The 144,179-nt window shown below is 43.1% G+C and overlaps 4 protein-coding genes across 5 annotated transcripts in view; 2 read left to right on the forward strand and 2 right to left on the reverse strand.

The window, feature by feature from the left end:
* The first annotated feature begins 7,557 nt into the window (after nucleotides 1-7,557).
* On the forward strand, nucleotides 7,558-22,828 carry LOC121580681 (60 kDa SS-A/Ro ribonucleoprotein). Its single transcript, XM_041895666.1, has 9 exons — nucleotides 7,558-7,646; nucleotides 8,934-9,525; nucleotides 9,795-10,015; nucleotides 12,649-12,795; nucleotides 12,897-13,034; nucleotides 16,341-16,457; nucleotides 16,784-16,900; nucleotides 17,198-17,344; nucleotides 22,337-22,828. The coding sequence occupies exons 2-9, from the start codon at nucleotides 8,952-8,954 to the stop codon at nucleotides 22,490-22,492; spliced, it is 1,617 nt and encodes a 538-aa protein (XP_041751600.1). The 5' UTR covers nucleotides 7,558-7,646; nucleotides 8,934-8,951; the 3' UTR covers nucleotides 22,493-22,828.
* A 2,652-nt stretch (nucleotides 22,829-25,480) lies between these two features.
* LOC121580682 (parafibromin) lies at nucleotides 25,481-79,581 on the forward strand. Of its 2 annotated transcripts, XM_041895667.2 has the most exons (17): nucleotides 25,481-25,639; nucleotides 26,599-26,704; nucleotides 26,900-26,969; nucleotides 27,087-27,149; nucleotides 27,442-27,494; nucleotides 27,704-27,792; nucleotides 30,910-31,123; nucleotides 32,500-32,598; nucleotides 33,124-33,202; nucleotides 33,732-33,796; nucleotides 61,526-61,583; nucleotides 71,316-71,351; nucleotides 71,448-71,535; nucleotides 73,942-74,103; nucleotides 76,041-76,141; nucleotides 78,017-78,158; nucleotides 78,512-79,581. In XM_041895667.2, exons 1-17 carry the CDS (start codon nucleotides 25,509-25,511, stop codon nucleotides 78,546-78,548), a joined length of 1,593 nt encoding a protein of 530 aa, XP_041751601.1. In that variant the 5' UTR covers nucleotides 25,481-25,508; the 3' UTR covers nucleotides 78,549-79,581. The 2 variants fall into 2 exon arrangements, with proteins under 2 accessions (XP_041751601.1, XP_045080596.1); XM_045224661.1 differs by lacking the exon at nucleotides 78,512-79,581 and having other exon boundaries at nucleotides 76,041-76,204; nucleotides 78,017-78,103.
* On the reverse strand, nucleotides 42,384-45,904 carry LOC121580683 (beta-1,3-galactosyltransferase 2). The gene is made up of 2 exons (XM_041895668.2): nucleotides 45,148-45,904; nucleotides 42,384-43,892 (listed from the first exon to the last, which is right to left on the reverse strand). The coding sequence occupies exon 2, from the start codon at nucleotides 43,632-43,634 to the stop codon at nucleotides 42,525-42,527; it is 1,110 nt and encodes a 369-aa protein (XP_041751602.1). The 5' UTR covers nucleotides 43,635-43,892; nucleotides 45,148-45,904; the 3' UTR covers nucleotides 42,384-42,524.
* A 37,941-nt stretch (nucleotides 79,582-117,522) lies between the features above and the next one.
* The window catches only part of LOC121580685 (potassium channel subfamily T member 2-like), a 48,131-nt gene continuing 21,474 nt past the window's right edge, over nucleotides 117,523-144,179 (reverse strand). The window contains exons 14-29 of the mRNA XM_045224662.1: nucleotides 142,855-142,963; nucleotides 140,232-140,340; nucleotides 136,353-136,502; nucleotides 135,583-135,785; nucleotides 135,107-135,311; nucleotides 133,341-133,446; nucleotides 132,900-133,072; nucleotides 131,589-131,660; nucleotides 131,036-131,170; nucleotides 125,468-125,579; nucleotides 123,785-123,886; nucleotides 122,550-122,633; nucleotides 122,110-122,241; nucleotides 121,180-121,492; nucleotides 120,574-120,664; nucleotides 117,523-118,192 (exon numbers count right to left, since the gene is read on the reverse strand). Of these exons, the coding sequence (XP_045080597.1) occupies nucleotides 118,078-118,192; nucleotides 120,574-120,664; nucleotides 121,180-121,492; nucleotides 122,110-122,241; nucleotides 122,550-122,633; nucleotides 123,785-123,886; nucleotides 125,468-125,579; nucleotides 131,036-131,170; nucleotides 131,589-131,660; nucleotides 132,900-133,072; nucleotides 133,341-133,446; nucleotides 135,107-135,311; nucleotides 135,583-135,785; nucleotides 136,353-136,502; nucleotides 140,232-140,340; nucleotides 142,855-142,963 (2,211 nt within the window). The 3' untranslated portion in view covers nucleotides 117,523-118,077. The remainder of the gene's footprint in view (nucleotides 118,193-120,573; nucleotides 120,665-121,179; nucleotides 121,493-122,109; nucleotides 122,242-122,549; nucleotides 122,634-123,784; nucleotides 123,887-125,467; nucleotides 125,580-131,035; nucleotides 131,171-131,588; nucleotides 131,661-132,899; nucleotides 133,073-133,340; nucleotides 133,447-135,106; nucleotides 135,312-135,582; nucleotides 135,786-136,352; nucleotides 136,503-140,231; nucleotides 140,341-142,854; nucleotides 142,964-144,179) is intronic.

The raw sequence follows: 144,179 nt of genomic DNA on the forward strand, positions 1-144,179 counted from the left end.
TGTGATGTGCTTTGCCATAAAAAAAAAAAAATTATATTTTGGACCTACATTATACTCACTAGATACATTACATTATCCCACCGGAACATTGACACACACACGCACGCACACACGCACACATGCACACACACACACACACACAAAGTGTGACATCATCAATGTGGTCCTCTGTAGCTCAGCTGATAGAGCACGGCGCTTGTAACGCCAAGGTAGTGGGTTCGATCCCCGGGACCACCCATACACAAAAATGTATGCACGCATGACTGTAAGTCGCTTTGAATAAAAGTGTCTGCTAAATGGCATATTATTTATTATTATCAAATAGAATTTAACCCATTCCCCTCCCAACCGATCCTCTCATAATCAGAGCCTAAATGGTCATCATATTGTCAGAGTAGTCATTACAGCATCAATTCATTTTAATTGCACACATTCTCAATCAAGAAGCAGGTAAGAATCTGATCACTGTGCTAAAAGATGATATAACCACTACCTGAGCACGCCTTGCTCTTCAGTCAGTCAGAAGAGGTCACAGCTATTACAGTTTTTTACAATCACTTTGGCACTAATTTCAGAACCTTGACGTCATTTTTCAAAACTCTAGACACAAAACTCAAAACGGTCATCACTTGTAACACAGGCTGTCCAATGTTCAAAACATTGCATTGTGCATTCATATCTTTAAAGAAATCTTGCACTTGCACAATCATTGGTTCAAAAAACAAATTTATTGTGAAATACCAATGAAACGTTAATTTAGATCACCCACACACAAGCAACCGATAGTTTCACTGTGTCATTGTTCGTACGATCATTAAATATTGTAGTACAAAACAGGTGATACATATTTCATTATGGTACTACATGTAAATACATCCCTGTAAAAGTACTGCAGTAGTAGAGAGAATACTACAGACACAGTGGAATCATTGAACAAAATCTGAAATATATTGATGAAAAACAATACAGTACTGTAAAACATCAAATGCAGTGTTCCTCAACTTGCTTGCTTGTACTGTAAAAAGCAAAACATAGGAGTGATTACTGTACTTGTACATTTTCATCAACTCTGTCTTGTGGTTTTGGCCACAGGTTCTCATCTACATCACAATGGATGTTTTCATTAGCCAAAAATCTTGGAAAAAACCTTTGGCCATGGCGAAACCAGGCCTGACACTGGTCTGCCGTGATGTCATTGCATGCGTCATCCATGGCCTGGAGAAGAGTGACTTGTTCATGAGGGCGCCTATCATAAACCTTCCATCTCCATGTGGAGAAAAATTCCTCAATCGGGTTAAGGAAAGGAGAGTATGGGGGTAAATACAGGGTGGTAAATTGTGCATGGGCCTGAAACCATGCTTGCACCATATGAGCATGGTGGAACCTGACATTATCCCACACAATGACATGGGTCACGCCATCAGCTCTACAGGCCTGATCGAGCTAATCAAGGAAGGTTACAAGGGGACCATAGAAACGGTGTCTGATAAAGAATGATGATGAAATATTACATCCATAGATAATGTAGTCTTATTGGTTCATGCTCCACGCTAATTGGTGACAATGATATATAGCCTCCCTACTGTTATTTTATTTTACTTCTGCTCTTTTTTTTCTCAACACTTTTTTGTTGTTGTTTTATTTTATAAAAAAAATAAATGCACTGTTGGTTAAGGGCTGTAAGTAAGCATTTCACTGTAATGTCTGCACCTGTTGTATTCGGCGCATGTGGCCAATAAAATTTGATTTGATTTGATTTGATTTGAATCTCGTTACTTTGAAGCTTTCATGATCTAAACATGGAATATTGTTTGTCTGTTTCCATACAACTATGCATTAAGAGCAATGCAAAAGTTACTTATCATTTTGAGCAGTTGTATCAATTGATAGTTGGATAATTGTAATGAAATGAATAGACACTCATCTGAAATGTAATGTGTGAATTGCCTTTTGAAATAGTAGTACTTTGATGTTAAGTTGTGTCATATTGAACAGGTGACTTTTGTTAAATGAACAAATGATCTTAGTTTTATGTGTATTGTATCCAAGCAATTGAAAAAAGTGTTAGAGTTTTGAAAAATGTGCATTTTGATCATTGGTTGTGAGTTTTGTGTCTAGAGTTTTGAAAAATGACGTCAAGGTTCTGAAATTAGTGCCAAAGTGATTGTAAAAAACTGTATGTATGATAAGCAATACAAGACAGAGGCTATGTGCCTGAGGATGGTGTTGCGGTTAAGGCAGCCGTCTTCGGCACATACTGTATATGATTCCTTTGCCAGCCTGGGGTCGAATCTTGGCCCCTCCGGTCCTAAAATGGTCTTCTCTGTGTGTCCTCTTCCTGTTTCTGTCTTTAAAACAACACACTATGTAAGAAGAGAGTAAAATCCACTCTCCTTTAAAAAAAATCAAGACATACAATTGATAAGAATAAACCTGATGCAGGTTGAAGGTAACAATGTGTTATTAAGGTAATCAGTTTGCCATCCATTTTACATTGGTTGGCTTTTGCTTCGTTTTAAACCACTACAGTGTCCATATTTTAGCCAACAGTGTCCTCTGGTGGTATGAGAAATTGACCCATAAGAGTCTAAATCCTGTCTAAGAGGGGGGAGGGGGATTCTACTAAGCTATATGGAATTGTTTTAAGGTCATACCAAGGATAATTTTTCTATTTGATTTTGAATTTGTTTTTGAATTTTAAGACCCCTTGAAGTATTTAAAAAATATACAAACCAATTATTTGATGAAAAAGTATTTTTGGCCTTACTGCTATTAGCCCATACAAAGATTCACTACATGGAACAACAGATAGTCCCCAAAAAATAAATAAAAAGGAAGTTTGTCCTATAGGAAGTGTTTGTCCTATAGGAAGTGTTTGTCCTATAGGAAGTGTTTGTCCTATATCTGATATATATAAAATTAAGGCACCTCTCTGATTCAGGGGTTGGGTTAAATGTGGAAGACACATTTCAGTTGAATGCATTCAGTTGTACAACTGACTAGGTATCCCTTTCTTTTCCCTTTCCATTATAAGAAAGATCAGGAAACTTGTTATTTTTTGCGAAACATGTATTTAACCCCTTATGTTTTTACACTAAACAGTCTAAACCCTGTCTAACAGGGGGTGGGGGTGGTGGGGGGTTCTACTTAACCAGTTTATAATAGCAATAAGGCACCAAAGGGGTTTGTGGTATATGGCCAATATACCACGGCTAAGGGCTATGTCCAGGCACTCCACGATTTGTCGTGCATAAGAACAGCCCTTAGCCGAGGTACAGTGGCTTGCGAAAGTATTCACCCCCCTTGGTATTTTTCCTATTTTGTTGCCTTAGAACCTGGACCTAAAATTGATTTTTGGGGGGTTTGTATCATTTGATTTACACAACATGCCTACCACTTTGAAGATGGAAAATATTTTTTGAGGTGAAACAAGTAAAGTAAAAAAACAGAAAACTTGAGCGTGCATAACTATTCAACCCCCAAAGGCAATACTTTGTAGAGCCACCTTTTGCAGCAATTACAGCTGCAAGTCTCTTGGGGTATGTCTCTATAAGCTTGGCACATCTAGCCACTGGGATTTTTGCCCATTCTTGAAGGCAAAACTGCTCCAGCTCCTTCAAGTTGGATGGGTTCCGCTGGTGTACAGCAATCTTTGAGTCATACCACGGATTCTCAATTGGATTGAGGTCTGGGCTTTGACTAGGCCATTCCAAGACATATAAATGTTTCCCCTTAAACCACTCAAGTGTTGCTTTAGCAGTATGCTTAGGGTTATTTTCCTGCTGGAAGGTGAACCTCCGTCCCAGTCTCAAATCTCTGGAAGACTGAAACAGGTTTCCCTCAAGAATTTCCCTGTATTTAGCGCCATCCATCATTCCTTCAATTCTGACCAGTTTCCCAGTCCCTGCCAATGAAAAACATCCCCACAGCATGATGCTGCCACCACCATGCTTCACTGTGGGGATGGTGTTCTCAGGGTGATGAGAGGTGTTGGGTTTGCGCCAGCCATAGCGTTTTCCTTGATGGCCAAAAAGCGCAATTTTAGTCTCATCTGACCAGAGTACCTTCTTCCATATGTTTGGGGAGTCTCCCACCACTAAACGTGTTTGCTTATTTTGTTCTTAAAGCAATGGCTTTTTTCTGGCCACTCTTCCGTAAAGCCCAGCTCTGTGGAGTGTACGGCTTAAAGTGGTCCTATGGACAGATACTCCAATCTCCGCTGTGGAGCTTTGCAGCTCCTTCGGGGTTATCTTTGGTCTCTTTGTTGCCTCCGATTAATGCCCTCCTTGCCTGGTCCGTGAGTTTTGGTGGGCGTCCCTCTTTTGGCAGGTTTGTTGTGGTGCCATATTCTTTCCATTTTTTAATAATGGATTTAATGGTGCTCTGTGGGATGTTCAAAGTTTTGGATATTTTTTTATAACCCAACCCTGATCTGTACTTCTCCACAACTTTGTCCCTGACCTGTTTGGAGAGCTCCTTGGTCTTCATGGTGCCGCTTGCATGGTGGTGCCCCTTGCTTAGTGGTGTTGCAGACTCTGGGGCCTTTCAGAACAGGTGTATATATACTGAGATCATGTGACAGATCATATGACACTTAGATTGCACACACAGGTGGACTTTATTTAACTAATTACATGACTTCTGAAGGTAATTGGTTGCACCAGATCTTATTTAGGGGCTTCATAGCAAAGGGGGTGAATACATATGCACGCACCACATTTCTGTTATTTATTTTTTTGAATTTTCTGAAACAATTTTGACTATTTTATGTATGTCCATTAGATGAAATCCAAATAAAAATCCATTTAAATTACAGGTTGTGATGAAACAAAATAGGAAAAACGCAAAGGGTGATGAATGCTTTTGCAAGGCACTGTATATTGGCCATATACCACACCCCCTCGTGCCTTGTTGCTATTATAAACTGGTTACCAACGTAAATAAAGCAGCAAAAATACATGTTTTGTCATACCTGTGGTATACTGTCTGATATACCTCGGCTGTCAGCCAATTAGCATTCAGTTTATAATAAGCTATATGGAATTGTTTTAAGAAGGTCATTCCAAGGATCCTTTTGCTATTTGATTTTCAATTTTAAGACCCTTTGAAGTATCAAATTAATATGTTTAAAAAAACGTTGATGTAAAAAGAAATTGGGCCTTACTGCTATTAGCACACACAAATGCATTGAAAAACAAATTCACTATATGGAACAACAGATAGTTCCTCCCAAAAAATCTAAAGGAAATGTGTTCTGAAGTGTCAATCCTATATCTGAGAGATATAAGAAAGATCAGGAAACATATATATATATATATTTATTACATGCATTTAAACCCTTATCTTTGGCACTAAACAGTCTCCAGATATCGTACTTCCATTCATTTTTTTCAACTGGGACCTTCAGACGAGTCTTGTGAGGCATGTGGGCATCCTAGAGCAAAACAACCGACATGTACGTGTTCGTGATTTTTTTTTTTCTAAAAGAGTGTACTGGCTATTTTCCACCCCAGGTTATTTGAGACAGGTAAAGTTCTCTCTACATTCCAATATGGATTTAATTTACAGTGTAACGCATTGGGGCCAATGGAATGGGCAGAGGAAAAGTCCGGCAGCACTCTAATCTAGACAAATGCCTAGCATAGGTATGCCTGCCTGTTAGCACTTCATCTAATGACGAAACCATATTTCCATTGTGTCTTTGTTAATCACCTGTTGCTATTGGTACTTGGGTCAAAAGCACAATGAGCACAAGAGCACCCTGACGTCAGACCCTCCTAGTTAACATTCCAAACCTTAATTCCCCTCCCCTTTTTATCCAAGACCTTACTGGACTAGTGTGCGGACTAAAATATCAAATCACATTTATATGCTTTTGGGCCACATATTTGGAGATAGGCCGTCAACATTACAGTCTAAAATGGCGGCTGTCCAAGGTGCTGATATGCGTCTCACTGTTCAAATGTCAACATAAAGCTCCCCATGACCTAGCTTTTTGTCCAAACTCATCGGTTTTGTATTCTAGGGACTCTGGTGAGTAGACTGGCATCGGCACCTAGAATAGTTTTTTCACTATAAGCCAATAGGTAGAAAGCACTGCTGGGTATGTACACCTCATGGCCCTATGAAATGACACCATATATATATATTCTACAGACCCTACTGAATACTCCCTTCCCCACTTTTACATCGGCACAAATAATATTTTTTTCTCTATAAGCCAATATGTATTTCATGTAGGCCTACAGTGATTTGCATTGTGGCCTATGGAATGGGTGTAGTAAAAGGCCAGCAACACGCTGTGGAGATTATTCAGTGCCCCATGAAATGACACCATATGTAGATTCTACAGACCCCTACTGAGTACTCTCAACCCAACTTTTACATCGGCACAAACAACATTTTTTTCTCTATAAGCCAATATTGTCAACATACAAGTCTGAACATTAGATTTTTCAATAGTGGTCTTAAAATAATGTTTTTAATGTTGTTTATTTTCTCATAAATTCAGTCTTGCATTTGCTTATGAGCACAATAAAATCGTCATTGATTAAAATGTAGTATCTTTTGAATAAGTTATCCACTTTGCAATGCCTTGAAAAGCAGCCTTTTATTTTGAAGGTTTCAACATTACCATAGGAGCGTCACGTCATCGATAGTGACGCTAGCAGAATAGTAGTCCGATGACTAGCCAAGACTAAATATTATTCTGCCAGCAGCACAAACAATGACGTCCTTTGTATGGTAATGACGGAACCTTTCAAAACATTGCAATGTGGATAACTAATTCAAATGAAATGGACATTTAATCAATGGGCACTTTTATTATACCAACAACAAAATGCAATAAGTAATTTATGAAAACAAAAATAATATGGTGGTCCTCTGTAGCTCAGCTGGTAGAGCACGGCGCTTGTAACGCCAAGGTAGTGGGTTCGATTCCCGGGACCACCCATACACTAAAAAAAAAAAAATGTATGCACGCATGACTGTAAGTCGCTTTGGATAAAAGCGTCTGCTAAATGGCATATTATTATTATTATTATTATTATATGGTTTTAAAAACGTTTTTTTAAGACCAATAATGAAAAAATACAATGTTGACACTGGTATATTGAGAATATTGGGCTGTAGAGATAACTTTTCTACCGGTCTCAGCTAAATATAGTTCGTTTCTCTTTAAGCCAATATGTAATTCATATGCAGTGTATTGCATTGCAGCGAATGGAGTGTGTGGAGTAAGGAGTCATCAGTACTCTATATTCAACCAGTTGCTCAGCACGAGACCCATTTAAGTTTTTCTCTATTGAGTAATTCTAATAACATATATTTGTATTTTATTAAAAGTGTTTATTTAAATATAAGTCATATTATCAATGTATTGCAATGCTGTGAAAAACAATTGTACTGCACTAGAGTGATTATTATTATTATTTTTCGATATTCCCAAACTTTGGCATGTGTTTTCAGAGGGACTCTTATTTATAAAAAAATGAAAAGAAAAGGAAGTATCCGCGATCTTGCTGTCATGACATCCTGATGCTAGGATAACGGTAATAGTAAACAGTCTGTAGGATTCACCCAGTGACGCCCATACGACCTGAAAATCAACTATTAGCTACGATATTAACTACTCACAAATTGTGGTAAGTGAAATAATTAACCGATGTGATGTTCTTGTCTTCAAAATAGAAACCGGATAATTATAAATGTGTCCGTATTGCTAGGCCAGATAGTATTGCAAACAGTGGCTAACTACAGTAGCTAGCTATCATCGCAGCCACATCACTAGCTCTGGTCAAGGTTGTTACGTGCGGTTTGATCTTTCTCTTTTCCCCGATTTTGTTTAGTGACTGGCTTCAATTTACTTTCATTAATCACCAAAGTAACTAGCTATGTTACTGGAGTGCTGACACAGTCGTTTCCCCGAAATACTGGTCAACGTTATTGAGCACTTTGTTTTCCTCCTGACCAATGCGCCAGACTGTCTCTGGTCCATACGGTCATTGGTCCACGGGCATGCTCGTAGTGGAGCATGTGTCTATTAAGACACCGGGGAGCCGCAACTAAATATGGCTCGGAAAACGTACCTCAATCCAGGGATGAGAAATCCATTGTACTCCGAATTGTCCAGTTATCACAACTGTTAAACCGAGAAGATTGAACGACTGCGGCAGTTTACTTGAACTTGTCGGTTTAACAATTGCGATAATGGGACAATTTGGAGTACAACTAATTTCTCATTCCTGGATTGAGGTACGTTTTCCGAGCCATATCTTGCGCCGGGTCTGCAGTGACTTAATATACACCGGAAAGCGTGTCGGATCTGCTGGCTAGCATCTGGACCAGCGCTACAACATCACTAGCTAAACTAGCCAGAACTGCTCTGACTGAGACTCGAGTTGGTCGGCAGTGATTCTATGTTTTTTTGTAATGATCCTTCAAATCTTTCTCATGCCTAGTTCCATGGATGCTTGTAGTTATCTATTAGGAATGTGGCCAGCCAGCTAGTTTGTGTGATAATTATTAGTTGGCTAGCTACAGTAACTGACTAGCTAGCTAACGTGTTAGCCAACTTGCTAGCCAACACTAGCTGACATAACACAATTAAGCAGCTGCTGTGAATAGCATGTGGTTGTTGTCTAGCTAGCTACCTGATAACTGTGAAACTAGCTACTCATTAAGGAGGCTATTTTCTATGTTAGCCTGCGGAATGAATGTTATTAGCTAGCTAGCCATACAAGGTCTACACTGTAAGCTAGCTAATAGGCTTTTGTTGTAACAAAAAACAATGGCGTGCATAATTAGAACCATAACAACCAAGACAGTTGTCTTTCTTGTTTGCTGAACACCCTAGCTACCAGTGCAATTGTCCTTTAAAAAAAAGTATGTTACTTTAAGCTGAAACATCTGTCTCTGCATCCATCTGACAGTTTAGGGGAGCTATCACAATGGAGCCATCGGGACAGGGTGCCAACGACCATGCCCAAAACTCAGTTGGCGTCGGTGAGCACCCATGGGAGGTAACAGACATGACCAGGCTCCGCCGCTTCCTCTGTTACGGCTCGGAAATGGCCATCTATGACACCAAGGAGCACCGGCTGGGCATGGAGAGTGCCCTGGCTCTGCTCTCTCTGCTCCAGGAGGGCAGGGGCTGCGAGGTGGTGGAGGAGGTCAAGAGGCTGGCTCAGGAGGGCAGGCCAGTCAGGGCCAACCCTTCCCTGTTCGCCCTGGCAGTGTGCTCCCAGCACTCGGACCTGAAGACCAGACAGGGGGCGTTCCGAGCTCTGAGTGACGTGTGCCGGGTGCCCGAGCACCTCTTCACCTTCATCCAGTACAAGAAGGAGGCGAAGGAGGGGATGCGATGCGGGATATGGGGACGGGCCCTGAGGAAAGCTGTGTCAGATTGGTACAATAAACAGGACGCCATGGGCCTGGCTCTGGCGGTGACCAAGTATAAAACGAGAGGGGGCTGGTCGCATCAGGATCTGCTCAGACTCTCCCACGCCAAGCCTGCTAACGAAGGTGAGCTGCAAGAGATTTACAATGGACACACTCTCAAATACTATTATGAATATACATAAGTAAATGGTGCAAGATTTAAACTACGGATAATGTTTTTTGTGTTGCTGAAAAAAGGAATAGAATGGTTATCCTCATGGATGAAATCCGTAATAAAATAGTATCTCAGTAAAGACTTTAAAGTAACAAGTGATTGGTGGTATCAGGAAACATGGTTTAATTCTTTTTTGGGGGGTCTAATTTATGCTCTGACAACTCTGCTGTGCTTGCAGCGATCACGTTGATCAGTAAATACATTACAAAAGGATGGAAGGAGGTCCAGGTGGCATACACCGACAAGGAGAACTCGGAGGAGGAGGTCAAAGTCCTCTCGTACCTGGAAGCGGTTGAGAGGGTCAAACACAGTGCTGACGAGATGGAGGTCAGCCATCTAATAGAGGAGCATAAGCTGGAGCGGGAACAACTGCTGACAGACCACCTGAAGTCCAAAGCGGTGAGCAGTGTGCACCAACCCACTTATATTTTTAACCAACTCTTAAAGGTGTACTTCTCTCCAAAATTAAAGTTGTTCAGATTTATCAGATGTTGAGATGTCCTCGTCACTGCTAGCTTTAAAAAAAAAAAAGAGTGTAGTCCCACTCTTCACGTTTTGGTTTATTAACCAGGATAGAGAGGAAAGATAGAGGAGAGAGTGCTGAAATAGCAGTGTGCCGGATTCAAATCCATTGTGCAGCGGTATACAGTGCCTTCGTAAAGTATTCAGACCCCTTGACTTTTTCCACATTTTGTTAGGTTACAGCAAAAAAATAACAAATCCACATCAATCTACACACAATACCCCATAATGACAAAGCAAAAACTGGTTTTTAGACATTTTTGCTAAATTATTAAAAATGAGAAGCTGAAATATCACATTTACATAAGTATTGAGACCCTTTACTCAGTACTTTGTTGAAGCACCTTTGGCAGCTATTACAGCCTCGAGTCTTATTGGGTATGACGCTACAAGCTTGGCACACCTGTATTTGGGGAGTTCCTCCCATTCTTCTCTGCAGATCCTCTCAAGCTCTGTTAGGTTGGATGGGGAGCGTTGCTGCACAGCTATTATCACGTCTCTCCAGAGATGTTCGATCGGGTTCAAGTCCAGGCTCTGGCTGGGCCACTCAAGGACATTCAGAGACTTGTCCCGAAGCCACTCCTCTGTTGTCTTGGCTGTGTGCTTAGGGTCGTTGTGCTGTTGGAAGGTGAACCTTCGCCCCAGTCTGAGGTCCTGAGCGCTCTGGAGTAGGTTTTCATCAAGGATCTTTCTGTACTTTGCTCCGTTCATCTTTGCCTCGATCCTGACTAGTCTCCCAGTCCCTGCCGCTAAAAAATATCCCCACAGCAGGATGCTGCCACCTCCATGCTTCACCGTAGGGATGGTGCCAAATTTCCTCCAGACGTGACTCTTGGCATTCTGGCCAAAGAGTTCAATCTTGGTTTCATCAGACCAGAGAATCTTGTTTCTCATGGTCTGAGAGTCTTTAGGTGCCTTTTGGCAAAGTCCAAGCAGGCTGTCACGTGCCTTTTACTAAGGAGTGGCTTCCGCCTGGGCACTCTACCATAAAGGCCTGATTGGTGGAGTGCTGCAGATATGGTTGTCCTTCTGGAAGGTTCTTCCATCTCCACAGAGGAACTCTATAGAGCTCTGTCAGAGTGACCATTGGGTTCTTGGTCACCTCTCTGACCAAGGTCCTTTTCCCCTGATTGCTCAATTTGGCCGGGCGGCCAGCACTAGGAAGAATCTTGGTGGTTCAAAACTTCTTCCATTTAAGAATAATGGAGGGAACTGTGTTCTTGGGGACCTTCAATGATGCAGAAATGTTTTGGTACCCTTTCCCAGATCTGTGCCTCGACACAATCCTGTCTCAGAGCTCCACGGACAAATCCTTCGACTGTGGGACCTTTATATAGACAGGTGTGTTCCTTTCCAAATCATGTCCAATCAATTGAATTTATCACAGGTGGACTCCAATGACGTTGTAGAAATATCTCAAGGATGATCGATGGAAACAGGATGCACCTGAGCTCAATTTCGAGTCGCATAGCAAATGGTCTGAATAGTTATGTAAATACGGTTTTTCTGTTTTTAATACATTTGCACAAAATTCTAAAAACGTGTTTTCGCTTTGTCATTATGTGGTATTGTGTGTAGATTGCTGAGGATTTTTATTTATTGAATCAATTTTAGAGTAAGGCTGTGACGTAATAATGTGGAAAAAGTCAAGGGGTCTGAATACTTTCCGAAGGCACTGAATGTGGGCTGGCAGTTTTTTTGTTGTTGCTCCAGCTATATGGCTCAATGCCAGATGAATGGGAAACATAAGCACCATATAATTTAATCTTTGTGGAACTATAATTTTTTCATACAGTACCAGTCAAAAGTTTGGACACCTACTCATTCCAGGGTTTTTCTTTATTTTGACTATTTCCTGCATTGTAGAATAATAGTGAAGACATCAACACTATGAAATAACACATATGGAATCATGTAGTAACCAAAAAAGTGTTAAACAAATCAAAATATATTTGAGATTCTTCAAAGTAGCCACCCTTTGCCTTGATGACAGCATTGCACACTCTTGGCATTCTCTCAACCAGCTTCATGAGGTAGTCACCTGGAATGCATTTCAATGAACAGGTGTGCCCTGTTAAAAGTTAATTTGTGGAATTTCTTTCCTTCTTAATGTGTTTGAGCCAATCAGCTGCGTTGTGACAAGCTAGGGGTGGTATACAGAAGATGGCCCTATTTGGTAAAAGACCAAGTCCATATTATGGCAAGAACAGCTCAAATAAGCAAAGAGAAACGACAGTCCATCATTACTTTAAGACATGAAGGTCAGTCAATCCGGAAAATGTCAAGAACTTTGAAAGTTTCTTCAAGTACAGTCGCAAAAACCATCAAGCGTTATGATGAAACTGGCTCTCATGAGGACCGCCACAGGAATGGAAGACCCAGAGTTACCTCTGCTGCAGAGGATAAATTCATTAGAGTTACCAGCCTCAGATTGCAGCCCAAATAAATGCTTCACAGAGTTCAAGTTTTTTGGTCATGTCTGATTGTATGATGCCTTTTCTCCACTGCAGGTATGGAAAGCATTGTTAAAGGAGATGCCCATGGCGTCAATGCTAAGAGCCCTGGGTAAGATGACAGCAGACCAATTCCTGGAACCAGGATGCTCAGACGTGGCAGCGGTGTGCGAGAGGATCCAGAGTGAGGCGGCTTTAAAGATGGTGAGGCGTACCTACCTGCTGCCTCTCACCTTCTGCCAACTGGGGTTCATTCACATACTGCTTTCCCAGGGATATATCTAACTGTGTTATTGTTGTTGTAGGCAAAACTCCACCCCTTCAGCGTCCTGATGGCCTCGGAAAACTACAAAAGGGGCCAAGGCAACCGGGGGAAAGTGAAATGGGAACCAGACGGTGACATCATCAAAGCACTGGACTCTGCTTTCTACAAATGTTTCACAGTAAGTCGAGTGTTGCATATACTGATAATCACAGATAGGGCTGTGGCGGTCATGAAATGTTGTCAGCCGGTAATTGTCAAGCCATTGTTTTTTTAAATAATGTTTATTTTTAATTTTTTTAGTTGATTTTTCGATATAAAAAAAAAAAAAAAAAAATTCGGGGGGAATGGATCAGCTTAATATTGCAGATAGATTGTATCTTCATCACTTCCAATCCCCCATGTATTTTTTTTTTTTTTTTTTTTTAAATATATATATACTCCCCTTTATTACTTTTCAACCCCACCATCCTTTCCCAACTTGGAGTAAATTAGTGAACAACAATGCCCAGGCCTCTACTTCCGGTCTATACTTACTATCTATACCTTATGGACAGAGTTAATTTTACAATAATTCTATTATATATATATATATATTTATTTATTCTTTGCTCCTGAACTTCTTCTACTCTCAACCTCTCCGATCATTTTCATGATGTCCATCCGGTTTGCTTCTATATGCCATATATTCATCATGCCTTAAGGGGCCAGTGGCCGTTGTGCCCTTGGGCTGAATATAATAATAATTCCGTTCTCCCGGCTGTGTGCTCCAAAGCACGCATCCGGGAGAAGGGCATTCAGAAAGTATTCAGACCCCTTGACCTTTTCCACATTTTGTTACGTTACAGCCTTATTCAAAAATGTATTAAATACTTTTTTTTCGCTCATCAATCTACACACAATACCCCATAATGACAAAGAGAAAACAGATTTTTAGAAATTGTAGCAAATTTATAAAAAAACAGAAATACCTTATTTACATAAGTATTCAGACCCTTTGCTATGAGACTTGAAATTGAGCTCAGGTGCGTCATGTTTCCATTGATCATCCTTGAGCTGTTTCTACAACTTGATTAGAGTCCCCCTGTGGTAAATTCAATTGATTGGACATGATTTGGAACGGCACGCACCTGTCTATATAAGGTGCCACAGTTGACAGTGCACGTCAGAGCAAAAACCAAGCCATGAGGTCGAAGGAATTGTCCGTAGAGCTCAGATACAGGATTTTGATCCCCAAGAACACAGTGCCCTCCATCATTCTTAAATGGAAGAAGTTTGGAACCACCAAGGCTCTTCCAAGAGCTGGCCACCTGGCCAAACTGAGAAATCGGGGGAGAAGGACCTTGGTCAGGGAGGTGACCAAGAACCCGATGGTCACTCTGACAGAGCTCCAGAGTTCCTCTGTGGAGATGGGAGAACCTTCCAGAAGGACAACCATCTCTGCAGCACTCCACCAATCAGGCATTTATGGTAGAGTGGCCAGTCGGACGCCACTCCTCAGTAAAAGGCACATGACAGCCCGCTTGGAGTTTGCCAAAAGGCACCTAAAGGATTCTCAGACCATGAGAAACAAGATTCTCTGGTCTGATGAAACCAAGATTGAACTCTTTGGCCTGAATGCCAAGCGTCACGTCTGGAGGAAACCTGGCACCATCTTTACGGTGAAGCATGGTGGTGGCAGCATCATGCTGTGGGGATGTTTTTCAGCGGCAGTGACTGGAAAACTAGTCTGGATCGAGGGTAAGATGAACGGAGCAAAGTACAGAGAGATCCTTGATGAAAACCTGCTCCAGAGCACTCAGGACCTCAGACTGGGGCGAAGGTTCACCTTCCAACAGAACAAGGACCCTAAGCACACAGCCAAGACAACACAGGAGTGGTTTCGGGATAAGTCTCTGAATGTCCTTGAGTGGCCCAGCCAGAGCCTGGACTTGAACCCGATCAAACATCTCTGGAGGGTCCTGAAAATAGCTATGCAGCGACGCTCCCCATCCAACCTGACAGAGCTTGAGAGGATCTGCAGAGAAGAATGGGAGAAACTCCCCAAATACAGGTGTGCCAAGCTTGTAGCGTCATACCCAAGTAACCTTGAGGCTGTAATCGCTGCCAAAGGTGCTTCAACAAAGTACTGAGTAAATGGTCTGAATACTTATGTAAATGTGATATTTCAGTTTTTTATTTTTAATACATTTGCAAAAATGTCAAAAAACCTGTTTTTGCTTTGTCATTATGGGGTATTGTGTGTAGATTGATGAGGGGAAAAAACAATTTAATCAATGTTAGAATAAGGATGTAAATTGACAATGTGGAAAAGGTCAAGGGGTCTGAATACTTTCCGAATTCACTATATGTGTGAAATTAGTTTTGATTTAGAATGGACCGTTATCATGCACCTGTCTCGGAACAGGGGCAGGGGAAAATAATGTCATCTATGTACTTAAATAGTGAACGGTGGACACTTTTCCTGTGGTTCTTTTTCATGCCAGCCAGGTAGGCTATACTCCTGTTGTTAATCGAAGCAATGTGTTTAATATTAGGAAAGTTGAGAAATAAATATAGTAGGTCTAGCCTATAGAAAGCTGTTGGGATCCTCCTCTTTTTAATAGAGGCCATCAAAACTCTGTTTTCTCACGCAATTGCATAGCCTATTTTCAATCACATTTGCATTGATGTCAGAGTGACTAGAGGGACAATAGTGTGCTGAGTACCAGGCAGTTAGCAAGTTTGGTAACCTACTAATGACCATCAGCAGCACCAGAGCTTGGAGTAGCCTAGACTAAATGGTCACGTTGAATTTGACCGCCGGTGTGGCGGTAAAATGGTCACCGTAACAGCCCTACTCACAGAGCATGCATCCCACTCTTCTGAGTAGTTTTCACAAATGCGAAACGTTATTTGTCCCCCGCGATGAAATGGATACGTTTGTCGCATGCGACATCTGACAGCACTGGCCCAATCTTTCCGAAACTTGGGTGAATGATGCGTCTTGCCATAGAGATCCGGCATTTACATTTACATTTTAGTCATTTAGCAGACGCTCTTATCCAGAGCGACTTACAGGAGCAATTCGGGTTAAGTGCCTTGCTTAAGGGCACATCGACAGATTTTTCACCTAGTCGGCTCGGGGATTAGAACCAGCGACCTTTCGGTTACTGGCACAACGCTCTTACCCACTAAGCTACCTGCCGCCCCAACTACAAAATTTACAACTTGACTGGCCCAAGGCGGGAGCTACAGTAATGAACGGGGATGCATCATTCTTGGGGGACGACATGTTTACTGTTGCCTTGTTTTTTTTACATGACATTTTAGTCATTTAGCAGATGCTCTTATCCAGAGAGACTTACAGAAGCAATTAAGTGCCTTGCTCAAGGGCAAATTGACAGATTGTTCACCTCGCCGGCTCTGGATTCGAGCCAGCAACCTTTTGGTAACTGGCCCAGCACTCTTAACCGCTAGGCTACCTCACTTGTGTTCCTTTCCTCAGAACGTGGAGCCGGCGGGGAAGCGCTTTGTGGTGGCGGTGGACGTCAGCACATCTCTGAGCAGTATTGTTAAGGGGACCTCCGTCAGCACAGCTGTAGCGGCTGCAGCCATGGCCATGGTAAGTCAGCACCACTACCTTGCACTCAACACCACTATGAGCTCATAAACAAGGCTAAATGACTAGTCTAGTTGTTGCAGCTGTGTTTCTAAGCAGTGTCTCTAACAGTTGGAAGAAGGTATAGTCAAGGAAAGGGTCTGTTGACACATTCCATGGATTCCTGCCACATTCTTCCCCACATGCCCCCATCTCAAAAGGGCACAGGCATTTCATGCATGCTCTGTAATGAGAACTTGTCATTAAAACAATTAAATAATGATAATTCCTGGCATCTTAGAGGGACTATTTCAGCATTGTGTTCTAAGTTGGTTGTATCTATGTTACAGGTTTTTGCGCGGACGGAGGCAGAGACGCAGGTTCTGGCCTACTCTGAAGGAGCTATAGTTCCTTGCACCATCACTGAAGGCATGTCTCTTCGACAAGTAGCAACCGAGCTGGTCAAGGTATGGACACAAGCAGTGTCTCACTGCAAACTATGCACCTCTGAATGACAAACTTTTAACTGAAAGCTTGCTTGCAAAAAATGAAATGATCTCTTGCCAAAATCATTAGTCACATTGATGTCTGACTAAAAGTTAACTGAAAGGTAATAAGAAAAGCTAATTTCCGTTTGAATACTTTTTGCTACGCTGGGCCCTACTGAACATGATCAATTTCTCTGATAAAACATGAGGTTGTGAAATTGATTTGACTGTGTGTCGTGGTCATAGCTGACCCCTGTGTCAACCACCTGTTCACAGATCCCCAGTGGCTATACAGACTGTGCTCTCCCCATCCTGTGGGCCTCGGGGAAGGGGATCACCGTGGACATGTTCATCATATTCACCAACAGCGCCTGCTGGCACGGCGAGGCCAACCCAGCGGAGTGTCTGAGGATGTACCGACAGGTAAGAGACTGTTCTGTGGCGTACCACTCTCCTTCCCCTCTTAACTCTTATTTTTTGGTTGCACAGATACCATATAATGATGTAATAATGAGGCTGTGTATGTCATTACATGGAACTACAACACTGTAGTGGCATACAAGTGGCAATAATGGCATGACACATCCGCAAATATTGTAAGCTCTGATCATTCTTTAATCATGTCAAATTTAAAATGTATTGGTCGGGTAAAATATTGTACAGATGTTATCGCAGGTGCAGCGAAATGCTTATGTTTCTAGCTCAGTGCAGTAATACCTAGCAATATAAACAATGCACACAAATCCCAAAAATACACGTTTGAGTTGGGCGGTATCCACATTTTTCATACCGTCATACCGTTTCTGTACCATACTGGGGTATACGGTATTACCGAATGTCCACACAAGGAGCGGTATTTCCCAACCTTTTTTTTTTTATGCACAAAACTATTTAGGCAACAGGGCTTTTGATCCAGGAGGGGATTGAATGTCTCTGCTGTAACCAAGAAGCTTGATCTTGACATCTAGCCACTTAGCTAGCAAGTTAGCAAACCAAATGCATAGCTGGAGCCCTGAGCTGGATATAATTTGACACATCTGAGATTTCTTAAAGTTATATTTAACTTATAGTTAGTTACATTATAAGCAGTAGCGTATTATGGTATTGAAAATAATACCGTCAGTATTGCTAAATACCCCAGTATAAACGGTATATTGCACAAGCCTAGTCAGAGTCCGGAATATAAATATATACAGCGCATTCTGAAAGTATTCAGATCCCTAGACTTTTTCCACATTTTGTTACGTTACAGCCTTATTCTAAAATGTATTAAATAGTTTTTTTTCCCTCATCAATCTACACACAATACCCCATAATGACAAAGCAAAAACAGGTTTTCAGACCTTTTTGAAAATGTATTAAAAATAAAAAACGTATATCACATTTACATAAGTATTCAGACCCTTTACTCAGTACTTTGTTGAAGCACCTTTGGCAGCGATTACAGCCTCTTGTCTTCTTGGGTATGACGCTACAAGCTTGGCACACCTATATTTGGGGAGTTTCTCCCATTCTTCTCTGCAGATCCTCTCAAGCTCTGTCAGGTTGGATGGGGAGCGTCGCTGCACAACTATTTTCAGGTCTCTCCAGAGATGTTCGATCGGATTCAAGTCCGTCTCTGGCTGGGCCACTCAAGGACATTCAGAGACTTGTCCCGAAGCAACTCCTGCGTTGTCTTGGCAGTGTGCTTAGGGTCGTTGTCCTGTTGGAAGGTGAACCTTCACCCCAGTCTGAGGTCCTGAGCGCTCTGGAGCAGGTTTTCATCAAGGAGCTCTCTGTACTTTGCTCTATTCATCTTTCCCTCGATCCTGACTAGTCTGCCTGCCGCTGAAAAACATCCCCACAGCATGATGCTGCCACCTCCATGCTTCACCGTAGGGATGGTGCCAGGTTTCCTCCAGACGTGACGCTTGGCATTCAGGCCAAAGAGTTTAATCTTGTTTCTCATGGTCTGAGAATCCTTTAGGTGCCTTTTGGCAAACTCCAAGCGGGCTGTCATGTACCTTTTACTGAGGAGTGGCTTCCATCTGGCCACAAATGCCTGATTGGTGGAGTGCTGCAGAGATGGTTGTCCTTCTAGAAGGTTCTCCCATCTCCAAAGAGGAACTCTGGAGCTCTGTCAGAGTGACCATCGGGTTCTTGGTCTCCTACCTGACCAAGGCCCTTCTCCCCCGATTGCTCAGTTTGGCCGGGCGGCCAGCTCTAGGAAAAGTCTAGATGGTTCCAAACTTCTTCCATTTAAGAATGATGGAGGCCAGTGTGTTCTTGGGGACCTTCAATGCTGCAGAAATGTTTTGGTACCCTTCCCTAGATCTGTGCCTCGACATATTTCTGTCTCGGAGCTCTACGGACAATTCCTTTGACCTCATGGTTTGGTTTTTGCTCTGACATGCGATGTCAACTGTGGGACCTTATATAGACAGGTGTGTGCCTTTGCAAATCATGTCCAATCAATTGAATTTACCACAGGTGGACTCCAATCAAGTTGAAGAAACATCTCAAGGATGATCAATGGAAACAGGATGCACCTGAACTCAATTTTGAGTCTCATATCAAAGGGTCTGAATACTTACGTCAACAAGGTATTTCTGTATTTTATTTTTAATACATTTGCAAAAACCTGTTTTCGCTCTGTCGTTATGGGGTACCGTGTGTAGATTGATGAGGAAAAAAATAAATGCAATACATTTTAGAATAAGGCTGTCACGTAACAAAATGTGGAAAAAGTGAAGGGGTCTGAATACTTTCCGAATGCACTGTATATACACCACCAGTCAAAAGTTTGGACTCACCTACTCATTTATAGGGTTCTTCTTTATTATTGTTTACGTTGTAGAATAATAGTGAAGACATCAAAACTATGAACTAACACATATGGAATCATGTAGTAACCAAAAAAGTGTTAAACAAATCAAAATATATTTTATTTTTGAGATTCTTCAAATAGCCACCCTTTGCCTTGATGACAGCTTTGCACACTCTTGGCATTCTCTCAACCAGCTTCATGAGGTAGTCACCTGGAATGCAATTCAATTAACTGGTGTGCCTTCTTAAAGGTTAATTTGTGGAATTTCTTTATTTGAGCCAATTAGTTGTGTTGTGACAAGGTAGGGGGGTATACAGAGGATAGCCCTATTTGGTAAAAGACCAAGTCTATATTATGGCAAGAACAGCTCAAATAAGCAAAGAGAAACAACAGTCCATCATTACTTTAAGACATGAAGGTCAGTCAATCCGGAAAATGTCAAGAACTTTGAAAGTTTCTTCAAGTACAGTCGCAAAAACCATCAAACGCTATGATGAAACTGTCTCTCATGAGGACCGCCACAGGAAAGGAAGACCCAGAGTTACCTCTGCTGCAGAGGATAAGTTAATTAGAGTTACCAGCCTCAGATATTGCAGCCAAAATAAATGCTTCACAGAGTTCAAGGAACAGACACATTCCAGGTGACTACCTCATGGATCTGGTTGAGAGAATGCAAATAGTGTGTAATGCTGTCAAGGCAAAGGGTGTCTACTCTGAAGAATCTAAAATATAATTTGTTTAACCGTTTTTTTTGTTTACTACATGATTCCATATGTGTTATTTCATAGGTTTGATGTCTTCACTATTATTCTGCAATGTAGAAAATAGTAAAAATAAAGAAAAACCCTTGAATGAGTAGGTGTGTCCAAACTTTCGACTGGTACTGTGTATACAGTGGGGAGAACAAGTATTTGATACACTGCCGATTTTGCAGGTTTTCCTACTTACAAAGCATGTAGAGGTCTGTAATTTTTATCATAGGTACACTTCAACTGTGAGAGACGGAATCTAAAACAAAAATCCAGAAAATCACATTGTATGATATTTAAGTAATTAATTTGCATTTTATTGCATGACATAAGTGTTTGATCACCTACAAACCAGTAAGAATTCCGGCTCTCACAGACCTGTTAGTTTTTCTTTAAGAAGCCCTCCTGTTCTCCACTCATTACCTGTATTAACTGCACCTGTTTGAACTCGTTACCTGTATAAAAGACACCTGTCCACACACTCAATCAAACAGACTCCAACCTCTCCACAATGGCCAAGACCAGAGAGCTGTGTAAGGACATCAGGGATAAAATTGTAGACCTGCACAAGGCTGGGATGGGCTACATGATAATAGGCAAGCAGCTTGGTGAGAAGGCAACAACTGTTGGCGCAATTATTAGAAAATGGAAGAAGTTCAAGATGACGGTCAATCACCCTCGGTCTGGGGCTCCATGCAAGATCTCACCTCGTGGGGCATCAATGATCATGAGGAAGTAGAGGGATCAGCCCAGAACTACACGGCAGGACCTGGGCAATGACCTGAAGAGAGCTGGGACCACAGTCTCAAAGAAAACCATTAGTAACACACTACGCCGTCATGGATTAAAATCCTGCAGCGCACGCAAGGTCCCCCTGCTCAAGACAGCGCATGTCCAGGCCCGTCTGAAGTTTGCCAATGACCATCTGGATGATCCAGAGGAGGAATGAGAGAAGGTCATGTGGTCTGATGAGACAAAAATATAGCTTTTTGGTCTAAACTCCACTCGCCGTGTTTGGAGGAAGAAGAAGGATGAGTACAACCCCAAGAACACCATCCCAACCATGAAGCATGGAGGTGGAAACATTATTCTTTGGGGATGCTTTTCTGCAAAGGGGACAGGACGACTGCACCGTATTGAGGGAAGGATGGATGGGGCCATATATTGCGAGATCTTGGCCAACAACCTCCTTCCCTCAGTAAGAGCATTGAAGATGGGTCGTGGCTGGGTCTTCCAGCATGACATTGACCTGAAACACACAGCCAGGGCAACTAAGGAATGGCTCCGTAAGAAGCATCTCAAGGTCCTGGAGTGGCCTAGCCAGTCTCCAGACCTAAACTCAATAGAAAATCTTTGGAGGGAGCTGAATGTCCGTACTTCCCAGCGACAGCCCCGAAACCTGAAGGATCTGGAGAAGGTATGTATGGAGGAGTGGGCCAAAATCCCTGCTGCAGTGTGTGCAAACCTGGTCAAGACCTACAGGAAACGTATGATCACTGTAATTGCAAACAAAGGTTTCTGTACCAAATATTAAGTTCTGCTTTTCTGATGTATCAAATACTTATGTCATGCAATAAAATGCAAATTAATTACTTAAAAATCATACAAATCAATTTTCTAGATTTTTGTTTTAGATTCCGTCTCTCACAGTTGAAGTGTACCTATGATACAAATTACAGACCACTACATGCTTTGTAAGTAGGAAAACCTGCAAAATCGGCAGTGTATCAAATACTTGTTCTCCCCACTGTATATAGATCTATAATGGTGTGAATAGAAGGTATCGACAGTATATGAATAGAAATGGTGTGTACAGCAACATTGTTATAAGTAAGTCTCGATTGTGTTTTGTTTTGCTAGAAATTGGGTATCTTCTCCAAACTTATGGTGTGTGGGTTGACCTCCAACGGCCTATCCATCGCTGACCCCGCCGAGGACAGGGGCATGCTGGACCTCTGCGGCTTTGACCTGGGAGCCATAGAGGTCATCCGTAACCTAGCCCTGGACCTGATCTGAGAACAGATTCTGGATAGCGCAAAGAAAAGACAAGGAGAAAGAAAAATATGGAGAGAATTGGTGGGATTACCTTGAAATGGATTTGGCTCGCAACTACGCAGAGAGCGGATATTCTTTTAGTTTTATTGATATTTACAATAACGGTTTCTTCAATTTATCATAAATATCATATCCTCAGAAAAATGATAACATCCCCTGTTATTGGTAATGGTGAGAGGTTAGCATGTCTTTGGGGTATGATCTTTATGTCTCCCTAACTTTCCCACTCATCATTATTCACGATTCATTCATGATTAGCCGTAATCATGGTAGCATTCACATTAATGTAGAAGTATTCAGAAACATATTCTATTCTTATTTACAATAAAAGTCACTCCGAAATGACACAATACATTATTTACCATTAATTTCTATTGGGAACAACATACATTTACATTTACATTTACATTTACATTATTTAGCAGACGCTCTTATCCAGAGCGACTTACAGGAGCAATTAGGGTTAAGTGCTCAAGGGCACATCGACAGATTTTTAACTTAGTAGGCTTGGGGATTAGAACCAGCAACCTTTCGGTTACTGGCACAACGCTCTTAACCACTAAGCTACCTGCCGCACATAATCAGAAACACAACCAAAACTAACTGCAAATGCATCCAACGAGTTTGTAGAGTCACAAGCTTGATGTAGTCATTGTGTGATAGGAATATGGGACCAAATACTAAACTTTTGACTACTTTAATACTCATATACGTGAATTTGTCCAAAATGCTGGAGTATAGAGCCAAATTCAAAGTTTTAGCTTCACTTTCCAAATAAATACGTAGGGGAGTTTTGGTTTATATAGGAGGGAATCCCTGTATAGATGTTATTGTATATCTACCAGTGGAGGAAGGCTCAGAATAATGGCTGGAACACCATTTGATACCGTTCCAATTTTTCCACTCCAGCCATTAGCACGAGCCTGTCCACCCCAATTAAGGTGCCACCAATCTCCTTTGATATGTTATAGCAAGTTTGATGTGAACATAAAGCCCTTTTTAACCTTTTGAAGTCTGTCAATTTTCATAATTTAGTAAATGCACTTATCCTGAGCAAATCGACAGATATTTCACCTAGTCGGTTCAAGGATTCGAACCAGTGACCTTTCGGTTATTGGCCTAATGCTCTTAACCGCTAGGGTACCTGCCTCCCTTTGTCCCTTTGTTGTATGTAACATTGTTATAAATAAAGATAAAACAGAGAGGACTCTGATGTGAAGTAGGGTCTGAGAAAGCAAATTAAAGTCAGTTATTATTTGAAGTTGTGTGAAAATACACAACTGAGCCTATCAGAAATTGGAATGACAGATCCCTTGGGCTATGTTTCTGTCTTCCTCAAATGGTCTGACCAACTTCTTTTGTTCGATTGCAATATATATATATTTTTCAAATATTAATGTGTTTAGAAATTCATGTGTTTCTGATGAGGTCAAACTCATGATGAGAGAGTGATCGTAGTCATTGTCACTGGCAGTTTATAGCAAGCCTGCAAAATGGGTTTATTCCCTGGTTCATGTTCATTAGGGCAGACATTCTAAAAGGTTTTAAAATCTTGTACAACGGAAAATGAAAATGGATTATTGGACAAGAGCAGGAAGTCCCTCCCTGTTTCAATCTGTTTTCGGTTTGGTTCTTAATGATCATGACCCTGGAATCTAGTGATTTATGCATTACCAATGGCTTTTTTACCATTGTTGTATCATGTTGTTGAAGGTCAAAACAAGGCCATTTAATAGTCTGAAGACTGAAGCTGCTAGTCGCACATTAAAAGTATTCCAGTGTAGGAGGTTTATGATAAACACTAATGTAAGAATGTCAGTTATACAAATACTAACTTACTAATGTTCCCATAGAAACTCACTAGCTACTTTTCCAATGTAATAGATTCCACTGAATGTATCTTTGTCATACTTGTGTAACCTTTTAGAGATTTAAAATGCAATGCTTTATAATTCTTCAAATATTGGATAATAAAATGGGATAATACTAAAATGCTTTACCTTTTAGCAGTCAATTCAATGGGAGAATGATGGCTGAAACTACAATAGCGTAAGTGGAAAGTATTAACTGCGGTTTATTGAATTGTTATTTTCTGTCTTCTGCCATTTCAGATCAACCCCTATTTAGACAAAACAAATTCAGACCATGTAACTGTGATTTCTAAAGATACCTTTTTACTTTAATATGTGTCGATTTCATCTTATGCAATATAAAGTCTGGCACAAAGTATGTCAGTCTGTTAAGGACCCACCAGTACCCTAATTGGTCCCAACCCCATGAGTTGAGATAGCAGCCCATCTTTGAGGACATCGGTGTGAAAGTAGTTAACAGAACATGCAACATTTGAAAATGCTCTGGACTAATAACTCATTCATTCTGAGGTAATAATACTTTGGAGCCAGTTGCAGTAGTAGAGAATACAGTGGGGCACATTGACAGGTGGAGATAGAATGGCCACAGTCCATATTGATGGAGAAAGTTGAATTGAATAAATGTTAAATGTAGGCCTTACTGTCGCATGACTAATACTCAATTTCACTTTCAACAGAAATGTGATTTCAGTTTGTTGCATTCCATTTACATTAGCCATAGTGTCAATGCAAACCTTAATAAAGTGTTTCATGTACATTTCTTTACCGGGTGTATTTACTTTACAAAATGTACCTTTTACAGAGAAGGCAAACAACTTGCTCTAAAATCTCTTCAGTAGAGTATCTCAAACTTTTTTTAGGCATAATGGCCATGAATGAACCATGAGAAACATTTATGCATTTATATATAGAGAACAGAGATTATAAATTAAATAAAAAGTTAAATGTAATGCAATTTGTGTTCAGAATAGACCTATCCATAGACACCGAACACAAATACAACTGGAAATTCGCATCAGGCATTCTGTGAGACCACATTGCACTCTGTTGATAGGTGACTGGGGGCCTTGCAATCAAGCTAGCTAGTTACATGAAGACAAGTGAAGATGGCGGACGTGTTGAGTGTTCTTCGCCAATACAATATCCAGAAAAAAGAAATCGTCGCCAAAGGAGACGAAGTTATCTTTGGAGAGTTCTCTTGGCCAAAAAATGTCAAGACTAATTATGTCATTTGGGGGTATGTTAATTTAGCTTAAACTGGTAAATTACTCGCTTCAACCGGCCTGTTGTAGCTAGGCTAGCTAGTAATAGCTAATTGCGAGTTAGCTACGGTAGCGAGATAACGTTGTTGTTGCCAAAACTTTTCTTGCCGTGTTTAAAAGGTGCTAGTTACTATTTTCACCGAAAGATAGCAAATGCAGTTATCGTTTATTGTTCTTTTGGGTTTTTAACTAGCACGCTAGTTAACTATCTAATTGCTTTGTGTAAATGCCACTACCAATGGCAACGTTGTCGCAAGCCAGCTGTCTTGCTTGCAAACCCGCGGTAGTTAAGTTACGGTATTGCAGCTAGCTATTACTGATTTACTGCACGTGACCATACCTGTCACCATGTTTGACATTTCTAGCTTGGCAGCTAGACATTTACCTTGATGTTCTGTGTCAGGCAGCTAGCCTGCTAACGTCAGCTAGCTAAGTAGTTCCTGGTTTTTGCAGAACCAGCAGTCGTTCAGGCCATATGAAATGAAATAGTTGGACAAACTCATCTTAACCCAACAAGTTGGACCAGTTGGAAGTGTCATGGAAAAGCTGTGACATAGTCGTCCTGGTCACTATTTCTGTGTAAGGTCATTAAGAAAATACAGGATTTTGACTATTTCTCTAAGCCTGCACTATTAATGCATGCATTGTGACTAAATTCCAGATTAGTTCCACAAGAGGGGACCTGGATTTCGCTGAAACAACTGTAGACAGTGGGCAAAACTACTGGTCAATGCTGACTAGGGTTGCAAAATTCGGATAACTAACTTTCCCAAAATTCCCTGGTTTTCCAGAAATCCTGGTCTGAGGATTCCGTATTTCATGTTGATTCTGGGAATCTTCTAACAAGGATTTCTGGAAAACCTAGGAATTTGGGGAAAGTTAATGGAATTTTGCAACCCTAAAGCTGAATGTAATTTTTATTTTCGATTTTCAGAACTGGGAAGGAGGGTCAGCCCAAGGAGTACTATACTCTGGACTCCATTTTGTTCCTGCTCAACAATGTGCATCTCCCTCATCCATCCTACGTGCGAAGGGCTGCAGTAAGTAAACTTAATGCCCTCACTACAAGCGAGAGTTGTATAGAGTTAATTAAATACTGTTGCCATGGATGTTCTGTCTTCGAACTCAGTGTTGCCAGTGGTCTATTGGTTGTCATTGCATGAGGCTTTGTAGTGACCTTTGTAAATTGTGTAATATTTCATTGTGATTTACATGGTTTTATGATCACCCCCTAGACAGAGAACATTCCGGTTGTCAGAAGACCTGATCGAAAGGGCTTACTGTCCTATCTCAATGGGGAAAGTTGTAAGTATAAATTGAAAACAAATAAAAATCAGATTTAACACAGTGAAATGAATGTGCATGTTAATTCCACTGAGATCATTGTACTAAAGCAATTTCCACTCTGATTTGTCTTCACAGCTACTTCGACAAGTATCGACAGAAGTGCCCCCATAGAGATTGGTTTGCAAAGGACAACGCAAGGTAGTTTTAGCATTTTGAATATGACAACTCTTCCATTGATTGGATGATTTAATCCATGCATATTAGAAAATATGTTCCCTTGAAACTGATATATCAACAGTCCATGCTTTAAGGCCTAATATGCTATTTTGTTCTCCATTGGCCTGTTGCACATGTGTAATCAGCTTGGTGAGACACTAAAATAGAGAAGTAAAAAGCAAGTCATTTTAGATATTGTGAAGATAAGAATTGAAAAGGTATTGCATCATTTTGCAGTTATTATATTATAATTATACCTTTATTGCATCCTCAGTCAAACGAGCAGCAGATGAGGTGTCATCTGAAGCCAAAAAACCAAGGATTGAGGTATGTAATATCTTTGACCTGCACCATTCGGATTCCTCAGCTCAATAATTATTTATAGAACAGACTCCTCATCTCAAAAGGAATCCTCTATAAAAATCCTGTTTCATCCTGAATTCATACATTTTGAGAAAATGATCCCTGCAGAGAAATTGAATACATGATGGTCTTTCATCAAACAGAGCATTTTACCACATTCTGTCGTTCTCTAGGATGAGGAACGAGTGCGACTGGACAAGGAGCGTCTGGCTGCTAGACTGGAAGGCCACAAAGAGGGCATAGTGCAAACTGACCAGATCAGGTATGAGGCGCCTACACCCTTCCATAATCCAGTCACCTTTATTTTGAAAAGGAGAGAGTTTTTTTTTTTTTACTGTTCAACAACATAGTGCAGCTGGCAGCATCAAGCTGAATTGCGAGTATAGGTTTGTTAAAAATACCAAAGCGCAATAAACCCAAAATATACATTACCAGTCAAAAGTTTGGACATACCTACTCATTCAAGGGTTTTTCTTTATTTGTACTATTTTCTACATTGTAGAATAATAGTGAAGACATCAAAACTATGGAATCATGTAGTAAACAAAAAAAGTGTTAAAAAAATACGAATATATTTTGGATTTTAGATTCTTCAAAGTAGCCACCCTTTGCCTTGATGACAGCTTTGCACACTCTTGGCATTCTCTCAACCAGCTTCATCTGGAATGCTTTTCCAACAGTCATGAAGGAGTTCACACATATGCTGAGCACTTGTTGGCTGCTTTTCCTTCACTCTTCGGTCCAACTCATCCCAAACCATCTCAATTGGGTGGAGGTCGGGGGATTGTGGAGGCCAGTCATCTGATGCAGCACTCCATCACTCTCCTTCTTGGTCAAATAGCCCTTACACAGCCTGGAGGTGTGTTGGGTCATTGTCCTGTTGAAAAACAAATGATAGTCCCACTAAGCCCAAACCAGATGGGATGGCATATCGCTGCAGAATGCTGTGGTAGCCATGCTGGTTAAGTGTGCCTTGAATTCTAAATAAATCACTGACAGTGGCACCAACAAAGCAACCCCACACCACCACCTCCATGCTTCACGGTGGGAACCACACATGCAGAGATCATCCGTTCATCTTCTCTGCGTCTCACAAAGACACGGCGGTTGGAACCAAGCATCTCAAATTTGGACTCATCAGACCAAAGGACAGATTTCCACCGGTCTAATGTCCATTGCTCGTGTTTCTTGGCCCAAGCAATTCTCTTCTTCTTATTGGTGGCCTTTGGTAGTGGTTTCTTTGCAGCAATTCGACCTCTGAACAGTTGATGTTGAGATGTGTCTGTTACTTGAACTCAGTGAAGCATTTATTTGGGCTGCAATCTGAGGTGCAGTTAACTCTAATTAACTTATCCTCTGCAGCAGAGAGAACTCTGGGTCTTCTTTTCCTGTGGCGATCCTCATGAGAGCTAGTTTCATCATAGCGCTTGATGGTTTTTGCGACTGCACTTGAAGAAACTTGACATTTTCTGGATTTACTGACTTTCATGTCTTAAAGTAATGATGGACTGTCGTTTCTCTTTGCTTATTTGAGCTGTTCTTGCCATAATATGGACTTGGTCTTTTACCAGATAGGGCTATCTTCTGTATACCACCCCTACCTTGTCACAACACAACTGATTGGCTCAAACGCATTAAGAAGGAAAGAAATTCCACAAATGTAACTTTTAACAAGGCACACCTGTTAATTGAAATGCATTCAAATCAAATTGTATTGGTCACATATACATGTTTAGCAGATGTTATTGCGGGTGTAGCGAAATGCTTGTGCTTCTAGCTCCAACAGTGCAGTAATATCTAACAATTTCACAACATATACCCAATACACACATCTAAATAAGGAATGAATTAAGACTATATACATATATGGATGAGCGATGTCCGAGCGGCATGGACTAAGATACAGTAGAATAGTATAGAGTACAGTATATACATATGAGATGAGTAATGCAAGATATGTAAACATTATTAACGTGGCTAGTGTTCCATTTCTTAAAGTGGCCAGTGATTTCAATAGGCAGCAGCAGCCTCTAATGTGCTAGTGATGGCTGTTTAATAGTCTGATGGCCTTGAGATTGAAAAACAGCTTCTGTCTCTCTGTCCCAGCTTTGATGCACCTGTACTGACCCTGCCTTCTGTATGATAGTGGGGTGAACAGGCAGTGGCTCGGGTGATTGTCCTTGATTATCTTTTTGGCCTTCCTGTGACATTGGGTGCTGTAGGTGTCCTGGAGGGTGGGTAGTTTGCCCCTGGTAATGCGTTGTGCAGACCGCACCACCCTCTGGAGAGCCTTGCGGTTGCGGGCGGCGCAGTTGCCGTACCAGGCGATGATACAGCCCGACAGGATGCTGTCAATTGTGCATCTGTAAAAGTTTTAGGTGCCAAGCCAAATTTCTTTAGCCTCCTAAGGTTGAAGTTGTTCTGTTGCACCTTCTTCACCACACTGTCTGTGTGGGTGGCCCATTTCAGTTTGTCAGTGATGTGTACGCCAAGGAACTTGAAGCTTTCCACCTCGGTCCCGTCGATGTGGATAGCAGGGTGCACCCTCTGTTGTTTCCTGAAGTCCATGATCATCTCCTTTGTTTAGGTGACTACCTCATGAAGCTGGTTGAGCGAATGCCAATAGTGTGCAAAGCTGTCATCAAGGCAAAGGGTGGCTAATTTGAAGAATCTCAAATAAAACATATTTTGATTTGTTTAACACTTTTTTGTTTACTACATGATTCCATATGTGTTATTTCATAGTTGTGATGTCTTCACTATTATTCTACAATGTAGAAAATAGTAAAAAATTAAGAAAAACCCTTGAATGAGTAGGTGTCCAAACTTGTGACTGGTAGTGTATGTCCTAATCAATGGATGAAAGTAACTAGTAATTTATAATCTGCTGTTGGCTTGAGGAGAGCTCTTATCACTGTCTAATGACCAGCGTTAGGATGGGTATGAAGGCACTGTTATTGAACGACCATAGTTACAAAAAGTGGGCAATTATCATGAAGCCATTCACCGTTGCTACACCGGTTTTAAGATGCTAAGGTATCCCAATGAGTGCAGGCAGACGTAAACACAAACCAGGAACCTTGCTTTATTCACTAAACACTGCACTATTTAAATGTTCTGCTCAATCAACCCCGAACATTCATTTCTACTCGAGGCAACTTAGCATTTTATTAGATGTTTTTTTATTAGATTTGTTTTCCTCTAAATGATGATCTCAGGGAGAGTTAGGATATGCTAAAAACACATTTCCAATTCACACACGTGTATAATACACACTTCTACATGTGAAATAGGACAAATATAAACACCCACCTAATTATTGTGTTCTATCAGTTTACCTGGTGAAATAAGGGTTAACAAAAATCATCTCTGACCCCAGGTCACTGTCCGAGGCCATGTCCGTGGAGAAGATCGCCGCCATCAAAGCCAAGATCATGGCCAAGAAGCGCTCCACCATCAAGACAGACCTGGATGAGGACATCACCCTGAAGCAGAGGAGCTTTGTTGATGCCGAGGTGGACGTGACCAGGGACATAGTCAGCAGGGAGCGGGTGTGGAGGACCAGGACCACCATCCTACAGAGCACTGGAAAGGTCAGAGGTCAATCCCTAGACTGGCTATGACGGGGGGGGCTTTAACTCCCTATGGTTGATTTCCGTGCCCCTGTTGATGCGTCTTAGTCAACCTCATCCGCCTAAGTTGCACTTCCGCATCTGCGGTGAAAGGTTACAGAGCTAGAGCAGTGTTTGTCAGACCATGAGACACCCTGAAAATAGGTATTTTCACAAAATCGTATGTAGCGTTCGAATGTTTTGGCCTACAAACTATTATGACCCCCTCTATGAGAGGCTCATGAACACGATGGTGTTCTCCGTTTTGCTCTATGACCTCCACAAGTGTCAGGAGACTCGTCTGAAGTTGGTACAACCGATCTGCCAACTTCTGTCTGTAGTTTCAGACCCGTTTGGGCTACACACTAATATGACCCCTCTGTGCAAAGGTGAGTGTCTCACAAACATGTACATGTTTTGCTCTAGGACACCCACAGGCCTCACAAGACTCGTCTGAAGGTCCCCCTGTACCAGTTGAAAAAATTTATGGAAGTATTTAAAGACTGTTTAATGGCAAAAATATGGGGTTAAATACATGTTTAAAAAAACAATTATAGTAGACACACTTCAGAACAAACTTCCTTTTGATATTTTTTGGGGGACTATCTGTTGTTCCATGTAGTTGAATCTGTTAGGCAATGTATTTGTATGGGCTAATAGCAGTAAGGCAAAAATACTTTTTCATCAAATCATTTTTTAATATATTTGTTTTATACTTCAAGGGGTCTTAAAATTCAAAATCAAATAGCTAAATTATCCTTGGTATGAACTTCTTAAAACAATTTCCATATAGCTTAGTAGAACCCCCCCGGCTTAGACTCTGATGGGTTAAGGTAATGAGATGGACATCTGGACATTATTAGGAGGAACCCGGCCACATGGGAAGAACACACGTATTCACTCCATGTAGACGTTACCTGTGGTTACCGACTCTAGGGTGGAGGCAATGGTCCATATCCATAGCTTATTTGTATTTATTATGGTTGCCAAGGCAGCAGCTACTCTTCCTGAGGTCCAGCAAAATTAAGGCAGTTATACATTTTAAAAACATTACAATACATTCATAACAGATGTCACAACGTATTAAGTGTGTGCCCTCAGGCCTCTACTCTACTACCACGTATCTATAACACAAAATCCATGTGTACGTGTGTGTATAGTGCAATGTTATCGTGATCAACAATCTTTGGCTCATCTGTTTTCACACTTCATTGTTCTTTAACGCCTGCAGGTGGCAGCATCACGTCAAGGGAAATGTATTGGTTTGGTAGGGTACATCTGCTGTTCTCTTATTAAACAGAACAGTAGATGTCTCACCTACCTTTTACACTGTGCTGATAAATCTTTTGCTCTTGCAGAACTTCTCCAAAAACATCTTTGCCATCCTGCAATCGGTGAAGGCCAGGGAGGAGGGACGGGCCCCTGAGCAGAGACCAGCACAGAACACCACTCAGGTGGTAAGGAACAGCCCATGTTTGATTTTGGATGCACACTGATGGGGATGTACCATCATAGTTTGATTTTGGATGCACACTGATGGGGATGTACCATCATAGTTTGGTTTTGGATGCACACTGATGTGGATGTACCATCATAGTTTGATTTTGGATGCACACTGATGGGGATGTACCATCATAGTTTGATTTTGGATACACACTTTTGCATCCTAGGAATCCAGCCATGTGATAAATGTTTGCCATTGTGATGTAAAAATGCGTAATTGAGAATGACATCCTTAACCAGTAAAGGCTCTTGCTGACGAATTCCATAAAATCAATGAATACCTCCCTGTTCTAATTTCTCAAAGAAATGGAGCTTGCAATTAACTTGGAGCTTCTCCAGAAAAAGGTCAATGAGTATTTAACCCTTGGAAGCATGGTTGAGTGTATTATTACCACTGAACTTTCCAATATTATAGTCTCTGTGGATCATTAATTGGAAATGACCTGTGTTTTAAGTGTAACCTCTTGTCTCCCCTCAAGGATCCATCCATAAGGAACAAACAGCCTGTCCCAGCTGCCTATAACCGATACGATCAGGAGAGATTCAAAGGAAAAGAGGGTGAGTGGTGGAGCTGGGACGATAAAATTATCACTTGTAGAGAAATGTGAAGTTTGAAATCAAATAAGTTTGCTACTATGGGTGATTGTTAGTGGGACAATTGATGGCTACAATCATAAAACAAGCAGTAGTTTAAAGAAAACTACTGCACATGAATGTTATAAACTTGTCGTTCTATTTATTGTTATTGCATCAATGCAGGCCATTTATCACAATATGGATTTCTGTCCAGCTTCCCAGTGTGCTTTATGGGTATTGTGTGTAGATTGATGAGGAATTTTTATTTATTTAATAAATTTTAGAACAAGGCTGTAACGTAACAAAATGTGGTTAAAGTCAAGGGGCACTGTATGTTCATAGACGGTGCTCATAGATGGTGCTTTACTTTGTAAAGTAAATATATATATTGTAGCGTGTTATCCATTTCATTTCCTTACACAGTAATGAACAAATGAAGATGCCAATCATTTTTTTACCATTTTAATATAAAAAGTAAGATGCATTACTGATTGACTAATTGTGTCCTTAGAAACGGAGGGTTTCAAGATTGACACCATGGGAACATACCACGGCATGACCCTGAAGTCTGTGACGGTAAGACCATCCTTTCGTCTTCTGCTACCCTAGTCCGCTTATAGTTTAACATACAGTACCAGTCAAAAGTTTGGACACCTACTCATTCAAGGGTTTTTCTTTATTTTTACTATTTTATACATTGTAGAATAATAGTGAAGACATCAAAACTATGAAATAACACATATGGAATCATGTAGTAACCAAAAAAGTGTTAAACAAATCAAAATATTTGTTATATTTGAGATTCTTCAAATAGCCACCCTTTGCCTTGATGACAGCTTTGGACACTCTTGGCATTCTCTCAACCAGCTTCACCTGGAATGCTTTTCCAACAGTCTTGAAGGAGTTCCCATATATGCTGAGCACTTGTTGGCTGCTTTTCCTTCACTCTGCGGTCCGACTCAACCCAATTGAGTTAGTTTGGGATAAGGTCGGGGGATTATGGAGGCCAGGTCATCTGATGCAGCACTCCATCACTCTCCTTCTTGGTAAAATAGCCCTTACACATCCTGGAGGTGTGTTGGGTCATTGCCCTGTTGAAAAACAAATGATAGTCCCACTAAGCCCAAACCAGATGAGATGGTGTATCGCTGAAGAATGCTGTGGTAGCCATGCTGGTTAAGTGTGCCTTGAATTCTAAGTAAATCACAGACAGTGTCACCAGCAAAGCACCCCCACACCATAACACCTCCTCCTCCATGCTTTACGATGGGAAATACGCATGTGGAGATCATCCGTTCACCCACACCGCTTCTCACAAAGACACGGCGGTTGTAACCAAAATATCTCCAATTTGGACTCCATACCAAAGGACACATTTCTAATGTCCATTGCTCGTGTTTCTTGGCCCAAGCAAGTCTCTTCTTATTATTGGTGTCCTTTAATAGTGGTTTCTTTACAGCAATTTGACCTTGAAGGCCTGATTCACGCAGTCTCCGCTGAACAGTTGATGTTGAGATGTCTGTTACTTGAACTCTGTGAAGCATTTATTTGGGCTGCAATTTCTGAGGCTGGTAACTCTAATGAACTTATCCTCTGCAGCAGAGGTAACTCTGGGTCTTCCATTCCTGTGGCGGTCCTCATGAGAGCCAGTTTCATCATAGCGCTTGATGGTTTTTTGTGACTGCACTTGAAGAAACTTTAACAGTTCTTGACATTTTCCGTATTGACTGACCTTCATGTCTTAAAGTAAGTTTCTCTTTGCTTATTTGAGCTGTACTTGCCATAATGTGGGCTATCCTCTGTATACCCCCCTACCTTGTCACAACACAACTAATTGGCTCAAATGCATTAAGAAGGAAAGAAATTCCACAAATTAACCTTTAAGAAGGCACACCTGTTAATTGAAATGCATTCCAGGTGACTACCTCATGAAGCTGGTTGAGATAATGCCAAGAGTGTGCAAAGCTGTCATTGTGGCTATTTGAAGAATCTCAAATATCAAATATATTTTGATTTTAACACTTGTTTTGGTTACTATATGATTCCATATGTGTTATTTCATAGTTTTTATGTCTTCACTATTATTCTACAATGTAAAAATAAAGAAAAATCCTTGAATGAGTAGGTGTCCAAACTTTTGACTGGTAGTATATATTCGGTATGTTTACTCCATGCAGGAATCAAACAACCCCAGCATTGCATGTACCATGCTATAAATGAGACATGGCGCTAGAACCACAATAAAGTGGAAGTAAACGGATATTAATAATATCTACTTTAAATGTTAACAAAATCTGTTTTAAATGATGACATACTGTGGAAAATAGCAGGTGCAAACACGCAAGTCCATTTCTTACTCATGTTGCACTGATTGGCTTCAGTGACTAGCCTATCACCCAAAGATTGAGGCATATTGTTGCTCTGTGCCCTGCCCAGCCCATTTGTTTAAAATGTTTTTTTTTAATTTAACCTTTATTTAACTAGGCAAGTCAGTTAAGAACTAATTCTTATTTACAATGACGGCCTACCCCGGCCAAACACGGACGACGCTTGGCCAATTGTGCGCCACGCTATGGGACTGCCAATCACGGGCCGGATTGTGATACCAGGGTCTGTAGTGACGCCTCTAGCACTGAGATGCAGTGCCTTAGACTGCTGCGCCACTCGGGAGTGTACTGTTGGCTCACTCCACCTCTGTGGTGGCAGGTCTTTGGGGCCTGTGATCTATGTACCCAGAGGCTGCCCATGAGATTGGGTTCCAGGTGCTGCTTGCAGGGAACCACAGAGGACAGGGGAACCACAGAGGACAGGGGAACCACAGAGGACAGGGGAACCACAGAGGACAGGGGAACATGTCACGGCTCAGTGACATCTCAACAAATGGGCAAACCTAGGTCAAGCAGCTTTGTCTTCCTCATCCACACACACAGTGCAGTGGTCTCATTTCAGTGTGTATCTACCAGCTTTATCATTCTGAAATTCTACCTAGCCGTTGCTGTGGTTTCAGTTAATCTCAAGGCTTCATTTTCATACATTTCACAGAACATTGCTTCTGAAGAAAGTTCATTCACAAAGCAGAATAGAATTACTCTGAATTGTGTGAAAATGGATGAAGGGTTATGCATAGGATAACTCACAATGTAGACATCTCCTTTCTGACTCATTTACTAGGCTGAACTATTTATTTTTAGTGCGTTTCATTCTATTACAACGTTGTGTTTTCAGCTATTTGTTACATAGCTACAACTACATTGTGTCTACCGTAACGTTAAACAGCTGTGTAACAACCGAACTGTAGCATGTAAGTGTTCTGTTTCTTCACTATGGTAACATGGCACGCTAGAAACACCTTTCGCAGATGTTGGCTACACCCTTGACGTGTCAAGGCACTTTCACACAAATGTTGGCTACACCCTTGAAGTGGCTTTGCACTTTTACCACAGTACTATCAACGACCCCGGGACCACCCATACACAAAAAAAAATGTATGCACGCATGACTGTAAGTCGCTTTGGATAAAAGCGTCTGCTAAATGGCATAATATTATTATTATAAGAACGATTCAATTTCCAGCCAGACGTACTCTCTCTCTGCATAGCTGATTGTCATTGATGGGGGTGGGGTGCCCTCAGGCTGAGCATTGTCCAAGGAGTTTTCATTATTTTTCTCTCTGCAATTGGCTGAAAAATGTATAACCTGATTTTAAATGACTGTTACCACTCTTGGTTTTTGGTGTACCACAAGGGTCTAAAATTTCATTTTTGGTCCACCAGCCACTGGCAGGTAGCCCCTACAAGCCAATCTGATGTTTTACCAGCCAACATTTCTTGGGCCATAATTACATACAAATAAAATAAAAAATACACATGACCATGCTTTGTAATGTTTCTAAAACAAAAAGCTGCCCCTTTAAGTGCAGGAGGTTACTGTGGTAATGGAGCCACTCAAATCCTGTGTGCATGAGATTTGGGATCTGAGCAACAGCTCTTTGCTCTCAGTTGAAGCAGCAGACTCAAACTAATGTTGAAAAACAACCAAGCTTGTGAACAAAACAATGTACAGTGGGGAGAACAAGTATTTAATACACTGCTGATTTTGCAGGTTTTCCTACTTACAAAGCATGTAGAGGTCTGTAATTTTCATCATAGGTACACTTCAACTGTGAGAGACGGAATCTAAAACAAAAATCCAGAAAATCACATTGTATGATTTTTAAGTAATTAATTTGCATTTTATTGCATGCCATAAGTATTTGATACATCAGAAAAGCAGAACTTAATATTTGGTACAGAAACCTTTGTTTGCAATTACAGAGATCATACGTTTCCTGTAGGTCTTGACCAGGTTTGCACACACTGCAGCAGGGATTTTGGCCCACTCCTCCATACAGACCTTCTCCAGATCCTTCAGGTTTCGGGGCTGTCGCTGGGCAATACGGACTTTCAGCTCCCTCCAAAGATGTTCTATTGAGTTCAGGTCTGGAGACTGGCTAGGCCATTCCAGGACCTTGAGATGCTTCTTACGGAGCCACTCCTTAGTTGCCCTGGCTGTGTGTTTCGGGTCGTTGTCATGCTGGAAGACCCAGCCACGACCCATCTTCAATGCTCTTACTGAGGGAAGGAGGTTGTTGGCCAAGATCTCGCGATACATGGCCCCATCCATCCTCCCCTCAATCCGTTGCAGTCGTCCTGTCCCCTTTGCAGAAAAGCATCCCCAAAGAACGATGTTTCCAGCTCCATGCTTCACGGTTGGGATGGTGTTCTTGGGGTTGTACTCATCCTTCTTCTTCCTCCAAACACGGCGAGTGGAGTTTAGACCAAAAAGCTCTATTTTTGTCTCATCAGACCACATGACCTTCTCCCATTCCTCCTCTGGTTCATCCAGATGGTCATTGGCAAACTTCAGACGGGCCTGGACATGCGCTGGCTTGAGCAGGGGGACCTTGCGTGCGCTGCAGGATTTTAATCCATGACGGCGTAGTGTGTTACTAATGGTTTTCTTTGAGACTGTGGTCCCAGCTCTCTTCAGGTCATTGACCAGGTGTAGTTCTGGGCTGATTCCTCACCTTCCTCATGATCATTGATGCCCCACGAGGTGAGATCTTGCATGGAGCCCCAGACCGAGGGTGATTGACCGTCATCTTGAACTTCTTCCATTTTCTAATAATTGAGCCAACAGTTGTTGCCTTCTCACCAAGCTGCTTGCCTATTGTCCTGTAGCCCATCCCAGCCTTGTGCTGGTCTACAATTTTATCCCTGATGTCCTTACATAGCTCTGGTCTTGGCCATTGTGGAGAGGTTGGAGTCTGTTTGAGTGTGTGGACAGGTGTCTTTTATACAGGTAACGAGTTCAAACAGGTGCAGTTAATACAGTTAATGAGTGGAGAACAGGAGGGCTTCTTAAAGAAAAACTAACAGGTCTGTGAGAGCCGGAATTCTTACTGGTTGGTAGGTGATCAAATACTTATGTCATGCAATAAAATGCAAATGAATTACTTAAATCATACAATGTGATTTTCTGGATTTTGGTTGAAGTGTACCTATGATAGAAATTACAGACCTCTACATGCTTTGTAAGTAGGAAAACCTGCAAAATTGGCAGTGTATCAAATACTTGTTCTCCCCACTGTAAATAGCCAAGAAACACGAGGACAAAGTCTCACTTTGTAGACTTTTGAGTAAATGCCTGTTCGCAGCTCATCCAAAAATTGATCTATCAGTACTTCACTCAGTGAGCTCAGCTCCCCTGCCAGTCAGTGTTGCTGCGTGAGGTGGGATATAAGATTAGTGTTTATTTGTGCAATTAGTAGCTATGAAACAAAACAGCAGAAGTACTTTGAAAACAAATACTGCAGCAGTTTTCTAACTCGTACATGTGCTTGTACTTGACTTTTGACAATTTTTATTCACAAATGTAATGCTTGCACTGTAGAGCCCTGTGGCTGGTGAAATAGACATTCTTACCCGCCAATACCTAAATCTACTCTCATTTGGCAGGTGTTAATTTATGCCCTGTCTACCACTCACATCTGTTTCCTCTTTCAACTAAATTCTCTGCTCTTGCAGATTTCCTGCCCTTCATTCTTCCTGCAGCTCAACTGCTACTTGTGAGATGATTCAATGTTCCTTTTGTTTTTTGATACTTCACACTTTTTATTGGCACTAGAAGTGGTTTTACCACTGTTTTGAGAATGCTCAGGTATGCCCAACAATCTTTTGGGGGGAATAATTGAAGTACCCTTGAAGGCTCTTTGAAACACAACATTTAAAAAAAAAAGAAGGAAATTATTTAAACCCAAGTTGAACAAAATGGATACCGGACAGTGACAGTCCACCAATACAGTCTAAGATGTATCAGTATCCACTATTCACATATTTATTTTTATTTTATTTTACCTTTACTTAACTAGGCAAGTCAGTTAAGAACAAATTCTTATTTACAATGACGGCCTACACTGGCCAAACCCGGACGACGCTGGGCCAATTGTGCGCCGCCCTATGGGACTCCCAATCACGGCCGGTTGTGATACAGCCTGGAATCGGGGTGGGCCCTTCACACAAACGCAGCTACAGCGCATATTTGACATGTAGTGACCATAATGGCGCCGGAGGGGATGGCTGCCGTTTTATGGACTCTTAACCAACTGTGCTATGTTGTGTGTTTTTTCGCATTGTTTGTAACTTATTTTGTATGTAATGTTGCTGCTACCCTCTCTTATGACCGAAAAGAGCTTCTGGACATCAGAACAGTGATTACTCACCTTGAACTGGACAAATAATTTGTATTTAAAGGGTCTGACGAGAGGGATATGCTCCAGACACCCGACAGGGCCCTCATCCCCGTCATTCGCAGTAGAAAGAAAAGGAGATATCGCGGAAAGAGATCGGGGTGCCTTGTAAGGAGCCGCCGACAAGTGGCTAATCTGCCTTTGCCATCGATACTATTGGCCAACTTACAATTGCTTGATAATAAAGTGGACGAACTACAAGCACGTATATCCTACCAACGGGACATTAAAAACGGTATTATCTTATGTTTCACCGAGTCGTGGCTGAACGAAGACATGAATAACATACAGCTGGCGGGTTATACACTGTATCAGCAGGATAGAACAGCAGCCTCTGGTAAGACAAGGGGTGGCGGTCTATGTATATTTGTAAACAGCTGGTGCACAATATCTAAGGAAGTCTCAAGGTTTTGCTTGCCTGAGGTAGAGTATCTCATGATAAGCTGTAGACCACACTATCTACCAAGAGAGTTTTCATCTATTCTTCGTAGCTGTCTATTTACCACCACAAACCAATGCTGGCACTAAGACCGCACTCAACTGTATACGGCCATAAGCAAACAGGAAAACGCTCATCCAGAGGTGACGCTCCTAGTGGCCGGGGACTTTAATGCAGGGAAACTTAAATCCGTTTTACCTCATTTCTACCAGCATGTTAAATGTGCAACCAGAGGGGAAAAAAACGCAAGACCACCTTTACTCCACACACAGAGACACGTACAAAGCTCTCCCTCGTCCTTGTGATCACGCTCTCCGTAGCCGATGTAAGACCTTTAAATAAGTCAACATTCACAAGGCCACAGGAACAGATGGATTACCAGGACGTGTACTCCGAGCATGCGCTGACCAACTGGCAAGTGTCTTCACTGACATTTTCAACCTCTCCCTGTCTGAGTCTGTAATACCAACATGTTTCAAGCAGACCACCATAGTCCCTGTGCCCAAGAACACTAAGGTAACCTGCTTAAATGACTACCGACCCGTAGCACTCACGCCTGTAGCCATGAAGTGCTTTGAAAGGCTGATCATGGCTCACATCAACACCATTATCCCAGAAACCCTAGACCCACTCCAATTTGCATAACGCCCCAACAGATCCACAGATTATGCAATCTCTATTGCGCTCCACACTGCCCTTTCACACCGCCCTTTCACACCTGGACAAAAGAAACACCTACTTGAGAATGCTATTCATTGACTACAGCTCAGCGTTCAACACCATAGTGCCCTCAAAGCTCATCACTAAGCTAAGGACCCTGGGACTAAACACCTCCCTCTGCAACTGTATCCTGGACTTCCTGACGGGCCACCCCCAGGTGGTAAGGGTAGGTAACAACACATCCGCCACGCTGATCCTCAACACGGGGGCCTCTCAGGGGTGCGTGCTCAGTCCCCTTCTATAATCCCTGTTCACTCATGACTGCATGGCCAGGCACGACTCCAACGCCATCATTAAGTTTGCCGATGACACAACAGTGGTAGGCCTGATCACCGACGATGCGACAGCCTATAGGGAGGAGGTCAGAGACCTGGCCATGTGGTGCCAGGAACACAACCTCTACCTCAACGTGATCAAGACAAAGATGATGATTGTGGACTACAGGAATAAGAAGAGGACCGGGCACGCCCCCATTCTCATTGACGTGGCTGTAGTGGAGCAGGTTGAGAGCTTCAAGTTCCTTGGTGTCCACATCACCAACAAACTATCATGGTCCAAGCACACCAAGACAGTCATGAAGAGGGCACAACAAAACCTATCCCCCCTAAGGAGACTGAAAATATTTGGCAATGGTCCTCAGATCCTCAAAAAGTTCTACAGCTGCACCATCGAGAGCATCCTGACTGGTTGCATCACTGCCTGGTATGGCAACTGCTCGGCCTCCGACCGCAAGGCACTACAGAGGGTAGTGCGTACAGCCCAATACATCACTGGGGCCAAGCTTCCTGCCATCCAGGACCTCTATACCTGGCGGTGTCAGAGGAAGGTCCTAGTCATAGACTGTTCTCTCTGCTACCGCACGGCAAGCAGTACCGGAGCGCCAAGTCTAGGTCCAAGATGCTTCTAAACAGCTTCTACCCCCAAGCCATAATACTCCTGAACATCTAATCAGATGGCTACCCAGACTATTTGCTTGTAAGGAAACATTTCACTGTAAGGTCTACACCTGTTGTATTTGGCACATTTGACACATTTTGATTTGATTTAGTTCTATATACTTTTGTGTGGCTTAAATTTGTGTGTAGTGTGTATAGCGTATAGCGGCCTTAATTCAGGTCTTCCTCTGTACACCGACGCATCCATTTCTACAATCAATTAATATATGTATAAAAAACAACTATAGTGGCAGTAAAAAAAAAAAAGACTGCCGTCAACCATTAGTTTGTCCAAAAACATGTGCTTTACTCGGTTACATCTTGCCAGTGACTCCTGCACAGGCCATGATCAAACATCACCCATGATCCTCTGTCACCAAATAGGCTGTACCCCTGAAGTCTCCTCTGGTGAAACCTGCCCATCTAGACTTTGGACGTGTTGATGCAGGCGTTGTGCTTGTTGCGCTGGAGGTGGTGCCAGTACTTGAGCAGTTCGTTGGGTTGAAATTGGTGGGAGGTGATAAGGTGGCTGTACCTGCAGCTGGAGTAGGACACCCGCCAGTGGTTGAACAGGAACTCATTGGGCGGTGGCGTGGGTTCGATCCGCAGCTTGGCCAGGCAGATGCCCACGTAGACGTCCTCCAGATGCAGCCTGCGAATGCCCAGAGAGGCCCTGTAGATCTTCTCCACCAGGTCCCCCGAGAACACGTAGCCAGTTCCTGAGCAGAAGGTGGGGTACCTCTCACTGGGATACAGCTCGGGGGACATGTACCACTTGCTTTCCTTGTTCCTGTTGGGCGTATAGCCCCTCATCAGGTAGCCTGTGAAGTAGTCCCGTTTGGGCTGAATTTCGGGCCGGAGCAGCTTGTGGACGAGATACTCGGTGTTGACAAACATGTCACTGTCTGTCTTCATGACGTAGTTGGCGCCCGGGCAGTGCGCGGCCACCCAGTGCATGCCCATCAGGGTTTTGATGGTCAGGTTGTTGTACGTGTCCATATAGTCCTGCTGGATGATGTCATGGTGCCTCCGGCTCTCTGCCTCCAGGCTGCTCTGCTGCAGGCGGCCCACCTCACCCTCCTTCACGCCCAGCAGGAAGAGCCGGACAAGGCCGGGGACCACACTCTCGTTTCCCCATGTTTGCCGGATGGCCTCCCTGGCCTCCACCTGCTGGGCCTCCGTGACTATCAGCAGTACCAGGAATGGCGCTGGGTCACCCTCCTGGCACTTGTTGGGCTCGTTGATGATGTAAGGGTAGGGTTCCGAGGTCAGCAGGCCCCCTAGCCCGACCTCTCCGCTCAAGCTAGCATTAGTCGCCCTCCATAGAATCTGTGAGGAGCTGTGATTCCCTTTGTCTTTGAAGTGTAGTCCTCCTCCCTCAGTGTAAGCCACTGGGTTCTCCCTCCGCCATGTTGAGCCCTTGAAGCCCAGCAGCCAGTCCTGATGGCTCAGGATGACCAGGACCCCCAGCAACGAGAGGAGAGACAGGAGCCTGGCGATGTGCGTGCAGCAGTGGCGCCGCCTCCACTGCATGGTGGCTGCGTGCACCACCTCACTTGGGCAGCGTTGACACTCGGTCAGGTACTTGTTGTGTGCGAACAAACCTTTATCGCCGATGACAGGGTGACGTGTCGTGGGTTCCTGAGGGAGCTACACCAGGGGTGGTGCATGCTGTATTTCCATTCAAGTCACTTTTGAATTGCTGGTCAGTTGTCAGACCTGCCTGTACGTTTCAACCAGCTTGATGCTCAGAGACGAAGTGCAGTCTTCAACAGAGGCTGATGTTTTTATCTAGGAGAAAAACAACAGTGATATTGTTAACACCCATGCTGAAACCAAACACTTGGTGTGGGGTGACTGAGGGATTGTATTGGTGTGACTCGACCATAACTCTACTACTATTAATCTACTAATGATGAATTAACTATGAGAAGTGTAATCAGCTCTTCAAAGCTTATGAGTCCTGTTTAGCATGTCATTTAGAGATTAGACTGGCTAATGAGTCTCCCTTGCTTTCTGAGAGAGCCGTTGGTAACTGTTATTTACACTATGTAAAACTGGCCGAGTGTCAAACGGGCTGGGTGCGACGCTAACAGTGTCTGGTCTTTGACAGAGTGGAGATCCATTCCAGCTGTTTTCCACCTCTGATGGGTTTGAATTGTGGATTGTATGAAACTCTACACTGTGACTGATTTTGTCACTTACTGACAAGTTTGCATAAAAAAAAAAAAATGTGCTGAAGAAAAGAGAAGTGGTGAGACGAGGCTTCGTGTGTCAGCTTGAGCAGATCTCTTGGCAGGTCAGTGGTGACTCCCTGTCAATGGACCAACACAGACTCATCCGTCAATTGAGCCAGACCAGGCAACGGCTGGGCTGTAAATAGACTATCCAGAACTATAGTACATTGTCTCTCGGTGTACAACAGAAGTGTTGATAAAGCTGCTTGAAAAAAGTTAGCAGTTGCTTGTTGCGTTCCGTTTTTTTTTTTATAGGTCAGCCTTAGCAGATCTCTAGTCAGGTCGGAGATGCCTAACGACATCAATGTAGGAACTCCTCCGTCAATTGAGCCAGACCAGTCAACGGCTATTTACTTAGAGTACACTGGAGGCATTGATAAAGCTGAAAAGTATTAGTTTGCTTGGAGATGAGGAGAACCGGTCTCACTTTGATACTGCTTGTCATACATACATTTAGGGTTATTTGCAGATTTCCTTGTGAAACAGCTCCTGTGTGTGATTTTAAGGTCAATACCTATAGGTGTGGACTAAATAGGGAGCTTCTCTGTCCATCTCTGACAACAACAAAGGGTTGTTTGTGAGTGCACAAGAGGCGCTGAAAAGCCCAATGTTAAGCCCTCATGGACACGTACTTAGGAACACAAAGAAACACTGACACTTACACAACCCAGTGTGTTCTAAACAAAAACAAGGCAGAAACTGTGTACTTAGCAGTTTTTACTACCACTACGCTGTTGAAGAGCGATGTGTGTGAGTATATGTCAGCTGTGTTGGAGCTGGAATTGAGCACGCCGGACCAAAAGACATACCTGTTCCCAGTGCAAGTCGTTTTCGGAGGAGGACTAAGGAATTGCTCTGCACATCTCTCAGGGTACAACAACCACCCTATGCCTCTGCCCAGTGCTGCCCCCAGATTGAATGGTTTAGCTATCTCTTCTCCCTGGCCACCACACACCTTGGCTCAGCTCTCATCACCGTCGCACGGTTACACTTTTCCCACTGTGTGGTTGGCCCAATCATGCAGCCACTGCTTCTATGGATCCCATCCTCAGGTTTGGATGCTGTCGTTCTTCCTCTGCTATGTTTTCTCAGTTCTTCCTCTTACTGTGAACACGCCCACATGCAGAACTGTCCCTCCCTTGGTTTTAGTTCAATATTACTCATTACGAAATTCCCATGAGCACACACTGCTTTTCGGTGTGTGTGTGTGTGTGTGTGTGTGTGTAGAGCACCAGCGCTGCAGTCTCATGTTCAGTGGTGGCTGTGTGCTGCTGCTGATAACTTGAGGCTAGCAGAGCCGTGGAGATGAGATCCAGCAGATCATCGGTACTGCTGCTGAGAGGGGCAAAGGCACTCCGCTCCAGTTGCTCCCTCACGACGTTGCTAGGCAGAGCGCAGGATGAATGAATACCTGCCTGTTCTTTCCTCTGTACGTCTCTGGTTCTCTCACTGCTCTTAGCCTCATCTTTTCTGCCCTCGTGTTTCCTCTTTCGCTCGCTATCTCTCTTTCTCACTCGCTCTCTCTGGTGGGGGGTACTGAGGGTTGTTTTCTCTGTACAGTCTGATAGACAGCTGCAGGCTTGGTGATAGTATGCTCCACGTCTCACACACCACCCGCGGCTCTAAAAGAGGAGGGCTCCTGAACTATTAATTCCCACACCTCCGACGGAGGACAAAAGGATTTCTCTGAGGGGAGGGCTACAGTGCTCCCCTCCCAAGGCATGTAGTCAGTCTCATAAGCTGATCTTCGCCAGAGCATTTGGAGGGACTCCAAACCTTAAGCTCAATGCCTTTTTTTCCCTTTACCGGAGTGGCAGTTGTAACTGTAGCATGTTCTCACTGGAGCACAACAAAATGCTATTTCACCCTGCCACCCTTGCTTTATCTCTCAATTCTCTCCCCTCAGGTTTTTGTGTGCGAGTGGGACGTGAGAAGCTTCTAGTGGGGTGGAATATGGAGGTGCCCATTGTGGTGTTTTGAGGCTAAAATGGCACCACACGCGCACACACCAAGAGGAGTCAGCTCAGACAGATCCAACTCAGAGAAGCCCAGCTCAGGAGCTCCATCAGCAGCAGATTTTAAATTAGAATGGAAAATGAATGTTTTTTGCAACAGATGTTAGTGTATCGCATCGATTCTTTACTCTATTCAAACCGAATTAAAACGTATCAGAGCCCATGTATCTAGATGTGTAATTGAATCGTCTTAAAAGGGAAATATGCACGTCCCTAATGAATATGTTAGAGACCACTCCCAGTTGGATGGGACTTGCCTTCCTCCTGCCAATATGTAGGGTTGGATCTTCATTCATCAGGCTGTAGGTAGTGCTGTGACGGTGTACCCATAGGAGCAAAGCAGGAAGTAAAAGCTGGAAGTTTACCCATCAATGTTTGCTGTTGATTAAACTCAACTGACATTATAAAAAAAATACATTCCATTGCATGAGCCACATCAGTTAACATCATTTGAATGAACATTCTATATTACCATGGAAATTATTGGATCACAATACCAGGCAGCCATTGCTTGGAGAAGTGGGTAGCTGCTGCCCGATATGGCAAAAGCAAAGGAGTGGGTGTCGAAAGCACTCTGCTATAGGTTAGACTATTACATTTACATTTTAGTCATTTAGCAGACGCTCTTATCCAGAGCGACTTACAGTTAGTGAGTGCATACATTATTTTTTTCATTTTTTTTTCATACTGGCCCCCCGTGGGAATCGAACCCACAACCCTGGTGTTGCAAACTCAGTTGCTGGACAGTAGTGCTTGTCCAGCGGGAGCGAAGGGCACCGTTTCCTGATGTTGTCTTTCATGCCCTCCCCATTGACTAGTAGAGCGTATATATCAAGGTGCCATCTAGATGGTTATCAATAGTAGTTATTTCTTGTGTAGGCTGCTATCCTACTTTTGTTGTTGTAATTATAGTTTTTATTGTTTCCTTTCACGATATAACAACAATGCAATTTAATTACATTTGGCATTAAACAGTGACAGACATGAATATACAGTGACAGACATGAATATACAGTGCATTCGGAAAGCACCCAGACCCCCACCACACCCCACCCTGCCACGCCACAACCCCACTCCAAAACGGACCAAATAAAAAACCTTCCTTATCAATCAACACACAACACCCCACAATGACAATTCGAAAACAGCTCCCCAAACCGGGCACCGCGTGCCAACCGACAAAAAAAAAATGATATACCTAATCCATTCTAACAAAACAAAAGACCCTACCCGTGTTCTATGCATGTCTGTAGTCTATCAGGCCATTACATATTGTTTTCTATGTCTGAGAGAGAATGGCCCCAGATGTCAGAAAAGTTATCGCGTTCACCATTCATTTTATAAATCAATCTTTTTCATATGAAGCTGTTTCTGCCAAGGCTATATACCATTCCTTATATGAGGGAGGATCCTTCTCCCTCCAGTGTCTCAATATGACTCTTTTGGCTGTGGTTAGAGCAACTTTTAGCCAGTTTTAACATGAGCTTCTCAGTCTTTCGATATCCTTTTGTTAAATTCAGTAATAGCAAAGCAGGATTTCCAAGTATTGTGGTACCCAGAATATCCCCAATCTTTTCCATTACCTTCTGCCAAAAGGTAAGCAAGCTTGGACAGTTACAGAACATCATGTCACCTGTACTTCTCCAGCATAGGTTAGATTCTATCAAACATATTCTGTTCAACCTCGGAAGAGTCCAATAAATCCTATTGAACACTTTTAAATTGAATCAGCTTGGACCGGGCATCTCTCATAGGGAGGAGCATCTGTTGTACTATTATATTCCATTCCTCCTCTCCAAATGTTACCTCCAAGTCTTTTTCCCATACAGCCTTTAGGCCTTACAAGTTCCATTAAATCCACCTAATAAGGTGGCATATATATATATATATAAACTCAGTAATAATTTTGTCTATGGATTTAAAAGTATAGACAGGTATGGATAGTGGTAACATGCTGATGATGTAATTCAGTGTAGGCGCTATGACCATCTTTATAACCTGTAACCTACGCCATAATCAGATTTGTAGCTTATCCCAGCTCTTAAACTGGAGTTTAATTTTGTTCAATAGTGGGTCAAGGTTTTCAGAAATCATGTTCTCTAGACCAGGATTTAAAGCGATCCCCAGGTACCTCAAGTTTTTAGGGACCCATTGAAACCTCCAGCTGAGGAAGTAATTTCTCAGACAATGTTTTGATAGGGGCATTACTTCAGTTTTGGTCAATTTTAATGTTGATGTGGTTGTTACTGACAAGGAGCACATGGCTGAGCTCTTTAATCACCACTTCATTAAGTCAGGATTCCTATTTGACTCAGCCATGCATCTTTGCCCGTCCAACATTTCCTCATCTCCCAGCCCTTCTAATGCAACTAGCCCCGCTGCTCCTCCCTCTCTTTTTCTCCCGCTACAAAGTTTCTCCCTGCTAGCGGTCACTGTGTCTGAGGTGCTAAAGGAGCTCCTTAAACTTGACCCCCAAAAAATATCTGGGTCAGATGGTTTAGCTCCTTTCTTCTTTAAGGTTGTAGCCCCTATCATCACCGAGCCTGTCTCTGACCTTTTTAACCTTTCTCTCCTCTCTGGGGAGGTTTCCATTGCTTGGAAGGCAGCCATGGTGCTTCCTTAATTTATAGGGGAGATCAAGCTATTTCTATTTTGCCCTGTTTATCAAAAGTGTTGGAAAAACTTATCAATAATCAACTGACTGGCTTTCTTGATGTCTATAGTATTCTCTCTGGTTTGCAATCTGGTTTCCGCTCAGGTTATGGATGTGTCACTGCAACCTTAAAGGTCCTAAATGATGTCACCATTGCCCTTAATTCTAAGCAATGTTGTGCTGCTATTTTTATTGACTTGGCCAAAGCTTTTGATACGGTACCATTCCATTCTTGTGGGCCGGCTAAGGAGTATTGGTGTCTCTGAGGGGTCTTTGGCCTGGTTTGCTAACTACCTCTCTCAAAGAGTGCAGTGTATAAAGTCAGAACATCTGCTGTCTCAGCCACTGCCTGTCACCAAGGGAGTACCCTAAGGCTCGATCCTAGGCCCCATGCTCTTCTCAATTTACATCAACAACATAGCTCAGGCAGTAGGAAGCTCTCTCATCCATTTTATATGCAGATGATGGTCTTATACTCAGCTGGCCCCTCCCCGGATTTTGTGTTAAACGCTCTACAACAAAGCTTTCTTAGTGTCCAACAAGCTTTGTCTGCCCTTAACCTTGTTCTGAACCCCTCCAAAACAAAGGTAATGTGGTTTGGTAAGAAGAATGTCCCTCTCCCCACCGGTGTGATTACTACCTCTGAGGGTTTAGAGCTTGAGGTAGTCACCACATACAAGTACTTGGGAGTATGGCTAGATGGTACCCTGTTCTTCTCTCAGCACATATCAAAGCTGCAGGCTAAGGTTAAATCTAGACTTGGTTTCCTCTATCGTAATCGCTCCTCTTTCACCCCAGCTGCCAAACTAACCCTGATTCAGATCACCATCCTACCCATGCTAGATTACGGAGAAGTAATTTATAGATCGGCAGGTAAGGGTGCTCTCGAGCGGCTAGATGTTCTTTACCATTCGGCCATCAGATTTGCCACCAATGCTCCTTATAGGACACATCACTGCACTCTATCATCCTCTGTAAACTGGTCATCTCTGTATACCTGTCGCAAGACCCACTGGTTGATGCTTATCTATAAAACCCTCTTAGGCCTCACTCCCCCCTATCTGAGATACCTACTGCAGCCCTCATCCTCCACATACAAATTTGTTCTTAACTCACTTGCCTAGTTAACTAAAGGTGAAAAAAAAAAAATATTATTGCCCGATATCTCTGAAAATGCATTTACTAGGTCCAGTAAAGGTGATATGGGGAGTTGGGGGTCTGACATTAATAGTAATATGTTGTCTGCATAATGCAGTAGTTTATTCTCCCTACCTCCCATAGTAACCCCTTTGATTGACTGATGCAGCCTAATGGCTTCGGCTAATGGTTCTAATGCTATAATACATAGGAGAGCTGAGAGAGAGTCACCTTGTCTCGTGCCTCGTCCTACTGAAAATGGAGATGATCGTAGTCCGTTAGTGACTATGGATTTGGGGTCGTTGTACATAAGTTGAAAATATTCTGAAAGCCCTGTCCAAATCCAAATGTATTTATTATATAATGCAGGTAGTCCTAGCCCACCCTATCAAAGGCTTTCTCTGCGTCTAGGGATAATCTGAAGTATCCAAATATTTTGCCTTCCAGATTACATGCAATAGGCGTCTAAGATAATCAGATGAAGTTCTGCCTTTTACAAATCCAACCTGGTCTGGATTTATGATTTTCTTAATGATATGATTCACCCTCATAGCCAGAAGTTTTGTAAACAATTTTCCATCACAATTTATCAAAGAAATTGGGCAGTAGCTCCCACACTCATAGAGGATCCTTTCCCTTTTTGAGGATTAGGGTGAATACTGCATCACTCATAGAAGATGGGAGCTCACCTGTGTCAATCAATGTATTAAATCTTTTCAATATTCAACATACCATCCTCTTATCACTCAAAGTAAGCATTAGATTTGAGCTTCTATCAAAAGGAGGTTCTATCAAATTACATTATTATAATAAATCATAATAAAGGTTATACTTCTATTAACTACATAATTATAATGAATCACAATAAAGCTCAAATCTACTATCAAAAGGTTCTAATCAACGGCATTGAGTATATAAAATACACACATACGCAAGGATCTGTAGATTCAGAGGTTAATAAATCTCAATGTTAACCATTGTTTCCATATCTCTTACCACAATCGGGTTGGGTTGACCTGATGTCCCTGGGACATCGACTTAGTCAAATATAAAACCCTGTTGTTGAACAATTCTGCTAAGACCTTCAAAAGGTTTGTGCTGGGTCATCAGCTCAGTGTTCCACATAATGGCAACAGGCTTAAGGGTTTAGATGACCTTACCCTCAAAACAACCTTCAATCATTACTCATCGTCCGTATCTACAGGGGGAAATGGGAGCTCATCCAGAGTTGGCGGCTTATTAGTTTCACCATCCTCTGGAGGAGCAGAAAACATGATAGCTGCTGAAATCTTACCAGCCAGAGAGGCACAGATCGCCTTACAGCATGTTAATAACAAAATTAAGCAAATTAAACAAAAAAAACACACACTGCATCCCATTGGGCAATTTCTGGTTTTGGGGAATTATTCTTAGCAACAGTGGCAATGTATTCGGCAAGATCAGTCACAATTAGAAGAGTGATCTGGGACAAAGTACAACATTCATCGCAAATGATTGCACAAGTGCCCCCTTGACCTGCCAAAAGATAGTCAAGAGCCAATTTACACAATTATTTTAGTATTGCCAATTTCCTCTGCGTCTCTAGAGATCTCTCTGAATTTGGTCATATTGACTTTCACAGGGAAGAGAGAGAACACGTTATAACAGTTTCATACCATCCTTGATAAGAATGAGATTGGGGCAAGGTTAGCCCAAGCTACAATCTAGTGGCTCTCCTCACATTTTAGTGGAATAGCTCGGTCTCTAGAAGCCTTGCCTTTCCAAATCATAATTATAACTATTGATAAATTATCCAACCCAAATTTAGAATGACAGTCCTTAGTGCTTCATGTTGGTTCTATCACTTTAATTTAAGACCCTCAACTTAACACAAACCGATACTGGCAGAATGTACATTTACATTGACATACAGTATATTCATCTTATGTTTATTTTCTCATCACTTGTGGTAATGACAGATTGGTGTCTCAATGCATTCTTAGCCGAAATGACCATACATTTCGCAGTGTGCAGACCTCAACAATCAACCTGATACCCCTGGGGACTGGTAATTCCCCCTTTGGACACATGACTCACATCGTGATTTATGCATCCAAAAAAACAACAGCACTGCCTGTGAAATCAAAATAACAAATACAATTTGAATAACAACCCTTGATGACTCCATCTTAACTTAATTGGATTCCATAAAGTAATGGGAAATAGACTAGAGACAGGTGTCCCTCATTCAGGGGCAGTGCTCTCTCTCTGTCCTTCTCGTGGTCCGAATCACACATGGGACTGTTGATTAATTATAAACTTCTTCTAATTATTAGTGTTTACATACAGTGAAGGGAAAAAGTATTTGATCCCCTGCTGATTTTGTACGTTTGCCCACTGACAAAGACATGATCAGTCTATAATTTTAATGGTAGGTTTATTTGAGCAGTGAGAGACAGAATAACAACAAAAAAATCCAGAAAAACGCATGTAAAATTTTTTATAAATTGATTTGCATTTTAATGAGGGAAATAAGTGTTTGACCCCTCTGCAAAACATTACTTAGTACTTGGTGGTAAACCCTTGTTGGCAATCACAGAGGTCAGATGTTTCTTGTAGTTGGCCATCAGGTTTGCACACATCTCAGGGATTTTGTTCCACTCCTCTTTACAGATCTTCTCCAAGTCATTAAGGTTTTGAGGCTGACGTTTGGCAACTCGAACCTTCAGCTCCATCCACAGATTTTCTATGGGATTAAGGTCTGGAGACTGGCTAGGCCACTCCAGGACCTTAATGTGCTTCTTCTTGAGCCACTCCTTTGTTGCCTTGGCCGTGTGTTTTGGGTCATTGTCATGCTGGAATACCCATCCACGACCCATTTTCAATGCCCTGGCTGAGGGAAGGAGGTTCTCACCCAAGATTTGACTGTACATGGCCCCGTCCATTGTCCCTTTTGATGCGGTGAAGTTGTCCTGTCCCCTTAGCAGAAAAACACCCCCAAAGCATAATGTTTCCACCTCCATGTTTGACGGTGGGGATGGTGTTCTTGGGGTCATAGGCAGCATCCCTCCTCCAAACACGGTGAGTTGAGTTGATGCCAAAGAGCTCGTTTTTGGTCTCATCTGACGACAACACTTTCACCCAGTTCTCCTCTGAATCATTCAGATGTTCATTGGAAAACTTCAGACGGGCCTGTATATGTGCTTTCTTGAGCAGGGGGACCTTGCGGGGCGCTGCAGGATTTCAGTCCTTCACGGCGTAGTGTGTTACCAATTGTTTTCTTGGTGACTATGGTCCCAGCTGCCTTGAGATCATTGACAAGATCCTCCCGTGTAGTTCTGGGATGATTCCTCACCCTTCTCATGATCATTGCAACTCCACGAGGTGATCTTGCATGGAGCCCCAGGCCGAGGGAGATTGACAGTTATTTTGTGTTTCTTCCATTTGCGAATAATCGCACCAACTGTTGTCACCTTCTCACCAAGCTGCTTGGCGATGGTCTTGTAGCCCATTCCAGCCTTGTGTAGGTCTACAATCTTGTCCCTGACATCCTTGGAGAGCTCTTTGGTCTTGGCCATGGTGGAGAGTTTGGAATCTGATTGATTGATTGCTTCTGTGGACAGGTGTCTTTTATACAGGTAACAAGCTGAGATTAGGAGCACTCCCTTTAAGATTGTGCTCCTAATCTCAGCTCGTTACCTGTATAAAAGACACCTGGGAGCCAGAAATCTTTCTGATTGAGAGGGGGTCAAATACTTATTTCCCTCATTAAAATGCAAATCAATTTATAACATTTCCGACATGCATTTTTCTGGATTTGTGTTGTTGTTATTCTGTCTCTCACTGTTCAAATAAACCTACCATAAAAATTATAGACTGATCATTTCTTTGTCAGTGGGCAAACGTACAAAATCAGCAGGGGATCAAATACTTTTTTCCCTTACTGTAGCCCATTTAAATCTCACCCAATGTCTCCAGTCTTTCTAGTGAGGGTGATCAGGCCTCACCAGGAAGTCAGAACAGAGGTCAGTCAGCCCTATTAAGTGAGTGTTTGTTTTCCTGTACCTCAGGCATTATTTAAAGATATTTCAAACATTTTGTGTATCAGGTTTGCATTGGGTTTTTCAGTACATTTCTTCTAATCAAGAGAATTGACATGTGTGCACCCAAAACTCTGACAATAGAAACTTCAGAAAATGTCATTTGTGTACAGTATCCTAAAACCAAAATAAAGACCCCACACAATAAATCAGAGTATTAACCACTAACAAATATTCATTAACAGGTGGGTTGTGTGTGGGTGCTGGCTTGTGTATGTAGGGAAAAAAACAAACAAAATGGCCAGGCCTTACTTTATTTGGGAGCTTCCTTAACAGCTGGATCCGGGTACCTTTAACTGCTCTCCCAAGGCACTTGCCTTAGGAAGCCTTTCAAAGGAGAGATACAGAATCATTGATAAACATGAAAAAAACACTTGGTAGCGGACATTCCATCAGTCGTATACAGAATTATACTTAAGACACATCGAATAGGCACCTTCTAAAGTAAACAATCCCAGAGCCCCTCTCTTGTAATCATTGTAAATTTGACCTGTTGTGTTGACATGGAATTCTGTACAAACTGTCCCTAATTTCCCCACTGTCTCGATTCCAGCCTGTTTGAGTTCAGTGTGTACTGCCGGCTATCTATTGTTTCACAGGAAGGTTATCTCTAGCCCAAACAACAGATGGCATAAACACGAGAGCAGTGGACCAGGCCTTTACAAGTGAGCGGCCTCTAATTTAACATCAATCCCTCATTACCCCATGTGCATCTTCAACGATTCTCTTGTCGTTACTTGCTATGCACAAAATGTATCTTCAACGGTTCTCTTGCCGCTACTTGCTATACATATAAATAACACCCCGTATTCGAAAATACCTTGTTATTTTGTAGTGGCTGCAGACCACGTCGACGTTTCTTATAAATGCCTAGAGACAGCTGTCAGCGGGGCTTTCCATGGTACCGTTACGCCCTCGCTCTAGTTCTCATAAAACTAGTGAATAGTCTTCCGTGGTCCTCTGTAGCTCAGCTGGTAGAGCATGGCGCTTGTAACGCCAAGTTAGTGGGTTCGATCCCCGGGACCACCCATACACAAAAAATAATAATGTATGCACCCATGACTGTAAGTCGCTTTGGATAAAAGCGGCTGCTAAATGGCATATTTTATTATTATTATTATTATTATTATTATTATTCTCTCTATAAGACAATGGGTACCTTTTTATGTGTTACTCGCCGTACTTTTATTTTGTATCATATTTTTTCTACAGATTCATTTAAATTAACTTACTGAAATCAGTTGCCGTCCCTCAATTGTTTGCGGTTGATGTGTCTCCTAGGAAGCTCACAGTAATGGTCTGTTCTGGGCGGGTCTCGTCGTCTTTTGGTCAGACGGGAATTTCCCTCACGCTTCATAAAATGCACCACCGGTTTTCTTCGCAGACCAACCACTGGAAAGCTCCGCAGGCAGACTCAATAATTCTGTTCGTTGATGCCAAATTGTTGTGGAAATTCTTACACAGGGACACTGTCTAAGTCAATCTTAAATGAATCATTGTTTGTCAGCACGCTGAAGAGGTTCCAACAAACTTAATGCACCATAGTAAACGTCTGTCAGAAGCTCTAACAGGGGAGTCCCGTTAGTTCTCTTATATGCTGCAGACAAGTCATATTTGCATGATTTAGCTTATTCATAATTAATTAATCATTGACGTTTGCTTCATTCATGTGACCAACCAATACTGGGTCATGCATGTGACAGACCAATACCTCACGAGGCTTCTTCTCTCTAAGCTGAGACCTTGAAACTGAGATATTCCTTTCTCTAAACAAGGTTCTGGGCGTACTGCCAAATTGCCGATATTGGTAGTGAGGATTCGTTCAATCAGTCACTTGCATGAACACAGTGTGTTTATAGAAAAGCACCAACATACAATGTTCAATCACATAAGGAATTCACAAAACACCTTGTCCTGTAAGATGCTCGTGTTCATTCGCAAACATTTACATGTTTCTCTTTCTTCACCTATTCCAACAGTCAGATCAATGGGTGCATGATCTGACATAGCTAACGTGCCCACACTGCAAGCACCCCCTTTATCTATGAGAGAGTGTGAGATCAGGAAGTAGTCGATGCGTGAATAAACAGTGTGCCTATTCGAAAATAATGTGTAATCACGAGCGGTTGGATTGGTCAATCTCCATATATCATAAAGACCAGCATCTTTACACAGTGTTGTAATTGCTGCTTGAGTTTTTTAGGTCCTGGTTAGACCAATTTTGGATTTATCTAAAAAAGCATCAGGGACCTGATTATAATCCCCCCTCCCCGCCCAATACCAGAGGAAAGTCACCGAAATCCAGTATTATTTTGTTAAGTTGAAGGAAGAAGTCTGGGTCCTCCTCATTCGGAGCATAAATATTTCCCAATATTATATTTTGTCCTGAAATCTTTACAAGTAAAATTTAAGATTCGTCCCTCTTTGTCCTTAAACTCTTTTTCTACTTGAACATGTATACTTTTGGAAAATAGAATAGAGACATCTTTTTTGGGGGTTGAATGTAAATTTAGCAGAAAAAGAAACGTCATCTCACTGTCAACTGCATTTATTTTCAGCAAACTTAATGTGTAAATATTTTGTATGAACATAAGATTCAACAACTGAGACATAAACTGAACAAGTTCTACAGACATGAGACTAACAGAAATGGGAAAATGTGTCCCTGAACAAAGGGGAGGGGTCAAAATAAAAAGTAACAGTCAGTATCTGGTGTGGCCACCAGCTATATTAAGTACTGCAGTGCATCTCCTCCTCATGGACTGCACCAGATTTGCCAGTTCTTGCTATGAGATGTTACCCCACTCTTCCACCAAGGCACCTGCAAGTTCCCGGACATTTCTGGGGGGAATGGCCCTAGCCCTCACCCTCCGATCCAACAGATCCCAGACGTGCTCAATGGGATTGAGATCCGGGCTCTTCGCTGGCCATGGCAGAACACTGACATTCCTGTCTTGCAGGAAATCACGCACAGAACGAGCAGTATGGCTGGTGGCATTGTCATGCTGGAGGGTCGTGTCAGGATGAGCCTGCAGGAAGGGTACCACATGAGGGAGGAAGATGTCTTCCCTGTAACGCACAGCGTTGAGATTGCCTGCAATGACAACAAGCTCAGTCCGATGATGCTGTGACACACAGCCCCAGACCATGACGGACCCTCCACCTCCAAATTGATCCCGCTCCAGAGTACAGGCCTCCGTGTAACGCTCATTCCTTCGACGATGAACGCGAATTCGACCATCACCCCTGGTGAGACAAAACCGTGACTCGTCAGTGAAGAGTACTTTTTGCCAGTCCTGTCTGGTCCAGCAACGGTGGGTTTGTGCCCATAGGCGACGTTGTCGGTGATGTCTGGTGAGGACCTGCCTTACAACAGTTCTACAAGCCCTCAGTCCAGCCCCTCTCAGCCTATTGCGGACAGTCTGAGCACTGATGGAGGGATTGTGCGTTCCTGGTGTAACTCGGGCAGTTGTTGTTGCCATCCTGTACCTGTCCCGCAGGTGTGATGTTCGGATGTACCGATCCTGTGCAGGTGTTGTTACACGTGGTCTGCCGCTGCGAGGAAGATCAGCTGTCCGTCCTGTCTCCTTGTAGCGCTGTCTTAGGCGTCTCACAGTACGGACATTGTAAATTATTGCCCTGGCCACATCTGCAGTCCTCATGCCTCCTTGCAGCATGCCTAAGGCACGTTCACGCAGATGAGCAGGAACCCTGGGCATCTTTCTTTTGGTGATTTTTCAGAGTCAGTAGAAAGGCCTCTAGTGTCCTAAGTTTTCATAACTGTGACCTTAATTGCCTACAGTCTGTAAGCTGTTAGTGTCTTAACGACCGTTCCACAGGTGCATGTTCATTAATTGTTTATGGTTCATTGAACAAGCATGGGAAACTGTGTTTAAACCCTTTACAATGAAGATCTGTGAAGTAATTTGGATTTTTACGAATTATCTTTGAAAGACAGGGTCCTGAAAAAGGGTTTTATTATTTATTATGGTAAGCACTGCCCACCCATCTGTCTCCCACCATAGGAACATCCTTTCCAGCAAGTGGGTCTCTTGGAGCATAATCACGTCTGAGATAATTCAATACCTTTCGTCTTTTTACATTTACATTTTAGTCATTTAGCAGACGCTCTTATCCAGAGCGACTTACAGGAGCAATTAGGGTTAAGTGCCTTGCTCAAGGGCACATTTACGTCATTTAGCAGACGCTCTTATCCAGAGCGACTCACCAATTGGTGCGTTCACCCTATAGCCAGTGGGATAACCACTTTACAATTTTGGGGGGGGGTAGAAGGATTACTTTATCCTATCCCAGGTATTCCTTAAAGAGGTGGGGTTTCAAATGCCTCCGGAAGGTGGTGAGTGACTCCGCTGTCCTGGCGTCGTGAGGGAGCTTGTTCCACCATTGGGGTGCCAGAGCAGCGAACAGTTTTGACTGGGCTGAGCGGGAACTATGCTTCCGCAGAGGAAGGGGAGCCAGCAGGCCAGAGGTGGATGAACGCAATGCCCTCGTTTGGGTGTAGGGACTGATCAGAGCCCGAAGGTACAGAGGTGCCGTTCCCCTCACTGCTCCATAGGCAAGCACCATGGTCTTGTAGCGGATGCGAGCTTCAACTGGAAGCCAGTGGAGTGTGCGGAGGAGGGGGGTGACGTGAGAGAACTTGGGAAGGTTGAACACCAGACGGGCTGCGGCATTCTGGATGAGTTGTAGGGGTTTAATGGCACCTAATCCGTTCACATTCCACGACGTAACTTTAATCACCTTATATTATTGCCAAAACGTGACGAGTGTTTTAGAATATTTTAAATCAATGTGTTTCTGATAGCCACTGCTTAGCGAATCAAAGAAAGTGAACAACTGATATTGTCCCCCACCTAGAACACAAAACTTTCCATAGAACAAATGTCAAAAACATATCCCAATCGCACAAGATACAAAAAAAGGAAATTACTCAATAAAAAAATCTCCCTCCCCCTAAACCAGGCCTTCATCCGTGTGAAGTGTCCAGAGGTCTTCCGAGCACTGACGCTCCAACTAGAATAAGAACGTTTTACCAACGCCAAATATAGACATGACCATATACATTTTGAAATGACATGTCATAGATCAACCAAAAACTTTGAACATAAAGACAGGCTGATCATTATTCTCGCAAAGAGAAGAGATGACCTTTCTAATTCCAAAAGGCAGGAATGTAAGCAAAGAACAAACACAAAAGGGAGACCGGTATAGGTCCTAATAATAAAATAAGCTAACTAACACTTTGGGTTGTGCCCATCACGCATGGCACGAACACGCCTGTTGTGGCCTATATTGACCCATTATTGCTGTTATAAGAGTGAAAACTTAAAATAATATATGTTTATCCCCACGATAACCATATAACCGAATGATATGCTTGGACTATATCAACTGTAAACCAGAAAGATAAATTATAGGCAGCATTCGCAGCATAAACACTCAATGAGACTGTTAATCACAACATAGGGAGTTCTCCTATCATCTTAGAGACAAATGGTAGTCCATCCATGATGAACCACCGCCACCATGCAGATCTTCCATAGCCTACCACGCTAATTTGTTCAGCCTCATTGACGTCCGTGACCCACTTCTTTGCCTCCTTTGGGTCTGTAAAACTACGTAGTGATCCTCTCACACTAACCCAGAACACGGCAGGATATTGAAACAAGTATTTCAGTCCCCGTTTCATGCGCATATGCCTCACCTCCGTGAACGCATTTCTCTTGTCCTGAACCACCTCGGAAAAGTCAGGGGAAAAACTCCACCTTTGTCCCTTCCAGTGAAAAGTCCTAAGCTCTTTTGCTCTGAGCCGGACCTTCTCTCTGTCGGTGTATCGGAACAATTTAACCAGGATAGGCCGGGGGTTGCGTGGGGCTGGTCCTGGGCGCTGTGTCGTCAGTGTCCGACGTGTTCTCTCAATGGTCATGTTGTTAACATCCTCCGGTGTGTTATCAAATAGGTTGCGTAAAATCACACTTTCACACTCCTCCGTATTTATGTGGATTTCGGGAACCCCTCTGATCCGAAGTGTGTTTCTCCGACTGTAATTTTCCTGGTATTGAAGTCGTTCTTCGAGTTTTTCAATCAGTCTCCATTTTTTTAAAGTGTCGTTTAGGCGGGTGTTCATGTCCTCAAAGGTTGATTTCCTCTCTTCTGCGTTTGTAAGAGTGTCCACTTTTTGTTTTCAGTGCGCCCACTGTATGTTTTTTTATTTCAGCCACATCTCCGCCCACTTTTGCTATTTTGTCTTCGAGATTTTTGTTCATTTTACGAATCTCATTTAGAATTGGGTCATCAGGCTGTTCTTTTCCGCCATTTTCCTTGCTAGCTGCAGGTAGAGACAACGTTTTCGTGTTTTTTGTCAAAAGTGTTGTTTTTCCATGTAACCGATATCTTGGACAATTAGTTAACAAAATGTGTAACTAGTTGAATAATTAGTTATAGTTGGAGCTACACAGCCTCTTTAGTTAGCAGCTGCTCCTCGCAACATCGTTGCCGGAAGTCGGCTGCTATCCTACTTGAAATAAAATAATGTGGGGTGGGGGGGGGGGGGAGAAATGTCCACGTTAGCTACCGCCGGCAACACGACCATGATACCCAGTAGGAAGCAGGTCGTAAGGCACGTAGATACACTGGTGCACTGGTCACCGACTCATCGTGCAGCCCAATCAGCCACGCAGAACGGTCTTGAGTGGCAACAAATCTGCCCAATTAGCTGATTCGCTTTCCATACACCCACTTTCGACTCGCCCATACTCCGTTCGCCATATTGGGCTGCAGCTACACATACTTGATTTTGAGTGTACCCATGAGTTTACCAGTCAGATTGCCAGGGTAAGAGGGTTCCAAGCCCATTCTATTTCTATGTGTGCTGCTGCTGCATTGTGGGGGGCGTTGTTAAGAGTCCATATAACCGCAGAAACAGACTCAACCGCACGAATGCCAGGCCGTCCCGTCTTCAATTTTCTTTTTTTCCTCTTTTTTTTTGTCACATGCGCCGAATACAACTGGTGTAGACCTTACCATAAAATGCTTACTTACAAGCCCTTAACCAACAATGCAGATTTATTTTTAAAAGAAAATATGTCCTAAAAAAATACATACAAAATAAACTAAGAAAAGTAAAACAATAAAATAACCATAACGAGTCTATATGCAGGGGGTACCAGTACCGAGTTCATGATTATTTTATTTTCATGACGGTCTTCATCCATAACCATTGGTTATACAGTAACTGTGCCAACCCTAGCTGCAGGTTGACCAGTGTGTTTGTGTGTTTCAGGAGGGAGCGTCTGCCAGGAAGGCCCAGACACCAGCCCTGCAGCCCGTCCCCAGACCAGGTCTGTATCTAGCAGCACCAAAGCTGGTCAAATGGAAAAGATGTGTTAAAGTAGGCTTTTTGTAGAGACTGCTTTCCAAGTAATTTCAAAACCACTGTATCAGTGGTCACCACCAACCCTGGTCCAGAAAGTAAGTTTTGGTGCTGGGCTGGAATGAAACTCTGCACACCATGTTGTCACGCTGGACTCCTAACATGGTGTTTGTGTGATTCAAGGTCCTCAATATCTTTATGGGTTGAATGGAGAATGTTGTTAATGGGCTGGACTGCATGCCCTGTGCTCAATGTTCCCTCTGAGTAGCTCCCCCTGTACTGCCACGCAGAAGAAAAAAAAGCATGTCGGTTCTACAAAATATATTTACTTTGTAATAAAAAAGAAAGTATATTATATTTTCATATTATAATAATTAATAATCATAATAAAATAATCATAATTTGTAATCCTAACAATCATGACGTGTCTAATGGGGTAAATGCATATAGGCTGTAGCAAAGGGTTTGTCCATGTACACTACCGTTCAAAAGTTTGGGGTCACTTACAAATATCCTTGTTTTCCAAAGAAAAGCAATTTTTTTGTCCATTTAAAATAAGATCAAATTGATCGGAAATACACTGTAGACATTGTTAATGTTGTAAATGGCAATTGTAGCTGGAAACGGCTGATTAAAAAAAAAAAAAAGGAATATCTACATGGGTGTACAGAGGCCCATTATCAGCAACCATCAGTCCTGTGTTCCAATGGCACATTGTGTTTGCTAATCCAAGTTTATCATTTTAAAATGCTAATTGATCATTAGAAAACACTTTTGCAATTATGTTAGCACAGCTGAAAACTGTTGTGCTGATTTAAAGAAGCAATAAAACTGGCCTTCTTGAGACTAATTGAGTATCTGGTTCGATTACAGGCTCAAAATGGCTAGAAACAAAGAACTTTCTTCAGAAACTCGTCAGTCTATTCTTGTTCTGAGAAATGAAGGCTATTCCATGCGAGAAATTGCCAAGAAACTGAAGATCTCGTACAATGCTGTGTACTACTCCCTTCACAGAACAGTGCAAACTGGCTCTAACCAGAATAGAGGGAGGCCCCGGTGCACAACTGAGCAAGAGGACAAATACATTAGTGTCTAGTTTGAGAAACAGACGCCTCACAGGTCCTCAACTGGCAGCTTCATTAAATAGTATCCACAAAACACCAGTCTCAACGTCAACAGTGAAGAGGCGACTCCGGGATGCTGACTTTCTAGGCAGAGTTGCAAAGAAAAAGCCATATCTCAGACTGCCCATCTTAATCTTTTCTTTTTATTGGCCAGTCTGAGAAAATGGCTTTTCTTTCGAAAACAAGGACATTTCTAAGTGACCCCAAACCTTTGAACGGTAGTGTACATTTTATAGCCACTGCTTCATCAGTTGGGCTACAGGTGATAGTGCTTATTGCTATTAGCACTATAATATAGACCATGCGTAGGCTATATCCAATATGGTAAAATAATTTCTGGAGGTGGAAATTATATTTTAGATGGTATCAGCATCATTTTATTTTAATTAATTTGGGTAGAATGTCCTTTTTAAAAAGTCACCAGAACTGAGCTTCTCAGTACTTCTACATTTTAAAAAATCCAGGGGAGGACCCCAGACCCTACCCCCTAAACTCGCAGTTTAATACAAAAAAAGTAATAATTAATACCTAAAAGCATGATGGTCATGACTTTCTTACATGAAAGGGGAGAGGTTAACATGGCCCCAAACAATTGATCTGAGAATGACATAAGTTTCAGTCTTGGGATTTTTTGTTGTTGCTTTAACCCCTGTCTCCGTTGGATACTCTTTTCAAAACCTTTCTTGGGACAACCGTCATTGCTTCAAAGTTGCACGACCTTCACCAAACAGCAACGTTAGAAAGTCCTGTGAATTCCATGAGCGGCGTCCTCCAAGGAGCGCCGTCAGACCAGTGTTTGGCAGCTGTCATCGAGCGTCCGTCATTGTTTCCACCCATAGCATTTATCGTGGAAATGTAGAGGTCACTGCTCAGGCCCTTGAATCCCACGTTTGTTCTGCTATCCCATTCTGACATTTGGCGTCTCTGTGGCTGTGTAGAGAAAAAGTCATGTTCAGTGTTTGTGTGTGACATCCGTCCACGTCATGAGCGATAGCCTGACAGGCAGAATGTGACACATTTCCACCGCACCGCTGATGTAGATTATTAGATGAGCTCAGTTTGATAAAGTAGCAGACGTCACAAACACTGGCCTGGAGGAAGGAATGCTGAAATTCAGCTGTGGGTAAATTTGAGAAAATCGCCACAGTACACAACACATTAGTTTAAAGGGGTCGTTACTTTTTCTGGTCTGAAAACAGGACGGAATTTGATGTGACTGTACAGTCTAAAGTCAAGATGAGTCCACATCTCACGCCATTGAATGTGTAGACCCAGCTGTCTCCAATCCCAAATAAATTGAAAAAATTAGCACAGCGAATCGAAGTTACATGGTGCTTATCCTTTCCATTCATTTTGGGTTGTGGGCTTAACTCAAGAGGACCGCTTTTGAGTTATGAAAAAAATATCTTTAAAAATCTGTCCCTTTAATGACAACTTTACTTTAATTTGGTTTGTGAACCCCACATTTCAACGTCGTTCTCTTTTGCTGCTTATTTGTTCGTTTGTTGCATTAATGCAACACGGTGTCTCATCTCTCCTGTCACAAAAGCTATTAATAATCGAGGCAGCAACCAGCATAAATGTATCTCTGGCAGAATCAATGCTGTTTTGTGTCCTTGGTGGGGCAACAGTGGAAAAGAGATGCAAGCGTTTAAAAACATCACAGCAAATCTATTTTTGGAAGCCTCCGATCACACACATGGCTCTGTTGGATGAGATCTGGGCCTATATTTACATTTTAGTCATTTAGCAGACACGCTTATCCAGAACGACTTACAGTTAGTGAATGCATACATGTTTATTTTTATTTTTTTCATACTGGCCCCCCGTGGGAAACGAACCCACATCCCTGCCGGCCAAACCCTCCCCTACCTAGGACGACACTGGACCAATTGTGCGCTGCCCATGGGTCTCCCAGTCGCGGCCGGCTGCGACAGAGCCTGGACTCGAACCAGGATCTCTAGTGGCACAGCTAGCACTGCGATGCAGTGCCTTAGACCACTGCGCCACAAATAGTCTCAGTTAGAGAGCTTATATAGGATCAGTTTTGCCTTTCAGAGCATAATGCATAAGAATATATGGATCAGCACTCATAATCTGAGAGTCCTTGTGAATACAGGCCCTTTAACTATAAAATAAACCATAGTAGAAACCATAGTAAGAGCTGCTTTGCTATAGTGAAATACAGAAAACATACCAAAAGCAGCTGCTCGCTACTCATTGGATCCAAGCCTCTGAACAAACGGAGACAAAAATAGCTATAGGTCGTGTCTCGGAACAAGTGACACTGAAATCGGTAAACAGAACAGCAATACGTGACTTGATGCTACAGTTGAAGTCGGAAGTTTACATACACTTAGGATCAAATAAAATAAAATAAAATTTTATTGGTCACATGCGCCGAATACAACAGGTGCAGACATTACAGTGAAATGCTTACTTACAGCCCTTAACCAACAGTGCATTTATTTTTAACAAAAAAAGTAAAAATAAAACAACAACAAAAAAAGTGTTGAGAAAAAAAAGAGCAGAAGTAAAATAAAATAACAGTAGGGAGGCTATATATACAGGGGGGTACCGTTGCAGAGTCAATGTGCGGGGGCACCGGCTAGTTGAGGTAATATGTACATGTGGGTAGAGTTAAAGTGACTATGCATAAATAATTAACAGAGTAGCAGCAGCGTAAAAAGGATGGGGTGGGGGGGCAGTGCAAATAGTCCGGGTAGCCATGATTAGCTGTTCAGGAGTCTTATGGCTTGGGGGTAGAAGCTGTTGAGAAGTATTTTGGACCTAGACTTGGCACTCTGGTACCGCTTGCCGTGCGGTAGCAGAGAGAACAGTCTATGACTAGGGTGGCTGGAGTCTTTGACAATTTTGAGGGCCTTCCTCTGACACTGCCTGGTATAGAGGTCCTGGATGGCAGGAAGCTTGGCCCCAGTGATGTACTGGGCCGTACGCACTACCCTCTGTAGTGCCTTGCGGTCGGAGGCCAAGCAGTTGCCATACCAGGCGGTGATGCAACCAGTCAGGATGCTCTCGATGGTGCAGCTGTATAATTTTTTTGAGGATCTGAGGACCCATGCCAAATCTTTTCAGTCTCCTGAGGGGGAATAGGCTTTGTCGTGCCCTCTTCACGACTGTCTTGGTGTGTTTGGACCATGATAGTTCGTTGGTGATGTGGACACCAAGGAACTTGAAGCTCTCAACCTGTTCCACTACAGCCCCGTCGATGAGAATGGGGGGCGTGCTCAGTCCTCTTTTTTTTTCCTGTAGTCCACAATCATCTCCTTTGTCTTGGTCACGTTGAGGGAGAGGTTGTTGTCCTGGCACCACACGGCCAGGTCTCTGACCTCCTCCCTATAGGCTGTCTCATCGTTGTCGGTGATCAGGCCTACCACTGTTGTGTCGTCGGCAAACTTAATGATGGTGTTGGAGTCGTGCCTGGCCATGCAGTCATGGGTGAACAGAGAGTACAGGAGGGGGACTGAGCACGCACCCCTGAGGGGCCCCCGTGTTGAGGATCAGTGTGGCAGATGTGTTGTTACCTACCCTTACCACCTGGGGGCGGCCCTTCAGGAAGTCCAGGATCCAGTTGCAGAGGGAGGTGTTTAGTCCCAGGATCCTTAGCTTAGTGATGAGCTTAGAGGGCACTATGGTGTTGAATGCTGAGCTGTAGTCAATGAAAAACATTCTCACGTAGGTGTTCCTCTTGTCCAGGTGGGAAAGGGCAGTGTGGAGTGCAATAGATATTGCATCATCTGTGGATCTGTTGGGGCGGTATGCAAATTGGAGTGGGTCTAGGGTTTCTGGGATAATGCTGTTGATGTGAGCCATGACCAGCCTTTCAAAGCACTTCATGGCTACAGACGTCAGTGCTACGGGTCGGTAGTCATTTAGGCAGGTTATCTTAGAGTCCTTGGGCACGGGGACAAAAATAGCTATAGGTCGTGTCTCGGAACAAGTGAAACTGAAATCGGTAAACAGAACAGCAATACGTGACTTGATGCTACAGTTGAAGTCGGAAGTTTACATACACTTAGGTTGGAGTCATTAAAACTCGTTTTTCAACAACTCCACACATTTCTTGTTAACAAACTATAGTTTTGGCAAGTTGGTTAGGACATCTACTTTGTGCATGACACAAGTAATTTTTCCAACAATTGTTTACAGACAGATTATTTACATTTACATTTTAGTCATTTAGCAGACGCTCTTATCCAGAGCGACTTACAGTTAGTGAGTGCATACATTTTTTCATACTGGCCTCCCGTGGGAAACGAACCCACAACCCAACAGTTGGTCAGAAGTTAACATACACTAAGTTGACTGTGCCTTTTAAACAGCTTGGAAAATTCCAGAAAATGATGTCATGGCTTTAGAAGCTTCTGATAGGCTAATTGACATAATTTGAGTCAATTGGAGGTGTACCTGTGGATGTTTTCAAGGCCTACCTTCAAACTCAGTGCCTCTTTGCTTGACATTTACATTTTTAGTCATTTAGCAGACACTCTTATCCAGAGCGACTTACAGTTAGTGAGTGCATACATTATTATTTTTTAATTTTTTCATACTGGCCCCCCGTGGGAATCAAACCCACAACCCTGGCGTTGCAAACGCCATGCTCTACCAACTGAGCTACATCCCTGCCGGCCATTTCCTCCCATACCCTGGACAACGCTGGGCCAATTGTGGGCCGCCCCATGGGTCTCCCAGTCGCGGCCGGCTATGACAGAGCCTGGATTCGAACCAGGATCTCTAGTGGCACAGCTAGCACTGCGATGCAGTGCCTTAGACCACTGCGCCACTCGGGAGACCTACATCATGGGAAAATCAAAAGAAATCAGCCAAAAATTGTAGACCTCCACAAGTCTGGTTCATCCTTGGGAGCAATTTACAAACGCAGGAATCACTGAATCACTGGACCTTAACACCGGACCATCGCAACTAGCTAGCTGCAACCGAATGGCTGTTGTTGGCTAATATGTTGTTGGCTAATATCCACTTCCCTGCGTACCAGTTAGCCTTGAGCTAGCCTCGAGCCAGGCCCATCTCCCGGCTATCTACCTCTCTGTCAACCGGACGGGACCTCCTAGTGTCGACACGGAGCCCCGCCGATCCATCACGCCTGGTCTGCCGACGTAATCATCTGATGTGGTTTCAAATGGCTTCCCGTTGGGCCGACCACGAATATCCATCTTCTAGCCCCGGCCCACTAGCACGCGCAATCAACAGCGGTGCCTCCTGCTCGCCTGTGCTTTAGCTTCCTACGATCTGCTCCCGTACTTACTTAGTGCTGTTCACTGGACCTTATGATCACTCAGCTACACAGCTAATGCCTGCTGGACTGTTCCTTTACACGGTACCCCATCCTGTTTATCTGTTTAGCCTCAGCCCAAACTTTCGTCGCCATTACCAGTTGTTGTCTTAGCCCTCTCGAATAACACCTGTGTTTGCTTTATGCCTATCTCCCATGTCAATATGCCTAGCCTATTGCTGTTTGGGTTAGTTCTTATTATACAATTTCACTGTAGAGCCCCAAGTTCAGGTCAACCAGCCTCAGAGAGCTCCTTTGTCCCACCCCCCATACACGCGGAGACCGGCTCAATCGGTACCTCTATCTCTTTCATAGTTACCCAATGCTTAGGTGTACCTCCACTGTACTCATATCCTTCCATAATGCCCTGAATCTATTCTTCAAACGCCCTGAAATCTACCCCCTTTCTTTGTACCCAACGCACTAGAAGACCAGTTCTTAAAGCCTTTAGCTGTATCCTTATTCTATTCCTCCTCTGTTCCTCTGGTGATGTAGCGGTTAACCCAGGCCCTGTAGTCCCCAGTATCACTACTACCCCCCAGGCACTATCATTTGTTGACTTCTGTAACTGTAAAATCCTTGGTTTCTTGCATGTTAACATCAGAAGTCTCCTCCCCAAGTTTGAGTTATTCACTGCGTTAGCACACTCTGCCAACCCTGATGTTCTAGCAGTGTCTGAATCTTGGCTTAGGAAGGCCACCAAAAATTCAGAAATTTCCATTCCGAACTACAACATTTTCTGTCTAGATAGAACTGCCAAAGGGGGCGGAGTCTTGCTACAGACTCCCCTCAGCCCCCAGTTGTGCCCTGGACACCATATGTGAATTGCTTGCCCCCCATCTATCCTCAGAGTTCGTACTGCTTGGTGACCTAAACTGGGATATGCTTAACACCCCGGCCGTCCTACAATCTAAACTAGATGCCTGCAACTGCTCTTAAATGCTAGTAAAACCAAATGCATGCTCTTCAATCGAACACTGCTTGCACCCACCCGCCCGACTATAATCACTACTCTCGGCGGGTCTGACTTAGAATATGTGGACAACTACAAATACCTAGGTGTCTGGTTAGACCGTAAACTCTCCTTCCAGACTCACATTAAGCATCTCCAATCCAAAGTTAAATCTAGAACCGGCTTCCTATTTCGCAACAAAGCCTCCTTCACTCATGCTGCTAAACATGCCCTCGTAAAACTGACTATCCTACTGATCCTTGACTTTGGCAATGTCATTTGCAAAATAGCTTCCAACACTCTACTCAGCAAATTGGATGTAGTCTATCATAGTGCCATCCGTTTTGTCTCCAAAGCCCCATACACTACCCACCACTGTGACCTGTACGCTCTTGTTGGCTGGCCCTCACTACATATTCGTCGCCAAACCCACTGGCTCCAGGTCATCTATAAATCACTTCTAGGCAAATCCCCGCCTTATCTTAGATCATTGGTCACCATAGCAACACCCACACATAGTATGCGTTCCAGCAGGTATATCTCACTGGTCATCCCCAAAGCCAACACCTCCTTTGGCCGCCGTTCCTTCCAGTTCTCTGCTGCAAATGACTGGAACGAACTGCAAACATCTCTGAAGCTGGAGACTCTTATCTCCCTCACTAACTTTAAGCATCAGTTGTCAGAGCAGCTTACCGATCACTGCACCTGTACACAGCCCATCTGTAATTAGCCTACCCAACTACCTCATCCCCATATTGTTATTTACATTGTTATTTATTTTGCTCATTTGCACCCCAGTATCTCTACTTGCACATCATCTTCTGCACATCTATCACTCCAGTGTTAATACTAAATTGTAATTATTTTGCAATATGGCCTATTTTTTGCCTTACCTCCATAACTTACTACATTTGCACACACTGTATATAGATTTTCTATTGTGTTATTGACTGTATGTTTTGTTTTTGTTTATTCCATATGTAACTCTGTTGTTGTTTTTATCGCACTGCTTTGCTTTATCTTGGCCAGGTCGCAGTTGTAAATGAGAACTTGTTCTCAACTGGCTTACCTGGTTAAATAAAGGTGAAATAAGAAAATGAAAATAAAATAAAAAAGAAGGTACCACGTTCATCTGTACAAACAATAGTACGCAAGTATAAACACCATGGGACCACGCAGCCGTCATACCGCTCAGGAAGGAGTGGTGCAAAAGGACCATGTGAAGATGCTGGAGGAAACGGGTACAAAAGTATCTATATCCACAGCAAAAAGAGTCCTATATTGACATAACTTGAAAGGCCGCTCAGTAAGGAAGAAGCAACTGCTCCAAAACCGCCATAAAAAAAGCCAGACCTTGCAACTGCACATGGGGACAAAGAACTTACTTTTTGGCGAAATGTCCTCTGGTCTGATTTGGCCATAATGACCATCGTTATGTTTGGAGGAAAAAGGGGGATGCTTGCAAGCCGAAGAACACCATCCCAACCGTGAAGCACGGGGGTGGCAGCATCATGCTGTGGGGGTGCTTTGCTGCAGGAGGGACTGGTGCACTTCACAAAATAGATGGCATCATGAGGAAGGAAAATTATGTGGATATATTGAAGCAACATCTCAAGACATCAGTCAGGAAGTTAAAGCTTGGTCGCAAATGGGTCTTCCAAATGGACAATAACCCCAAGCATACTCCAAAGTTGTGGCAAAATGGCTTAAGGACAACAAAGTCAAGGTATTGGAGTGGCCATCCCAAAGCCCTGACCTCAATCCTATAGAAAATCTGTGGGCAGAACTGAAAAAGCGTGTGCGAGCAAGGAGGCCTACAAACCTGACTCAGTTACACCAACTCTGTCAGGAGGAATGGGCCAAAATTCACCCAACTTATTGTGGGAAGCTTGTGGAAGGCTACCCGAAACGTTTGACCCAAGTTAAACAATTTAAAGGCAATGCTACCAAATACTAATTGAGTGTATGTAAACTTCTGACCCACTGGGAATGTGATGAATGAAATAAAAGCTGAAATAAATCATTCTCTCTACTATTATTCTGACATTTCACATTCTTAAAATAAAGTGGTGATCCTAACTGACCTAAGACAGTGAATTTTTACTAGGATTAAATGTCAGGAATTGTGAAAAACTGAGTTTAAATGTATTTGGCTAAGGTGTATGTAAACTTCCGACTTCAACTTTAAATTGGATCACTAAAGCAGTGCATTGGCTTTACCTGGTCTATGGCTTTCTGTTGAAAGCTGAATACAAGCCAGAGCTGTTCCCTCTGTAATGCGTTTCATACCATGTCTCCTTCTCCCTGCAGTTTCCCAAGCCAGACCCCCACCAAATCAAAAGAAGGGTATGTACTGCTACGTCAAAGTGTGTGTGTTATTGATAAATGTTGTTAAATGGGAATATATGAACTAATGCATATTGTGATCCTGTTTCATTGCAGGCTCTAGGACCCCCATCGTCATCATTCCAGCGGCTACCACATCCCTCATCACCATGCTCAATGCCAAGGACCTCCTGCAGGACCTCAAGTAAGTAGGCTGGTGTGAGAGAGAGAGTCTATAGGAAAAACTTGGATAAATCCTATTGGTGTTCAGCCCTGGTAAGTCATCATATCAATACACGCACAGTATTTATGCTACTCTGTTTGTGGGGCTGGGTGTCGGTCATTATCAATCATTTAATTGTCTTCTGCTTTGTACAAATACATCAAACATAAAGTGCTAAATAGGAAGCAGGTGATTGACTGAGCAAAACCCTATCCGTTGAAACGTGCACATGTATTTGTCTAAAGTGGTAAAAGTTTAATAAGGTACATGACCTCAAGTTGTATCCAAGACAAATTCACATTCTTATTTGATTTATAACAATACTTCACGAGTGAAGCTTACAAAATGAAACACTGCCATTGTTCGCCACCTCCACACCTCACAAAGGTGAATTACACCGGCGTGTTCATTGAAGGTGCGTACATAAATACACACACAGACTTCACATGAGTGGAGTAATTGCTATTTTGCAGTTTAATTGGCGTCATAAATCACTGGATGTCATAAGATGGTGGCGGCTCCGGCTGTGTGGATGAGCAGCATGGTGGTGTAGGGAGAGAGCACTGACGGCAGAACACAGGGTCTATGTGGATGAGCAGCATGGTGGTGTAGGGAGAGCACTGACGGCAGAACACAGGGTCTAGCTACCCACCCCCTGCTCTGCTCTGTGAACACATGACTGCTCCTTAGAAACGCCCCCTGCTCTGTGAACACATGATCGCTCCTTAGAAACGCCCCCTGCTCTGTGAACACATGACTGCTCATTAGAAACGCCCCCTGCTCTGTGAACACATGACCGCTCCTTATAAACGCCCCCTGCTCTGTGAACACATGACCGCTCCTTAGAAACGCCCCCTGCTCTGTGAACACATGACCGCTCCTTAGAAACGCCCCCTGCTCTGTGAACACATGACCGCTCCTTTGAAACGCCCCCTGCTCTGTGAACACATGACCGCTCCTTAGAAACGCCCCCTGCTCTGTGAACACATGACCGCTCCTTTGAAACGCCCCCTGCTCTGTGAACACATGACCGCTCATTAGAAACGCCCCCTGCTCTGTGAACACATGACCGCTCATTAGAAACGCCCCCTGCTTTGCGAACACATGACAGCTCCTTAGAAACATTGCTACCATAGCTGCACATAGCTATTGGCTACTAAGCCAGCCTGTTGCCTGAGGTCATAGTGTCTTAAAAACAGGGTTGTTTTTATTAGGGATCTTGTTTAATGAGCACTTGTTAATGGCCTTATGTCAAAGAGAATAAACATAAGGAGGTCAAGAAACTGGTTCTCCAAAACGAAAGAGCAGGAGCTGCACATTTGGTCAAGAATAACTTACGGACATTTTTGATACATTAAATACTAGGGCTACGAATGGCCAGGGCACTCACGGTACGTCTTATTTTGTGTATGGAGAGGCTAGCGTGCTAGCAGCTGCCAAGTTTCAAAACAGGCAAAAAACTGAAACAACCCTACGGGGGATGTATTTTTGTTGTTTTGTTATGTAGGCTATAGATTTAGTGTGACTGGGAAAAGATAGGACTTGGGTTTTTTTTTGTTAGCATGCTAGGGAGACAACGGAGGGCTTTAAAGGTAGAGGCTGGAACGAATGACGGCCAAGTGGAAACCATTCAGGCTGGGCTATAAATAAAATAAGTGCTGGAAATGAGTAATAAGACTTCATTATTTGGGACATTTAGTAACTTGATCTTATAATCACACCCAAGTCGGCAACATTTGTCCTCAAGAGACCACTACTACCAATTCTTCATATGTATAAAATCAATTCCAAAAACACTTTACTTCATTGTGTGACCGGGAGACCCATGGGGCGGCGCACAATTGGCCCAGCGTCGTCCAGGGTAGGGGAGGGAATGGCCGGCAGGGATGTAGCTCAGTTGATAGAGCATGGCGTTTGCAACGCCAGGGTTGTGGGTTTGATTCCCACAGGGGGCCAGTATAAAAAAATATGTATTCACTAACTGTAAGTCGCTCTGGATAAGAGCGTCTGCTAAATGACTAAAATGTAAATGTAAATGTAAATTAGAATTAAAATGCCTTTGAGATTTGCATATATCCATAAAGCTATAGGTCACCTTCATCATCCCAAAAGAGACTTATTTTTAGCTTTGCCCCCCTTTCTGAAGAACAGTTGATAACAGTAATGCATCCTTGAACTTGGTTATACATGCGTCAGGGATAAGATTTCTCAGGAATCAGTAATTGCTGCTTTCTGACATCCTCTCATACTGCATTGATATTGACCAAATCCTAAAGATGTGCATATCTCCCATTGACATCAGGCAATTTTGATTTTGATCAACACACAAACCAACCCTTTTTTAATTTCTTTTTTTTTTAAACCTCCATTTTTACCTTTGTCTGTCAGGTTTGTGACCTCAGAGGAGAAGAAGAAGCAGGGCATCCAGCGGGACAACGAGGTGCTGCTCCAGAGACGTAAGGACCAGATCCAGCCCGGGGGGGCAACGCTCAGCGTCACCGTGCCCTACAGGGTCATCGACCAGCCCCTCAAACTAGCGCCGCAGGACTGGTGAGTCACCACCACCGGACATATTTGTAATCTTCCATACATATGTTCCACTCTATATCATCGACCAGCCCCGAGTCACCAGGACTGTACATGACTACACAGGGCTCTAAATTAACATGTTTCATTAGTAGCACTGGTGCGCCTAACTTAGAAAAGTTAGGAGCACCACACAAAAATGTAGGAGCACCAGAAAAATATATGTTTTTAATTGATTGAGATATTGCCTACATTGGGCCTATAGGAATCCTACTTACTTTTGAAGCAGATATTTTTGAAGCAGGTATCCATTTTCCTTTCCTTCTGTGCCATACCCACCAAATGTTTGCATATACTGGTAAAGTTACCAGGTTGTTAGTAGGGCTGCACGATTTGGGGGAAAAAATCTAATTGCGATTTATTATTATTTTTGAAACCATATATTACGATTTGACTTGTGATATAGATCAAAACACTGGGGTGAACTGTTTGAATCATAGAAATATAATTATATGGTTGGTGTTTGGCATGACAACAAATGAAAAAGCCAGGTAGGAGTTATGTCAGGGTAGGAACCAAAGTGTTGGTCAGTGTTTCCCATGGGACTCTAATCACATTTGAATAGCATTTAGACAAAGATTTTAGAATAGGCTATCTGATTCAGAACATGCCGTTGCACAAACAACATGCTGATCTACACCACCACTAGTAGCAACCTGTATTAGAGCTAACGTTTGCTTTGCCCTAGCTATTACGTTTAGCTAAATGGCATTTAGCTAGCTAGTTAGCGATTAGCATTATTTTCGGCACATGCCAGCTTCCTTTAACGAACTCGTGTTTTGCATAGAGCAAGATACACAAACTAATAGTATAATAGAGAAAACATTCATATTTAGAAGCAATGTGGAAAGCAGCATCATTCTTGTTTTGGAAGAATGTGTGGAGTGCATGAATTGACAGCATCCAATTTGTAAGTCGCTCTGGATAAGAGCGTCTGCTAAATGACGTAAATGTAATGCTGAGAGAATAAACAGCGTGGACGAACTGTGTGCTGCCTGCTTGAGTGGCGGGGGGCGGTGCTTGGTTTGTGTGGCCTGGGCACTATAAACAAGCAGCCACGGGAGGCAGCCTGTCTTGTTTGAATAGCCATACACCGGGAGTCTCAAACCTACGGCCCCCTGGGCCAGATGTGGCCTGTGAGCCGATTTGTATTAAATTTTTTATGCGACCCATGGTTGTCTTAGTCCCAAAACAAATTGCCACATGGTACATTTTGTATGATTTGGTTGTATTGGGTTTCTGAGGCTTATAAATAAGCAATAAGGCCAGAGAAGGTGTGGTATCTGGCCAATATACCACGGCTAAGGGCTGTTCTTATGCACGACGCAGTCCAGAGTGCCTGGACACAGCCCTTAGCCGTGGTATATTGGCCATATATCACACCTTCTCTGGCCTTGAGGTGCCTTATTGCTATTATAAACTGGTTACCAACATAATTAGAGCAGTAAAAATAAATGTTTTGTCATACCCATGGTATACAGTCTGATATACCATGGATGTCAGCCAATCAGCATTCAGGGCTCGAACCACCCAGTTTGTAATAATAATTTGGTGGGTGCTTATGTGTCCTATTTCACACATGTAAAAGTGTGTATTACTACGCATGTGTGAATTTCTTTTTTCTTCATATTCCAACTCCCCCTGAGACGCCCTCGGAGAGTGGGGTCACGGCCAGGTTCTGCCATTATCAACGGCGACCCTGGAGCAATTAGGGTTAAGTGCCTTGCTCACGAGCACAGCGGCGGATTTTTCACCTTGTCAGCTCGGGGATTCGAACTAGCAACCTTTCGGTCACTGGCCCAACACTCAGCTATCTGCCGCCCCTTGAAAAATTCACCCACAATCTGCAATCAGAATGTCTGCCAGGGTTAGAAAGTTGATATTGACTTTGTGTTGTGCAGGGATCGTGTGGTGGCTGTGTTCGTGCAGGGCCCAGCCTGGCAGTTCAAGGGTTGGCCTTGGCTGTTGCCTGACGGATCTCCTGTGGACATTTTCGCTAAAAGTGAGATTCCTCCCGTTTCTCTTCACTTGTTTTTATACACACAGGAGTAGCACTTTTGACAAGGTAATTGAATATATTTCTTGTTACAGGTAACTACTGATAATTACTATGGTTACCCAGTTAAAGTAACGTGCCACCCATACGGGTCTTTGGCTCCTAACCTGTTACAGTGGGGGAAAAAAGTATTTAGTCAGCCACCAATTGTGCAAGTTCTCCCACTTAAAAAAATGAGAGAGGCCTGTAATTTTCATCATAGGTACACGTCAACTATGACAGACAAAATGAGAAAAATAAATCCAGAAAATCACATTGTAGGATTTTTTATGAATTTATTTACAAATTATGGTGGAAAATAAGTATTTGGTCACCTACAAACAAGCAAGATTTCTGGCTCTCACAGACCTGTAACTTCTTCTTTAAGAGGCTCCTCTGTCCTCCACTCGTTACCTGTATTAATGGCACCTGTTTGAACTTGTTATCAGTATAAAAGACACCTGTCCACAACCTCAAACAGTCACACTCCAAACTCCACTATGGCCAAGACCAAAGAGCTGTCAAAGGACACCAGAAACAAAATTGTAGACCTGCACCAGGCTGGGAAGACTGAATCTGCAATAGGTAAGCAGCTTGGTTTGAAGAAATCAACTGTGGGAGAAATTATTAGGAAATGGAAGACATACAAGACCACTGATAATCTCCCTCGATCTGGGGCTCCACGCAAGATCTCACCCCGGGGGGTCAAAATGATCACAAGAACGGTGAGCAAAAATCCCAGAACCACACGGGGGGGACCTAGTGAATGACCTGCAGAGAGCTGGGACCAAAGTAACAAAGCCTACCATCAGTAACACACTTCGCCGCCAGGGACTCAAATCCTGCAGTGCCAGACGTGTCCCCCTGCTTAAGCCAGTACATGTCCAGGCCCGTCTGAAGTTTGCTAGAGTGCATTTGGATGATCCAGAAGAGGATTGGGGAGAATGTCATATGGTCAGATGAAACCAAAATAGAACTTTTTGGTAAAAACTCAACTCGGTCGTGTTTGGAGGACAAAGAATGCTGAGTTGCATCCAAAGAACACCATACCTACTGTGAAGCATGGGGGTGGAAACATCATGCTTTGGGGCTGTTTTTCTGCAAAGGGACCAGGACGACTGATCTGTGTAAAGGAAAGAATGAATGGGGCCATGTATCGTGAGATTTTGAGTGAAAACCTCCTTCCATCAGCAAGGGCATTGAAGATGAAACGTGGCTGGGTCTTTCAGCATGACAATGATCCCAAACACACCGCCTGGGCAACGAAGGAGTGGCTTCGTAAGAAGCATTTCAAGGTCCTGGAGTGGCCTAGCCAGTCTCCAGATCTCAACCCCATAGAAAATCTTTGGAGGGAGTTGAAAGTCCGTGTTGCCCAGCGACAGCCCCAAAACATCACTGCTCTAGAGGAGATCTGCATGGAGGAATGGGCCAAAATACCAGCAACAGTGTATGAAAACCTTGTGAAGACTTACAGAAAATGTTTTACCTGTGTCATTGCCAACAAAGGGTATATAACAAAGTATTGAGAAACTTTTGTTATTGACCAAATACTTATTTTCCACCATAATTAGCAAATAAATTCATTAAAACATTTTTTTTCTCATTTTGTCTGTCATAGTTGACGTGTACCTATGATGAAAATTACAGGCCTCTCTCATCTTTTTAAGTGGGAGAACTTGCACAATTGGTGGCTGACTAAATACTTGTTTTCCCCCCACTGTATACCTGTTCAATGAACTGGACTTAGGTTAATGCATATTTGCAAGCTAACCTGTACAACCCAAGTCTCAACTAGTGTTAGTCCTACCTAATAGACCATGTGTGGTTGTGGTCGCCCTGCAGTCCGAGCCTTCCATCTGAAGTATGACGAGCAGAAGATGGACCCCAACGTTCAGAAGTGGGACGTGACCGTGCTGGAGCTGAGCCACCACAAGCGCCATCTGGACCGGCCCATGTTCCTGAAGTTCTGGGAGACCCTCGACAGGTGTGTTTTTGAAAGCGCGTGTGCTCGTGACGCAATGGGGTCGATATTAAACCCACCTCTCCTCCGTCATGTAACCTCTCCTCCTTTCCCTCTATACTGGGCTATATTTTCAATAAAATGTCTGGGGAAAAATACTTAAGGAAAAAGAGAGAGAAAACATCTAATGTGTAGATGGTTTATTGTACATTTTAGCACTCATGTACATGGAGTTAAATAACCTATCTGTAAATGTTTCTACTTCATATTCCCTGGGGTTAGAAACAGTTGGGATGTACAGTGTATTTGAATAAGATGACGTTGTAGAATGCATGAGGTCCTTCTGACCACACATTCTCTTCCTGTTCCACCTACAGATACATGGTAAAACACAAGTCCCACCTGAGGTTCTGAGCCTGGACCGCGGCCTCCTCCCTCCACAGGTCCCGTCAAGGCATTTATAAACCCCCTGCCCCAAACCTAGCCCCCCCCCTCCTCCTCACCACCAGGACTACCACTAGAAGAGAATGGGCACCCTACCAGCACATTGGGGTCCCAGAATAAGCCCCTGTGTTCAGCTAGTCCGTCAGGAAAATACCTTCTACCTGGTCTCCATAGTTACAAGCAGCAGATGCAGGATGTCACTCTGGACATTGGGAGAGGAAGTTGGAGCTTCCAATGTTTTTTCAAGTTCTAATGTAAAAAAACGATATATCAAAACTATTTTCTAACAGCAGAGCGTCTTACTGTGGAGACCGAGGTTGAAGAGAGAGCGAGATGGAGAGAGCGGAAGAGGGGGATGGGTAGATGGTGAGAGAAGAAACAACTTCTGGTATTATTTCCTTTTGTGAAATGGATCCTGTACATTCCATGTGAAACATGAGCTGGCTGAGAAGCCCTTTGGAAATCTGGTGGTACAAATTAAAATCACTGCTAACCATAAGGGATATGAGACCTCTGTCAGTTTCATTTTCCGGTGTTTTTACTTTCTTACGAATGGAATATTTGTCTCTTTTTTTCTTTTCTTTTTTTTTTCATTCTAGTGTGCATCCCAAATGGCACCCTACTCCATATATAGGGTCAAAAGCTGCCCATGCTAAAACTGGCTTTTGGGCACTATGATGCAGCCCTGTAGCATCTAAGTGATGTTCCATGCGATCGAAATGTATATATGATGAAATTAGAGCCAAACTTTCTGAACAGACTTTTAAGAAACTCAAAGAAGCTAGTCTTATTATTGATGCATAACAAAGCTCTTTTATGATCTAGTAGTGTTGATGCGTTCACATTTTTCAGTCCACAGTCTAGTTCAATCTCTGGTCCATGTATTTTTTTTTATTTTTTTTATTATTTTTTTGGGGTGTGTGTTGTGTAAATGAAAGGAATGATGGCGAACATTTCCTTATGTGTTCACAGTGCAAATGGATCATAAAAGCTGGTAGAGGAATGGGTCTTGTTTGTGTTGCTGTTAACTTCTGCCTTTACCACGCAGAGATGGGCCCACCTAAATGGAACACAACCAGGTAGTAGTGTTGGAGTGGAGGGGGGAGAGACAGCAGATCAGTCTTCCTGTAAGCTCAGAGCCATGTCTCTGGGTCCTATTCATTAGACGCAAAACGGAGAGAAAAGAGACAAACCATAAAGGGACTTCCTGCACTTGTCCAATATGAAACGCTTGTCTTCCTTTAAATGTTTTGCTATGACATCAAATTGTATTAGTCACATGCTTCGTAAACAACAGGCATAGGTAGACTAAGAGTGAAGTTTTTACGGGCCCTTCCCAACAATGCAGAGAAGAAAATGGAGCAATAAAAAAACACACAAAAATACCCGAATTGGTCAGGAGCCTGTAAAACACCTGCTATACATTGCAGCGCCATTCTAAGTGATTCCATGTGCACTAATGTATATTACGCTGGTGTAATAGATGACCAGCCACTCTCTCTGTGGTTATGTTATTATGGAACGTGATCCTCCTGTGAAGGTGACCTGACCAAATCAAGATTGATTGACTCGGGGGAGTTTTCGAAATTGGGGATCTGAACTCATCAGTGGCAGAGCCACAGTCGGTGACCATCGTTGGTACGATGATACACATTTTCATGAATAATCTCCTAAATAGGTAGGAATGTTGAGTCATAACTCAGAAACATGTTTAGAAACAACTCCCAGCAGCACAGAGGTAAGTAACAACATTAACACATTATATTGACCAGGTTAAATCCAGGAGTGGAGTTGGTCAGAAATATTTCTTGCTCACCTGAAGTGTGGGGCAGATGCTTTATATCCGTGGCGTCAGTTCAGCTAAACTGGGGTGGTATCAGTTGAAGCGTATTTAATGTAGTTCTACATCATTTAAAAACTCTAAATGCTATTTGGAGAACAGCAAAAACAAACAAATTACCGCAGACATGAATTATCACCGCAATATTACGTTTATATTAGGTTTAAATGTCTAGAGTGGCATGTACAATGTACTACTTTACCTCCTCATACATACTCAGTTACTTGTGGAACAGCGCATACAGTGCAACATGAAATGGATGCATATTGCATGCTATAAGGTCTCAAGGCCGACTTCAAATACCGACATCAATGTGAAAGTAACCGGAGCATAAAACCGCTGAATGTGAATGCAAACTATGGCAGATCATGCATTGAAATAAAAGGCATACATCAAAGGACTTACTTAGGGGTACAATTGACAAGGACGCATGAAGATAAACAAACTCGAACAAGGAATTTAAAAAAATCATGAAATGCAAAAGAAAAATCTGCACATTAAGGCCGCGCATGTGATTTCAGCACCGCTGAATGGACAGTGCCTCGGTACAGGTAGGCATAGTGGAGCTCCGTGGCGTGTGGCTGAATTGACAGCGTCTATGTCTAGTAGCTAGCTAGAATTATTCAGTTTGTGGACAGTTAGACGTTTTTTGGGCACCGTTGAGTAAGTAGCCTACAATGCTTACAGTTGAAGTCGAAAGTTTACATACACCTTAGCCAAATACATTTAAACTCAGATTTTCACAATTCCTGACATTTAATCCTAGTAAAAATTCCCGGTCTTAGGTAAATTAGGATCACCACTTTATTTTAAGAATGTGAAATGTCAGAATAATAGTAGAGAGTGATTTATTTCAGCTTTTATTTCTTTCATCACATTCCTAGTGGGTCAGAAGTTTAGATACACTCAATTAGTATTTGGTACCATTGCCTTTAAATTGTTTAACTTGGGTCAAACGTTTTGGGTAGCCTTCCACAAGCTTCAAACAATAAGTTGGGTGAATTTTGGCCCATTCCTCCTGACAGAGCTGGTGTAACTGAGTCAGGTTTGTAGGCCTCCTTGCTCGCACACGCTTTTTCAGTTCTGCCCACAAATGTTGTGTAGGATTGAGGTCAGGGCTTTGTGATGGCCACTCCAATACCTTGACTTTGTTGTCCTTAAGCCATTTTGCCACAACTTTGGAAGTATTCTTGGCGTCATTGTCCATTTGGAAGACCCATTTGCGACCAAGCTTTAACTTCCTGACTGATGTCTTGAGATGTTGCTTCAATATATCCACATAATTTTCCTTCCTCATTATGCCATCTATCTTGTGAAGTGCACCAGTCCCTCCTGCAGCAAAGCACCCCCACAGCATGATGCTGCCACCCCCGTCCTTCACGGTTGGGATGGTGTTCTTCGGCTTGCAAGCCCCCCTTTTTCCTCCAAACATAACGATGGTCATTATGGCCAAACAGTTATATTTTTGTTTAATCAGACCAGAGGATATTTCTCCAAAAAGTACGATCTTTGTCCCCATCTGCAGTTGCAGACCATAGTCTGGCTTTTGTTATGGCGGTTTTGGAGCAGTAGCTTCTTCCTTGCTGAGCGGCCTTTCGGGTTATGTCGATATAGGACTCGTTTTACTGTGGATATAAATACTTTTGTACCCGTTTCCTCCAGCACCTTCACAAGGTCCTTGTTCTGGGATTGATTTGCACTTTTCGCATCAAAGTATGTTCATCTCTAGGAGACAGAACGCATCTCCTTCCTGAGCGGTATGACTGCTGCGTGGTCCCATGGTGTTTATACTTGCGTACTATTGTTTGTACAGATGAACGTGGTACCTTCAGGCGTTTGGAAATTGCTCCCAAGGATGAACCAGACTGAGGTCTTGGCTGATTTCTTTGATTTTCCCATGATGTCAAGCAAAGAGGCACTGAGTTTGAAGGTAGGCCTTGAAATACATCCACAGGTACACCTCCAATTGACTCAAATGATGTCAATTAGCCTATCAGAAGCTTCTAAAGCCATGACATCATTTTCTGGAATTTTCCAAGCTGTTTAAAGGCACAGTCAACTAAGTGTATGTAAACTTCTGACCCACTGGAATTGTGATACAGTGAATTATAAGTGAAATAATCTGTCTGTAAACAATTGTTGGAAAAATTACGTGTCATGCACAAAGTAGATGTCGTAACTGACTTGCCAAAACTATAGTTTAAGAAGAAATTTGTGGAGTGGTTGAAAAACTAGTTTTAATGACTCCAACCTAAGTGTATGTAAACTTCTGATTTCAACTGTGTATGAAAATCATAACTGGCACGCAGATCTTTAGAGATGGTAGGATCAATTGTAAATTGGTACTCATATGAAAAAGGTTGCAGACCCCCTGCTATAGGCTATATGAAGCCACCCTTGTGGAACGGTGCATACAGTCTACTATGACAGTCATTGTCTCGTGCGCTTCCCACCGAAGTTGTTGCCATGCATTCAGAGATTTTCCTAATGTGTGCGCCCAGCTCATTTTTGCATTTGCCTGTGTGCATTATTCGCGGCAGGGAAGGAAAACATTATGCAAATATTGAAGCATTGTATCAATGAACGAGGCGGCTCAGAGAATATTGAAACATTTTGTATCAACAAGGCACCTCCGAGAATATTAATATTGCAACATAGTAGCCAAGGAGGAGACGGCCCGGGTCAGTTTGTCTATCTGATTATTGTGTTGCCTAGCAACAGCTGCACTATCTGGATGCTCATTATGTACAGTGCTATGAAAAAGTATTTGCCCCCTTTCTAATTTTCTCTACTTTTGCATATTTGTGATACTGAATGTTATCAGATCTTCAACCAAAACCTAATAGTAGATAAAGGGAAGATAAGTGATCAAATAACACAACAATTACATATTTATTTCATAAACAAAGTTATGCAACACCCAATTCCCCTGTGTGAAAAAATAATTGCCCCCTTACACTCTATAACTGGTTGTGCCACCTTTAGCTGCAATGACTCCAACCAAATGCTTCCTGTAGTTGTTGATCAGTCTCTCACGTCGCTGTGGAGGAATTTTGGCCCACTCTTCCATGCAGAACTGCTTTAACTCAGTGACGTGTGGGTTTTTAAGCATGAACTGCTCGTTTCAAGTCCTGCCACAACATCTCAATTGGGATTAGGTCTGGACTTTGACTAGGCCATTCCAAAACTTCCAATTTGTTTCTTTTTAGCAATTTCCATGTAGACTTGATTGTTTGTTTTGGATCATTGTCTTGCTGCATGACCCAGCTGCGCTTCAGCTTCAGCTCACAGACAGATGGTCTGACATTCTCCTGTAGAATTATCTGATACAGAGCAGAATTCATGGTTCCTTCTATTAAGGCAAGTTGTCCAGGTCCTGAGGCAGCAAAGCATCCCCAAACCATCACACCACCACCACCATGCTTGACCTTTGCATTCCACAGTAAGAACATCATACCAAAGGTCAAGCATGGTGGTGGTGGTGTGATGGTTTGGGGATGCTTCTACATGAAAATTGCTAAAAAGCAACAAATTGGTTTTAGAATGGCCTAGTCAAAGTCCAGACCTAATCCCAATTGAGATGTTGTGGCAGGACTTGAAACGAGCAGTTCATGCTTGAAAACCCACACGTCACTGAGTTAAAGCAGTTCTGCATGGAAGAGTGGGCCAAAATTCCTCCACAGCGACGTGAGAGACTGATCAACAACTACAGGAAGCATTTGGTTGGAGTCATTACAGCTAAAGGTGGCACAACCAGTTATTGAGTGTAAGGGGGCAATTCGTTTTTCACACAGGGGAATTGGGTGTTGCATAACTTTGTTTATGAAATAAATATGTAATTGTTGTGTTATTTGTTCACTTATGTTCCCTTTATATAATATTAGGTTTTGGTTGAAGATCTGATTACAGTCAGTATCACAAATTTGCAAAAGTAGAGAAAATTAGAAAGGGGGCAAATACTTTTTCATAGCACTGTATTTAAGTGATAATGCCCGAGAAGCCGGTGTTTGGAGGATATATTGGCACGAGGGCATTATCACTTTTATACAACAGGTTACCAACAAACAGTACCAGTCAAAAGTTTGGACACACCTACTCATTCAAGGGTTTTTCTTTAGTTTTACTATTTCTACATTGTAGAATAATAGTGAAGACATCAAAACTATGAAATAACACATATGGAATCATGTAGTAACCAAAAAAGAGTTAAACAAATCAAAATATATATTTTAGATTCTTCAAAGTAGCCACCCTTTGCCTTGATGACAGCTTTGCATTCTCTCAACCAGCAGTTGAGGTCGGGTGATTGTGGAGACCAGGTCATCTGATGTAGCACTCCATCACTCTCCTTCTTGGTCAAATTACCCTTACATAGCCTGGAGGTGTGTTTTGGGTCATTGTCCTGTTGAAAAACAAATGATAGTCCCACTAAGCGCAAACCAGATGGGATGGCAAATCGCTGCAGAATGCTGTGGTAGCCATGCTGGTTAAGTGTGCCTTGAATTCTAAATAAGTCACTGACAGTGTCACCAGCAAAGCACCATCACACCTCCTCCTCCATGCTTCACGGTGGGAACCACACATGCGGATATCATCCATTCACCTACTCTGCGTCTCACAAAGACACAGCGGTTGGAACCAAAAATCATCAGACCAAAGGACTGATTCATGCAGTCTCCTCTAAACAGTTGATGTTGAGATGTGTCTGTTACTTGAACTCTGGGAGGTGCAATCTGAGGTGCAGTTAATTGCCGATTTCTGAGGCTGGTAACTCTAATGAACTTATCCTCTGCAGCAGAGGTAACTCTGGGTCATGAGAGCCAGTTTCATCATAGTGCTTGATGTTTTTTGCGACTGCACTTGAAGAAACTTTTAAGTTCTTAATGTTCCGTATTGACTGACCTTCATGTCTTAAAGTAATGATGGACTGTTGTTTCGCTTTGCTTATTTGAGCTGTTCTTGCCATAATATGGACTTGGTCTTTTACCAAATAGGTATATCTTCTCTATACCACCCTTACCTTTTCACAACACAACTGATTGGCTTAAACGCATTAAGAAGGAAAGAAATTCCACAAATTAACTTTTAACAAGGCACAGCTGTTAATTGAAATGCATTCCAGGTGACTACCTCATGAAGCTGGTTGAGAGAATGCCAAGAGTGTGCAAAGCTGTCATCAAGGCAAAGAGTGGCTACTTTGAAGAATCTGAAATATAAAATATATTTTGATTTGTTTAACACTTTTTTGGTTACTACATGATTCCATATGTGTTATTTCATAGTTCTGATGTCTTCACTATTATTCTACAATGTAGAAAATAGTACAAATAAAGAAAAACCCTGGAATGAGTAGGTGTGTCCAAACTTTTGACTGGTACAGTATTCAAATAATGATTGACATGTTTTCATTAAAAACTTTATTTTGATGAATTAATTCATACTATTTCATCCATACACAAGATATCGTCCTGACACAAATATAGGGTTGTTACCCAAGCCGGCTGGTCGTTCGTTCAATCGGTTCGGTTGTCAGAGACGCGACCCAGTCCTTCAGTCTTTTTGTTCTTTATCTACAGTGAGGGAAAAAAGTATTTGATCCCCTGCTGAGTTTGTACGTTTGCCCACTGACAAAGACATGATCAGTCTATAATTTTAATGGTAGGTTTATTTGGACAGTGAGAGACAGAATATCAAAAATAAATCCAGAAAAACGCATGTCAAAAATGTTATAAATTGATTTTTTACATTTTAATGAGGGAAATAAGTATTTGACCCCCTCTCAATCAGAAAGATTTCTGGCTCCCAGGTGTCTTTTATACAGGTAACGAGCTGAGATTAGGAGCACACTCTTAAAGGGAGTGCTCCTAATCTCAGTTTGTTACCTGTATAAAAGACACCTGTCCACAGAAGCAATCAATCAATCAGATTCCAAACTCTCCACCATGGCCAAGACCAAAGAGCTCTCCAAGGATGTCAGGGACAAGATTGTAGACCTACAGAAGGCTGGAATGGGCTACAAGACCATCGCCAAGCAGCTTGGTGAGAAGGTGACAACAGTTGGTGCGATTATTTGCAAATGGAAGAAACACAAAACAACTGTCAATCTCCCTCGGCCTGGGGCTCCATGCAAGATCTCACCTCGTGGAGTTGCAATGATCATGAGAAGGGTGAGGAATCAGCCCAGAACTACACGGGAGGATCTTGTCAATGATCTCAAGGCAGCTGGGGCCATAGTCACCAAGAAAACAATTGGTAACACACTACGCCGTGAAGGACTGAAATCCTGCAGCGCCCGCAAGGTCCCCCTGCTCAAGAAAGCACATATACAGGGCCGTCTGAAGTTTGCCAATGAACATCTGAATGATTCCGAGGAGAACTGGGTGAAAGTGTTGTGGTCAGATGAGACCAAAATCGAGCTCTTTGGCATCAACTCAACTCGCCGTGTTTGGAGGAGGAGGAATGCTGCCTATGACCCCAAGAACACCATCCCCACCGTCAAACATGGAGGTGGAAACATGCTTTGGGGGTGTTTTTCTGCTAAGGGGACAGGACAACTTCACCGCATCAAAGGGAAGTTGACGGGCCGCCCCCGTCAAATCTTGGGTGAGAACCTCCTTCCCTCAGCCAGGGCATTGAAAATGGGTTGTGGATGGGTATTCCAGCATGACAATGACCCAAAACACACGGCCAAGGCAACAAAGGACTGGCTCAAGAAGAAGCACATTAAGGTCCTGGAGTGGCCTAGCCAGTCTCCAGACCTTAATCCCATAGCAAATCTGTGGAGGGAGCTGAAGGTTCGAGTTGCCAAACGTCAGCCTCGAAACCTTAATGACTTGGAGAAGATCTGTTAAGAGGAGTGGAACAAAATCCCTCCTGAGATGTGTGCAAACCTGGTGGCCAACTACAAGAAATGTCTGACCTCTGTGATTGCCAACAAAGGTTTTGCCACCAAGTACTAAGTCATGTTTTGCAGAGGGGTCAAATACTTATTTCCCTCATTAAAGTGCAAATCAATTTATAACATTTTTGACATGCGTTTTTCTGGATTTTTTTGTTGTTATTCTGTCTCTCACTTTTCAAATAAACCTACCATTACAATTATAGACTGATCATGTCTTTGTCAGTGGGCAAACGTACAAAATCAGCAGGGGATCAAATACTTTTTTCCCTCATTGTATGGACTCGACCCAGTCGTTCGTTCTAAATGTTCCATTGCCATACTAGCTGGCTAGCCAACTACTAGTCATTGCAGCCAGAATAACAGCAAAGTAGCTGCATTTGCATTTAAGCTGTTTTCTAGTGACATTTATTTGGCTACATCCTTAACAATGAGCTAATGATACGCGATTTCGCCTGGCGTATAAAATGTAAATAACTTAGCAATATTTAATGACGTTTTGCCAGCAAGATTGATCTGTTAGAATATTTTAATTCAGGAAAATGGACGAGCAAGACTGATAGAGTGAGAGGTTGAAATGCATTATACCAGAGGCAGGTAGGCTACAGGTAGGGATTAGGGATGCAGGCAGAGAATGATGATGATGAAGTATGTCTACAGCAAGAAGTTAAAAAGTTAGCCCAACTAAGTAGTCATTAATGATTTGCATTATCTCAATTGTCATTCTGTCACTGCATGACAATGTACATTTGTTATAGCCTACAATTGTTATTGTCTTTGAAGCCAAAAACAGGACATGTATTTGGTGGAAATGCTCTAAATAGCAAGTTGTTTAGTTGTTTATTTTCATACCAATAGGCCTACATGAAACCAAAATTGCACTATCCTACTGGGCGAATAAATGAAAATAACAATTAGGAGAAAGCTAACTCTCTCTCCTCTGCTCTTGTCCTTCTAGACCTGTCTGCTGCCTTTGATACTGTGAACCATCAGATCCTCCTCTCCACCCTCTCCGAGCTGGGCATCTCCGGCGCGGCTCACTCCTGGATTGCGTCCTACCTGACCGGTTGCTCCTACCAAGTGGCGTGGCGAGAAGCTGTCTCCGCACCACGTGCTCTCACCACTGGTGTCCCCCAGGGCTCAGTTCTAGGCCCTCTCCTTTTCTCCCTATACACCAAGTCACTTGGCTCTGTCATATCCTCACATGGCCTTTCCTATCATTGCTACGCTGACGATACACAACTAATCTTCTCCTTTCCCCCTTCTGATAACCAGGTGGCGAATCGCATCTCTGCATGTCTGGCAGACATATCAGTATGGATGACGGATCACCACCTCAAGCTGAACCCTGGCAAGACGGAGCTGCTCTTCCTCCCGGGAAGGACTGCCCGTTCCGTGATCTCGCCATCACGGTTGACAACTCCGCTGTGTCCTCCTCCCAGAGTGCGAAGAGCCTAGGCGTGACCCTGGACAACACCCTGTCGTTCCTCCGCCAACATCAAGGCGGTGACCCGCTCCTGCAGGTTCATGCTCTACAACATTCGGAGAGTACGACCCTGCCTTACACAGGAAGCGGCACAGGTCCTAATCCAGGCACTTGTCATCTCCCGTCTGGACTACTGCAACTCGCTGTTGGCTGGCCTCCCTGCCTGTGCCATTAAACCCCTACAACTCATCCAGAATGCCGCAGCCCGTCTGGTGTTCAACCTTCCCAAGTTCTCTCACGTCACCCCCCTCCTCCGCACACTCCACTGGCTTCCAGTTGAAGCTCGCATCCGCTACAAGACCATGGTGCTTGCCTATGGAGCAGTGAGGGGAACGGCACCTCTGTACCTTCAGGCTCTGATCAGTCCCTACACCCAAACGAGGGCATTGCGTTCATCCACCTCCGGCCTGCTGGCTCCTTCCTCTGCGGAAGCATAGCTCCCGCTCAGCCCAGTCAAAACTGTTCGCTGCTCTGGCACCCCAATGGTGGAACAAGCTCCCTCACGACGCCAGGACAGCGGAGTCACTCACCACCTTCCGGAGACATTTGAAACCCCACCTCTTTAAGGAATACCTGGGATAGGATAAAGTAATCCTTCTAACCCCCCCCAAATTGTAAAGTGGTTATCCCACTGGCTATAGGGTGAACGCACCAATTTGTGAGTCGCTCTGGCTAAGAGCGTCTGCTAAATGACGTTAATGTGCCCTTGAGCAAGGCACTTAACCCTAATTGCTCCTGTAAGTCGCTCTGGATAAGAGCGTCTGCTAAATGACTAAAATGTAAATGTATGTAAATGCTTACAGCTATCACAACATATATATTTTTATAGCAATAAAACAGCTTTTGGTTTCGAATGGTCGCCGAAAAGGAGGGCTCCCCAACTCCCAATTCCCAATTAAATTAACCCCTGGCTATCAGATTACAACAAGGTTTACAAGGCCGAGTTCAAATGCCGACATCAAATTCAAAGCAGTCGGCGCACTGCCTAAAAGGGATTGGAATGATTTTAGCCTAATTCTCTTGTTGTTGCCTACTTCACATTTTTGGTCTTTAGCTAGGATATACCCTTCCATACCCAACTGACGCCCCTGCATCAGATATAGGCGTAGATAGAACTAACAGTAGTAGCAGGTGTGTAGTAGTATGTGTCTTGGTCCTGGTTGGGATAGCTCTTTTCTATCCATCCGTCAAGCTTGTATTGGTCGTCGTGGCATCGTGCTTGGATTGTAGGAGGTGAGCAGGTGACGGTGATGGTTTTATAAAGGCCTCTGGTGCCCACTAGAGGTAGTATTCATTAGTGCACACCGTACCAAACAGTTTTGCAGGAAAAATTTTTTGCCACAAAAAACAAGAGTTTCTTATTGGACAAGTTGAGGTTAGTCCCGCCCCGTTTCCGCCATTTCCTTCGATTTGACTCCTAGTGAATACACCTCTGGATGTCTTCCCTTTCAATGAGTATAAAGCCATAAGTAAACAGGAAAACGCTCATCCAGAGGCAGCGCTCCTAGTGGCCGGGAACTTTAATGCAGGGAACCTTAAATCCGTTCTACCGAATTTCTACCAGCATGTTAAATGTGCAACCAGAGGAAAAAAAACTCTTGACCACCTTTACTCCACACACAGAGACGCATACAAAGCTATCCCTCGCCCTCCATTTGGCAAATCTGACCATAACTCTATCCTCCTGATTCCTGCTTATAAGCAAAAACTAAAGCAGGAAGCACCAGTGACTCGGTTTAATAAAATAGTGGTTAGATGACGCAGATGCTAAGCTACAGGACTGTTTTGCTAGCACAGACTGGAATATGTTCCGGGATTCTTCAGATAGCATTGAGGAGTACAACACATCAGTCACTGGCTTTATCATGAAGTGCATCGATGACTTCATCCCCACAGTGACCATACGTACATACCCCAACCAGAAGCCATGGATTACAGGCAACATCTGCACTGAGCTAAAGGGTAGAGCTGCCGCTTTCAAGGAGCGGGACTCTAACCCGGACGCTTATAAGAAATCCCGCTTTGCCCTCCGACGAACCATGAAACAGGCAAAGAGTCAATACAGGACTAAGATTGAATCGTACTACACCGGCTCTGACGCTTGTCGGATGTGGCAGGGCTTGAACACTATTACAGACTACAAAGGGAATCACAGCCGCGAGCTGACCAGTGACACAAGCCTACCATACGTGCTAAATCACTTCTATGCTCGCTTCGAGGCAAGCAACACTGAAGCATGCATGAGAGCATCAGCTGTTCCTGATGACTATGTGATCACGCTCTCCGTAGCCAATATGAGTAAGACTTTTAAGCAGGTCAACATTCACAAGGCCGCAGGGCCAGACGGATTACCAGGACGTGTTCTCCGAACATGTGCTAATCAACTGGCAAGTGTCTTCACTAACATTTTCAACATGTCCCTGACTGAGTCTGTAATACCAACATGTTTCAAGCAGACCACCATAGTCCCTGTGCCCAAGGACACTAAGATAACCTGCCTAAATGACTACCGACCCGTAGCACTCACGTCTGTAGCCATGAAGTGCTTTGAAAGGCTGGTCATGGCTCACATCAACACCATTATCCCAGAAACCCTAGACCCACTCCAACTTGCATACCGCCCCAACAGATCCACAGATGATGCAATCTCTATTGCACTCCACACTGCCCTTTCCCACCTGGACAAGAGGAACACCTACTTGAGAATGCTATTCATTGACTACAGCTCAGCATTCAACACCATAGTTCCCTCAAAGCTCATCACTAAGCTAAGGATCCTGGGACTAAACACCTCCCTCTGCAACTGGATCCTGGACTTCCTGACGGGCCGCCCCTAAGTGGTAAGGGTAGGCAACAACACATCTGCCACGCTGATCCTCAACACGGGGGCCCCTCAGGGGTGCGTGCTCAGTCCCCTCCTGTACTCCCTGTTCACCCATGACTGCATGGCCAGGCACGACTCCAACACCATCTTTAAGTTTGCGGACAACACAACAGTGGTAGGCCTGATCACCGACAATGATGAGACAGCCTATAGGGAGGAGGTCAGAGACCTGGCCGTGTGGTGCCAGGATAACAACCTCTCCCTCAACGTAATCAAGACAAAGGAGATGATTGTGGACTACAGGAAAAAAAGAGGACTGAGCACGCCCCCATTCTCATCAACAGGGCTGTAGTGGAACAGGTTGAGAGCTTCAAGTTCCTTGGTGTCCACATCACCAACAAACTATCATGGTCCAAACACACCAAGACAGTCGTGAAGAGGGCACGACAAAGCCTATTCCCCCTCAGGAGACTGAAAAGATTTGGCATGGGTCCTCAGATCCTCAAAAAGTTATACAGCTGCACCATCGAGAGCATCCTGACTGGATGCATCACTGCCTGGTATGGCAACTGCTCGGCCTCCGACCGCAAGGCACTACAGCTGGTAGTGCGTACGGCCCAGTACATCACTGGGGCCAAGCTTCCTGCCATCCAGGACCTCTATACCAGGCGGTGTCTGAGGAAGGCCCTCAAAATGGTCAAAGACTCCAGCCACCCTAGTCATAGACTGTTCTCTCTGCTACCGCACGGCAAGCGGTACCGGAGCGCCAAGTCTAGGTCCAAAAGGCTTCTCAACAGCTTCTACCCCCAAGCCATAAGACTCCTGAACAGCTAATCATGGCTACCCAGACTACCCCCCCACCCCCACCCATCCCCCTCTTTTACGCTGCTGCTACTCTGTTTACTATTTATGCATAGTCACTTTAACTCTACCCACATGTACATATTACCTCAATTACCTCGACTAGCCGGTGCCCCCGCACATTGACTCTGTACCAGTACCCCCCTGTATATAGCCTCCCTACTGTTATTTTATTGTACTGCTGCTCTTTAATTATTTGCTTTTATTTTTTAACTTAACACTTTTTATTTTTTACTTTTAAAACTTTTTTTAAAGGCATTGTTGGTTAAGGGCTTGTAAGTAAGCATTTCACTGTAATGTCTACACCTGTTGTATTCAGCGCATGTGGAAAATAAAATTGTATTTGATTTGAGTCATCCGTTGCCAGTTGAATGACAATGGATGATGATTGCACAAACGGTCGTCCGTCTTTTTACTTATGTCATACACGATTTAATCCGTTGTTCATGCCTTTGAGTGTGGCCATAGTCATATGCAAATCCTCTTCTCTCTCTCCCTTCTTGTTTTTATATCTAGTGTGTGTCTTTGTGTGCATGCTCCATTTCTGTTAACTGGTCACCATATGTTCCTGCAATATGATGATGACCCTAATAGGCATGTAAAATGGTCACATTACATTGGTCAAGATTTTGCATGTAAAATGTCATACCCAAGTTGGTCTCGGAAATCACACACCTTGGAGCAATGTTGGAGCTACGGCACAAGGTCTGGGGAGGAATGGATGTCAGATTATTTTGGACATTTCCAAAGGAAAAAAACAAAAATCAGAGGAGGGTCCTCTTCAGACAGACAACTCCCCCAAACAAATCACGTCTTTGGGTAGGCGGGGCATAAAATATGAGCGGGAACTGTGCTCATGTTTAGCTGGGGAAGAGGCGGAAATAAAACATGCCAGGCGTTGGAAAGATGGCTGTAGTGGTTGTGAGTTCGAATTTAAACAGCGCATCCAGTACATTTGGTGAAGAGGAATGTTCTGAATGGACAACAGTAATATCGAAAACTGGAACAAAAAGGAAATTGTCCATAATTGCAGGGGAGGAAACGTGTGGAAATGAGAATGAATCTTGTTGGGATGTGGTTGTTGAGTAAGGATGTGGGAAACACGAATGAGGTGTCGAATGGTGAAGTATGCGCTTGGAAAAGTGGAGTCTGTCGGAGTGACCAGGAGTGGTCTTATTTTGATTAAGTGTATTTCTGACGAGCAGAGGAAGATTGCAGTGGGCCTCAAAAGAATCCGGACAACAGAAGGAGAAGAGGTCGGAGACGGCAGTGATGTCACCGGTGAGGAGTGTCTCATTTCCGACTCGTCCTCTCTGTCCCAACTGAAGCCGGAACTTCTACAGACATGTAAGCTGGACTATTGGTACATTGTGTGAAGCAACCCATCTGACTAGAGAGACTATACCTAAATCCTTTTAAAGTTACTTACATTTTAAGTCAAGTCATTGAGCTACACCAGGGATGGGCAACTGGCAGCTGTGGGCCACAGACCCCCCTTTTTGTAGGCCCCATTTAAAATAAAATTATACAAAATAAATATATCTATATACTTTATGGGGGGGGGACTCGAATTACCGACCAGGGTGGAGTGTATTGATCATCAGTTATCCTATTAAAAACATTTGCCTCCACCCTATGGCAAAATGTGTAGATTGCAGGAAACTAGATATAAAATTGGAAAACGCTTACCCTCGCCCCATGGAAAAAATTGTAGAATTGCAGCGAACTTGCTTTAAAACGGCAACATTTTCTCTACGCCCCATGGCAAAATGGGGGGGGGGGGTATGGATGTGGGTACGCAGACCCATGAGCCACTGCGGCCCCTCATGATGAGTTCCATTTTTTATGGCCCCCACCACCATCAAAGTTGTAATTTAGCTGAGCTGTCCCTTTAAGGATATTACTAATGATTTTATTGTATGTTTATCTGTCTACTGAAACAGGCACATCGCAGGAGTTTCTGATTTCCTAACGTTGTCAATGTCAACAGTGATGGATCAGGAATAGCAGTACCCCTCTGGACTGATTAGCAAGAGGAATTTGACCAGCTTGTGGCATGCCTTAAAACTGCTGGTACACAACTGACAAAGGAGTGTGTTTTAATGGTGTCATGTTTAAATGAGACCAACGTTAAGCAGATACAAATATATTCAGTATCTGCTTTTTAGCTATGCCTCTCTCTCTCTCTCTCTCTCTCTCTCTCGCTCTCGCTCTCGCTCTCTCTCTCTTTTAGAAACGTTGTTAGGTTCTGAACAAATATTAATGACTCAGCCTGAGGACTAGAAAAAGCTCAAGCCAAGTTTATTCATCCCATTAGGTCATACAGCTGCAAAGACAAGGTATGATTACACAAGCACATCTATTTATAACCTCCTACTAGGCGGGGTCAACTCTTTACACATCTAGACAGCCAATACATCTCTGTTGCTATGCCGGAACTTAATTGGTTCCTCTCCCAGGTGTAGTCATGGCCCTGCCTGATGCTAGAACCTTCGTGGGCGTGGAAGTGTATGTGTGTGAGATAGGACTGTAGTAGGAGGGTTGTTGGGTTGGGCCTCTCCGGGCCCCCTCCTAGAGGTTTCTTCTCACTTCGTCTGTTGACTTGACCTCAAGCCGAATTCCTCGCTCCTCCCTAGTTCTGCAGCTGACCTGCCTTATCAGAGACTAACTGTTGCCTTTCGCCTCCCTCAGTATCTTTCCATTCGCATTCCTTATCCACCCTTTATTGACACAGAACATAAACAGTTATCATACATGTAACGTAATCAATAAGTTCTTATATAGTGACAGGAAGTATATTTCAAGTTAGAACAACGTAAAACAGAAAAACAATAGAAGAAGCCAGCTGGTGCCTGCTTCCTTTAAAGAGGCCCCTGGTGTGTTTATATAACGTTTAAAATATAGATGCTCTCCAACTAGTTCTCGGACACTGTTTTAATGGGCTCCAAGTCTGATTTACGACTCAAATTAATGAAGCTGCTGGGAGTGGGGCAAACATAAACGCTAAAGCCCCAGTGTCGCTTTAAAGAAAAGGAACAGGATATCTATGAGCTGTGACCCAGACAAGGTTACTGCAGCACATTGTAATTGGCCCATGGAGAATTGCCCTTTTCTAGTCAGGATGGAGTGACAGTTTTATAGGCACAATCTGGGATATTAATGATTTATACCCATTGCATCTTGAAGAATATCATGCCTCATGGGCTTAGAACTGTTTCTTCCCCTATCACACCCCAAAATACAGTGGCTTGCGAAAGTATTCATCCCCCTTGGCATTTTTCCTATTTTGTTGCCTTACAACCTGGAATTTAAATGGATTTTTTTGGTGTTTCTATCATTTGATTTACACAACATGCCTACCACTTTTAAGATGCAAAATATTTTTTTGTGTGTGAAACAAACAAGAAATAAGACAAAGAAAACAGAACTTGAGCGTGCATAACTATTCACCCCCCAAAGTCAATACTTTGTAGAGCCACCATTTGCAGCAATTACAGCTGCAAGTCTCTTGGGGTATGTCTCTATAAGCGTGGCACATCTAGCCACTGGGATTTTTGCCCATTCTTCAAGGCAAAACTGCTCCAGCTCCTTCAAGTTGGATGGGTTCCGCTGGTGTACAGCAATCTTTAAGTCATACCACAGATTCTCAGTTGGATTGAGGTCTGGGCTTTGACTAGGCCATTCCAAAACATTTAAATGTTTCCCCTTAAACCACTCGAGTGTTGCTTTAGCAGTATGCTTAGGGTCATTGTCCTGCTGGAAGGTGAACGTCCGTCCCAGTCTCAAATCTCTGTAAGACTGAAACAGGTTTCCCTCAAGAATTTCCCTGTATTTAGCGCTATTCATCATTCTTTCAATTCTGACCAGTTTCCCAGTCCCTGCCGATGAAAAATATCCCCACAGCATGATGCTGCCACCACCATGCTTCACTGTGGGGATGGTGTTCTCAGGGTGATGAGAGGTGTTGGGTTTGCGCCAGACATAGCGTTTTCGTTGATGGCCAAAAAGCTCAATTTTAGTCTCATCTGACCAGAGTACCTTCTTCCATATGTTTGGGGAGTCTCCCACATGCCTTTTGGCGAACACCAAACATTTTTGCTTATTTTTATCTTTAAGCAATGGCTTTTTTCTGCCCACTCTTCAGTGAAGCCCAGCTCTGTGGAGTGTACGGCTTAAAGTGGTCCTATGGACAGATACTCCAATCTCCGCTGTGGAGCTTTGCAGCTCCTTCAGGGTTATCTTTGGTCTCTTTGTTGCCTCTCTGATTAATGCCCTCCTTGCCTGGTCTGTGAGTTTTGGTGGGCGGCCCTCTCTTGGCAGGTTTGGAGTCTTTGGTGTTGCAGACTCTGGAGTCTTTCAGAACAGGTGTATATATACTGAGATCATGTTACAGATCATGTGACACTTAGATTGCACACAGGTGGACTTTATTTAACTAATTATGTGACTTCTGAAGGTAATTGATTGCACCAGATCTTATTTAGGGGCTTCATAGCAAATGGGGTGAATACATATGCACGCCCCACTTTTCCGTTATTTATGTTTTAGATTTTTTTTTAACAAGTTATTTTTTTCATTTCACTTCACCAATTTGGACTATTTTCTGTATGTCCATTACATGAAATCCAAATAAAAATAAATTTAAATTACAGGTTGTAATGCAACAAAATAGGAAAAATGGCAAGGGGGATGGATAATTTTGCAAGGCACTGTATAAGGTACTCCATTGATTAACTCCATCTATGAATTTGAGAGTAGTTTCAATTCCCCAGCCCAATTTCTCAGCGTTATACCGAACCAAGTGGTGGGTCTGTCATTTCTGTCATGAAACAAACTAAGGATTGTGTAGTTTATGCTACTCTGTATGTTGATGCTGTGTCTTATCGTGTTGAATTAAGATTCAAGTAGGCATGTTGTTGGCAGCTATTCAGATGGGTAGACACCCTACTGCTAAGCCTGATGTATGACATATGGGAAATGGCGCTTGTTTGCTGGTTTTTCGTCAGATTAACATTTGAAAGCAATACATTAATCTCCCGTGGTTTTATCAAGTTTGAGCGTGTCGCTTGACATCTGATGTAAGTTTGAGAATGCGGGAGAATTATTGAGATATACTGTAGGGGAGAATGCCTATCAATGGCAATGGTCACCAACGGTCACCAATCTTCTACGCACAGTACACGTGACTCAATAGTTACATCAATAATTGCATCCCAGTCTGCATATTCATATTTCATTACGGGAAAAATTAATGGCTGACCTATTCCTCTCACACTGTCACCTTGTTTCAATAGTGGGATCGTGAGCACTTGTGGTGTGAAAAATCCTCCTCGCTTGTGTCTGTATGGTACATCAAACCTATGAGGAATATCAAACACATGATCAGAGTGACAGTTTCAGGACCGTTCTCCCTCCACAATTGATTAGTCAGCTTTGAGCCAGTAACGATCGTAGAGGCAGGTGGGTGATGGGAGAATGAATGACACTCTGTAGAGGTGGGTGATGGGACTCTGTAGAGGTGGATGATGGAACTCTGTAGAGGTGGATGATGGAACTCTGTAGAGGTGGGTGATGGGACTCTGTAGAGGTGGGTGATGGGACTCTGTAGAGGTGGGTGAATGGGGTTCTGTAGAGGTGGGTGATGGGAGAGTGAATGGGGCTCTGTAGAGGTGGATGATGGGACTCTGTAGAGGTGGGTGATGGGACTCTGTAGAGGTGGATGATGGGACTCTGTAGAGGTGGGTGATGGGACTCTGTAGAGGTGGGTGATGGGACTCTGTAGAGGTGGGTGATGGGGCTCTGTAGAGGTGGGTGATGGGACTGTAGAGGTGGATGATGGGACTCTGTAGAGGTGGGTGATGGGACTCTGTAGAGGTGGGTGATGGGACTCTGTAGAGGTGGGTGATGGGACTCTGTAGAGGTGGGTGATGGGACTCTGTAGAGGTGGGTGATGGGACTCTGTAGAGGTGGGTGATGGGACTCTGTAGAGGTGGGTGATGGGACTCTGTAGAGGTGGGTGATGGGACTCTGTATAGGTGGGTGATGGGAGAGTGAATGGGGCTCTGTAGAGGTGGGTGATGGGACTCTGTAGAGGTGGATGATGGGACACTGTAGAGGTGGGTGATGGGACTCTGTAGAGGTGGGTGATGGGACTCTGTAGAGGTGGGTGATGGGACTCTGTAGAGGTGGGTGATGGGACTCTGTAGAGGTGGGTGATGGGACTCTGTAGAGGTGGGTGATGGGACTCTGTAGAGGTGGGTGATGGGAGAGTGAATGGGGCTCTGTAGAGGTGGGTGATGGGAATGGGAATATTTATATAGTATGGCTGCTGATGCAGTTTCTAATGTACTCATACAGAGGCTGAGAATGACATATATGGGAGTCGCCATAACATCTAATTTGTATCACATGCGATGGTCAGAAATCTAGTCCTCCAAGAGTAATTGTTTTGCTGTATCCTACATTTCGAAATAGGTGTGGACAGTAGAAGTCACGCTGTGGGGTCGTGGACAATAAGGCTTTGAGAGTGGTGAAACACTTCCTCTCCCCTTCCTTCACACTTCCTCTCCCCTTCCTTCTCACTTCCTCTCCCCTTCCTTCACACTTTCTCTCCCCTTCCTTCACACTTCCTCTCCCCTTCCTTCACACTTCCTCTCCCCTTCCTTCACACTTTCTCTCCCCTTCCTTCACACTTTCTCTCCCCTTCCTTCACACTTTCTCTCCCCTTCCTTCACACTTCCTCTCCCCTTCCTTCACACTTTCTCTCCCCTTCCTTCACACTTCCTCTTCCCTTCCTTCACACTTTTATCTTCCCTTCCTTCACACTTTCTCTCCCCTTCCTTCACACTTTCTCTCCCCTTCCTTCACACTTTCTCTCCCATTCCTTCACACTTTCTCACCCCTTCCTTCACACTTTCTCTCCCCTTCCTTCACACTTTCTCTCCCCTTCCTTCACACTTTTATCTTCCCTTCCCCATTCTTCGCAAATGGGTTCTGTCTCAAATGGCACCCTATTCCCTATATAGTGCACTACTTTTAACCAGGCCCATAGTAGTGCACTATGTAGAGATATGGTGCCATTTGGGAGGCACAATGGGCTTTCAGCTTTGATAGGCATGTACGCGAGTCGATCTCCGTGGTATCATCCTCAGGTCCATCTCGGGGTTAATTGGATGCGCTTGCTCCAAATCCGTGGCTTTAGTGTTTCAGTCAGAGGAAGTATTTGTTCTGGAGTTGCTGCTGTGCTCACATCCTTTCCCCAGACAAGAAGGCAGATATTCAGGCAGATAGGCTGTTCCCATGGCCCCTCCCCTGGTTCCCAGGCTCCGGGGCTCCAGACAGGGCCAGGGGGATTCACCATGAGCCTCCCTGAGGGAGACTGCTGACCTCGTTCACACCACAGCCTGGCTCACTGGAGGTCTCAGAGCACTCATCACAACCATTCGTCAGAATCAACACAACAAATTAGACTGAAGTGTGGGGAAGTCTTTTGGATCCTTGTTAAGATATATAACCAGGTAATTATAATTAGGACCAGGAGATATTCCAGGAGAGAGAGAGAGGGGGAGAGAGAGGGGGGGAAGAGAGAGAGAGAGAGAGAGAGAGAGAGAGAGAGAGAGAGAGAGAGAGAGAGAGAGAGAGAGAGAGAGAGAGAGAGAGAGAGAGAGAGAGAGAGAGAGAGAGAGAGAGAGAGAGAGAGAGAGAGAGAGAGAGAGAGAGAGAGAGAGAGAGAGAGAGAGAGAGAGAGAGAGAGAGAGAGAGAGAGAGAGAGAGAGAGAGAGAGAGAGAGAGAGAGAGAGAGAGAGAGAGAGAGAGAGAGAGAGAGAGAGAGAGAGAGAGAGAGAGAGAGAGAGAGAGAGAGAGAGAGAGAGAGAGAGAGAGAGAGAGAGAGAGAGAGAGAGAGAGAGAGAGAGAGAGAGAGAGAGAGAGAGAGAGAGAGAGAGAGAGAGAGAGAGAGAGAGAGAGAGAGAGAGAGAGAGAGAGAGAGAGAGAGAGAGAGAGAGAGAGGAATGCTATGTAGTGCAAATGAAGATGACTCTGTGAATGGGCAGTACACTAGAGCGGTGGCTCACACAGTCAACCTGCTGTGAGATTAATGGGATCGTTTGGGAGTCTAAGACTTTCCCCGGAAACGACCAAATCCAATTCCACAACTTTTCAATGAAGTTTGCTTGGCAGCAACATCTTCAGGAATGCAAGGAGAACTGGGTGAACTTTTGATCAATTGACTCAGCTGTGATTGAAGATACCCTCAAGGTCAACTCAACTCGTCACACTTAAGTCGCCCTACACAAGTTTGCACAACTGATGTACAACACATTTAACACGACAATAGTTGTGTACAAAAGGTTATACAGGCAACCTCATAAAAAAATATCTGTTCGATCATAACTATTGTGTCAAATGTGTTGTTGGAGTGTGTACTAAAAAGGTAGGATCCATAGAAATACAGATTACTATGTCTTCCATTTTAGTGTGTGTGTGTGTGTGTTTTACATGTGTTTCTACTGTACATACAGAAGGACGATTTTAGGACTAAAGGAGAAAAGGGAATCATTGGTAAGCCTCAGGTAGGAGCACTGTTGTGATCTGATGTCATAAAGTTATCCTCATTGTTATTAGTTGTAGCCCATCGGTTATTCTTAGTTGTAGTCCATCTGTTGTTATTAGTTGTAGTCCATCTGTTGTTATTAGTTGTAGCCCATATGTTGTTATTAGTTGTAGCCCATCTGTTGTTATTAGTTGTAGTCCATCTGTTGTTATTAGTTGTAGTCCATCTGTTGTTATTAGTTGTAGCCCATCTGTTGTTATTAGTTGTAGTCCATCTGTTGTTATTAGTTGTAGCCCATCTGTTGTTATTAGTTGTAGTCCATCTGTTGTTATTAGTTGTAGTCCATCTGTTGTTATTAGTTGTAGTCCATCTGTTGTTATTAGTTGTAGTCCAGCTGTTGTTATTAGTTGTAGTCCATCTGTTGTTATTAGTTGTAGTCCATCTGTTGTTATTAGTTGTAGTCCATCTGTTGTTATTAGTTGTAGTCCATCTGTTGTTATTAGTTGTAGTCCATTTAGGTTTTTCCCTTATCTTCTCTTTTCCGAGTTCCTTTGGATCAACCTGGAACACCAGGACCACTAGTGGGACTACTGCATCTTTTTGTTATATATATATTTTATACTAATACAATTGCTCAGAAAAAAAAGATTTTGTTTAATAAGTAATAAAACATTTTTTAGCTAGCCTGTTTTCAATACTCTAGCACCTTTCCCTTGCGAGGTTAACGACACTGAACCTTTTTCTAAAATGTTTTTATGAGATTGGAGAACACATTGGGAGGGATCTTAGATCATTCCTCCATACCAAATCCTTGATATCCTTCGTCTTCACTTATGGACTGCCATCTTCAATTCAAACCACATGTTTTCAATGGGGTTCAAGTCTGGAGCCTGAGTATATAGCCAAAATATAGATTTTTGTGGTCCGTTAACAATTTCTTTGGATTTTGATGTGCGCTTGGGGTAATTGTATTGCTGGAAGATTCACTTGCGGCCCTGTTTCATCGTCCTAGCAGAGGCAACCAGGTTTTTGGGCTAAAATGTCCTGGTACTGGGTAAAGTTCATGATGCCTTTGACCTTAACAAGGGCCCCTGGACCAGTGGAAGCAAAATAGCCCCATAACATCAAAGATCTACCACCATATTTTACTGTAGGTATGGGGTTATTTTCTGCTTATGCAAAAAAAAAAAAAAAAAAAAAAAAATTGGTTCCCCTCACTTTTGTCTATAGATCGTGTTCAAACGTTTTGAGAATGACACAAATATTAATTTTCACAAAGTCTGCTGCCTCAGTTTTTATGATGGCAATTTGCATATACTCCAGAATGTTATGAAGAGTGATCAGATGAATTGGAATAAATTGCGAAGTCCCTCTTTGCCATGAAAATGAACTTAATCCCAAAATAATATTTCCACTGCATTTCAGCCCTGCCACAAAAGGACCAGATGCCATCATGTCAGTGATTCTCTCATTAACACAGGTGAGAGTGTTGACGAGGACAAGGCTGGAGATCACTCTGTCATGCTGATTGAGTTAGAATAACAGACTGGAAGCTTTAAAAGGAGGGTGGTGCTTGAAATCATTGTTCTTCCTCTGTTAACCATGGTTACCTGCAAGGAAACACGTGCCGTCATCATTGCTTTACACAAAAAAGGGCTTCAAAGGCAAGGATATTGCTGCTAGTAAGATTGCACCTAAATCAACCATTTATCGGATCATCAAGAACTTCAAGGAGAGAGGTTCAATTGTTGTGAAGAAGGCTTCAGGGCGGCCAAGAAAGTCCATCAAGCGCCAGGACCGTCTCCTAAAGTTGATTCAGCTGCGGGATCGGGGCACCACCAGTGCAGAGATTGCTCAGGAATGGCAATCTCTGCACGCACTGTGAGACGAAGACTTTTGGAGGATGGCCTGGTGTCAAGAAGGGCAGCGAGGAAGCCACTTCTCTCCAGAAAAAACATCAGGGACAGACTGATATTCTGCAAAAGGTACAGGGATTGGACTGCTGAGGACTGGGGTAAAGTCATTTTCTCTGATGAATCCCCTTTCCGATTGTTTGGGGCATCCGGAAAAAAACTTGTCCGGAGAAGACAAGGTGAGCGCCACCATCAGTCCTGTGTCATGCCATTCATCCTGAGACCATGTGGGGTTGCTTCTCAGCCAAGGGAGTGGACTCACTCACAATTTTGCCTAAGAACACAGCCATGAATAAAGAACGGTACCAACACAACCTCCGAGAGCAACTTTTCCCAACCATCCAAGAACAGTTTGGTGACGAACAATGCCTTTTCCAGCATGATGGAGCACCTTGCCATAAGGCAAAAGTGATAACTAAGTGGCTCGGGGAACAAAACATCAACATTTTGGGTCCATGGCCAGGAAACTCCCCAGACCTTAATCCCATTGAGAACTTGTGGTCGATCCTCAAGAGGCGGGTGGACAAACAAAAACCCACAAATTTGGACAAACTCCAAGCATTGATTATGCAAGAACGGGCTGCCATCAGTCAGGATGCGGCCCAGAAGTTAATTGACAGCATGCCAGGGCGGATTGCAGAGGTCTTGAAAAAGAAGGGTCAACACTGCAAATATTGACTCTTTGCATAAACTTCATGTAATTGTCAATAAAAGCCATTGACACTTATGGAATGCTTGTAATTATACTTCAGTATACCATTGTAACATCTGACTAAAATATCTAAAAACACTGAAGCAGCAAACTTTGTGAAGACCAATACTTGTGTCATTCTCAACTTTTGACCAGGACTGTATTATCATTTAAATATTTTAGAATTCATAGAGGCCGTAGCCCAACAAGATGAATGAGCTTTGAATGGCCTTATGTTGTCCCATCACAATCAAAAGTTACAGCCCTAACAGGGACGGCTTGTTCAATAGGGCGATATGGGCGACGCACTGCCAAACGGGAAAAGGAAGGGATTTTTTTTCTAATCAATTATATCACGGCAACAGCAGTTATCAGTGTTCACGTCTGATCTGCCAGCCACTAAATGTCAAATCAGGCTAAAGTCGTGCTTCAAATGGCCCCGCCCGTTTTTGGGGCGATTTCAGTCAAGTTGAAAATCGCCCAGAAGTCTCTCATAGCCTGTCATGTAAAATCTATTTTTTCACATTTCAAAGCTTTCAATACATTCTCTATGGGTGTCTGTGGGCTTGCACTTACGCGCTTTCGTCATACGTGACGTAACGTTGAACGTAACTAAGACAATGGCGGCTAGAAGCGTCTCTGTTGCGACCTGCAGTGCGGCGTTATTTTATGTTTTTAATTTGTAGACTTAGTTTACAAACATTCTGCCAACCATGGATTTCCAGTGGTTGGTTTTGGACTGATCTTGTTGATCGTGTACATACCCGCTACGAACGGACTAAATAATGAAACGCTGCTGGCAGCTGAATCCCAATACAGCTGGGAGACTTGGCTGGATGAGTCCCGGACAGAGAAGTGGAGCCGGCCACCTTCACCCTGGTCAGAGCGGACCGCGATCCTGGTAAGAGAGCGACTCTGTACCCCGACATTGAACTGCTTTCTGTGTCATTGCGACCTTACTATCAATTCAATTCAATTTAAGGGCTTTATTGGCATGGGAAACGTGTGTTAACATTGCCAAAGCAAGGGAAGTAGATAGTAAACAAAAGTGAAATAAACAATAAATATTAACAGTAAACATTACACTCAGAAGTTTCAAAAGAATAAAGACATTTCAAATGTCATATTATGTATATATACAGTGTTGTTACAATGTGCAAATAGTTAAAGTACAAATGGGAAAATAAATAAACATAAATATGGGTTGTATTTACAATGGTGTTTGTTCTTCACTGGTTGCCCTTTTCTTGTGGCAACAGGTCACAAATCTTGCAGCTGTGATGGCACACTGTGGTTTTTCACCCAGTAGATAAGGGAGTTTATCAAAATTGGGTTTGTTTTCGAATTCTTTGTGGATCGCTGTAATCTGAGGGAAATATGTGTCTCTAATATGGTCATACATTTGGCAGGAGGTTAGGAAGTGCAGCTCAGTTTCCACCTCATTTTGTGGGCAGTGTGCACATAGCCTGTCTTCTCTTGAGAGCCAGGTCTGCCTACGGCGGCCTTTCTCAATAGCAAGGCTATGGTCACTGAGTCTGTACATAGTCAAAGCTTTCATTAAGTTTGGGTCAGTCACAGTGGTCAGGTATTCTGCCACTGTGTACTCTCTGTTTAGGGCCAAATAGCATTCTAGTTTGCTCTGTTTTTTTGTTTGTTCTTTCCAATGTGTCAAGTAATTCTCTTTTTGTTTTCTCATGATTTGGTTGGGTCTAATTGTGTTGTTGTTGTTGTTGTTGTTGTTGTCCTGGGGCTGTGTGGGGTCTGTTTGTGTTTGTGAACAGAGGCCCAGGACAAGCTTACTTAGGGGACTCTTCTCCAAGTTCATCTCTCTGTAGGTGATGGCTTTGTTATGGAAGGTTTGGGAATCGCTTCCTTTTAAGTGGTTACTATCTGCCCCGTGAGTTCCCCCAATTGTTTGTTACCGTTGTGTACTGTTGATAATCACAAGTTTACTGGAGAACTGAGACCAAGTAGAGACTTTGGACAGGGTGGATATGGTATAATAAAGGCAGTTTATTCAGAGGTAAAGATATCTGGAATCGCGTGCACGGACTCGTGCACGTGTGTAGGTCACCTAAATCATCAGAAAAATTGCCCCTCCTGAGAATTTTTTCAGGAGCCGCCACTGAGCCCTAATATTATCTGAGTGAATGTGTTGACTGCTGTATGACAACCGAGCGACTACAAGGCTTCAAGTGCGTGAGCAGCAAGGGTACATTTAATAAAACAGCCATTGAGAAGCAGTCACCACCGATAACAGAAAATGTTTAATCCTTATACATAAAACACATTTCACAAAGCGTGTGAAAATGGAAAAATGTGCCTTCACAAGACAGCTGGTCTCTCTAGTCTGCTCTCTCTCTCCCTCTTTCTATATCCGTCTTTCTCCCACTCTTTCCCTCTCTCTGTTTCTCCCCTCCCTCCCTCCCCCTCCTTCTGTCACTTGTTGACCCTCAACACGGGGGTCCCACAGGGGTGCGTGCTCTGCCCCCTCCTTACTCCATGTTCACCCATGACTACGTGGCCACGCACGTCTCCAACTCAATATTAGGAAGGTGTTCTTAATGTTTTGTACACTCAGTGTATATACTGTATTCTAGTCATGGCTCATGCTATATAACTTATTTTAGATTTTTTATGGATTATGTGTGTATTGTTATTTTTTTATTGCTAGGTATTACTGCACTTTTGGAGCTAGATACACAAGTGTTTCACTGCACCTGCGATAACATCTGCAAATCTGTGTACACAACCAATAAACTTTGATTTGATTTGCAGGTAAAGAACTGCCCTTGAGTCTCAGCTCTAAATGGTCTCTCTCACTCTCCTTCTCTCCCTTCCTCCCTCTCTCCTTCTCTCCCTCCATATCCCTCTCTCCTTCTCTCCCTTCCTCCCTCTCTCACCCTTGCAGATAAAGAAAGGCCCTTGAGTCTCAGATCTAAAAGTTCTTGATCTCTCTTTCTCCTCCTCTCTCTCTCTCTCTCTCTTCCGCTCTCCCCCTCTCTCTCACCGTGGCAGGTAAAGTCTCAGATCTAAACAACCATCACCATCAACACAAAGGCGTTGATGTTTGTTTAGTTTATTTTTATTTCACCTTTATTTCACCTTTATTTCACATTTTATTTCACCTTTATTTCACCTTTTGTTTACCCAACTCCTCCTCTTCTCCCCCCTCTTACAAGATTCCCATGGCTACAATTGACCCTTGGTTTTGTGATTAGTGTGATGGAAAGGAGTCAGGCGCAGGAGAGTAATCACCGAATACAGAGTTTATTCCTACGTAGACACACAAATGCGCTCAAATAGCGATCAATGAAACAGGCACAGGGGAAACTATCATCCCTGGCAAATACACTGTAACAGATATCCAATAATACATAGGCACAGGGGGAAATCTACGCTGGCAACACAATGTTACGAGTAGCTCCACCGAGCTACACTACTCTCACAAATAACAATCACCCACAAGGACAAGGGGGCAGAGGGAACACTTATACACGGACTAATGAGGGGATTAGGACTAGGTGGGTGTGATTGACAAGACAAGACAAATAGTGATGATGATTGGGGCGGCAGTGGTTAGTAAGCCGTGGACGACGAACGCCGAAGCCTGCCCGAACAAGGAGGTGAGGTAGCCTCGGCCGAAGTCGTGACAGGTTTACTGTTGCAACCTCGGACAACATTTTCCCAGGAAGTCCAATTCCCCATTCAACCACTGGTCGAAATACCTTCACAGTGATCTCAAACTGTGTTTCTAATACACAATAAAATAAAAGACTACCCCTGGCTAGTAGACTACCCCTTGCTAGTACAGAGACTACCCCTTGCTAATCAGGATACTCCTGGGGTCATTACTGCTTCACGGGAACCTGGTAAAATTACATTTGTAGTGTAGCTAGTCACTGAATGGCTCTGAATTCACTGTCAGCATGCAGTCAAAGCTATACCACTTTTGGAGCGAACTAGTGCTCTCAAATCGTATCCTGATGTCGACAGCAGATGGGAGTTGTATTCATAACATTGCTAACTTAGCTAGTTAACATACTTTTTGAGAAAAAAAAAGTATTAGGTGGCTAGCTAGCTAGCGTTAGCAACGTTTGGTGGTGAATAAGACAGAGCTAGCCAAACAGCTGAGCTTGAAAACAATGCAACAAAAGTATAATTTCGGATTTGAAAAATACTCCAACAGGCTCTGCATTTCTGGAATCACAGTAGCAAGTACTCCTGGTGTACTGTTCAATTATTTAGCCATTTAAACATTTATTTCTTAAAGAAAAAGTTCCGTTTTTACCATAGCCCTCACTGGCTTTCATGCGATTTAAACGTGAGCTTGTCTGAGGCGTCTGACTCGACGACATTTGCTATCAATTGGAGGGCTGCGATTGGTTGGCCAAAATTCTGGGGTGGGGCTTAACGTAGGGTCAATTAAGGGTGAATTTGCATATTCAAATATCAGGCGAGCTGTTGTTTTTGTCTTTACGAGACCACAACGACTGAGACGAAGTTAAGGGATCGTTTGCTGTGGCTCTGGACACTAACACTTGAAGAGACGTTGACACCTCAGCAGTGAAAGATATCAGCAGAATACATTAGCAGCTTTTTAATGTGACTGTAAGCTCCCGACTAAGCCACTACCTTATGGGTCCCATGCTGTTTCCTGGCATGTAGGCATTTTAGCAGCTCTTCAATAAGGACCTGTCCTTTATTTAAAAAAAAAAGGTGTTTCTTTTTGAAGATGTGTTGGAATGAGATGAGTGGTGGTGGTGAGACGTGTTTTGATTAAAATGATTAATTAATTAAAGGAAAATGTGAACGGGTGTGAAGGAAGTGGAGTGAAGCAGAGCAGATCCAAATCAAGAATAAAACCATCTGATTACTTTCCCCAATATTTATTTATGATGGTTTTCACTGATCTCCTCCCTTTGAGTAAATTCAGCCTAAGACGGCCTAGCAGCTGTGGATACTCCATGGAGAGAGAGTTGGTAGGTAGGCTAGTGCTGCAGATCAAATAACAGCTATGTGTCTAGTTCTCGGTACAGTTCTAAATCTCCCTCGAAAAGAAAAAAAACATGAAGATGCTGGGTGTGTGTTGCTGTGTGAATCCCAAAGGTGAGTTTGTAATACGGGCCAACATTCTGAGAACACAAGATAATTATTTGGTGTTCTACATAATGAATTACAGTCCTTGCAAAAGTATTCATCCCCCTTGGCGTTTTTCCTATTTTGTTGCATTACAACCTCTAATTTAAATTGATTTTTATTTGGATTTCATGTAATGGACATACACAAAATAGTCCAAATTGGTGAAGTGAAATGAAAAAAATAACCAGTTTCAAAAAATTCTAAAAAATAAATAATGGAAAAGTGGTGCGTGCATATGTATTCACCCCCTTTGCTATGAAGCCCCTAAATAAGATCTGGTGCAACCAATTACTGTCAGAAGTCACATAATTAGTTAAATAAAGTCCACCTGTGTGCAGTCACATGATCTGTCACATGATCTCAGTATATATACACCTGTTCTGAAAGGCCCCAGAGTCTGCAACACCACTAAGCAAGGGGCACCACCAAGCAAGCGGGACCATGAAGACCAAGGAGCTCTCCAAACAGGTCAGGGACAAAGTTGTGGAAAAGTACCGATCAGGGTTGGGTAATAAAAAAATATCAGAAACTTTGAACATCCCACGGAGCACCATTAAATCCATTATTAAAAAATGGAAAGAATATGGCACCACAACAAACCTGCCAAGAGAGGGCCGCCCACCAAAACTCACAGACCAGGCAAGGAGGGCATTAATCAGAGAGGCAACAAAGAGACCAAAGATAACCCTGAAGGAGCTGCAAAGCTCCACAGCGGAGATTGGAGTATCTGTCCATAGGACCACTTTAAGCCATACACTCCACAGAGCTGGGCTTTACGGAAGAGTGGGCAGAAAAAAAGCCATTGCTTAAAGAAAAAAATAAGCAAACACGTTTGGTGTTCGCCAAAAGCCATGTGGGAGACTCCCCAAATATATGGAAGAAGGTACTCTGGTCAGATGAGACTAAAATTGAGCTTTTTGGCCATCAACGAAAACGCTATGTCTGGCGCAAACCCATCACCCCGAGAACACCATCCCCACAGTGAAGCATGGTGGTGGCAGCATCATGCTGTGGGGATGTTTTTAATCGGCAGGGACTGGGAAACTGGTCAGAATTGAAGGAATGATGGATGGCGCTGAATACAGGGAAATTCTTGAGGGAAACCTGTTTCAGTCTCCCAGAGGTTTGAGACTGGGACAGAGGTTCACCTTCCAGCAGGACAATGACCCTAAGCATACTGCTAAAGCAACACTCGAGTGGTTTAAGGGGAAACATTTAAATGTCTTCGAATGGCCTAGTCAAAGCCCAGACCTCAATCCAACTGAGAATCTGTGGTATGACTTAAAGATTGCTGTACACCAGCGGAACCCATCCAACTTGAAGGAGCTGGAGCAGTTTTGCCTTGAAGAATGGGCAAAAATCCCATTGGCTTGATGTGCCAAGCTTATAGAGACATACCCCAGCTCAAATTGCTGCAAAAGGTGGCTCTACAAAGTATAGACTTTGGGGGGGGGGTAAATAGTTATGCACGCTCAAGTTTTCTGTTTTATTTTTCTTATTTCTTGTTTGTTTCACCCCAAAAAAGTTTTTTGCATCTTCAAAGTGATAGGCATGTTGTGTAAATGAAATGATACAAACCCCCCCAAAAAATATATTTTAATTCCAAGGTGTAAGGCAACAAAATAGGAAAAATGCCAAGGGGGTGAATACTTTCACAAGCCGCTGTACATAGGATGCTATTAGGCCTAGGGAGGATGCAAAAAAAAAAAAATTCTGATTTTATTTGGCTAAGGACTGCTTCTGTCTCTTAGTTTTCCAATGTGCAGGTTGATTTTCATAAGCATTATTTCATACCATTATCTGGGTAGTCTTATTGTGGCCAGAAATAACAATAAGAATAATAATATCATTAATAGTAATGAGAACTGTTGAAAGAGCTATTCCTTCTATGAATGTAAACATGTTTTTAAAAAGCATAACGTTAGAGAAGACAACAATCTGATGGATCTATTTCATATACAGTCTGAGTGTTTGGATAGGTGTCATTTTATCAAGCTGTACCTTCTGTCTAATAAATGTGAGAGTCTACTACTTAAGATAGCTCTCTCAAGGGGCAGTGTAAAGCTGTCACTCTGCCATCTCCCTTCCTCCTAACCCGAACCCTTCCTCAGGGATGTATTGCTGTCTTCCTCTGAGCTCTTAAGCCTTTATTTATTTTTATTTATTTTTTTAGCAGACGCTCTTATCCAGAGCGACTTACATGAGCAATTAGGGTTAAGTGCCTTGCTCAAGGGCACATCGACAGATTTTTCACCTAGTCGGCTCGGGGATTAGAACCAGCGACCTTTCGGTTACTGGCACAACGCTCTTAACCACTAAGCTACCTGCCGCCCCTTTATCTAATGCCACACACACCTACATGCACAAACACACACACATTTATCTAACACCACACACAAACACTCATTTATCTAACACCACACACACACACATACACAAACAAACACACCTTTATCTAACACCACACACACATACACAAACAAACACACCTTTATCTAACACCACACACAGACAAGCGTGTGGACATGCACATACACACACAACTGCACGGGTACACACACACACACACACACAAACACACACAAACACACACACACACACACACACTCTCTGAGGCCTTCCGAGCACCAAGTACAGGCACCTGCTCAGGTCCGGTCCTGGCTGTTCTGCCAGGCGAAACAAACCAATGAGGCCTACTGATGGTGAAATTGTACGACATCAAATCCTTGTTATTTACAGTTTTTCCCAATTGCTAAAACATAATTTTGCAAACTAGGCTGGTTTTATCAAAATACTTAACACAATTAACAAAACCACACACCCAAACTGCAAATACCTCATATATCCTGCAAAATGAAGCACTGCAACCAAAACTACATTATCAAAATCAAACGTTTGCACGAAATGGCACACACTTCATTCATATTACCAGATTTTTGTCTAACCAACTACACACTGTTGGGCATAATGAAAAGCACTCTCATCTTTAGTGTGCTTTGCCATAATACTAAAATAGTTCAAATTGTAGAAAATTCTTCAGATTGTTCACATGCACAGAAATATTTGCAGATACACAGACATGCTGTTGAAACATTTATTTTTTTATTTTTCACCAAACAAGTCAGTGCAACATATGCACAGCAGATATATTTACATTGGACTGAACAAAAATATGCTCACAAAAAACAGTAAACTGGAAAAGAAAATTGCAGAAAAATGTGCAGAAAAAATATATATAAAAAAAAAGAGGCAAGAAAAATAATTTGGCAACATCTTGCCGCACAGCTGGGTCTGGCCACAACGCCTCGTCCACATCACAGGCAATCTCTTCCCTTGCCAGACATCGAGGGAAGAAGCGCCTTGAGTGCCTTATCCATCCCTGAATCGCACCCACATCAATCTCATCACATGCCTCTTCCATAGCCTGCACAAGATGCTTGCGCACAAAGGGCTGCCAGTCATATACCTTCCACCGCCATGCCGAAAATAACTATTCTATGGGGTTCAGAAGTGGTGAGTATGGTGGGATGTATTGCATGAGAAATGGTGGGTGGTCAGCAAACCAGTTTTGGACTGGGGCTGCACGATGAAAGCTCACGTTGTCCCATACTTTTGATGGTCTGCATCATTCATACGCTCTGGTGGTATGAGAATGTTGTGGAGTCTGTCCAGAAATGTGAGAATATGGGCTGTGTTGTATGGTCCAAGGTTGGCATGACGGTGGAGGACACCATGCGTATTGGAGATGGCAGCACATATTGTGATGTTCCCACCACGTTGGCCAGGAACATCTATAATGGCTCTGTAGCCAATGACATTTCTCCCCCTTCTTCTGGTCTTTGCTAGGTTGAACCCAGCCTCATCTATAAAGATGAACTCATGTGGGATTGCATGAGCATCCATTTCCAGTACTCCCTGAAAACAAAGAACAAAAGCAGTCAATATGGTGTTATCCAGTACACTGGGAAACAATGTTGCGTGTAGTGTACTGCAGTCAATATTGTACTTACATCCACATATGCTCGTCTGACCTCTTTGTTTCTTTGAGAGTTTCTCTCAAACGGCACCTTATAAAGTTGTTTCATTCTGATTTGGTTTCGCTTGAGAATGCGAGCCAATGTGGACAGACTGACTCGTTGAATGTTGTTGAATATGGTGTTGTCTTGGATGATGTGGCTTTGAATTTCTCATAATCTGATTTAATTATTTTCCAAAACCAAGTTTACAATGGCAGCTTCCTGTACCCCGGTGAACATTTGGCCCCTTCCTCCACCATGGTTGCGTCTCTCAGTCCTTTAGAAAAACAAAAAAACTAAAATATAGGGCTTGGACAATGCAGCCTAAAGATATTTCCCCCACAGTAGAGTAAATTGTACAGGAAACTTGTGCAGTTAGTGTATGACATCAGCCATTCATGAAGTAAACAGGTGTCACGCAACTGATACACTATGACATGGGATGTACTACATAGTGTGAAATAAATGTTGGTTACATACCTGTACTCCAGTCTAAATGTCCGGATGACACAGGCGACAGTAAAACGGCTCAAGTTGGGCTTCACTCTCTGTCCAGCCTCTCGCATTGTCAGCCCATGGTTGATGACATGATCAACTAAGGTTGCTCTGATTTCATTTGAAAGTTGTTGTCTTCTTTGGCCATGAACTCCTCTACCAGCTCTACCCCTACCTCTCACTCTTCCTCCCCCTCTCATTCTCACCCTCCCTCTTCCTCTTCCTCTCTCTGCAACGTCTTCCATTGTTGTTGTAAAACAAAAGGTGCTCACCTGTGGTCTTTTCATAGTGCTTACTTCCTGATTGAAGTGGTAATAATTAACCATTGAGGTGTTTGGCCAGGTGGCACATGTATTGGCCAATTAGCTTATGTAGTGTAATTTTGAATGGCAGTGTTTTGAAATGGCAAACATGTGACTTTATGTCAGATTGTTGTGTCTTATGCAGAAAACCGTGTGCAGTGCATTTAAAAAGTGCCATTTTGAATTGCAAAATGTGTGTAAAGCAGAAAATGTGTTTAGACTTTTGGAGACTTGAGAAGAGGTTTTGCTCTCTGTGTGTCAGTTTAAATAATTGTGCTGTGTATGTCACTTTAGTGTGTTAGCAATTGGAAAAAACTGTAATAGTTGTAGTTATCATTTGTTTCTACGACGACCACTCTGTACTTCTGAATACTATGACGCTATTATGACTTCTGTCTCCCGTCATAATACTACAATAATACTACAAATTATAGCCTATTAGCATAGTAGCAAATCTAACTATACTGAACAAAAATATAAACGCAACATGTAAAGTATTGATCCCATGTTTCATGAGCTGAAATAAAAGATCCCAGAAATGTTCCAGATGCACAAAAAAGGTTATTTCACTCAAAAATGTGTTTACATCCCTGTTAATGAGCATTTCTCCTTTGCCAAGATAATCCTTCCACCTGACAGGTGTGGCATTTTAAGAAGCTGATTAAACAGCATGATCATTACACAGGTACCTTGTGCTGGGGACAATAAAAGGCCACTCTAAAATGTGCAGTTTTGTCACACAACACAATGCCACAGATTCTCAAGTTTTGAGGGAGCGTGCAATTGGCATGCTGACTGCAGGAATGTCCACCAGAGCTGTTGCCAGATAATTTAATGTTAATTTCTCTACTATAAGCGTCGTTTTTAGAGAATTTGGCAGTACATCCAACTGGCCTCACAACCACAGACCACGTGTAGACCCATGGGGCGGCGCACAATTGGCCCAGCGTCGTCCAGGGTAGGGGAGGGAATGGCCGGCAGGGATGTAGCTCAGTTGGTAGAGCGTGGCGTTTGCAACGCCAGGGTTGTGGGTTTGATTCCCACGGGGGGCCAGTATGAAAAATATGAAAAAGAAAAAAAAAGAATGTATGCACTCACTAACTGTAAGTCGCTCTGGATAAGAGCGTCTGCTAAATGACTAAAATGTAAATGTAAATGTAACCACCCCAGCCCTCCACATCCGGCTTCTTCACCTGCGGGATCGTCTGAGACCAGCCAACCAGACAGCTGATGAAACTGAGGAGTATTTCTGTCTGTAATAAAGCCCTTTTGTGGGGAAAAACATATTCTGATTGGCTGTGCCTGGCTCCCCAGTGGGTGGGCCTATGCCCTCCCAGGCCCACCCATGGCTGTGCCCCTGCCGAGTCATGTGAAATCCATGGATTAGGGCCTAATGAATTTATTCCATTTGACTGATTTCCTTATATGAACTGTAACTCAGTAAAATCTTAGAAATTGTTGCACGTTACATTTATATTTTTGTTCAGTATATTTAGGATATTATGGGATATCAAGCACAACAGGGGGCAGAACTACTTGAGAGGCCTGGAGGTATTTGATCATATTTAGATGAATATTTGACGACCCTACTCACCCCATACGCGTTCCAATCCATCATAGTCCCAGGGAGCTTCAAGAAGCAGGAACCCATTGCTCTTAGTTAGTTTCGATCTGTCTGTAATGCTTACACTGGTTGTTGGTAGTCTTTTATCTGCTAAAGGGACACATTGGTTGTGCAGCGCTATTTCGTATTATTGTATATTGCTTGGATATAGTATTCTGATTACTGTTTAACAAGTGGGAAAACAGTTTGGTTAGTACAATAAACTGATATATGGATCATGGATTATTAGTACAATAGGCTCATGTATGGATCATGGATTATTAGTACAATAGGCTCATGTATGGATCATGGATTATTAGGACAATAGGCTCATGTATGGAAAATTGATTATTAGGACAATAGGCTCATGTATAGATCATGGATTATTAGGACAATAGGCTCATGTATGGATCATGGATTATTAGGACAATAGGCTCATGTATGGATCATGGATTATTAGTACAATAGGCTCATGTATGGATCATGGATTATTAGTACAATAGGCTCATGTATGGATCATGGATTATTAGTACAATCGGCTGATATATGGATAATGGATTATTAGTACAATAGGCTGATATATGGATCATGGATTATTAGTACAATAGGCTGATATATGGATCATGGATTATTAGTACAATAGGCTCATGTATGGATCATGGATTATTAGTACAATCGGCTGATATATGGATCATGGATTATTTGTACAATATGCTGATATATGGATCATGGATTATTAGTACAATAGGCTGATATATGGATCATGGATTATTAGTACAATAGGCTGATATATGGATCATGGATTATTAGTACAATAGGCTGATATATGGATCATGGATTATTAGTACAATAGGCTGATATATGGATCATGGATTATTAGTACAATCGGCTGATATATGGATCATGGATTACTAGTACAATAGGCTGATATATGGATCATGGATTATTAGTACAATAGGCTGATATATGGATCATGGATTATTAGTACAATAGGCTGATATATGGATCATGGATTACTAGTACAATAGGCTGATATATGGATCATGGATTATTAATACACTAGGCTGATATATGGATCATGGATTATTAATACACTAAACTGATATATGGATCATGGATTATTAGTACAATAGGCTGGTATATGGATCATGGATTATTAGTACAATAGGCTCATGTATGGATCATGGATTATTAGTAAAATAGGCTGATATATGGATCATGGATTATTAGTAGAATAGGCTGATATATGGATCATGGATTATTAGTACAATAGGCTGATATATGGATCATGGATTATTAGTACAATAGGCTGGTATATGGATCATGGATTATTAGTACAATAGGCTCATGTATGGATCATGGATTATTATAAGCATGACACATCAATACCTCATGGGAATGTAGTTGTGATACCATTAAAGAGGCTCTGCAAACCAAAACAAACAGATTAATACATTCATGGTTATAAACAACTACATGATGGGGCTTTTAGACTTGAAGCTTATTTTCATGTGTCGTTTTTGCTATTGTTGATTTGAATGCTGTGTTTTGAATGTAAAAAGACACAGGTCAATTCATTCATACTGTCTAACATTATGAAATAATTAATTATAATTAATTAATAATATGTTGATTAATGTGCACTGACACTGTCAAATACATACATAAACTAAGGCCGGGATTCAATGCAAAGCGAGTTATAGCTCGGTGCCCTATACAGCCGATAATGCACCTTTTAAAGGCATTATCCCCAGTGTTGGCATTATCCCTGACGTAACATCGCCATCATAGTAAACACTGGGCACGCCGGCTCAACTGCAAATGACCTTTAAGTCTGTTATAGTGTGCTGTGCTATAACATGCCTTGCATTAAATCCCGGCCTAAATCAACTTAAAGGGGAATTGTACTCAAACTACAGTATCTTTTGGTATTTTTTTTTAATTAGTCCACTTTTGATACAGTCCCAAAATGCATCATCATGATAATGTGGCTAGAGACACTTTTCTCCTTAAAAGTCCAATATCTTGACAACTTGACTGCTGACATGCAAAACATTTTGGGACTGTATCAAAAGTGGACTAATGAAACAAAATACCAAAAGATAGTTTGAGTGTAATTCCCCTTTAAAAACTAATTAAGATTTGCTTTCAAAGATAATTACATTTACATTACATTTTAGTCATTTAGCAGACGCTCTTATCCAGAGCGACTTACAGTTAGTGAGTGCATACATTTTTCATACTGGCCCCCCGTGGGAATCGAACCCACAACCCTGGCGTTGCAAGCGCCATGCTCTACCAACTGCGCTACAGGAGGCCATATGAGAGTAAACATTACATCATTTATGACAGTCAATATTCATGACAACAAACATTCAACAGATGAGTATAGAAGCAATGCATGATTGACATACTATTCTACAAATGAATAAATAGACAGTACTTATGATACCATGGAGTACACTGCATACTAAGAACAGAGGTGGACTTTGCAGAGCAACCTAAACTGTTCATTTTGCCCCCCACCCCTGAGTTCCTACATTGAGTATATCCTCTGGAAAGGCCACATTGTGAAAGAGAGAGATCGAGTTTAAGACATCAGTGTCAATTGAACAGCAGATACAGTATGGGGTGATACATTCTGTATCACCCCCCTCATGCTTTGCACAATGCAATGTGAACTGTAGGATGTAAAACATAATTACGGCATTAAAGGGATAGTTCGTCTTTTTGAAGTTTTCGCTTATTTTCAAGGTACCTATGGTATTGTAGCAATGCTAGTGGAAACCGATTGTATCAGTTAGCGGTGCAAAAAGTGAACTATCTCTTTAACCAACCCCAGCACAACAGTATAGGCAGGTTGTGTGTAAGTATGGATCAGAAAGGAGTCTCCATCTTGGTGTGCTCCCCAAGACATGTGTTGCTTCCCAGACTCTCCCTGCTGTCACCAGCCTTAGGGACGAACCCCAGGGGATCTGAACGGATGATATACCTGTAAGATAGGATGGAGTACTTCTTAATCCATCTATTGTTGATAAGCAATTAAGTGAAATGATGAACTCTCCTCTCCGACTCTAAATGGTTTGATCTTTTCAATTACTAATAAAGGCACTGGGTGCCCAAACATAGGTTAAGTGACACAATAATATGTGAATGTCAGTTATATGGAGTTGTAACGCAGAATAGTAATGTAATGTGGAGTAGTAATATGGAGTACTATGGAGTAGTAATATGGAGTAGTAATATGGAGTAGTAATATGGAGTACTATGGAGTAGTAATATGGAGTACTATGGAGTAGTAATATGGAGTAGTAATATGGAGTACTATGGAGTAGTAATATGGAGTAGTAATATGGAGTACTATGGAGTAGTAATATGGAGTACTATGGAGTAGTAATGTGGAGTACTATGGAGTAGTAATATGGAGTAGTAATATGGAGTAGTAATATGGAGTACTATGGAGTAGTAATATGGAGTAGTAATATGGAGTACTATGGAGTAGTAATATGGAGTAGTAATATGGAGTACTATGGAGTAGTAATATGGAGTACTATGGAGTAGTAATATGGAGTAGTTATATGGAGTAGTAATATGGAGTACTATGGAGTAGTAATATGGAGTAGTAATATGGAGTAGTAATATGGAGTAGTAATATGGAGTACTATGGAGTAGTAATATGGAGTACTATGGAGTAGTAATATGGAGTACTGTGGAGTAGTAATATGGAGTTGTACTATGGAGTAGTAATATGGAGTAGTAATATGGAGTAGTAATATGGAGTGGGAGTAATATGGAGTAGTAATATGGAGTTGTACTATGGACTAGTAATATGGAGTAGTAATATGGAGTACTATGGACTAGTAATATGGAGTAGTAATATGGAGTACTATGGAGTAGTAATGTGGAGTACTATGGAGTAGTAATATTTTTTATTTTATTTTATTTAACCTTTATTTAACCAGGAAGGGCTCATTGAGATTTAAAATCTCTTTTTCAAGAGCGTCCTGGCCAAGATAGGCAGCACCAAGTCATTACAAACAATTACAGACAGACAACATGAAAAACTACAAGTAATCTAGTAAAAACCATTCATGAATTCACAAGAGTATAACAATATCAAAAACAGCAAATTAAAGACATTGACAGGTCAGGGAATCAGCCTCAAAATCCTTCATCAGAGATTTAAAAACACCAATCGGGACAAGTTCTTCCAGTTTAAAATTATTTTGTAAGGTGTTCCAAGACGATGGCGCAGAGTACATAAAAGACCTTTTACCAAATTCAGTTCGGACATTTGGAACAGTTAGCAGGATAAAGTCCAGTGAACGAAGAGAGTACCCACCACATTTCTGAACAATAAAAATGCCCAAATAAAAAGGTAGTAAACCCAAAATGGCTTTGTAAATAAAAGTATACCAGTGACTGAGCCTACGAGTGACTAGAGAAGGCCAGCCAACCCTGGTATACAAAGTACAGTGGTGCGTAAGGGTTTTGCAGTTTAAAATAAATCTCAAAGTACCATGATAAAGAGTGTCAATTGATCTCAAACACTGAGCGGAAGCATTCATATATAAAATATCCCCATAGTCTAGTAAAGGCATAAATGTAGCTGATACTAGCCTCCTTCTGGCTTCAAAAGAAAAACAGGCCTTATTCCTAAAATAAAATCCCAATTTCAGCTTCAATTTTTTTGTAAGTTGTTGAATATGCAATTTAAAAGAGAGGCCGTCATCAATTAGAATTCCAAGATATTTATATGAGGTTACAACCTCAATCTCCTTGCCCTGACAGGTAGTAACAGGTGAAAGGTTCAGAGGTCTATTTCTTGCATTAGAAAACACCATTAGTTTAGTTTTGTCAGTATTGAGGATAAGCTTCAATTGACACAATATGGAGTACTATGGACTAGTAATATGGAGTAGTAATATGGAGTACTATGGAGTAGTAATGTGGAGTACTATGGAGTAGTAATATGGAGTTGTACTATGGACTAGTAATATGGAGTAGTAATATGGAGTACTATGGAGTAGTAATGTGGAGTACTATGGAGTAGTAATATGGAGTACTATGGAGTAGTAATATGGAGTACTATGGAGTAGTAATATGGAGTAGTAATATGGAGTACTATGGAGTAGTAATATGGAGTACTATGGAGTAGTAATATGGAGTAGTAATATGGAATACTATGAAATAGTAAAATGGAGTAGTAATATGGAGTAGTACTATGGAGTAGTACTATGGAGTAGTAATATGGAGTACTATGGAGTAGTAATATGGAGTTTGCAACTTTCTTGATTTCTTCTACTTTATGGACTGTTAGTCTGATCAACTGTTTCTTCAGGCCCTTACTTTTCCATGTGCTGCCATACTTACACTATGTCATTCAGTTTCAGCCTGGTGTCAGGAGGTGGGTTGATCAACACGTATGTGTGGGAGTGAGTGGTCTGGTTCTCACTCATGTCATCTGGAATGGGAAAAACACAATAATCATAGGCCAGAGTGGAAACGTCCAATGATTTAGGCTACAGCAATATAAAGATTGTGTCAGAAAATGTCTGATTGAGCCAATGGTTTTTCAATGGAAGTCATATGTTGACAGATGATGGACATTAGAGATGATTGTCTGACAAAATATGTACGGCCTTTCTGCGTATGCAACTGGTCAGAAAATAGTTGACAAGAGATGAACTTTTGACGGACATAAAAGGCCACTGATGAATGCGTAGCTTCAGGCTTTGGCCACATGTATACGGATAAAATGTTATGCATTCATCATTGTCCGTTTTTGTCTGTCAAAAGGCTGACATAGTGTATTAAATGACAATCATCTCCGTTGTTAGTCTGTCCGTCCATCCATCCATAAAGCCTGAGTGTTATGTTTCAAACACATAACATAACATATTTTGCCTTTAGTTCCAGGCCTTGGAAATCCAACTCACAATCTCAAAAAAACATCCCTCCCCGTATGTGGTCTCTCACCGCAAGCTGTGGCCCAGAGTCCAAGGCTTTTCATCCTGTTGCTGACCAGCTCGTCCAGCTCCTGTCTCTCCGAGCGTCTGGCCCTCAGACCCTGCTGGCCCCCCCTCTGAGCCCCCCGCGGGTTCTCCCGAGGCCCCCTCCGGCTCAGCTTCCTTGCCCACTGCACGCTCTTCCTCCTCAGCAGGGGAGCCTTCCCGTCCGACGGGTCGCTGGAGGTGGAGCTGCGGTGGAGCCCTCCGGCCACAGGGGGGAGCTCTCGATCTCTCTGCTCCTTGGGGTCGTCTAAGTCCTCCACGCCCACCGAGAGCTGTGACTAAGTACGGTCAAAACACAATGCCATGTACATGACTGAAGTCTATGGTATGTCTATAGTCAAATAGGGTCAAATGAAACGACCCAGAACAAAGTGAATTATCAAGAGCGAGGCCAGAGAATGTATAAGTTGGTTTGACAATGATTTCTTCCTGATATAACCACCAGTGGCAAGTCTCACCCCAGTTTATCAAGCACAATTTAACCAAGACCCATTACAGCGGAAGAAAACCTACTTCATCTGCACAAAAATTGGATTTAGTCGGACAAAATAAATCGATTGGTTTTCGCGAATCGTGGAATCCCACAAATAGGGCTGAACTTATTTGGGAGGATGGCTCGCATTGCTTATGATGGGGAATGAAAAAGAAAGAGATGAATGCCATCAATGTATCTTACTGTGTTGTAACATGCTTAAATAACCATGAAAGCATACAGACTAAACATGTATATGTAACAAATGAGAAAAGAAAAACCACACACAAGACAGAATAACTTCAATGAACCCTAATGACAGTATAATCAATTCCGCTGTAATATGCAATTAACACAAAAACATCCAACATTAACTGGGATTTCACGGCCAAACAAATGAATGTAACAATGTCTAGAGGGCACCTCCACAGAGGAATCTGCTGTCTGGGACTCGGTCCTGTAGATGCCGATGGGAATGTCACCGACAGTGGAACACAGTTTCTGATAGAGCCTTCCATACGTCTGGGTCCACAGGTCATCCTCGGAGATCTGCATCTAAAAGGTAAGGAGGTCACTTCTTATTCCATTTTCTCTATAGGAGGAACAACAGTACAATGATTTTAAATGATTGTGGAGTATCTTTTACCTGTCAATGTAAGGATTTGGACAGGCAAAGAAAGCCTGCACTGAGTTTATTTTCTGATCTTAGCTGCTGTGCTGTCACACATAGGACTACTGTACAGTACAACGGGTGCATCTCAATAGTCTACAGAGGCCTCCTTTCCTTGTCTTCTTTCCTGCCGTTTGAGACCTGGAGAGGAAGCCACTTTTGACCATTGAGATGCACCCAGAGAGTAACTCACAGAGCAGAGGAAGCCAGAGCCCGGGGTGGTGTCCAGGCCCAGCAGCAGCCTGGTGATGGAGATAATATAGTCTTTGACAAACGACTGGGATGGCAGACAGGACAGGACAGGACAGGACAGGACAGGACAGGACAGGACAGACAGACAGACAGCACAGACAGGTAGAAAGGACAGGACAGACAGACAGACAGACAGACAGACAGACAGACAGACAGACAGACAGACAGACAGACAGGATAGATAGGACAGACAGCACACACAGGTAGAAAGGACAGGACAGGACAGGACAGGACAGACAGGACAGGACAGGACAGGACAGATAGGACAGGACAGACAGATAGGACATGACAGACAGACAGGACAGGACAGATAGGACAGGACAGACAGACAGGACAGGACAGATAGGACAGACAGCACAGACAGGTAGAAAGGACAGGACAGACAGGGCAGGACAGACAGGATAGACAGGACAGACAGGACAGGACAGACAGGACAGGACAGACAGGACAGGACAGACAGGTCAGGACAGACAGGGTAGACAGGATAGACAGGACAGGACAAACAGAAGAGAAGGTAAGGAAATTATGTCAAACAGTGTTCATGTTCATAATCGTTAAATAAAAGGGTCATTCCTGGTCACCCAGAAATCAACACAGTCCAATTCAACTAGCATTATGTTCTATGGACACTGGGATACATGTGAACACATTGTAACAGTAAAAACAATGTTACACATTTTAACATTAAATATCTGGGAGGTACAAAATTGTGGAATAAATAACTATAATTGCTACAGTACATGCCCTTAAGCAAAGTCAGTCTGTGCCACAGATATAACCTTGTTTTAACAAGCCTCTGTAGGCTAATTAAAGAGATTAGCCTCTGTAGGCTAATTAAAGAGATTAGCCTCTGTAGGCTAATTAAAGAGATTAGCCTCTGTAGGCTAATTAAATAAATTAGCCTCTGTAGGCTAATTAAAAAGATTAGTCTCTGTAGGCTAATTAAAAAGATTAGTCTCTGTAGGCTAATTCAAAAGATTAGTCTCTGTAGGCTAATTCAAAAGATTAGTCTCTGTAGGCTAATTCAAAAGATTAGTCTCTGTAGGCTAATTCAAAAGATTAGCCTCTGAATATAGTACAGAACAACCTCTACTTAAAAGGTAGCTAGTTCAACAGTGAGTATACATTCTTAACTTCTTTGCTACTGTACAGAACAGGTGGGTCCTGCCTGGTTACCTGGTAGAGGAGAGTGTCCAGCATGCCGATACTGAAGACCCTCCCTGCAGCGAACGGCAGGCGGAACATGAAGGCCAGGTTGGAACCTTTCTCCCGCTCTTTCTAATCAATAATAATACATTTTATTTGTAGAGCTCTTTTCAACACATGCAAGAATCACAAAGCTCTTTCAGCTCCCATAGACATGTAGCAGGGGCACAGAATGACCAACACACTAATCCCACTGGGCAGACGTCCGTTCAACATCTAGTTTTGATTTACTTTTGGTTGAGTTGTCAACTAACGTGAATTCAACCAAAAATTTCACCATGTCATTGAATTTAGGTTAAAAGTTGGATTTTAAAAAAAAATACAAAATTCCCCTACGTTGATGACTTTTTGCAAATCCAATCAGTTTTCCATGTTGATTTAACATCATCACATTGCATTTTTTGGTTGAGATAAAGTGGAAACAACTTTTTTCAACTAGTTTTTGCCCAGTGGGATGTTAGGGCAGCGTTCTGCAAACCTTTCCTTGAATAAACCAGCTGTTCCACTTATTTAATCTATTGCAGTACAGCATAACCTGATTCAACTGGTCACCTTATCATCAGGTGTTAGAACTGGACCGGACCAAATGGGGGTACTCAAGAAGAGGTTACGATTATTATTATTATTTAGTTTATTTAGTAAATATTTTCTTAACTCTTTCTTGAACTGCATTGTTGGTTAAGGGCTTGTAAGTAAGTATTTCATGTTAAGGTCTGTGCCTGTTGTATTCGGCTCATGTGACAAACATTTGATTTGATATTTGAGGGAGAGCACCACCTGGTGGTCGATACTGGTATGAGGTGAAAGGTACACCGCAACAGGAACGATATTGAAATCGTATTAAGGAAAGGATGCATACGCATAACATATTACCCCTGAAAATGTTACATGTCACATGTGTCTATGAATGATAATTTCTCATAGGAAAAAAGGTCCAACATCTGGTGTTGTTTGAGTGGGCTATGGAAAAATAATATGCTTGGCCCCGTGTAGCTCAGTTGGTAGAGCATGGCGTTTGCGACGCCAGGGTTGTGGGTTCGATTCCCACGGGGGGCCAGTGTGAAAAATGTATGCACTCACTAACTGTAAGTCGCTCTGGATAAGAGCGTCTGCTAAAATGTAAATGTTGTACTGTCTAGTCTTTACATAATGATTCTATAACCTTCTGTTCCTTTGCTTTGAAGACTACTCAATGTATATTCCGTACCAGGGTTGGGGTCAATTCCAGTCAATTCAGAAAGTAAACCAAACTCTAATTCAAAATGTTTCTCATTGAAAAGCATTAAAGAGAATTGGAGTTTCAGTCTACTTCCTGAATTGACTGGAATTTAAATGGAATTGACTCCAACCCTGGTCCGTTGTGGTACTGTAGACAACAATAAATAGTTGTAAACTTTGCATTTAGAGACATCTACAGATTGGGCTGGGATTCAATCCAAGGCGTGTTATAGAGCAGCACACTGAACAGTCGACAACGTGCCTTTTAATTTATGCTTGAGCTTACATCTACAGCATGAATATAATCTCCGCAAACGTCAGGGACATTGCTTTTAAAATGCGCATTGTCAGCTGTCCAATGCGTTTCTCTATAACGCGCCTTGGACTGAATCTCGGCCTTGAAGTACAGTTTGTGTACATTCAGTGACGGCTTACCTTCTCCAGTTTAGAGAGAGCCAGAGAGTACCAGTCCTTAGCTCTGAACTGCATAAACCTCATGTTGGCCGGGTGAGTTAGCTCTGCGATGATACTGAGGCTGGGGAACAACCTGGATGAGAAGAAACGCAATATAGCTGAGATTAACTGAACTAAATCAAACTGAAAATCACAATGGCAGAACAAAATGTCAACTTTGTAATCAAATGTGACATCCAAAATACACTGAGCATACCAAATATTAGGAACACCTTCCTAATATTGAGTTGCCCTCAGAACAGCCTCAATTCATCGGGGAATGGACTCTACAACGTGTCGGAAGAGTTCATTTACATTACATTTACGTCATTTAGCAGACGCTCTTATCCAGAGCGACTTACAAATTGGTGCATTCACCTTATAGCCAGTGGGATAACCACTTTACAATGTTATTTATTTTTTTTATTTTTTTTTTTGGGGGGGGGGTAGAAGGATTACTTTATCCTATCCCAGGTATTCCTTAAAGAGGTGGGGTTTCAAATGTCTCCGGAAGGTGGTGAGTGACTCCGCTGTCCTGGCGTCGTGAGGGAGCTTGTTCCACCATTGGGGTGCCAGAGCAGCGAACAGTTTTGACTGGGCTGAGCGGGAACTGTGCTTCCGCAGAGGTAGGGGGGCCAGAAGGCCAGAGGTGGATGAACGCAATGCCCTCGTTTGGGTGTAGGGACTGATCAGAGCCTGAAGGTACGGAGGTGCCGTTCCCCTCACAGCTCCGTAGGCAAGCACCATGGTCTTGTAGCAGATGCAAGCTTCAACTGGAAGTCAGTGGAGTGTGCGGAGGAGCGGGGTGACGTGAGAGAACTTGGGAAGGTTGAACACCAGACGGGCTGCGGCATTCTGGATGAGTTGTAGGGGTTTAATGGCACAGGCAGGGAGCCCAGCCAACAGCGAGTTGCAGTAATCCAGACGGGAGATGACAAGTGCCTGGATTAGGACCTGTGCCGCTTCCTGTGTAAGGCAGGGTCGTACTCTCCGAATGTTGTAGAGCATGAGAGCGGAGAACGACAGGGTGTTGTCCAGGGTCACGCCAAGGCTCTTCGCACTCTGGGAGGAGGACACAACGGAGTTGTCAACCGTGATGGCGAGATCATGGAACAGGCAGTCCTTCCCCGGGAGGAAGAGCAGCTCCGTCTTGCCAAGGTTCAGCTTGAGGTGGATGCCGGCGCATGTTGACTCCAATGCTTCCCACAGATGTATCAAGTTGGCTGGAAGTCCTTTGGGTGGTGGACCATTCTTGATACACACAGGAAACTGTTGAGCGTGAAAAACCCAGCAGAGTTGCAGTTCTTGACACAAACCGGTGCGCCTGGCACCTATAGTGCATTTGGAAAGTATTCAGACCCCTTCACTTTTTCCACATTTTTTTTTTTTTTTTTTTTTGGCCTCATCAATCTACACACAATACCCCATAATGACATAGCGAAAACAGGTTGTAAGATTTTTTTTCAAATGTATAAAAAATAAAAAACAGAAATACCTTATTTACATAAGTATTCAGACCCTTTGCTATGAGACTCGAAATTGAGCTCCGGTGCATCCTGTTTCCATTGATCATCCTTGAGATGTTTCTACAACTTGATTGGAGTCCACCTGTGGTAAATTCAATTGATTGGACATGATTTGGAACGGCACACACCTGTCTATATAAGGTCCCATAGTTGACAGTGCATGTCAAAGGAAAAAGCAAGCAATAAGGTCGAAGGAATTGTCCGTAGAGCTCAGAGACAGGATTGTGTCGAGGCACAGATATGGGGAAGGGTACCAAAACATTTCTGCAGCATTGAAGGTTCCCAAGAACACAGTGGCCTCCCTCATTCTTAAATGGAAGAAGTTTGGAACCACCAAGACTCTTTTGGCCGCCCGGCCAAACTGAGCAATCGGGGGAGAAGGGCCTTGGTCAGGGAGGTGACCGAGAACCCAATGGTCACTCTGACAGAGCTCCAAAGTTCCTCTGTGGAGATGGGAGAACCTTCCAGATGGACAATCACCTCTGCAGCACTCCTCCAATCAGGCCTTTATGGTAGAGTGGCCAGACGGAAGCGTCTGGAGGAAACCTGGCACCATCCCTAAGGTGAAGCATTGTGGTGGCAGCTTCATGCTGTGGGGATGCGTTTCAGCAGAAGGGACTGGGAGACTAGTCAGGATCGAGGGAAAGATGAACGGAGCAAGGTACAGAGAGATACTTGATGAAAACCTGCTCCAGAGCGCTCAGAACCTCAGACTGGGGCGAAGGTTCACCTTCCAACAGGACAACGACCCTAAGCACACAGCCAAGACAATGCAGGAGTGGCTTCGGGACAAGTCTCTGAATGTCCTTGAATGGCCCAGCCAGAGCCCGGACTTAAACCTGATCGAACATCTCTGGAGAGACCTGAAAATAGTTGTGCAGCGACGCTCCCCATTCAACCTGACATACAGTGGGGAAAAAAAGTATTTAGTCAGCCACCAATTGTGCAAGTTCTCCCACTTAAAAAGATGGGAGAGGCCTGTAATTTTAATCATAGGTAAAAGCCAACTATGACAGACAATATGAGGAAAAACAATCCAGAAAATCACATTGTAGGATTTTTAATGAATTTATTTGCAAATTATGGTGGAAAATAAGTATTTGGTCACCTACAAACAAGCAAGATTTCTGGCTCTCACAGACCTGTAACTTCTTCTTTAAGAGGCTCCTCTGTCCTCCACTCGTTACCTGTATTAATGGCACCTGTTTGAACTTGTTATCAGTATAAAAGACACCTGTCCACAACCTCAAACAGTCACACTCCAAACTCCACTATGGCCAAGACCAAAGAGCTGTCAAAGGACACCAGAAACAAAATTGTAGACCTGCACCAGGCTGGGAAGACTGAATCTGCAATAGGTAAGCAGCTTGGTTTGAAGAAATCAACTGTGGGAGCAATTATTAGGAAATGGAAGACATACAAGACCACTGATAATCTCCCTCGATCTGGGGCTCCACGCAAGATCTCAGCCTGTGGGGTCAAAATGATCACAAGAACAGTGAGCAAAAATCCCAGAACCACACGGGGGGACCTAGTGAATGACCTGCAGAGAGCTGGGACCAAAGTAACAAAGCCTACCATCAGTAACACACTACGCCGCCAGGGACTCAAATCCTGCAGTGCCAGACGTGTCCCCCTGCTTAAGCCAGTACATGTCCAGGCCCGTCTGAAGTTTGCTAGAGTGCATTTGGATGATCCAGAAGAGGATTGGGAGAATGTCATATGGTCAGATGAAACCAAAATATAACTTTTTGGTAAAAACTCAACTCAGTCGTGTTTGGAGGACAAAGAATGCTGAGTTGCATCCAAAGAACACCACACCTACTGTGAAGCATGGGGGTGGAAACATCATGCTTTGGGGCTGTTTTTCTGCAAAGGGACCAGGACGACTGATCCGTGTAAAGGAAAGAATGAATGGGGCCATGTATCGTGAGATTTTGAGTGAAAACCAGCAAGGGCATTGAAGATGAAACGTAGCTGGGTCTTTCAGCATGACAATGATCCCAAACACACCGCCCGGGCAACGAAGGAGTGGCTTCGTAAGAATCATTTCAAGGTCCTGGAGTGGCCTAGCCAGTCTCCAGATCTCAACCCCATAGAAAATATTTGGAGGGAGTTGATAGTCCGTGTTGCCCAGGGACAGCCCCAAAACATCACTGCTCTAGAGGAGATCTGCATGGAGGAATGGGCCAAAATACCAGCAACAGTGTGTGAAAACCTTGTGAAGACTTACAGAAAACGTTTGACCTGTGTCATTGCCAACAAAGGGTATATAACAAAGTATTGAGAAACTTTTGTTATTGACCAAATACTTATTTTCCACCATAATTTGCAAATAAATTCATTAAAAATCCTACAATGTGATTTTCTGGATTTTCTTTTCTCATTTTGTCTGTCATAGTTGACGTGTACCTATGATGAAAATTACAGGCATCGCTCATCTTTTTAAGTGGGAGAACTTGCACAATTGGTGGCTGACTAAATACTTTTTTTCCCCACTGTATTTTGAGAGTATCTGTAGAGAAGAATGGGAGAAACTCCCCAAATTCATGTGTGCCAAGCAAATTCATGTGTACCCAAGAAGACACAAGGCTGTAATCGCTGCCAAAGGTGCTTCAACAAAAGTACTGAGTAAAGGGATTGAATACTTATGTAAATGTGATATTTCTGTATTATATTATATATTTTTTATTTAATAAAAGGCTATTAACGTAAGGCTGTAACGTAACAAAATGTGGAAAAAGTCAAGGGGTCTGAATACTTTCCGAATGCACTGTACTACCATACCCCGTTCAAAGGCACTTAAATCTTTAGTATTGCCCATTCACCCTCTGAATGGCACACATACACAATCCATGGCTCACTTGTCCCAAGGCTTAAAAACCCTTCTTTAACCTGCCCCCTCTCCTTCATCTACACTGATTTGAAGTGGATTTAACAAGTGACATCAATAAGGGATCATAGCTTTCACCTGGATTCACCTGGTCAGTCTATGTCATGGAAAGAGCAGGTGTCCTTAATGTTTTGTATACTCACTTAAATGAATGACTAGATGAAATGAATAACTATGAATTAATAGCCTAGCTAATAAACTTGTGCGACCCAAGAAAAAAACAGCAAGGCTATCTACTAACACCATTCCAGGTCTAGCACTATTTAGCGAAGAACTGCTACCTATACTACTGTGTATGGGTATATACTAGCTACCTAATTAAGCAATAAGGCCCGAGGAGGTGTGGTATATGGCCAATATACCACGGCTAAGGACTGTTCTGAAGCACGACGCAACGCGGAGTGCCTGGATACAGCCCTTAGCTGCGGTATTTTGGCCATAGACCACAACCCCCCCGAGGTGCCTTATTGCTATTATAAACTGGTTACCAACGTAATTAGAGCAGTAAAAACAAATGTTTTGTCATACCCGTGGTATACGGTCTGATATACCACGGCTGTCAGCCAATCAGCATTCAGGGCTCGAACCACACAGTTTATAATATAGGTTATATCCTATTGATATCTTATTATACTATATAATAACAGTGGGAGAAATTCATGAAACATAAACCCCAAATCAAAGTGTTTCAATGTTTGTGCAAGCTTCTACGTTGTCTGGTGAAAATTATAAGGTGAGTTGACATTTATTTGATTAACTGTCTGACAACACGAAATATGAGATGAGTGACTTCAATCAATCAGAAAACAAATGGATTCACTGATGCAGTGTGGCAAGGTTGCCAAGGAAACTAGCTCTGCAGTGTGTACTTTAATCTACACGGTTGAAAAAAAATCCCTGTCATATAAATTAATCTTTGAAACCCACCTCTAAAATGTTCAACTGTGTGACACTTTTGATATCATAGAAATGCCTGCATAAAATGTCTGAAGATGTGGTCCAGTATATTCGATTATACATTATTTTGACCAAAGGTTAAAACCATGACAGTGACTTTGGTACCAGTGTTTGCACATTGACAATGGTTCTGCTACCTGAACAGTGTCTGTACATTGATAGGGGTTGAGGTACCTGAACAGTGTCTGTACATTGACGATGGTCTTGGCGTCAGCCATGTAGTCCTCTTCTGCACTCATGGTGCTCTCCTTGTCCACCACCACCATGTTGGCTGCAAAGGACACGCCGCAGCGCAGGAGGTCATCCAGGCTAGGGAAACACACACACACATTTTACTTGAATTTGACTTATTTCCCCTAACCAGGAACAACTCTGGACCCTGCATATGAGCTAGCAATCTATGAAGGATTCAATGTGGAGAGAGAATTTGTAACTGATAGTATCTTGGAGGCTGTCAAGAAGATGACTTTCTACACAGGACTTTATGAGGTCGCAGTTGTAAATGAGAACTTGTTCTCAACTGGCTTACCTGATTAAATAAAGGTGAAATAAAAATAAATAAAAAATTCAGAAATGGCTCTTTTTGGTTCATTCATTCTGTTTCCTTGAGATGTACTATTGATAGAGAGACTAGAAGAGTGCCACATAGAAATGCAGAACATACACTAAAGAAGATCATGTATAAGGTTATAAAGTGTGTGATGAGGGTGTGTGTGTGTGTGCATACTTATCGATGGAGCCCACCATGTAGTAAACCATGGGGAGTCCACAGACAGCCTCCAGGAACTGCGTGTCAGGCCTGGTGAGACAACAGAGCACACCAGAACAACATAGAACAGAACAGAACAGAATATAATTTAATATACAGTGCATTCTGAAATGATTCAGACCCCTTCCCTTTTTCCACATTTTGTTACGTTAGTCTTATTCTAAAATTGATTAAATTACGAATTGTTCCTCATCAATCTACACACAATACCCCATAATGAAAGTAATACTTATGTAAATGTGATATTTCCGTTTTTTTATTTTATACATTTGCAAAGATTTATAAAAACCTGTTTTTGCTTTGTCATTATGGGGTATTGTGTGTAGATTGATGAGGGGGGGGGACAATTTAATCCATTTTAGAATAAGGCTGTAACGTAACAAAATGTGGAAAAAGTCAAGGGTTCTGAATACGTTCCTAATGCACTGTAATTAAATTGAATACATCTTTATTGTCCATATGCACAGATAGTGTTATTTTTCGCTGTCACAGTACCCAACCAGACATATCCGAAAGATATTACTGTAAAATAGACTAAATATGGTAGGAGGCGCTGCCTTGCTTGATATAAAATCAGGGGGGAAAGTAATCCGGTACCGGGGTATGCCGTACCAGTAAAACATGAGCCTATCATAATAATTAAAACAAAGATGTCAAGAAAACTGTAGGCTATTACACTATTATTTATCATTACCACATGTCAGTTGCATGAAAAATGAGCGAATGAACTTGAAAACGGCTGGAAATCCACTCCAAAATGCGGTTTGGTTTGATGATAAGTCCAAGGCAGAGATGAGTGACTGGGATGTGTGTGAACACATCAATTCAATCAACGCGTGCGGACGTATCAATTAAGGTTACAAGTGTAGGCTTATTTGACAATTTTTTGGTGTTTTGTAATGGATGTCTCTTTCCATTTATCAAAAAACATCATTTGATATATTCCCGAAAGGGAGCAAGAGCAAAATGTTTTTATTTTATCTAAAAAAAAAATATCCAGGACATCCCATTGAGGTCAGAAGACCTCTTTTTAGGGTTGCAAAATTCCGGTAACTTTCCCAAAATTCCCAGGTTTCCAGAAATCCTGGTTGGAGGATTCTGGATTTTCTGCTTATTCCCTCATTATTTCTAGAATATTCCAACCAGGATTTCTGTAAAACCTGGGAAGTTGCTGGAATCTTGCAACCCTACCTCTTTTACAAGGGAGACCTGGCCAAGAGGGCAGCTCAATAAAAAGGATAACATAATTTTTTTAAACAGTCTTCTTACTGATTATCCAGTAGCAGCACAATGGGGTTCAGCTCCTTCTTTAGTCTGTAGGAAGCTCTAAGTGGGACGATGAAGTTGTACAGTCCATTCCCCGCCGTCTCAGCCGACACAATGATCAGCTTGTTCTTAAAGTTGTACGCTTTGGCATCCTCAAAGTTGTTATGCTCACAACCCTATGGGGAGAATAAACGTATATTTGTGTGTTGTTGCTTTTTAAAATTATATATATATAAAAAATATATATACAGTATATATAACAGGCTATACTTGTGGGATGGTTTCCTGGACACAGATAAAGATTCTCCATTGTGCATGCTTTTTAGTTTAGGACTCGGCTTAATCTGTGTCTGGAAACCAGTCTCAACAGTGCCAATGGTTAACATGACTTAAAACTACCTACAGTATATTTATTTAACTGAATAAGTGATTTGCATCATTTACCCTTTCCAGTCTGAGGCAACAGTATGGTACTTTCTCCTTCAATAGATGGCACAGTGTTGGAGAACTACCGATGTAGGGCAGGTTGGGAGGATAGCCTTTCACATAGCTTGAAATAAACAGACACAGAATTCATATCTTACTGCAGGGGTGGGCAGTAGGGTAGTGTATCTCCCATTCAAATGAATGGCCAAACAAATGTCATGATTGCCTCACAATGCATCATCTACTGCAGGGAGTCTCCAATTCCAGTCTTGGAAAGCTACTGGGTGTGCAAGCTTTTGTTCTAGCCCAACACTAACCTACCTTATTCAATCTATGCATGGTCTTCATTCTGCAACACAGGAGGCTGCTGAGGGGAGGACGGCTCATAATAATGTCTGGAACGGAGCAAATGGAATGGTATCAAACACATGGAAACCATGGAAACCATGAAACCATGAAACCATGGAAACCATGAAAACCATGTGTTTGATGTATTTGATACCATCCCGCCTTTTCCGCTCCAGTCATTACCACGAGCCCATCCTACCCAATTAAGGTGTCACCAACCTCCTGTGTTCTGGACCATGGCTAATTTAATCAAGTGTGTTAGTGCTGAGCTACAACAAAACCCTGCACACACTGCAGCACTCCAGGACCAAATTTGGAGACACCTAACTCTATTGAAATGACCACAAGGCTAACATTGTCTCTTTCCACCCCAAAAAAAGATCTAATTTCAGAACAGAAAGTAAGACATATTGGTATCAGGGTTACCTCTTATATAAATAACAGTGGAGGCTGCTGAGGGGAGAACGGCTCATAATAATGGCTGGAACGGCGCTAATGGAATGGCATCAAACCATGTGCCAAAAACCATGTGCTAACCCTGATTCAGATCACCATCCTACCCATGCTAGATTACGGAGACATAATTTATAGATTGGCAGGTAAGGGTGCTCTCGAGCGGCTAGATGTTCTTTACCATTCGGCCATCAGATTTGCCACCAATGCTCCTTATAGGACACATCACTGCACTCTATCATCCTCTGTAAACTGGTCATCTCTGTATACCCATCGCAAGACCCACTGGTTGATGATTAGCTATAAAACCCTCTTAGGCCTCACTCCCCCCTATCTGAGATACCTACTGCAGCCCTCATCCTCCACATACCACACCCGTTCTGCCAGTTGCATTCTGTTAAAGGTCCCCAAAGCACACACATCCCTGGGTCGCTCCTCTTTTCGGTTCGCTTCAGCTAGCCACTGGAACGAGCTGCAAAAAACACTCAAACTGGACAGTTTTATCTCCATCTCTTCATTCAAAGACTCAATCATGGACACACTTACTGACAGTTGTGGCTGTTTCGCGTGATGTATTGTTGTCTCTACCTTCTTGCCCTTTGTGCTGTTGTCTGTGCCCAATAATGTTTGTACCATGATGTGTTGCTGCCATGCTATGTTGTTGTCTTAGGTCTCTCTTTATGTAGTGTTGTGTTGTCTCTCTTGTTGTGATGTGTGTTTGGTCCTATATTTATATATATTTATTTTTTTAATCCCAGCCCCGTCCCAGCAGGAGGCCTTTTGCCTTTTGGTAGGCCGTCATTCTGAATAACAATTTGTTCTTAACTGACTTGCCTAGTTAAATAAAGGCTGAATAAAAATAAAAAATAAAAATACAATGTGTTTGATGTATCTGATACTATTCCGCTCCAGTCATTACCACGAGCCCGTTCTCCCCAATTAAAGTGCCACTAACCTCCTGTGAAAAATAAAATAAAACATACCCCTCAGTTGATAGGTCCTCGTTGGAGGGCAGGGTCTCGTCCTCTGATTGGTCGCTATAGAGGTCACCTGTGTGCATAGAGGAAGTGTCTGGCACCTCTAGCACAGGGCCGATGCTGGGCCTCCTGCTGTTACCCTTAATGTCCTCTGGGGGGAGACAGAGAGTGGTCCCACAGCCTGTGTCCTGGAGGTCTACGGCCACAGTGCCTGAACAAGGATACAAAGAACAGACAAACATTTACAACATCCTATTTATTGTGGGCATATTTCTGTGTCTTACAAGTCAATTCATTCATAATATTTCTGAAAATACTATAGTAAAGTAAAGTAAAGATACCCCAAAAAACTACTTAAATAGTACTCTAAAGTATTTTTACTGAAGTACTTTACACCACTGCTTAATATACTTGTCCAATACATCACTTTATACTAGGTAGTACACACGTTTTGATATTGGAACAGAGCTCATATTACTGACCCATGCTGGCGATGACACTGTGTACAGGCAGACGGGGCCGGCTACCCCTCCTCTCCCTCTGAGTCTTAAACGTAGTGTTCTCCTCCTTAGTAATGTTGATGTAGAAGCAGCTGTCATTGGGGCTCATTCTGAACTGGGGCCCGGGGTTCAGCAGGATGCTCTTACTGTCCTCCCGGCACACCCCGATCAGACACACGCCATACCTGAGGACAGAGATAGAGATAGAGGGTTAGGGTTAGATCACACAGGCTGGAGGTACAGAGGGCAATACCAGAGGGAGAGTGATGTCTGTTCAAAGCCATTGTCTGGGGCCCTGAGTTTTCCTGACCGAGACCAGGAAAAACGTGGGGGCCCATTTCTAGCCTATACAGTAAACAGAGTTATTTTCTATGGCCCAAAGCTTTTCCTGGTAAGTTCATGTGGTCAAGGCACTACTCTTGACCTTTGACTTACATATTGTCACCTGTATTAGAAGAAACATAAATAGGGCTGGTTTAACATGTGTAGGATCAGTGCACCTTTCAATCTTATTTTTGGATGATGTGTACTGGATACGTGGTGTGTTGATGAAAAAGTGGCCATTGAGTTTCTGAGCCCACATGTCCGTTCCCATCCATGGACACAACTGAAATAGCACAGAAAATCAAACCATTGGAACCGGTATCAGAAGAAAATGTGGTAATTTGTCAGTAGTGAGGCTTAATAAGAGAAAGTATGCGAGCCTAGACCCTGGGACTAGACCCTAAGAGGTATTGGTGTTACCTACTTACCTCTTATGCGCATGGAAGGAGGTGTAGGGGAAGCTTTTCCCCATGTATTCTGAGAAGAAGATGCTGTCTCTCATGGCGATGTTGTAGACCTCGTTACCGGAACACTTGCCATAAGTCCTGTGCCACTGCTCTGGAGACTGCTGCCCCTCCCTGAAGCACATAGAGAAATGTTTGGTAACACTTCCTGGGAATACACTATTCATAATGCATTATAAGCATAATTATAATATTTTATGAGCTGCTATATAATGCTGTGTAAAGCACTATGAGGGTGTTCATATGAAGTGTTACTTTTAGTTGGGTTCAGTCTGGGCTTTCGCTGCAGACAATTCAATAGGTACAATATGAGGGGCTGTACGTTTATAATATAATATGCCATTTAGCAGACGCTTTTATCCAAAGCGACTTTACGTTTCTCCCTTTCACAGACTTGGTGGGTAGAGACTTGGTGGGTAGAGACTTAGTGGGTAGAGACTTGGTAAGTAGAGACTTGGTGGGTAGAGACTTGGTAGGTAGAGACTTGGTGGGTAGAGACTTGGTAGGTAGAGACTTGGTGGGTAGAGACTTGGTGGGTAGAGACTTGGTGGGTAGAGACTTGGTGGGTAGAGACTTGGTGGGTAGAGACTTGGTAGGTAGAGACTTGGTGGGTTGGTGGGTAGAGACTTGGTGGGTAGAGACTTGGTGGGTTGGTGGGTAGAGACTTGGTGGGTTGGTGGGTAGAGACTTGGTGGGTAGAGACTTGGTGGGTTGAGACTTGGTGGGTAGAGACTTGGTAGGTAGAGACTTGGTGGGTAGAGACTTGGTGGGTTGGTGGGTAGAGACTTGGTGGGTAGAGACTTGGTGGGTAGAGATTTGGTGGGTAGAGGCTTGGTGGGTAGAGACTTGGTGGGTTGGTGGGTAGAGAGTTGGTGGGTAGAGACTTGGTGGGTTGGTGGGTAGAGACTTGGTGGGTAGAGACTTGGTGGGTAGATATTTGGTGGGTAGAGGCTTGGTGGGTAGAGACTTGGTGGGTTGGTGGGTAGAGACTTGGTGGGTAGAGACTTGGTGGGTAGAGACTTGGTGGGTAGAGACTTGGTGGGTAGAGACTTGGTGGGTAGAGACTTGGTAAGTAGAGACATGGTGGGTAGAGACTTGGTGGGTAGAGACTTGGTGGGTAGAGACTTGGTGGGTTGGTGGGTAGAGACTTGGTGGGTAGAGACTTGGTGGGTAGAGACTTGGTGGGTAGGTGGGTAGAGACTTGGTGGGTTGAGACTTGGTGGGTAGAGACTTGATAGGATGAGACTTGGTGGGTTGGTGGGTAGAGACTTGGTGGATAGAGACTTGGTGGGTTGGTGGGTAGAGACTTGGTAGGTAGAGACTTGGTAGGTTGGTGGGTAGAGACTTGGTGGGTAGAGACTTGGTGGGTAGAGACTTGGTAGGTAGAGACTTGGTGGGTAGAGACTTGGTGGGTTGGTGGGTAGAGACTTGGTGGGTAGAGCCTTGGTGGGTTGGTGGGTAGAGACTTGGTAGGTAGAGACTTGGTGGGTTGGTGGGTAGAGACTTGGTGGTAGAGACTTGGTGGGTAGAGACTTGGTGGGTAGAGACTTGGTGGGTAGAGACTTGGTAGGTAGAGATTTGGTGGGTAGAGACTTGGTGGGTAGAGACTTGGTGGGTAGAGACTTGGTGGATTGGTGGGTAGAGAGTTGGTGGGTTGAGACTTGGTGGGTAGAGACTTGGTGGGTAGAGACTTGGTGGGTTGAGACTTGGTGGGTTGGTGGGTAGAGACTTGGTGGGTTGAGACTTGGTGGGTTGATGGGTAGAGACTTGGTGGGTAGAGACTTGGTGGGTAGGGACTTGGTGGGTAGAGACTTGGTGGGTTGGTGGGTAGAGACTTGGTGGGTTGAGACTTGATGGGTTGATGGGTAGAGACTTGGTGGGTAGAGACTTGGTGGGTAGGGACTTGTGAGGTAGAGACTTGGCGGGTTGAGACATGGTGGGTAGAGACTTGTGGGGTAGAGACATGGTGGGTTGAGACTTGGTTGGTAGAGACTTGGTGGATTGGTGGGTAGAGACTTGGTGGGTAGAGACTTGATGGTTTTGTGAGTAGAGACTTGGTGGGTAGAGACTTGGTGGGTTGGTGGGTAGAGATTCGGAGGGTAGAGACTTGGTGGGTAGGGACTTGGTGTGTTGAGACTTGGTGGGTTGGTGGGTAGAGACTTGGTGGGTTGAGACTTGGTGGGTTGATGGGTAGAGACTTGGTGGGTAGAGACTTGATGGTTTTGTGAGTAGAGACTTGGTGGGTAGAGACTTGGTGGGTTGGTGGGTAGAGATTCGGAGGGTAGAGACTTGGTGGGTAGGGACTTGGTGTGTTGAGACTTGGTGGGTTGGTGGGTAGAGACTTGGTGGGTTGAGACTTGGTGGGTTGATGGGTAGAGACTTGGTGGGTAGAGACTTGGTGGGTAGGGACTTGAGAGGTAGAGACTTGGTGGGTTGAGACATGGTGGGTAGAGACTTGTGGGGTAGAGACTTGGTGGGTTGAGACTTGGTTGGTAGAGACTTGGTGGATTGGTGGGTAGAGACTTGATGGGTAGAGACTTGATGGTTTTGTGAGTAGAGACTTGGTGGGTAGAGACTTGGTGGGTTGGTGGGTAGAGATTTGGAGGGTTGGTGGGTAGAGACTTGGAAGGTTGGTGTGTAGAGACTTGGAGGGTTGGTGGGTAGAGACTTGGAAGGTTAGTGTGTAGAGACTTGGAGGGTTGGTGGGTGGATTAGTGGGTAGAGACTTGGTGGGTCGGTGGATTGGTGGGTAGAAACTTGGTGGTTTGGTTAGTGGGTAGAGACTTGGTGGGTAGGAGGGTTGGTGGGTAGAGACTTGGTGGGTAGGAGGGTTGGTGGGTAGAAACTTGGTGGTTTGGTTAGTGGGTAGAGACTTGGTGGGTAGGAGGGTTGGTGGGTAGAGACTTGGTGGGTAGGAGGGTTGGTGGGTAGAAACTTGGTGGTTTGGTTAGTGGGTAGAGACTTGGAGGGTAGGAGGGTTGGTGGGTAGAGACTTGGTGGGTAGGAGGGTTGGTGGGTAGAAACTTGGTGGTTTGGTTAGTGGGTAGAGACTTGGTGGGTAGGAGGGTTGGTGGGTAGAGATTTGGAGGGTTGGTGGGTAGAGACTTGGAAGATTGGTGTGTAGAGACTTGGAGGGTTGGTGGGTGGATTAGTGGGTAGAGACTTGGTGGGTCGGTGGATTGGTGGGTAGAGACTTGGAAGGTTGGTGTGTAGAGACTTGGAGGGTTGGTGGGTGGATTAGTGGGTAGAGACTTGGTGGGTCGGTGGATTGGTGGGTAGAAACTTGGTGGTTTGGTTAGTGGGTAGAGACTTGGTGGGTAGGAGGGTTGGTGGGTAGAGACTTAGTGGTAGGTGGGTTGGTGGGTAGAGAATTGGTGGTTTGGTTAGTGGGTAGAGACTTGGTTGGTAGGAGGGTTGGTGGGTAGAGATTTGGAGGGTTGGTGGGTAGAGACTTGGAAGATTGGTGTGTAGAGACTTGGAGGGTTGGTGGGTGGATTAGTGGGTAGAGACTTGGTGGGTCGGTGGATTGGTGGGTAGAGACTTGGAAGGTTGGTGTGTAGAGACTTGGAGGGTTGGTGGGTGGATTAGTGGGTAGAGACTTGGTGGGTCGGTGGATTGGTGGGTAGAAACTTGGTGGTTTGGTTAGTGGGTAGAGACTTGGTGGGTAGGAGGGTTGGTGGGTAGAGACTTAGTGGTAGGTGGGTTGGTGGGTAGAGAATTGGTGGGTTGGTGGGTAGAGACTTAGTGGTAGGTGGGTTGCCTACTGTACTTTACAGATCCTATGGAGTGTAGACCATTGAAGAGTTGACTAGATATGAGGGTGGAGGATGGTTGTGTACTTACCGGCCCTGTGAAGTGTGGACCAGTAGGGTTATGAGGGAGGAGGTCGCTGGACAGATGCAGTTCAGGGCCAACATGGCATACTTGAATTCCTCCTCACACACTACATGATCTGGGGAAAAGTACAGTCGTGGTCAAAAGTTTTGAGAATAATAATAATATGCCATTTAGCAGATGCTTTTATCCAAAGCAACTTACAGTCATGCGTGCATAAATTTTTTTGTGTACGGGTGGTCCCGGGGATCGAACCCACTACCTTGGCGTTACAAGCGCCGTGCTCTACCAGCTGAGCTACAGAGGACCACAAATATGACACAAATACACATTTTTACAAAGTCTGCTGCCTTAGTTTTTGATGATGGCAATTTGCATATACTCCAGAATGTCATGAAGAGTGATCAGATGAATTGCAATTAATTGCAAAGTCCCTCTTTGCCATGAAAATGAACTTAATCCCCCAAAAACATTTCCACTGCATTTCAGCTGCCATCATGTCAGTGATTCTCTCGTTAACACAGGTGAGAGTATTGACGAGGACAAGGCTGGAGATCACTCTGTCATGCTGATTGAGTTAGAAATACAGACCGGAAGCTTTAAATCATTGTTCTTCCTCTGTTAACCATGGTTACCTGCAAGGAAACACGTGCCGTCATCATTGCTTTGCACAAAAAGGGCTTCAAAGGCAAGGATATTGCTGCTAGTAAGATTGCACCTAAATCAACCATTTATCGGATCATCAAGAACTTCAAGGAGAGAGGTTCAATTGTTGTGAAGAAGGTGTCAGGGCGCCCAAGAAAGTCCAGCAAACGCCAGGACCGTCTCCTAAAGTCTATTCAGCTGCGGGATCGGGGCACCACCAGTGCAGAGCTTGCTCAGGAATGGCAGCAGGCAGGTGCGAGTGCATATGCATGCACAGTGAGGCGAAGATTTTTGGAGGATGGCCTGGTGTCAAGAAGGGCAGCAGAGAAGCCAGTTCTCTCCAGGAAAAACATCAGGGACAGACTGATATTCTGAAAAAGGTACAGGGATGGACTGCTGAGGACTGGGGTAAATGAATAAAGAATGGTACCAACACATCCTCCGAGAGCAACTTCTCCCAACCATCCAAGAACAGTTTGGTGACGACCAATGCCTTTTCCAGCATGATGGAGCACCTTGCCATAAGGCAAAAGTGATAACTAAGTGGCTCGGGGAACAAAACATCGACATTTTGGGTCCATGGCCAGGAAACTCCCCGGACCTTAATCCCATTGAGAACTTGTGGTCGATCCTCAAGAGGCGGGTGGACAAACAAAAACCCACAAATTCGGACAAACTCCAAGCATTTATTATGCAAGAATGGGCTGCCATCAGTCAGGATGCGGCCCAGAAGTTAATTGACAGCATGTCAGGGCGGATTGCAGAGGTCTTGAAAAAGAAGGGTCAACACTGCAAATATTGACTCTTTGCATAAACTTCATGTAATTGTCAATAAAAGCCTTTGACACTTATGGAATGCTTGTAATTATACTTCAGTATACCATTGTAACATCTGACTAAAATATCTAAAAACACAGAAGCAGCAAACTTTGTGAAGACCAATACATTCTCAAAACTTTTGACCACGACTGTAGAAGAACAACATTTGATGACGTTTTAAAAAGAGTCTTACAGAGATGAGACTCAATAACCAAGTTCCATCCAACCTGTTTATGCGAGTAAAGTACATGTCGGATAAAACAAAATGTCACGACAGGCCTGATGGAAACAGAACATTTGTCTGTAAACTTTCCAAATGTTTTTGTGTCTGTAAAATTAATTATGCAAGAAATGGCGATGGAAATGCATTTATGCGCAAATATTGATATCATATCCATCATATCGAAGTAAACTTGGAGTCATGAGATGATATGTTGTGTGGTCCTCCCACTACGACTCGGGAAAGCATGCAGTTTAATAGGCTACAGATTAAATAAATTATGATGAACTTCACAAGGTGGTGAAAGTGCAGGCGGTGATTGATGCTCCTTCCCAATAAATATTGAGGGTCTTATTCTGGAGACATGATGAGCGATGCGTGGCTGCCTTTTGACAAATAAAAATAACCTTTAATCTTTAGCTCTTTCGTCCATATTAATCTCATAATGTAGGCTATCCTACCCGCACTGTTTCTGAAAGCTGTTGGCTAGAGCGCAAGCGCCAAGACCAGAGTGGGCACATTTGCAATATAACACAACATTTTGGGGGGACAAAACCATCAGTAGAGTTGAAAATGCGATGGAAACCCATTTAACTTGTATTCTTTATTTGGTACATGGGAATTTAACTGCAAAATATATTGTCATGTGCACTACGTCATCACACACAGCCTTTTATAAGCAACAGGTAAATTAGATGGAAACACATCTCTGGTGGGAAAATGCGCATATTGTTTTTATGCAGATTTTAGAATATTCACATGAAAATCTGTCGCCAATTGGATGGAAACCCAGCTATTGAGACTAACCTAAATGCATAGAGGAAAAAGAGGAGGGGTTAACCCAGGTATTGGAGCCACAATTCAGAATATTCCTGAAAGATGTATGCCAAGGTCCCGAATCATCATCAGATACAAATGTATCTTAACAATACATTAGTCTGTATTTACCTGCAAATTTGACATGGAATTTATTCTCTGGCTTCAGAATCTGGACGTAAATAGGGCACTTTGGAGCGAAATCCTTCACAGCCCAAGCTCGCAAAATGGTCTGATGGTCCTTAAAGGTAAACAAGACAAAAATAACACATTAGAGGTTAATTTTTATTTGTTTGAGCTGATTTATGATTGATTGCTTTATGCACTGGTTATAACACTGGCCACTAGAGGCATGTTTACGTCAGATGAGCAATACAAAGTCCCTCTGTCTACCTTGTATATGTCACGGTTTCGGCCGAGGCTGCCTCTCTCCCTTGTTCGGGCAGGTTTCGGCGTTCGTCGTCTCCGGAATTCTAGCTGCCACCGTTGCATGTTCTATGTTTCCTGTTTGATTAGTTTTGTCTGTTAGCCACACCTGTCTTGTGTTATGTCTCATTAAGCACCCTATTTAGTTTCCTTGTTGTTAGTGTAGTGTTGTGTGTAATTGTTTCGTGTCAGGTGTTTGTGCGTTACCAGTGTTTCGGTACGCCAGTTACGATTTACTTCCTCCTCGGTTGAGGAGAGTTTTTGCGCCCTGTGTTTGTGCGCTCGTTTTGACGCCTGTGTGCGTCTGTTGGCCTCTGGCCGTTTTTTGGATTATTTTGCACTCGCTAGTAAAGTCTTGTTGGACTGTACATCTGCTTCTGCGCCTGATTCCACACCTCACCATTTCTAACACCGTGACAGAATTACACACCCTTGACATGGAATCAGCAGGAGCCGAAGCAGCCCCGACGAGACTGGAGGTCCAGGTTCGGGAACAACAGGACCAGATACAGCAGATGGGGACCGCCCTGCAGGAGGTGATCACCACGCTCCGAGGCTGGGGAGCGCCTCCACCACCTCCCTCCCTGCCAGCACCATCGGCCAGTCCGCCCATTCCAGCGCCAGAACCCCGAGGAATCCGACTCTCTCTCCCGAGGGCCTACGACGGAACCGCGGCTGGGTGTCAGGGATTCCTCCTCCAGGTGGAGCTGTACCTGGCCACCGTACACCCGGCACCCTCGGGGCATGAGAGCGTGTCCGCCCTGATCTCCTGCCTGTCCGGGAAGGCGTTGGAGTGGGCCAACGCGGAGTGGAGGAAGATCGACGCCGAGACTATCACCTACAACGAGTTCTCCCGCCGCTTCAAGGCGGTGTTTGACCATCCCCGGAGGGGAAAGCGGGGGGGAGCGTCTGGTCTTCCTCCGGCAGGGGAGGAGGAGTGCCCAAGAATTCGCTCTCGAATTCCGTACTCTAGCGGCAGATGCAGGGTGGAATGAGCGGGCCTCGTCGATCTATACAGATGTAGCCTACGA

This window comes from Coregonus clupeaformis, chromosome 14 (assembly GCF_020615455.1).
Source record: "Coregonus clupeaformis isolate EN_2021a chromosome 14, ASM2061545v1, whole genome shotgun sequence".
Lineage (NCBI taxonomy): Eukaryota > Metazoa > Chordata > Actinopteri > Salmoniformes > Salmonidae > Coregonus > Coregonus clupeaformis.

Bases quoted from the DNA above. Each gene is read 5' to 3' on its own strand.
- LOC121580681 (XM_041895666.1), top strand. From the start codon at position 8,952: ATGGAGCCATCGGGACAGGGTGCCAACGACCATGCCCAAAACTCAGTT. The intron at 10,016-12,648 runs GTGAGCAGTGTG...TCTCCACTGCAG, and splicing joins ACCACCTGAAGTCCAAAGCG to GTATGGAAAGCATTGTTAAA. The intron at 17,345-22,336 runs GTAAGAGACTGT...TTGTTTTGCTAG, and splicing joins GTCTGAGGATGTACCGACAG to AAATTGGGTATCTTCTCCAA.
- LOC121580682 (XM_041895667.2), top strand. From the start codon at position 25,509: ATGGCGGACGTGTTGAGTGTTCTTCGCCAATACAATATCCAGAAAAAA. The intron at 27,495-27,703 runs GTATGTAATATC...GTCGTTCTCTAG, and splicing joins CCAAAAAACCAAGGATTGAG to GATGAGGAACGAGTGCGACT. The intron at 32,599-33,123 runs GTAAGGAACAGC...TCTCCCCTCAAG, and splicing joins CACAGAACACCACTCAGGTG to GATCCATCCATAAGGAACAA.
- LOC121580683 (XM_041895668.2), bottom strand. From the start codon at position 43,634: ATGCAGTGGAGGCGGCGCCACTGCTGCACGCACATCGCCAGGCTCCTG.